Source organism: Epargyreus clarus, unplaced genomic scaffold (assembly GCF_041222505.1).
Source record: "Epargyreus clarus isolate Ecla_fem2 unplaced genomic scaffold, WU_Ecla_fem_2.2 ptg000001l, whole genome shotgun sequence".
In the NCBI taxonomy this organism is placed as follows: domain Eukaryota; kingdom Metazoa; phylum Arthropoda; class Insecta; order Lepidoptera; family Hesperiidae; genus Epargyreus; species Epargyreus clarus.
The window spans coordinates 3,322,681-3,466,859 of NW_027332209.1; the positions used below are offsets into that span (position 1 = coordinate 3,322,681).

The window sequence follows — 144,179 nt, forward strand, 5'->3', positions numbered from 1 at the left end:
TCTAGATAGAGCAAGGTTAGAGCAACTCATTCTAGCCAAAACAGGAGACATGTGATTTGATTTGATATTAGGTAAGAGAGTAAATATCGCATACTGCCTCCTCTCGCTTTCTTGCTGACAGTGCGACTGCGACCTAACGTGCAAATTTAAACCAAATACCGCAAAGGACGGCGACTCAGCTGATTGAACACTGGCCAATGTTGGGGCAAATTTGATTCTTATGTCATCTAACAATTACACCGCTCATAAAAATTGTCATAAAAATATTATCTATCTGATAGTAAAAATATATTGCATTTGATACAAATAATATATGGTCCCTGATTGTAAATACGTAACTGTCATTTGTAGTGTAGGTGTGGTTGCATTACTTTTGATGATTTTCTTGTCATGTTGCTCCTATGCGAATTGGTAGTACAAACCCTGTATTCAACGTCCAATCTAAATTTAAAGCACCTAAATCTGTTTAGATTTAGGTCTCATCCAATAAATAACAAGAACGGCGAGATCTGTTATTATCTCTGTGTAATGTGTATTTCAAATAAAAGACTTACCTACTATTTTTAATCAGTTTCAAGAACATCATCATCCTCATGATTTTTTTCTGTGAACGGTGGAATCTGATTATATTTATTCCAAAACCATGAAATAATACAATAAAGTATAACTCCTCGGCCGCCTAATTTATAATTATATTCCTCAAAATTTGTTTTATTAATTCAATGCATTAATATTTCTCTACCTGAAATTAATTCTAATAAGTGACGATGTCCTTTTGATTGTTGAAAATGTGCTTCAATACATATACGAATTAATTAATCTTTAAAAAGTTTACCTTTTATATTGTGGAGTTCGATTCTAATTTCTATCCCATCGTAATCCTTCAGTTTACGGCCCATAAATTACGAGATATTACGTTTTGCGAACATATGGATGCACACTATAGTAGCATAAAGACCTTTGCTCTCAGAAAAGATAAGGTAAGCTCTCTTTTTACTTTTATCACCCGGATATAGATTAAAAATACTATGTTTAAAATAGATGTAGTACGTATGTATATAGATCTAGACATCTAGACTTGTAGACCGATAATGTGCCTCTTATCTTAAATTACTACATAACAAGCGTGTCATTGAGAATCTATTTTCATACATGAAACCCGGAATCTAGAGGCGATGGCATTTTTATTTAAATATCAAGCTAGTAGGTATGCATATTTTGTAAACTTTTATCTAAGGCGTAATTCTGTCTACAACTGCCATCTAATATTTCTACGTCTATATCTAATCAAGGTGAAATACCAAACGTGGTAATTGAAGATGTTCCATACGTTTACCCTTCGTGTTTCAGCTACGGCGGCGCCACCGTCAGTCGTGTCTTCTATAAGACAGTATCAAGTCTTATCTGTGTCCAAGTTTAATGTGCGTAAGGTAGACGCATGTATGAAAAACGTGTCAAATAATTCTTAAGTTTTTTTTTTATACTAAAGACATAGCAGACGAGCATTCGGCCCACCTGATGGTATATGACTATAGCAGTCCATCGAAGTCTTTTTAGACTAGTTATAGAATTCTTAATACATAATATAATCAAAGCTATATAGAATCTACCTATCTAATTCTGTATTAGATATAATTAGATAATTATATAATGATAAAACATTAAAAACTTTAGACAAACATTTTTAGAAGTTTACAGGTCAACGTCAAATCATAAAAAGTTATTGAATACAATACAATTGAGCTGGAAAATAATAAAATGATCAAAATTATATTATTTGCGCTTGAACTAACCTTGAATGTTGATCTTTGGACGGCATTTATTATTGCATTATTGCTGGGCGTTAAGGATGTCAGTATTTGTTTTTTAGGATATCTATATTGAATTCTCTTACATCCGTTAAGCCTTCCAAAAATCGACATCGATTTTTGCCTTAGCAGTGTGTTTTTGTATTGGTGTCACGGTTATAATAATTTGAAAAGAACAAAATATAATGTAAATAATGTCAATAGATCTTGCTCTATAGTGAATTTTGTCTAAAATTCGCAGGCCGCAGCTTGTGTAGATTATATAGGTATTAGTCCTACTCAAAGTCGGCCATAATTCTATTGCCACCTCAGGATTAAGTTGGAACGTGCCGCGGAGGTGCCTTTGTGAGTCTAACCTTTGGGGTTGGTCTCTTGAGGCCTTCAACATTTTTTAATTTCGTAGAGATTTACCACTAATAATAGATGTAATAACTACAAAACATCGCCACTAACCCTACTCAGTCCATATTACTGAAGCTTGGAATTTCAAAATCATTCCGGTCCTCCCGCTTGTGGATCGAGACCAATACCGGTGTTGTCGGCCCTAGAGTACAGTGAGAAAAGGGGCCCGTCAAACATACGTGTCAAAATACTACTGCAAAAAATTTGGCACTGTTTGTTCACCTTCGGCGTCCGATGTTCTCTTATTAATACTTATAATAAGAAATAAGTCACAAAAATAGACACAAAAGATTAGTGTAACTTGAGTTACAATCAATATTTACTTTCCAGTCATAATTCATTATAAATACCTCTAGTAATTTGTACAAGACCACATTTACACGTTACCACGTTACAATACTGAAGAACACTTGTAGATGGTTATCCCTGTGGGCAACTGAGGTATAGTCCACGCCAAACTGCTAGTCCGCTCTGAAGTTGTTGCGAACAGGTGTAGACATACAATTTGCTATGGCGACGCGATTCATTTTTATATTCAGAGCGGACTAGCAGTTTTACGCGGACTATACTAAACTACAGCGTTGCCGTGCGTAGTAATCTATGTGCATAGTTACTAATTTCGCGGACTACTATGACCACACCCTTTTGACACACCCACTTCCTAGCTGCCAAATTTTTGAAAACCGATGGATGGATTATCTGTTCTAAAATGCCCATACCTACCAACAAAATTGTAATTCAATACTTTTTATGCACAAATCACCGTGCAAATTTGCACCATACGTTTGAATAACGATAATTTGAACGTGTTTACATATTACATTTTGACGTAACCGATACGACCTTGACTTTCGTACCGAGACGTTTGTTTTCGTACGTTTCTTTAAATAAAAAACGAGACATTTTGCGACTAATATATATTTAGGTTGGCTATGACGATGTGGTGACGGTCTCGCTTTTTATTATAAAATGAATAAACAATAAAGCTTCCTACATTCAACGCCCCGCGTAAGATTTCTTGTATGGAATATCCTTTTACAAATAAAAAAGCGTAGTATTCTAGGATTAGGTACGTTTCGGGACTGCTTGGGACAGACACGAATACGCCAAACAGAACAGAAATTTATTCGCTTAGGAGTTGAAAAAACTACAACTGGAGAAGTATTCCTACTCTACGACCTTATTTCAAAGCGAATTCATGGAAGATACGTTTTAGCAAAGACATCTCGCTATGTATTATAATTTATTTTCTGCGGGTTATTAATCAAATTGTGTAGACTTGAACTGATATACGAATCGATCTTCAAAATCCATGCAGCTAGATCCACACATCGACAGCACCCCATTATTTTTCTACTGCTGGTCACGGGTCTCCTCCCACCGTAAAAAGGGTTTTGGTCATAGTCTCCCGTGCTTATTGAGTATGAATTGGTAGGTCCATACTCAACAAGCGGTAGGTTGGGTGACTTCACTAACTTTTGAAAAAAAACAAAGAAATGTAGATGTGCATGTTTTACCTACTCACGATGTTTTTCTTCATCGTTACAGCAAGTAATAAATAAAATTAAAGTTCAAATAAATATTCATTGTGTATTTTAGTTTACATAATAATTCATTATTTGAGTACATATAAAACAGGAAGTAAAAGTTGTATTTAAATATATACCCGGAATAAAAATCACAAAAATATGATAAATAATTCATATATTTTTACGTAATAATTAGTCTCTAAGTAATGTAACATGTCATATAAAATATAACAACATTATTTTTCTATTTTAACACTGAGTGTATATAAAATGTATATGTATATATGAAAATCTTAAAATTAGTTGGTCCATAAGTTGATACTAAAATCTACTTAATTTACGGTATTCTTTTACATTGCAATTACAATATTTTTGAGACAAAATTAGTTAAACTCTATCATATTATTATTATACAGAGTGGAGAAGATGCAATTTTCTCACAATACATTATATTTTGAAATATAATAAAACATAATATTATTTGTAAATTATTGCAAGTATTTATATTATTAACCTAAACTTGAAGACACAACGTAAATACTTCTCAGGGAACATATTATTTAATGTAATAAAAATATTGTATTAAAGAGATTTTTAAAAGATGTTGCAAGTATATTATTATGCTTATTAATTATTAAAACAGGCAGCTCATTATCGTAATAATTACATATCTTTGGGTGAAATTTCAAAATAATCCTTTGGAAATAAACGATAACAATGTTATGTTGCTACAACTCCACTCTACATAATCCTCTGTTCATGACACTTTGATTTAAAGACTAGTTTCGTTTGTAAGTACTCACATATGACAGCTTGGCTGCTTTTACGTTCAGACTAAAAGGTATATAATTTTCCATAATTGATAAATATTTTTTGCACAAAATGATTTAGTATGTTTTAATATAAAATGCACGATTTATTTATTTAAATTGTTATAAAAATATCAATGACCACAATAAATACGATAATACTTAAATCTATCCTATTAAAAGGTTAAGTAGAAAATTATAAAGAGTATAATATCCAATAAGGCACCAAACAATTCCATACCTTAAGATAATAAAATATTCCATTCCCCTATTAATAACAATGTATAAAAATATTTAATATTTTAACAATAGAAAACTATGATTGAGTAATTACTGCATTAATAACTTATTTCAAATTAAATTGCATTGCATTGCATGCCCTTTTTTGATACACTAATAGAAATTGTGATGATTGCGTGGCAAGTTCACTTCTCGAAAACAGTTGGCATATTATTAAAAAATATAAATATATATCTATTATAACTATAAAAACGCCGAAAATTTGTTTTGCAAATAGCGAGGTAATTCAGACGTCCAGCTTAAATTTAAATAATCGGATCAATTATTTATAGGTTAAATAATCGGATTACTGACGCGGCGTCCATTTGCAATCGATGTTTTGTCAAAGCACTCGAATTTCACACGAATATGACGTCATCGGCCCTCGTCGGAATGGTTACCTGTCCTACATTTTTGCGTCGGAATCATATGACGTTATCAGTACCCTTAGTATGAGTTTTTACGTTTTGACAAAAAATACTGTTTTTGTTTTTGTTTTTGTTTACGTATTTCCCATATATATCCAATCAGTTCTGATACAATCCGCTAGGGGCGCTGATTTGTTTCCAATTAAATCAAATCTAGGCAAATACGTAAACAAATACCAAGACAGTCATTTTTGTAGAACACATTGGTTACCCTTCCTATAAATTGCATTACTAACGAGCTGATGTGAATCAGTGGAAGCACTTATGTCGTATGGCAAAACAATTCTAAAATACGTATGATACCATTCGTCTGATAGAAGGCTACCTAACGCCGTTATTGCTATTTACGATGTCGGAAAACGGTCACAAATAGTGTAATGTTTATTCTTAATCTTTTGCCTAACTCACCCCAAATTTCCAAATAACCTGTAATAAATTCAAATCTAAATATATATAACTCAAAGGTGACTGACTGACATAGTGATCTATCAACACACAGCCCAAACCACTGGACGGATCGGGCTGAAATTTGGCACGCAGGTAGATGTTATGACGTAGGCATCCGCTAAGAAAGGATTTTGATCAATTCTACCCCCAAGGGGATGAAAATATTACTACGTAACGCGAGCGAAGCCGCGGGCAAAAGCTCGTCCTATATAAAATCCAAATGTATGTCTATTATAACACAATATTGCTTTCAGTTCTAGGTAGACGAGAGATTCAATTTTATCCGACAACCGAATGCGTTAAATTTAATAACACCAATACTAAGGATACATGGGGATAAAAGTAGTCAAAATAACATCATAACGAACAATAGTTGTCTATAAAAAATATTAACATTGGTCAAAAAAAATCCTGTTACATAAACGTTGCGACATTCAGAAGTATATTTATAGTGTCGTTTAAGTTTAAATATTGTATTTATAACTTTTGTATATTTTATTGTATAATGAAGCAACCTTATATTTAATATCAAATTATATGTAGACCTTTTTACATCACTTCATTACTTTAATACTAGTCCCATCGTTATTATTGTTTGTTTACAACGTTACTTAATCATAATACTAAATTTTAAACCGATCCTACCAAGCCTCACCACCAACGCTTAACCCTAACAATACTTTTCCTTCAGATCCTTTCTCAAGATCTTCCCCGCCGGATTCTTGGGAATACTATCGACGAATTGTACACTCTTGATATTCTTAAATCCTACCACCTTACTGTTGACATACTCCATTATTTCCTCTGGGGATAATGTTTGCCCAGCCTGGGGTACTAGGAAGGCTTTGGGCGCCTCTCCTGTGACGGGATCAGGAATGCCCAGGACTGCGCAGTCTAGGATCTTGGGATGCGTCCGTATTATTGTTTCTAATTCCGCTGGTGGTACTTGGAAGCCCTTCACCTGGAAATGTCAGTAAGAAATGCTGAGGACTAAATTCGACTAAAGTCGATGTGAGCCCATAATAACCTTTTATATTTTGAAGTAGTTGAGCATGCAGTCAATATGATGGTAACTATAGTCTGATTCATAATTAGGTACTGCTGACTATAGATACTGCTGCTCATGATCATCTGTAATCAACCCCAGATAAAATAAGATTCCTAACTGAGGTTGGCAACAGATGCCTTCCTGAGTACTGTTGGAAAACTTCTGATAAATATGTCTCCCTTACCACACTCTTCAAAGCGGAACACAGCTGCACTTAACAATACTGTTATAAGGCAGAAATAGGAGTGGCGGTAGTGCCTCCGGAGTCGAACCACAAAGGGTTCTACCACCATCAACCTGCACCTTCACCTTATCTAGCACTTACCTTAATCAACTCTTTCAACCTATCCGTCACGTACAAGTAGTTTTTATCGTCAAATTTGCCGATGTCCCCAGTTTTATACCAGCCGTCGTCGGTCATCACCTCCTTAGTCGACTTCTCGTCCTTGTAGTACCCTTTCATAAGGTTCGGTCCTCTGTACCAGATTTCGCCTTCCTGCAAGTAAAAAACATTAAGTTTAATTATATAAACAATTTTATTTATGTACCTTTGAAGGTTCACTCACATTCACTCTAAGAACGATTAATTCATTCATCCGAAGAAAATGTTGTTTTTATATCTTTTATTACAAATGTTTCTTTTTATTTATTTATTTTTACTTAGAAAGATTCTCAAATGCAGACATCATATAGCGAACGAGTAGTAGTACACGTGAATTTTAAAAATGTTATTTTGGTGTATGTACCGTATATGTATATTCATATGCACGTAGTAAAAAGCACATTTTAATATTAAAAACATACACTCCATTTTTTTATATGTATAGATTAATGAATAATTGTAACCATACCTGCAAAATTGAGAACAAAAAAATCCTTCTAAAGACACAATAAAATGAAAATACCTGTCCAGCCGGCAACGCTTCCTGTGTCACCAGATCGGCAATCTTCACCTCGCTGTCAGGGAAGATATGTCCCACCGCGGCGTGGTTCGTGTCGTCCTTGTAACCCACCGACACTCCTCCGTTCGTCTCCGTCAAACCGTAGCCTTGACGGAAGATTATCTTTTCCTAAAAAATAGAGAAGTTATATCTATAATCACAAGTCTGGGAAAATGGAGAAAATAATAGGCAGTATATTCATTTGTAGTAACCTTCAATTAAGTTATAATTTGAGTATACATAAATCAATGAATGAGTGAATCAATGGACATATGGGTCAATGAATGGTGGATGAATGAATAAAGCAATAATAAATAATAATCAGTCTAACCAATGTTTTTCCTAGATGTTTTCCAAAGATCGACATTAGACCATTTCTGCTAACTTAAACGTAAATACCGCAAGTATTTAATTAAATTCAATTGGATGCAAAACTTTAATATACTACGGTTGAGCATTTTCTACATCCATATTTTAGATTTAATATCGAACTTTCGATATATTGGTCAAGTGCGATTCAAAATCACACATAGAGGGTTCCGGTAGGTTCCACCCAAATTATATACGCCCGAAAAATACCTGCTTTTCATGGAGAGTGGTCTTTATTTTTTTATTTTTAACATTAGTTTAATATACAATGTGGTATAAATTTCAAGTACCTATAACGTTTAAAAAAATACAGCCTTGTAACAGACGGATAGACGGAGTGACAACGGATGCATAGTAATGGAGTTCCGGTTTTACACTTTGTGTACTGAACCCTAAAAATAGTCTTGCGTGTAGTCTATCTGATAAATTATTGCAAACTGCATTATTATTAAAATTATATAATTATCTTAAATAGTACAAATATACTATCATAACACTTTGATAAGCGCGAGACTATTATTTACTCTAATGCATAGTGATAACTAGACAACTGCCATCAATAACTATTGATAACAGCACCTCAGATAAAACTAATGCGAATTAAAGTGTCAGAGATAAGGACTCCTTAGCTCAAGTGTTTTATCTGATAAATTTCTATTGAGTGATAATAAATTATTAATATAAAAACAAAAACATATTCCACTTAAAATAATTGTTATATGTTTCATTCCTTTGTCCAACTATAGAAAGGAGGTAGAGTTTTGATGTATGTATGTAGACTAAACAAAACGAATAGTTAGGTAAATACATAGATTAGTAAAGATACTTCGCCGCCTTCAAATTGAACGAAGCCACAAATGGCTTATTAGTTAGTTATTTTTTTTTTTGACAAATAAAAACATTTTTAGAGAAAATTTACGAATAAATCACTAATACTGCGTAATTTACATAATAAATAAATACATTTCAAATATTTTAGGGACATTTTAGCACGGAGACGTGGCAAAACTTTTTTACGTAACTATTTCAATTCTCAAAACTGGGTACATTTTCTTGTTAGGAGTGAGTAATCTTTACTAATCTATGAGTAAATACAAAAAAATGATTATGGAAATCGTGTACGAAAAAGACCGAAAATAAAACAAAAGTTGGTGTAATAACTGCAACAATGCAAGGTTAATTAAAATATTAGTGATATAAATAATTGTATGTTATATAAAAAAGAACTGTTAAGTTAAAAATAGTAATTATTACTTATTCTGTCCATTGTGTTATAAATAACAGTGTTGAAGTAATTATTGTGTTTTACGACTTAATTAGATTTAAAGAAATGTTAGTAATAAATTAAGATTTCTGCTCTGGGTTAGCGCGTTTCCATGCTTATCTGTGTGTGTGTTTGTATAAAATATACATAAATGTTTACTACTTATTTTTTATTTTTTTATAATATCTGAGTAGCAGACGAGCATACAGTCCACCTGATAGTAAGTGGCTACTGCCGCCCATGGACATCTGTAATCAACTCCAGATAGGATTAGATTAGAGAGCCAGAACACAGCAGTGCTTAACACACTGCTTGCATGAGGCAGAAATACATGTGGCGGTGGTGCTGCTGAAGGTGAACCACAAAGGGTTCTACCACCTTCAAAATTAGCATCAATTGCTGTTAGCATTAAGTCGTCTTGCCATACAATTGTTACTGGTCGATAAACTTATTAAAGAAATAAGGTATTTCACTTACATTCTTTTTAAGTACAGCGGCTGCATCAGTTTCCGACAGTGGTGCAGCGCCACTGACGATTCCTTCGATCGACGCTAAATGTTCCGGCTTCACAGCTGGGTGCTTACCCAGGAAGACCACTGAAATATTAGAACGTTTATTTGTTTGTTATATCCCTTAAAGCCCGCTCCACATTCTCGCGAGAACGCGAGAAAAACCCGATTCGTATCGACTCCACATTCTCGTTTCTCGTGCTTTTCTCGCGTTCTCACGACATTCTTGCGAGAATGTGGAGCAGGCTTTAGAGATGATTACGTCAAGTTTTCGTGATATCATCCACATAACCGCCATAATGGAAGTGGCAGACGGTGGAACCAGTATTTTTCGAACAGGGATATACCACTGTACTTATACCTATACCGCTGCACCTATTGCTAGTGTGAAGTCATTCTGCGTTTTAGTGGAAGGGTGTGGATTCCGACAGACTCACTTTATTGTTTACCTATTTCATAGTTTACACATCTTAACTATCAGGATTTATAATGCACCTGTGATCGAGTCCAATTAGCATCCCTGTTATATTTATAGAAGCCCATGGCCGGTAGTAACTTCTTAAAAACAGTACATGTTTTCATGTACCTTTCATTTGCTAGTTTAATCCTATTAAACATAATAATTTCAAGTGTCTATATATTAAGGTTCAAGAAATAGAGCCCTGTGGTAGACGGGCATACAGCAGTGGCTTAGTAATAGGGGTTTTTACCCTTTGGGGACAGAATCCTACAAAAATCTTTGAACCAACAAAAATCACATAAAAACAGCTTACCCATAGGCGGCACGACGTATAGATGCTGCACTTTATGTTTCACTATCGACTGCAGGAAGAGCTCAGGCTTGAAGCTCGCCATCGTGACGAGTTTGACTCCGAAGGTCATCAGGTTGAGCATGAGAGCATTGAAGCCGAAGATGTGGAAGAATGGCAGAATCGCTGGTATGACTGACTGATAGGAAGCTAGAAATACATAATATTTTATGAGAACAGATGTAGATTTTAGGGTGTCTTACTCACTAATCTTGAAAAGACATTTATTAAATATGACGAATCAGTGGCAGACTAAGGTCATAGGAGGCCCGGGGCGGACCGCAACTTCTGATTAAGCCGCTAGAGTTTTTCACTTAAAATTGAATGATCTATGTTTTTATTTCAGTGAGAGGATGCGGATCCCGACTGAGTTACATATGAGACAAACATAGTCCTCAAGAATGGCAATGTGATTGACTTCAGCTAGAAAACTGGTACCCTGTAGATTAAAATTACAATCAGGCCGTCTGCTTGCAGCACACCTGATTTTAACAAAGTTTGCGCTTAAAGTTGGTCACAAACACGGAAACCAAGAAGAGACACCACTCTCTAAATCGAAATGCATAAAAAGCAATGATGTGATACATAGTGAAACGGAATTTATCAATTGGACGTTATAGTCGGCATAAAACGGCGTGAATCGCGTCGCCGTATCAAATTGTATGACTACACCTGATCGCAACAACTTCAGAGCGGACTAGCAGTTTTGCGCGGACTAACTCTCCTGTCCACTACTGAATTGGTGAGAAACTTACCAGATGCTTCTTCCACAGCAACGATACCAGGACTGAGGATCATTTGGTTCATCGCCACTACACTCTGGTGAGTCAGGACAACACCTTTCGGAAACCCAGTGGTCCCACTCGAGAAGGGTAGAATCGCAACATCTTTCGGACTCCTATGCACAGATTTCAAACAACTGGTATCTACTGACAAATCTTCAGTAAACTCCGCATACTTTATAGCGCCCTCTGGCGTCTCCTCATTCGATATTAGAATAACTGGTATTTTGCTTTTAATTTCTTTGAGGGCTGCCAGCACATTGGGGTATGATAATGTAGATGTGACTATCGCTTTGCAGTCTATTAGTTCTAATTGTCTTTTGATTTCATCTGAAATAAAATTAAAATAATTTAGACACAGTTAACATTAAAAAATGGGCGAAGTCAAGTAGAGTCCCAGCCTTAGTCTTTCCGCTAATGATAACTCTGTTTATATCTAGCTAAAAACTGAACATGATCTGTACATGAAAATAAATAGGCTTTTTGAATCAGCAGAGCTTTGCCGAATGCGAAAAAAATCGTTTAGGATAGAACCCTAAAACGTAACATAGATTGTAACATGTAACATAGATGATTAACAAGCACGTGTACCAGAACCGAAATGTAAATTCATTATTTAGATACCTACTATCAGAGTGGTATGGTAAGCAGCAGCGTAGAACCTAAGTTTGATTGTAACATGTAACATTGTACGAAATCCAAATCCGAAAGCGGTACGAAAGCAATTACTTTCTGATCGTATTAATAGGTACTATTTTCTACAGGATTCCTTTACTTTTATCAGCTCGTACTTCCGTGTCAATAAACTGATAATCGTAATTACTTATTGAAGATAGAGCTGACATATGTTAATGAGGAATTAAATACTGATTTACCATCTAAAAAGATAACATTTTCCTACAAATCGTAACTATCGTGACCGATTACACCCATTATACCTACTAATTATAAAAATACGATAACGAATCGAGTAATTGCATTAATTCCGGTAGGTATTTATTAAGATAATTGCGTTTGTAGAATAGGAAGGTAATATTAAAAAATAAAAACGAATTATTTTGTGGTAATATATTATGTCTTGTTTTTACACGATTTTTGTACATGTATTAATATATGTACTTACCTCGAAAATTTGCAAGGTCAAAAATGTAACTTAAGATTGTACCTACTTTTTGTACTAGGTATTGGTCGATTTACAATAAAATAAAATTGTGGAAATGGAAACAATATGAATTGGACAGAAAAGTATTAGCTACCATGTTATTGCGAATAAAATAATTTTCTAAATTAATATTATAATCATGATAATTAAAGATATACCTATAAAAGATATATTATATTATAATATAATACATCATCATCACAAATCATAATTGAAAACCTTGTCACTTATTATATTAATATACTTATAATTATTATAATTATACCTTATTCCCTCTAATGATATTAATGGTACAAAACACCTGCCTGTTACTACCACCATTTTGCAAGGTGCTGTGTGTCGTGAGAATGATGTCATTCACACACTGAGGACTTAGACATTATACTCTTTCTGAGCAGCATAAGCCAATTCGGCCTTTATTCTATTTTTACTTTATTCTATTAAATTATTTACTTTATTCCATTAAATTGAAGGGGCAATTGAGCATGCAATCCAGTAGTAACTGCCCATAGACATCTGCAATTTTCTTCTAATGGAAGTCCCTTCAAATATGATCATATGATTACCAGATAATGTTATACACAACACAAATGATACAGCAGATAATGTTTTTTTATATGCGGAGACCGTAAAAAGTATAAAAATAAGTACTTACGTGCAGTGTAAGTGGGATTCATCATACTAGCAATACAACCAGCTTGTAACACCCCGAGTACTGTACAGGGGTATTCAGGAATATTGGGCAGAATGATTGCAACTTTGTCATCATTCTGCAACTTTAACTTAGTTCGTAGGGAGGCAGCAAATGTTACTGACATCTTGTAGGATTGCGCATATGTGTAACCATGGCCTGTGGTTGGGCAAACCTGGAATCATTCAAAAATCATGTAACTGTGATAACATATTCACGTTCTGGACTATAATGCTGTTTTATTTACATTACATTGCATGATAAATGGCTGATTTGGCTGTATGTTTAACAAACTTTTAGAGATGATAGAACCCTCCTTGGTGTGACTCCAGTGGCACCAAAGCCACACCTATTTCTGCCTGCTGTGTTAAGTAATTACAACTGTGTTAAGCGCTGCTATGTTCTGGTTTGAAAGGTGTGGTAAGGCAGACATATTTTTCTAAGGCATTCCACCTAGTCCGCAGGAGTAGCAATGCTTCTATGGCCAATCTCAGTTAGGACTCTGATCTTATCAGGGGTTGATTACAGATGTCCATGGATAGTCATTATCACATTCTATCAGATGCTAAGCTTGTATTATAAAAAAAATGTCTACCATTATTCAAATTAATCACCTTTATCTACATAAAATGCACATTATTTAAATTTGTATGCTTAAAAACCATTGTAACATTTTATACTCCGGTGAATATTAAATTTAGTTATTATCTATGTTTAACTATGGGCAATTTTCAACATTATGATTTAATATATAACAAGCATTTTTATAATACTCATAAATAATAATAAAGTATATACTTACAGCCAATGTTTTGTCCGGCCATCTGTCCAAGTTTTGCCACACAAAATCATTCACAGTGTATTTTATATTTTGTAATTTTGGATACACAGATTTTAATATATTAGCCTCAGTACTCTTTGGCCTGATAATAAAACTGGACACTGCAGGAGTCCTTTTGCTAATATATTGTATGGCAGTTCGTTGAAATGTATTAGCCATTTCTTTAGATTTTATCTGATTATTTATATGTTTTTATCTAAAAGATGTACAGAAATGTTAATATAGTAGAAAAAAATCAAATCATTTTTTAAATTAGAACAGTAGTATTTCCATTTCCGACTGCGGCATTAATAAAACATTAAAAAAAGTATATACCTCTGAAGAACAACTTTTAAATTAAGAACAAAGGTGTTGACTCCTATTAACTTCCTATTATAATACAAATATTAAGTACAGTATTGTATATTGTGGTAGACACTTTTATCACTAACAAAAGATAAATAATAGAATTATCAACATACACAAATAAAATATATTTACCAAGCGACTTTACTACATCAATTGATTATTTATACTAACATAATATTTTTAAGCAGGATTATTTTATCATTTTCTCTGTTTCACAAGTACTTATATCTTAATCTCAATCTTTTTCTTGTATTACTTAGGTAACAATGAAATTGATATGGTCAGTTGACGCTTAAAAACAGACTTTGAACTTATGAATAAGTTATCAGTTCTCTGTTTGTTTCATGATTCAATCGGTAATAGTTGTCGTCCTTGGGAAAAACAAACCACTCAAAATACTGAAACATACAACTACTTAACTGTTTATAAAGTTACTAAATTTACGTAAATATACTTTGTTTACGTTACTTACTATAAATACAAAAAATAGTGCCTTTCACTTTTTTAACGTTACTTAACTGTCAAATCAAAATGACATTTAACTAAAAATCACAAATAAAGTTAAGTAATCGAAAAGTTTTGATCGTTAACCTGGATCATGGATTATTATTTCACTAAATTCGGTTTTGTTTGATTAAATATTGATTTGATTAAAATTTGATTAATGATTTGATTAAATATAAAACAATAAAACCGGTAGGAATTTTATTTACGTATTGTACAGCAGTTTAAAATATAGGCATTTCACTTACTTACATTTTAAAATATTGTTTCAAAAGTAATCAACGATCAAAATTGTTTGATCTTCGGTGTTATAACTCCTAACAGCTGTTGTAGTGTGTATTTGTCAAGGCTGTGATGTCTAACGTATATTTAGTAATACCATGTATAATGTGTTATACTCCATAAAAAAACTACAAAAAAAAATATGCCGAATACTCATTTTTTATTAAACGAGGAAAAATAAACCTGAACGGCAGTATTTACTTATAATAACAACGATATTATTTTGAAAAAATATAACTAAGAAATACACAAAATCCGACCGGGAAAAAATATAAATAGTTTACGGTCATTCATAATCATTATGGAACTTTGTTTTTTACGTGAAATATCAAATGTAAAAAGAAAAGACAACTAATTATAGTATTTTGTTCTTCTAAACATTCGCTTATTAAATTCTTGTATCGGTAAAAGATCTTGTAGTCTAGTAAATATAACTCAGCCCAGTGCTAGGAAATTTGTTATCTGGTCTGGCAGCTCTACAGAAAATATAAAGTATAGTCAGACAATTATTGGTCTTTGTGATGGTTTACGGAAACAGCTGTTCTTTTTTTCTATATAATCATTTGTTGTCAGCTTCGTAAGCGATTTTTCGATTTCCTCAGGTAATGAGTTTTAATGTTATTTTAATAAAATTGCAATCTTTAAAACTAGCAATAATATTGTCAATTAAACAAATAATTTTATTAATAAATAATAGTTAGGTCAAAAAAAATAGTTTAAATTTTCCACTTATTAGGTAGTTTTTACAATCTGGCAACATTTTTATTGCCAGTGGCACCCTACTACACGCACAGAAAAGTTTGTCGGACTTTGTTTATTGCCTACCAAAGAGAATGTAATCACTACGTTTTATTGCCTACTGACTTCGATCACTAGTTTTTATTAGTGATCGAAGCCTACTGATTAATGTGTGTTTAGAAGCATAGATCTATGTTTAGAAACATTGCTAACATCACTTCATCCATTCGTATCAAATAAATTAAACAAGAGCTTCTCAAAGTATAAGTTTCTTTTTTGACATTTAGTCTAGCGTATTATTATTCTACTCTTGGAAAAATGAAGAGGGTATTCTGAACGTGACGTCACCCCACCTTTACGGCTTTATAAGCCGAAGAAGAGCAAGTGCCGGGTAGAACAAGTCCTTAAACAATTCTCTGAAGCGTTCTTCACCCGCTCAGAAAATCATCCTAACCCCCTTATCAAGGATGAAGCAGACTACGCTGCCCCTCTTCCTACAGGTCATAATTGCCGTCGACCAAGAAATATCTTGACCGACGCTCCTAACAAACTCTCCACGGATGTGGAGAATCTTCTGGCCGCCCACAGAGGCGAACAACCTTCCATAGATAATCGTCTTCCCGACGATTCTAGTCGTATTCATGATACGCTGACACCTTCTGTTTCAGCTATCCAGCGGTCGCTCTCTAGGGAGCGCCGCTAGCACCTCTCGTTCCTCAACGAGAGGTCGCTATCCGATGTCGGCTGTACGGTCCCCTAGGACGAAGCCTTTAAAGGAGACTTTTTAGTGGGTATGGTCCTCCCTTCAGGAGGTCCTTTCACAAGCCCCACTCGACGCAGGCACTGGCCGTCGCGGCCTGTATGTGCTTGGACGCATTTTTACTCCTCCCTCTCCGTTGAGGGTCAGCCTAATTTTCCACCTATCATCTGGGCACCAAAAAAAAAAAAAAAGTGCCGCGTCTTTCGTTCGTCAGACGTTGAACTGAACACCGAAACTGCCCGATTTTATACCGATTTATCGTTTTCGTTAAATTGTTAATATATGAAGTAATTATTTTTATTAACGTGTAGAATTAAATATGTGGAAGTTTTTAATAAGCATTTTGTTTAGTTTTGTGATGAATTAAATCTTTTTTTATGCTTCTAATCTTTCATTTCAATTTGGATCTCAACATAGTATCAATTTAAATTGCATACCAATAGCCATTAATAATCATATCAGTAGTCACTTTACATGAACTATTGTTCAACTCACCGCTGCTTGTTAACATGACCACATCTTTACCGCTTTATAACAAGAGCCAAGCGCTTGATAATTTTGTAGCTGGAATGGTGCGATAAAACTTATAAAGTTATAAGAAGACGTATCTCTGTTCTCAGTAATAGCAATCTCAGGAATACAATTTACTATGTGACCGAATTTCAATTTCAATTAGTTATTTATTTATGTCTACAGTCGGCAATGATAAGATGGTTAATACTTTCATTTTAATAAAAAAATACTTTCGTTTGTATTTTACACAACACTATCTGATCTTTTCTGATTTCTGGATATACAATTAAAAACGCCATAAGTTCTTAATATTTTAATAGTTGACAATAATAGTACAAACTTATATCAGACCTTATGTAAGATGGGTAGGAAAGTGGGTACATCAGCGCTTACTTTAATATGTTGAGTGCTGATATGAAATAGAAATACAAAAAGTTTTATTAAATATTGAGGGAGTCTACACGAATATTCACGACATTCTGTCCACACATTAACAATTCGTGCCGCTCGAAAATGACTAATAATCGGTGTAAATTTGTAGACCCCTTATTTATTAGACCAAAACAAAGAGAATTAAGAGCCTTATCACATAAACAAAAGTTTTAATGAAATAATAGTAATATGGATACTTAATTTTTTTTTTCATCATTTTCCATTGATTATTTACATTCGTACTTAATAATTTCGTCGCCATTTTGTCAATTCAGTGACACACAATAGACAAAAACAATGATAATTAGCGTAAACTATCGAATTGAATGTTTGAATGAATTCGTTACATAAATAAAAAGAAAAAGTCGACTAAACTCGCATAACGTCTGAGTTATTAGGACTTATAGTTCGTTATTTGTTTAACATTTTATTTAATTACTGCTAAATAATTGAATGTGTGAATAAATGCTACAACACAATAATTATTACGAATATTAAACATTATTATAATTATACTTAGTGGATGTATGCGACTAAGAAAATTTGTACCAATGTAAATAAATGACTAGGTAATTACTACTTTTTGGCATAGAATACATATAACTGATAAATATTAAAAACAAGGAGTGTATTTATAAAGATGCATATTAAAAAAAATACAAATAAAAAAATATTAATAACAGATATATCCGGTCTGCTTATTAATTATTAAATGAACCCATACATTTGGTTATCCATGCAATATCGGCATCTTTATAAACGCCCCCCTTAGTAAAGTATAAGGAATACAAACAAAATATATACACATAAAAATAATAGTGTACATAAATGTTTTGCTTGCAATAAGCTATGCGATATATTTACGAAGATAAGCTGTCATCATCAAATATATTATAAAGTATATAATTAAATAGGTGTCATAACATAAAATATCCCCTAACGATTGTTTTAGAATTTTTTTATACAAAATATCAGACAACTTAATACTATTTTTATCTCAAGAGTAATTTTAAAAAGCGCTCAAATTATTTGACTGGTCGATAATTTTTAACATACTGTACTTTTAAACCAAGTTTCTGTACATTTTTAATATGAGAAATATTTGTTTAGGTAGACTCCAGTCTATGCTCACATTACTTTTAAGTTTTAAGTACATAGTAGCAGTGTCTGGTATATTATATTGTTTTAAATAATTAGTGGAACAAAGCAACGCATTATAAATCTAAACCATTAATTTGAAGATGACATGTACTTACTATATGTGATTCTTAATGTATATGATCTAATTTTATAAGATATATATAACAGATTTTAGATTCAATCAACAATGTACCAGTCTTTCCAAATTTTAACATTCAAATCATCACATCTAACGATATAACCAACAAGTTTATGTATGAAAAGTACACATGGTTAAATATTGTTTTGACAAACTTCTTATTGAAGCTTTAAAGGTAAGTAAAGTAAAGGATAATATTCATTTCAGGAAAACTCAAGGTATAATCCATTACTATTTATAATAAAACATTGACCAATTCCGTCTAGATAGAGAGTAGACTCCAAAGTAAGCACTGCTTTTTACCCTCCGCCGCAGAAAATATGTGATTCTTACACCCTTAATTTCATAAACGAAAACCTTAGCGCCGCAGTAGGCATGTTACTTTTAGCATCGATACTTTTCAGTAGCTAGACTCAAGGCACATTGAGCGCAGGCTGCAGTTACTATTGGCCGGTCGATGCAACAACATTATGTGAAAAAGGCGATACCGTAATTAAGCAGTAGTTGACATTGAAAAATAATCTACACTAAAACAATACGAAATGATCTTGACAGTAATGCTCTTTTTTACCAAGTAATTAATTTATTTAACCAATTGTACTTTTAATACAAACATATTCAACAATCTCCTTAAAGGCATAACATTTCCATTCCAATAATTCGATTCGTCGAATCATTCACCAATGATTATAATTGGAATTTCATTCATATTTCGAACATTCACCATAATACAAACTCGAATTACGTTTCATTATTGTTCAGTGTAACTTCGGTCCATCAACGGAGGCCCTTTGTGTATAGTTTGGCATCGCTATCTCCTATCCATAAAGATTAGATCCATTTGAGATGATGAATTACTTCTCTGGAATGCAAATAAACATTGACATTAGTGAGATAACAATGTTTTTTACAATGTTGTTTTCAATATATCAAAGGCTTTGAATTAAAGTATAAAATCCTGAACAACTTATATCGTCATTGGAAAGCTAAAATCCAACATGCAAAGGGGTTTCTTATAAAGTAGTAGCTTTTTAGGGTCCCATACCCGAAGGGTAAAAACGAAACTTTATGACTAAGTCTTCTCTGTCTGTCCGTCTGTTACAGGGCTCTATCCCTGGAATCGTAATAGATAGACACTTGATTTCTTTTAAAGAATATGTATATGATGCTGGCCCCTATAACCACAAATACTAAAAATAAAAAAAATCTTAAAAATAAATGGGGGTCGCCTTACAAAAAAACTGCCATTTTTCGGCGTTTTATCTATTGACCCGCAAAAGATAGATTGTTCAAATTTTCACAATGCATTCTATAGCTGCTATATGAACAGTAACTAAAAAAGGTTAAAATTTAATGGTACGGCACCCTCCCTGTACGAGTTTGTCGACTCGCACTTGGTCAATTATTTTCATTTTCTATTATATAGCATAATAATATATTTAAAAGACAGTCTGACAATAAGTCCAATAAGTCTGATAATTGTTGTCCATTTATAATAATAATTAACTGTAAATAAGCTTAGTCGCTGTTTTACACCTTTGTAAACAGAACACAACAGGATATAACATTGTTATAAAGCTGAAACAAGATATATAATAACATCAATACCTTTGTTGCTTTGTCAACTAAGGAAAAAAATACACTGATATGTGTAGCTGGCCTCATCATTAGGACAATTTTTATATAGTTGTCGCATTTTTTTTGTACGTACTTACCCATATTCTTTTTATCATATACACTAACTTTATATTGGTACAAATAAATAAACTGCATTGTACCACGTTTTTTATCACTGTTTACAACAATGTAGGGGTTTGGCATCGACTGTAAGCGTTTTTTCAATCAACACAATGTTTTGGTATTTCGTGCCAAGAAATGGCGCCGTCTCGTACATTTTTTATTAATGGATGCATGAAAATAAGCATCCTAATTAGATGTGTAACAACTCGTGACATGTTTAAAGATAAATCGGTTTTTTTATCCGACATCAGAGGACAATGTTTTTCGTATACATATGTGTGTATATCGTTGTTTATTATTCCCTGACGCCCAAAAAACGTGTTGACCGGTGTTGTCATATAGTTATCGTTGGATTTTAAGCAGTCGTGGTTCCGTTTTGACAACAATTCTCTTGTTTCATAATTTATCTCAGTAAATATAAATAGATAAATGTGAATAAATGTTGACATTAATATTAATGCTTGTCATGGTAATCAGTCATAAAGAAGTAAATAATAAACATCCTGATAAGTTGAATTTTAAACCACTGAGTATTCTTATAATAGGCTAATTTGCTTACCAAAAAATTAGAGATTCCCAATCTGCTCCTCAAACAGCCTCTTTCCACCTTTCAATATTTTCTCCGAGTCATTGCCAAACTTTTCAATGTATGTCTCCAACCTGATTAGCCATTGGGCCCAGTGTTCCCTCATCTTGTCCATGGATAGGTGGTATACATCTGCTTTAGATCCATCTGTGTACGCTATTACCAGTAAAGCGTCTCGTACGTTCAAATGTTTGTAGTTGAGGTCGTGGCAAACTGCACCAAAGTATGCCGCTAGTTGGATTGGGTTATCGTATGTTTGGGTGATAGATTTGCGAGGTTTGTCGGATTTCTTCCATTCGATTAAGGTTGGCCTGTCTCTGGAAATAGAAATTGCGATGGCTGAGCTCATGAGCTACATTACTTACGACATGATCCTATACTTAATTCAGTGTTATGATGCAATGTTACTGACAATAGTGATCAAAGATATGGTTTATTATTAGGAAATTCATAATCATGTTGTTTGGCTGCAATTGATCTGGTCTGAGCCAGACATAAGCTAGTTGGAGCACTTATCAATTCTCCGCTCGCCCACAAAAATTTCCTTTTGAGAACTAGGTTAGAACATACTGAGAAATCCTTGAATTACAATACTATGTCTTTAGGGATAAATAGGTATAAGCAAGTGCCACTGCAGTCAAATTACAAATGTCTCTAATTTTTCCTCTAAATTTAGAAATAACCAGATACAAGCGGTTATGAAATACAACATATAGATTAGATTACTATATAAACTCTTGGCTGGCAAGTACTTATAAAGAATTCGACAAACAAGTATAATTTATTGTACTTACTCATAATCCGCGATAGCGTCAAAAATGCCTCTGTACTTCAACACTGGATGGACGACATTAGACTCTATGGCTTTTGGTGAAGATATCCTCTTTAAAGCATCAGCTACTGACACCCATACACCCTCTACCTCCTTCTCAATCCGTAACTGACTTTGTGGCTGAGTAAAGTAGTTCTTGAGAGTGTTGTGGAATTTTGTTCCTACTGCCATTTGGGCTGAAATCAAAAACATACAATTATTATTTACGTAAGGTAGAAAATATAGAATTTATATAAATAAATTAAATTGATGAGAGTATAATTTCTAAATAACGATAATGCTTTAAGCCCGTATATAATCACATTATATATTATATGATTATGCAAATTTACCACGTTAACACAAGCAAGACCTCTTAAAAATTTTTGTTGTATAATTATGAGCTATCATGTTTTTCACATGTATGTGCAGTGATAGCCTAGTGGTTAAGAAACTCGGCCTCTCGATCGAGGGGTTCGAGGTTCAAATCCAAGGCACGCACCTCTGATTTTTCAAAGTTATGTGCATATTATCATTTGCTATACGGTGAAGGAAAACATCGTGACGAAACTTGCACGCCTATAAAAAAAATCTTAAAGGTGTGTGAAGTCTACCAATACTCATTTGGCCAGCGCGGTGGACTATGGCCTAATCCTTCTCATTCTGAGAGGAGACCTGTGCCCAGCAGTAGGACAATAATGGGTAATAATGGCCTGGGATTTGAACCTCGGACCCCTCGATCGAGAGGCAGAGTTTCTTAACCACTAGGTTATTACATAAATATAGCTAAATAATGTATTTTTTTACAAATATCCAAGTATTACATGGCATTCTTCAAAAAGTGCAAAACTAGAACTACACAAGAAAACTGACAATGTATTAGCGATTACTGAATCAATCCATATACCAAGTAAGATAAATATTTTAAAGCACATTATGTACTCAGTGACGCTATAAACAATGACCACTGACCATGAACTTGAATTAATAAATCCTATAAACCAGAATGCAAACTAAGACTTTTACATAAGCATGTTTACAAACAATCCCTTGTTACATGAGTTATGTATCATTTATTTTTACAGCATTCCATCTAATCAATCTGTTTTAGAATTATCTATCCTATCTTCTATATCTAGTAACACAATATTTGACATATATTGATCATGTAAATAAACAAGTCATAATATACCAATATATTTTTATTGAAAATTGTCGTGGTTACCACAACCACAATGTGCCGACCTTCGTTGTAATATTGGAGTCATATTTCATATCCTGTGTACTATTCATTAATATATTTTTCTAACGAAGTGAGTAATAATTTTTTTTTTTAATTTTTTAAATGTAGCCAACAGGCATGACTGACTAATGTTATAAAATACCTGCAACCTATAAAACATTTAACTATTGGCTTATAGGTAAAGATCGGAAAACGTCACTAAAATCCGAGAACTTAGCATGCTTGCATTGTCAATTGTATTGTACTAAAATACAGATGAAGTAGAAGAGAATGTGTGTGTGTAGGTGTCCAAATGTATATTTCATTTTTAAGAAACTCTGGCAGGGGGAAGTACATTGATAACACAACAATATATTTTAACAACTTGATGCACAATGCAGATATGTCATACAGCAATATTTTGGTTCATTGCACCTTTGAGTCACATTCATGAATACTTAATAATATTTTAAAATAAAGATCCATTCATTGTAAGCTACAATACTAGGACAAACCTTGTTAATTAAGTTGATGGAAAGTGACACACATAGTCTTTGGAACTGCAGAATGTTTCATTGTATGTGTTATTGTTCTATTGAATAGAAATTTATTGTTCTACATTCTAATTCTCACAGAATAGTAACTTGTAAATACTATGTTGTGAAAAAGTAACACATGAATTAGAAAAAGATACCTTTTGTTATACAAATTAGTTGAATGGTTTCTGTAGCTCTTTATTATATTCATTATATGGGGCCTTCCAGTTTATTCCACAGAGAAAGAAATGCATTAAAGGTTTCTTGTATTATTGAGAATTAAAGGAGGTAATGATCTCTTCCCATAGAGTGAACTGCATGTTTTTTTTTATTGATTTTGCAACATATAAAAACTAAAATGTTGAATCATGCTTATGCTCCCATAAATATGATTAGTAACCTATGTTAGTAGCCTATGTTAGTAGTTAGTAGTAATAGTAGTAGTAATATTTCCTTAATAATCCTTTAATAGGAAATCCCAAAAAACATTTTATTATTATCCTGTTCAAAGCTAAGTCTTCTTTACAATTCATGATTAAGAAAATTAAAATATGGATTATATTTTAATTAAACTTTCACAGAAACTTAGGTTTCAAAATGAAGTTTAAATATTTACCATTCAATAGTATTCTTCATTTTTCAATTTACCTTTCAATATTCAATATTTCTCTTTATTAAATGACCATTCAATATTCGGGCAACGAATAATAAGCAATAACCTTTAAAGCATGTCTTGTACGGCAAGGTCACTTTAAAAGTAAGTGGTGTGGCATTGACAAACATTATGATTTGTTTATCAGTCATTAGAGTTACAAAATTTGATGTGAATTTTTGACTAAATAGGTATAGAAATATTGAGATGTTAGATGATCATCATTAGTCATCCATTTGTGGTTTAAGTTTGTAGGCAAGACTACTTCACCTATTTCTGCTGTATATTGATAATTTTAAATGCTATTGTATGCTGGTTTGCAGGGGGTGGTAAGGGAGAGACTGTCACATGTAATGTTCCAATGTAGTCCACAGCAATAGCAACACATTTGTGTCTGTACTTGGGTAGGCTCTATATATCATATCTAGGGTGGATTTTAAATGTCCATAGGTAGTTCAAAATTATCATTAAACTCAGCTACTTCTATAACATGTATAGTACATAAACAATTTGTAATTGTGTAGCCAGGGGCGGCAAAATCTATGTTTGATCTCAACCAGGATGCCTGTCCTATTTTAGATCTGTTACAAATGTCCTGAGTGAATGAGTGGTTGTGAGCACTTAACACTATGTACGCAGTGTATTCGTTTCCTGCTTATATCTCAAATACTACTAGCAATAAAATGTATCACTGAATATGTGCTGTACTGTGAACTGTATTATAAGATAGAAGGTAAAAAGTAGTTTTCGTTAACATAATTGTCTTTAAGTTTATTGATTTTTATTGATACATCTGTATGATGTATAATAATGTATGTTCTCAGTTCATCTGTTGCAAAATTGTATTTACTTCATGATGTATATAATATTATAAACATTCACATTAACAAATTATGTCACAGAGATAAATATCTAAGATAAAACTCTTAATTGAAGTTTTAATTAAAGTTAATTGCAGTGGCTATTAATTTATTATTAAAATTTTCAAGAATAATGACAACAAAATAAATGCCTTATTAATATATACAATAGAAGTAGCAGAGAGGACTAAGTTGGAATACCTTGGATAAGTATGTCCCTTACAACACCCTTCAAACAAGAGCAAAGCAGCGCTAACACTGCTGTTATTAGGCAGAAATAGGTGTGGTGGCTTGGTGTTGAACCACAATGGAATGAAATGGAAGAATTCTACGATGGAAGAATTCTACGATGGTAGAACACCATCGTAGAATTCTCGATTTATACAATTTTGTCTAGTTAGAATCCCTTCAAACTAGAACACATCTATTCTATTCAGCATGATATGCACAAACTTACAAACATAATGTTAAAGTGAAACCAAAGTTTCTTACAACTGTCCTATGACTTTTATAGTAGTTTCATAAACTTATTGCTTTATTCCATAAATATAGTAAATAATATTTAATGTAATAGGTATGTAGCAAATATTGAATAGACTGTTTCTTGTTATCAAATCAAGTGTAAACAGATTCCATTTATCAACGCTAATGTTCCAATAGTAGTAAATTAGCAAGTGTCATAAGGCAAATAATAAATGATTTCAAGACCATTTCTTGTATTGTATGTACTATATCTATTTTGAGATGTTATCAATGCTATTGAAGCTTTCCTTATTTATCTTCTTTATGTGTAAATGTATGTATTATTTACAAGACCTATCTATTCTCTAACACTTCTTAGTAATAATAATCAATTCTACTTAATTTAGCTTACGAAAGATCAATATTTTCAAAGTCAATTTCTGCCTACTAAAAATTGCCAAATTCCTATCTTTACTCTTTCAGTCTTTCATAGGGAAAACATTGGATAGACTAATATTAACAGATGTTCACACTTATTAACTTTTGATTGAGCAATAGGTATCTTATGAGTTGGTCTTTACATGTCCTGTATGTTAATTAAATTATCATGTGTTTGTTAAATCTTTATAGTATAAAAAAGTGTAAATGTATTGTTTTCTTTTGTAATTCTAAGGGCATGTGTTATTACACTATTGTGTGACATGATCTTAACAACTTAAGTTCTGACAATCTGGTAAACAAATACTTAACCAATTTTGTAACCAACATAAAGATGAACGAAATAGTGAATGCAATCTCCTTGAACTAATTTGAATAATTATAATTTAAAATTACATTATGGACACTTCTATTTAATTTTACAAACGTGTTCTTACAAAAATTTGGGGTATCTTAAACCAAAATTAAGGGTTGGAAATCTCTAGTTAAAGGGAATTACCACATAATTATATTATATTGTATTGTATAGCTAAATAGGTAAATACAAGATATCCTACCTTCGTAATATCTGTTGAACTCCTCCAACCCCATCTCAGCTATTCTCTCCTGTTTCCATTTTTCCAAAATTGCCCTGGTCTCTTCCGACATAGTCTTATTCAGAATCAGTGTAACTGAAGGGTATTGTTGAGTGAAGTCATTCTTATGGTGCTTGATTTGGATGATCTTGTCTTCGCTGGCGTACCCTGGCTGTGCGGGGGAGCTTCGTGCAGCATTTCTAACAGAAACACTCTTGAGGCCTCTCACAGCAGTATTGTTCAACAGAACACCAGCGATATTGAACGAAGTCCTTGCACTCTGCCACATTTTGGACTTACAAACGTCTAATACAGACACAGGACTACACGCGTATCCGATTACGTTTTCATTTCTTATTGTATTACGAACAAATTTCTGCGTACTTTCACTGCGAGCGCTCGCGGACGATCCGTTGTTTTGATGCGACGTCTGGGTATTTTTAGCTGCAAACGACAGATAAAATTATATTCGTGAGGAACGTGTAGAGGGAATACGCATGAACGTGTAATAAGACGGCGCCAAATGTGTCATATGATTCTCTATTGGCAGGCTACTCGCGGTAAAACAATGTACGCAATAGGCAATGTAAATATCGATTCAGTTTCATCGCAATACGCAACCTGACTACTGCGTCTGTGATTTAAATGTCTAGGAAGCCCACTGCAGATTGAAAGTTGAATAGTAACATTGACAAGGTTACGGAAGCCCTATTATATTTCCGTTGCGCGGATTTGCACTCACCCGCCTTCTGCAAGCGACTTTTCTTTTGCTTACTAGTCTCTAACAACGGACCGAATAACTCTTTGTTCTCCTTATTGAAAAGCTTCAATTTCTCCGCCTGTTTCAAGATTGAGGCGGGACGAACCACTTTATTCCTGACGAATTCCTTAGATGGCCTTTCTGTAGATACTTTGCGACCGATTGTACATATTGGTCGTAACATCTTGTAATAGGTAACTGCAAATTGAAATTTTAATTTGAATCCAGCAATAACTTCTTGTAATTTAGCTGTTTAATGCAATATATTTGAAAATATTGGAATACCTAATTTGAACGATTTCAATAATTTTGTGATTTGCTGATTTCTGTGTGTATTATACCGTATCCAATTCACACACACATTTGCAAATTTTGCAATTTCCCATATATAAGTATGCCATAGAGAAAAATGATATGGATGGAATGGTGAAATGTTGCCGCTGACGACTTGAATTACCTATCCTATAAAGAAGAAAAAACAATTTATGAATTGTGTAAATAAATATTTTTCAATAAATAATCTCTTTACTTTAAGCTCTCTACTTTAAATCAATATATTTGTTGTTGCTCATAATCTTCAATGTGAATATTTAGATGTTACATAAATAAATCAATTAAAAGTTACTTTTGGCACCTTTTAGATACTTTGTACAAGTAACACGTTGTTACAGTTAGAGAATGCAGAATCTCGTATAACAAATAACTTTGTTCAATACTACAAATAAAGTTCTTAAAAAAGTGGATACTTGTATAAATAGCAACACTGCATGCCATTATCTACACCACTGACAGTTTATTTCAGTATTATCGGTCAATTACCTTTGTAATCTATGATTTATAACATTTTTTATACAAAATACAATACATTTTATGAAACTTAAAAAAATATCTTAATGTTCTAACAGTAATTAAAATAATATTTATTTTAAGTAACGATCTCTAAATTACTTTTAGAATATTTCATGCTGCCATCTAGTGCCAAAGTTAAGTACCTTTGAGATTTTAAGTTACTGTGTTGGTTAGTTGTTATTTCATATGGTGGAAAGATGTCGCTGTTGTAAAAGTATAACTACTCCAAATAAAGTAGGCCTAAAGTTGCGACGTTAATGCTGATACTCAATAAGCTTTGAAGTTTTCCGTATTATACTAAAGTTGTCAATGAAAACAATATACCCCTACAAAATTATGTACGCGAGGAAACTGGTTGAAGTTTCAGCGAGGTACAGTCTTTTTAATTTGGTAGACGTATACGTTTCATTTGGCGGGAAATTTTAGAGATGTGGGAAGAATAGATAGAGTTGACTTCAGCTCGTCGGAGAGACGCAGGCGTGAGCCGGCATATAATCATGAACATTTGAAAAAGCCGGCTGTCATAGCGTCAGATGTGTGGGTCTCGTACATTCGTGGGTACGAAAAAGTTTATTAAGTGTTTTCAATAATATATAATTATAAACTTTACATCTGTGATAACAACCAATGAAAGGGACAACTGTATAAACATTTTTGTTTGTAGAGTAGCATAAAAATAATGCATTTTAAACTCGTTGTGCTGTATATCTAGTGCGTTGAAGGTGTGAAAAACACAAGAAAAGTTCGGATAATTGAAAAGGTAAGATTACTTATTTATTTGTTACACATTTTTTTAGTACATAGCTAGTAGAAATAAAAGATATAATAAGTCGTATATAAACACTTATTTGGTTAAGTGCAAAAGAATATACAGAGATAAATTGCACATTTTATTAAGTATTAAGTATTATATTTTAAAAGTAAAAAATATAAAATATAACCATTATAAAATAAGGTGAAAATGTTGCAAATTTATTAGTTGCTTTCGGACCGTATCGGATTAATAGAACATATTCAATGTATTTTTATTGAAGTCCCAATTCAAATTTAATATTACATATTAATTTCTACTAATTCGCATTGAAGCTTTGTGGTGTAAAATGATGGGTAATACTGACATGAGATGAGACCAGTGCCCAGCTATGGTCGTCAAAATTTTAATCATGCTTCATATTTAATGCTTTGATAAAATACTTTACCACAATAAAAAAAAAACATTTGGATACAAACATACCTAATATTTTCATATATTTATACATCTAAAGATCGTACCCTTATCGGGATTGGGTCCTTGGGATGCTGACCTTCTTACCACAAAGGTCGTAAACCGCAGAACTTATTGCCCGCCAACCTGCACTTAACTACCAACTCGGTGAACTATGGTCAAGACCTTCCTAATTTGGGAGGAGGCCCGAACTCACCATAGATGATAAATAGTATATGAATAAAAAAATTCTAACAAAACTACTACGAAGCTTTACCCAATTAGGTATCCAGGTACAAAGTGCGTAGATGAATAAGGTTCTTAATTAGACGTAAGCACTTTTGGGACCAACTATTCATTAAGCATTTAACAAAGCTTAACAACCGTTGTTATCTTATGCGAACAACCGGGCCCTTATCTATGTGCCCTCCAAAGCAGGGAAGCGCGCATGAAGTTTAGCCACAAGGTCGGATTAGACACGTAGCAGGTCGCAGCAAATGTTACGGGGCAGCGTAGCTACACCACTACCAACCACAACCAGGCCATAGGACCACTCACATATCTTCGGAATTCGTAGAACGACGACGAAGAGAGATCCAAAAGTGATTTTCTGCGAAATTACTCATCTACTGAGTGTTCTATTGGGAAAAAATACGATTTTTTTACGTGACACTAAGTCCAGTAAGACTTGGATGGACGGAAATATGGATACCGTAAAATAGTTTCAGAACTAGGACTCAGGTCCTGGATCAACTCCACATAAGTTAAGCAATAGTTAAAATAAGTCCTCAAATATTAAGAACTGGAGATACAATTTACAAATAATTAATCATTTAACTCTGACTCATTTGTTCTTTGATAATAAAATTCTCCGTACAAGAATAAATTATTTATCAATGTTATGATGTTATACGTATTTAAACAATATCTTCATATTGTTTATTGGATAAATTGTAACCATTGAAACATTAATTACTTCAATTAATATAAACTAAGTTCAACTTAACTCCCCTGTAATATGGTTTAGTTTTGGCAGGACTGATTAAATTAAGTTCAAGTTAATACTCTCTGTGGGTTGCGCATATGTGTTTTGCTCAACAAACATAGGTGTAAGTTCCTGCCAACTTGTATGGCAAAGCTAATATTGTTCATAAATGACTCAATTTGCAAGATCCCATTGTTGAGAGTAGTTTTGGGTACATCGTTTAGGTACCTAATCATCGTCCAAAATAGCCGCATCAGTGCAAGGTTTCTTTACTCATAGTTGTAGTGATCTGGTTTGACCCTTTTTCGAACTATTGTTGCAAATAGGTAAACTCAGTCGTCGATCGATGATAGTTCAAACATCGATCGTCGTTTTATTCAGCTAAAGATACCGCACCAGTAGATCCACGTTGATCAAGGGCCGATCTATGCCCTCTCAATGTGCCGGACACCCTAAATTTAAATATTATATTACTAAGATGCGCGATAACACATTTTAGTAATACCATATTTAAATATAAATTCTAACATTGGAATACATAAATGTATGTATTGGACTTGTTTTGATGAAAGAAAACATTGTTTTGCCATTCGAGCCTTAATAATAAACATAATCCAGCACATTTATTAGCTGACGGAACATAATACTTATTACGAAATTATATGATTAGGCAAGCGAGAAGCAAGAAATCATTACACTGCATTTTTCTATGATACGTAGGTAATTGATACGATTTTTCGTTTCATTCTGCCAATATAAATAGGACAAGATTTACATAAATAGGTATATGATTGAATTTGAAGGTAACGAAATCTCGAAGAAAACTGGCACATTTGAGCAGAATTTGCATTTATCACTTCCCGTGAACTGCTGATCGAAAGTGCTTGCCAACTGGCATTGCCGATTTAATATTATTGCACACATTACTCTACCTGCATTCTCAGGCAAACTTTGAATATCTTTGGCTTAAATCACTTTCCAAAATAGGGCATCTGCTTTTACTTCAGAATTGTTTAACTATCAAACTATTAATTTCCCAATTTTTTAATTGTTAGCTTTTTTTGATTACAGCGAACATTTTTGTACGGAATCCAATAAAGATCGTTATCGTAACAAAATTTTGTAATGCAGAAAAAGAAGCAAGGATTAAATATTCAACTTTAAGTTCAGTTTATACTTCTTATTGTAGATTCGAGCCGAATTTATTTATCCATAATGTAAACGCAAACTTCAGAGGAAATCTTGAAACTTACGAAATGGACAAAGAACCCGGAAAGGGAATAATTTGTTTGCTAAGCAAGTATTTGGTCTGGCCGGAAATTAAATCTGGATTCAGCTAAGCTCTGTAGCGGCCTTAGAAAATCTATTGCTCTAGACTATTCTACTATTTGTACTTATACTCTAGATGTAGTTTAACGTGCATACATGTAGTGATAAGTTGCAATTGCTGCCCATGGAAGTCTATATACTATAAACAACCTCAGATAGAATTTGAGTACTATTCTTGGTCAGCGACAGATGCAATGTTATCTATAAGAATTAAACTGGATCGTCTAAAAATGTGTAATTCGTCTTCGACCAGTTTTGATCGAATGTGTACTTAAAAATGCTTTTTGGTACTCCAATAAGGCTAGGCTATCCTACACACTTATTGACGGTCCGATAAAACAGTTAATTGGTAGGTACGCTGTCTCAGCAATTTTGGGAATTTAATAGACGAGCTGAGATTCTCGGTCTCGTCTCGTTACGACATTCCTTAACCAGAATTCTCGGCAATGTATGAGATTTGTGAGAATATCTTGAGACAATTAATCATCTGTGAGCCTAATAATAAACGTGGGTGGTGGTGGACTTCCGAATATGTTAATGTTATCCTTTTATGAACACTTTAAGGACGTCTGCATATAATGTATGCATCGAATAAATTCTAAGTTTGAGTGTATAACATTTAAAAGTTGCTTTTTCAGCTAATGTTTAATAGCACGATTTAAAAAATGATGGTAACTGGTAATGAAGTTTTGGGTTCCTCCAAAAACTTAATAGATATTTTTTTACAGTACTCTATAGTACACCTATATGCGAAAGATAAACAAATATTAACTTTCAAATTTCCATCTTTAGTCGTCATCTACGTTATTACCAAGAATTATTTTAAATATTTTAATATTTTTCTCATAGACATGACGAAGATAAAATAAAAAAAAGTATTTAGTATCCAAAATTGTTATCACTCGAAAAATATAATCCAAGAACAGAATGTGCAAATTCAATAATCACAAGATAAATCAATGACATATTACAACAAATACAACAGACATTAGGCCATCGATGATTCAATGTGATAATTGAAGCTTGGATTTTAATAGGTAATCGATTATTGGCGCTAAAGCCTCTCATCACAGCAAGAAATAAGTGATCTCAGACCATGGAAACAATCGAGATACCGCGTACGAATCACTTATCGCGTATAAAATAATTCCGACTTTACTTTCCCAGACTACATAAAGGACAGATATTCTCGGATGATTTCGGATAGTGTCAAAAGTGCATTGACTATATTATTAACATTCATTACTTTCACTAAGGCTTTTGACATAAAGGGGACATTTTTAGTCTCGTGAAGGTAACGTCGTCTTATATTTACTCCTTTCTAAGGTATCCACAAACTTTTTGGGTCGGAACCAAATTAGCGGCGAATGTACTGGAGGAAGCACTTAACAAGGGTCTGCAAATAGACCGTGTACTTAGTACGAATATTTGTGTAACGTGATTAAAACTCCTACAATATTTGGTTAACCTAATTAGGTCGTAGTAATTGTTAGTTTGCTTAAGAGCGGGCATCTTGTGGTTGCGGGTAGGAAGGAAGGTTGGATATTAAGATATCATGCTATATATAGTACCTACATGAATATTACTACTAAGAGAGATATAGTTTAAGATTATATGAATTTTAATGAAAAGACTAAGCTAATAAAATTTTGTTTCGTGTATCTTCCACCCTTTAACCTTTATTTGATCACAAAAGCGAGCTTATGATGATACATACTGATCCGTAATCATTTTTCAATTTGGTTGGATTTTTTCTTAAATTTTAATCAAGTTTTTTTTAGACAATATTGTGTAATAATGACTATGACTATTGATATGTGTATTGTAATAATAATGGCTACATTTTAATTGGATTGACTATGTACTGACATTATCTAGATATTAAGTTTTTGACATTTTATATTGTAATCAATTAATTATTTGGAATCCGTTTTATTACATATAAAATTAATGAAGAATTGTACTTTAACCATGACTAATCATGTAAATTATTATAATAATGAATTGTAACCCATTATAAATTGCATGCCTTGACAGGTGGAATTTGGCGAACCTATTCTATTACCGTCGATCAATTGTACTTATCCATTTTCAGGCAATAAATTATTTGAATTGAATTGAATTGAAGTTTTTAAGTTGGCTACAATGGTTTTTACGACTCGTTTCTGTGCATGGATTGTTACAATTTGGCCTTTCTCTACCTCCCTTCAAATGCGGGTTGGACAGAAAAGTGCGGCCAAGGTGAAAAAATAATTATAAAATATTTCGTCTACTTCTGCAAAATAGCTCTCAATTCATTATACCGATTAAAGTGAAATATACCAAAGTTTTGTACAAACTGACGTACGAATCCATCAATGAGATATTGTCAACTCAATTGACATTAAGAGATAAGGATGACCTCTCTAAATAACGGGAGATTCATACTACTAGCAAGATAAGAACAAAACGTTTTTAAAACTCTACTATTCATTGTACGGAGCGCAGAATTTTAATTAAACCTGTCCAATGTGTAACGGACGCGGATTTATAACATTTTTTCCATTTCCCCTATGTTTAATTTTAACATAGGAACTATTTTTATTACTGCAGCGGTTTGCCCTATCTGATGGGCGTTGTAAACCATCTGTTAACATTAATGCAAGCCACGCTTTATAATAAACAAATGTTCGATTATACACGTCTTGTGTGTGTTTAAGAAAGATCCGAAATTTTATATTTGGAACGTTTAATTTTTAACGAGAATTTTGCAATCTTGAGACTACGAGTATAAATTAATGACTATATGAGCTATGGCATAAAAGCGTTGACCGTAGGGTGAACAATAATATTAACGACATCCGATTTTACCAATTCATACGTGATTTAAAATGGGGCGATTAATTTTCGGAGAAATTTTCATATGCAACTTACATTCGAAAATCCGATTTTTTTATGTTTATTTATGCCGGTTAGTATTCGATAATGTATTAAGAAAGAAAGAAAGAAAGAACACATACCTACTTTTAATATTTGTAGAGGATAGAGTAGTCATCGCGGCACGTGTCAATTGAGAAAATTGAGAAATTGAGTTTTGAAGGTAGAAAAAAGCGTTCCACTTTTGTGACAAAAGCTACGCGGATGCTACAATAAAAGTCAGACCCCATTATATTATTATAAACCTGCATTTAAACCGCAGCAAGAGCTCAGCAAGTATCAACTTACATTTTTACGCTCCACAATGCTTTCTGGCACTATTTTAAAATAATGGCCCTTAATGAATCCATCCAGGAAGGAACGGGATGAAATGTTGCAGTGAATCCATTGTGTGCTTTCCGCATTTTTCATTATGCGTTTTTACTATTCACTCAATTGTTCTGCACTGGAGGTAATATGCAAAACAACTTTTTTCGGCATAAAGTAAGCGGTGTATGAAGTAACTGCACTATTTTCTATATCCAGAATACGATCGCTCTGTTGGCGAAACTGCTTACAAAACATCAAAGATTTTTCTGAGTTTACGTTTAAAAAAGTAATCGGCGCAACTGCTTATCCTTTATTAGCTACATCCTCAATTAGCTACATCATGAATTAACTATGCTAAAATCATGAACAACTGTGATCTAATAAATCAGTACAGGTTATTGTAAGGTGGTGTAACTCTGCATATTCAAACTGCAGTACAAACGCATACTATTATAGCGGCTTAAAATTGGTGCTGCCCACGCTGCTGCATTTTGGTTCCAAAAGCGGGAGTAAGTCAACCAATATTTGTACGAGGTATTCCATGTTGACGTGTCATAACTCTTTTTGCTATAGGTACGATCCCTAGGTTTTCAAATCGCACATAAATCAACAGTGACATAACTTTTGGTACACGAATCAACGTAAAAATATAGTAACTCTCATTTTATGTCTGCCAGGCCTTAAATATCTAACGCTTGATCTTCATTTGGAGTAGGACGAACCTACTCCAAATGGAAATAGGCGTGGCTTTATGAATAAACGACCCCGCAATGGAAATACTCATTCCGAGTTTATGAATGAATAAGCGTTCTGTCAATCTGTTCGTTGATTACTGTCCTATCTCGGGCTACGACTTCCCTAGCAATTTATCTACAGAATGTTCGTTTAACAAATTTTGTTTCGTTCCAACTTGTAAATTTTCATCACGACCCTCGCTCGCTTAATCTTTTAGATTGCTAGTGATTTTTTATGTCTACACGTTGTGGATTACTTTCTACAGTACTCTGATTCCGAATACAGTTCCCTTATGTAATTACATTTTATATTTAAGTTCTAAATTATATAAATTCCTTGGCTTTATTTCAACGTTCTGATTGTGTATCCGATTTTCAGATACCTGTTACAAACATTGCAATGGCTCTGAAATAAATATCAAATAAAAAGTTGTATGAATATTCGTAGTATTAGGAATTCAATATTTTAAAGCCCTAAAACTCCTTAGTGATCATATTCCACGGGCTATGCATTGATCATGCAGAGTTCAAATATTCCAATTTTGATTTATACTAAAGAGTTAGATAAGGGTTCAAACTAAGTTTCTTGGCAGCATCATTATTTGACTTCCTGGTTGAGGTCATAATTTACTCCGAGGTTCGGTGTCCCCCACATCAACTATTTCAACACGCAGATTTATAGGGATTACAAGATTTATCGTAGGGTTTACCTTAGTGACTTCTTGATCCTATTAAATCTAATCAGTAGTGTAAATCGATATCCTTGAGGTTTTCTAATGAAGTTTCAAATTGAAACCGTATTCTTGCTATTGCGCTAAAAATTGTTAAGAAAAAGTTATATAGAATTTATTTTCCTCTAAGAGGAGATTAGAGGAAATAAGACTCACGGAAAAGGAATGAAGTCTTTAAATGCAGCTTTCAGAAAATGTGTCTGCGATTCTTTGAAATTTTCTATATTTAATAAAATACTACCTATTTTAAATCTTGACCACAATATCTGCGAGGTGTACGTTATTCTCTATGAAGTCATTTCAATATCTTTTATTTATATTCTAGTTTTTCTGCTTGTGAATTACATATTTTGTAATATCTTCTATAAGCTGTGTGTGTGTTCATTTTAATTTGTCTCTAACGCTTCAACCTTTTTTCAATCTTTTTTCGGACGAGTTGATATATCTAGGAAATCGACTGATCGATAGACTGCTTGCTTACTCAGTACCTTGGTCTACTTAGTTGGAGTTCTAAGTCTAATGCAAACAGTACGACAGTCTTGTCTTGTGATTACCGTCACGTTATGGGAAATTCAGCAATACCATTTGAAGATTTAGTAGTAGTATTCAAGTACTACTGATATCAACGGTATCACAATCAAGTATCATCACAGTAACATGTAAATTGCAACTGCAGGTCAATATGTACTCGATACCGCTGATTGGATGGGCCCTCCAGTGTGTGGTATGGGCTAGCTTAACGAGCACTCGAGTCGAGAGTCATAACTAGAGCTATTAATACGAATTCATTATTGGATTTCCGATATGACGTAGGTACAATGTAATTATATGCAAATTGCTACGAGCAAGTCAAATTTGTGCTATATTATGATCGATGTTGTTGTTAAATTTGGCTAATATCAAAATTTTCTGATAGGTTTTACATATTTTTAGACAAGGGATACTAATATTTTCAGATAGCATTTATATACTTTAAAACAAAGGATGGTATGCTTGTTATAGAGCTCAACATAGTTAATTTGATTCCATACATATTCTTATTGTACTTTACTTCATAGTGTGCAAAAATATAGGGTACATTAAAAATAATTAGAAGGAGACTGTACAATGGCTACGACATGACATTAGACTATTAATCTTCAGTTATTTTACACAAAGAAGAAAAAATCTTAGTTCTCCTCTTTAATTGAATCCCAAGAAAGGAACAAAAACAGAATAACGTACTTTAATCAAGGCCTTTCCGTCTAAGAAAAGATAATTTGCTAGGTTTGAACGGTCTCTTGTTAATTATGAGGCTAATGTAGCTTAATGGTCTAGATAGAACTGGACCCTTCTGTAACTGGTTATAAAGTGCACGCAATTTTCGCCCCATTCACAATACGATAAAACCGTAAGCCGTCTACAGTTCGCACCAGATGTTCACAAATGTTCGAGACAGACCGTACTTACGTCATAACGTAACCCTCTCAAGTAGGAAGGGAGAAATTTATGTTTTTATAGAGCACACAAGCTCTGTTCAATAGTTTGGATCCCATGGGGCCCTTTAACTTGTCCAAATGTTTAAGCATTCAGATTTAACTCTACTACTTTGTTTGAGGAACTTTATGAATATTTCTTGATGAAAGAATGCTGGATAGACTGAAAGTAGGAATTGAATACAATAGTCTGTAGCTGATCATAATAAAATTAAAAACATGTTGTACTATAATATGCTTATCTTACGAGTTCTCTAAGACACGTACATAACCGGAAGATTAGGAAAGTATATCTAAATTTATCATTTAGGTATCTGCTCGGCTTAGAATGAAATCCGGAATCTTATAGAGGGTGGACCGACCTGGTGACCTACAGTTAAATGGGTTCGACTATCGATTAAAATCGTAATACACCAAAAGTAAATTGAATAGGAAAATAAAACTGAAGTGATATACCTTAGAGCCGTAAAAACATTTTCCGACAAAGCTAATGAAACAACATCGAAACTGTGAAAAAGAAATGCCGGAAAGATTTTTTCTTGAGTATTGATATAAAGCAAGGGAGTTTAGAAATCAGTATTTTTGGTATGTAAATATGTATAGGTATACAATTTGACATGCCTGATCCCATGTAGGATTTCAGTTTTATTTGGAATTTATCCTAAATATCTATTGACATATGTGCTGACTTAATTAGTTTTCCTCTGAATTAGGTATGTTACGTGAAACATCATTTACTGTGACTATTATTGCTTCAATTACACATTTATTACTTCAAATACAGCGTGTCTTTGACTATTATCATTAAATGTACTACAATATACCAGTTAGCTATTTCAGTTATATCCTTTGTCTTCCAATGTTATCATTAGGTGAACTATTTACTTGTTTTCTTTGTCAATTACAATTGTCCTTTGACTATTATCATCAGGTGGACTATATCTATTGAGTTTACTATTTCATTTTCAAAATAAACTAATTCAAACTTCCTTTGTCGATAATATTTAAGCAATGTTATTTGAAAGGGCAGTGATAGCCTAGTGTTTAAGAAATTCGGCCTCTCGAACGAGGAGTCCGAGGTTCAAATTCCAGGCACGCTGATTTTTTCGAATTTACGTGTGTATTATAAAATAATTATCACTTGCTTAAACGGTGAAGGAAAACATCGTGAGGAAATCTGCAAACATTCTCATTCTGAGAGGAGACCCGTGCCCAACAGTGGGACAATAATGGGTTGATGATGATTTGGAAAATTACATTATAATCATCATTGCAGTTTTAATACCTAATTTCAAGTAAAAGAAAAGGTTGATGATACTAATAACCCAACAAAGGATAATCCTTTGGTCTCGTTGAGAATGAGATTTTGTGAGAAATGCCGTCTAGTCTGCCTCGGCAGATTTTAATCTCCACTTTGCAGTCCAATGTAATAAGCTTAGCTGGTCCAGCAAATCTCGTGAAGATGAGTAGTGTAGTTAATTCCTTTAATTGATTTTCATTGCGTTTTATCTCTTCTCCAATTGGCGAAAATTCACTGAAATCATAAATTCGGCATTTTTTTTAAACTAAACCTAAAATGTAGACAAAGCATGTGTATTAAGGTTTCTTTTCTTGTAACAAAAATATTAATTAATTTCTTTTGTCTACAATTATGATCACAATATAAACGTAATTTCTCGAAACTGACATAAATCATTTGTATAATCAAATATTAATTTAGAGTTGGTTACTTCTAATTGTAAAATAATTTATCTTCACTGTTAATTTCTACCAAATTGCTGAACACAATTACTGAACGACCAAAACTTGGAGTGAATAATTTGACAAATTCGTGTTGACAGAGCGGTCCAGTTAGTAAATAAAGTGACGTTTATTTCATTACAGTCTTGTAACTCTGAAATACTACAGTTAACCAAAGCACCGAACTGTAGAAGGTATTTTTTCGTCAAAGGTAAGGTTCTTGCATTAGTTACGTTTTAGTTAAAATGATATTTTTTATTAAAATGTCTCATTTTGAAACGCTGGCGTTTGTTGTTAATACTGGTATTAACAATATCACATTCATCGTTTAATTTACAAATACCATTACAATTGTATCAACTTCTTATATTAAGTCTGGATTATTTATGGTAATAATAGTGCTAGCATAATTTAAACTTATAAAACATAACGTTCTTCATCATTTGTTTATCGTGTTTAATATTTGGTTCAGTATTAAACTTTGAAACTCTAGAGTGCCTATACCGGACAGCATACCGCAGTTACATTTTGCAAGCTCATGCATTCGAATAGAAGCTTCCCTTTGAGTCTACCTCGCTGTTTAACTTGATTGAAACGAAAACGCTCCATTCCTAAATCTGGTTTTGTAAAAAGCTCACCTTTTCGTGATATATTTTTTCTAAAACGGTTGAACCGTTGCGCTAAAAAAATTGCAGTAACGTTCACCAGCGCCCCTACAGTCGAATAAACCTTTGGCGGTACCTCGTTAGTTCCCGCTATACTGTGATTCAGTTGTACTCGTAAATGTACACTTTTAGTAAAACCGCTTTGCTTTTGTAAATTGCTCAATTTTCAAGAATAAAAAAGACCCAAATATAAATTGTCTTTTTAACTTCAAAGATGGGCCAGAAATGGTATGAGAACGAAGTACAAAATTATTCTACAATAGGTCTGTGTGTACCGAACATGCGTCTCATTTGAAATAGTCAGTTCTGTTGTTAAGTGATAAATAAACTTTTAATTGAATTATGTATAGTATCTAGAGTAGATTTTATAAAGATAGCTTTTTGTAGGGCTAAGTTAAGGGTGCTTTATTATACAGTAAATCTAATCTTACAGAACCCTGTAAAAGTTATGAGACAAAAACATTAATTTATTAGATCACAACATATTTTGAAACTTGATTCTAATGGGAAAGCCTACTGGATGAAAATATTTTGAATTTACTCCGAGCGTACCTACATAAGTCCGCATTGGAGCGGCGTGATGCAGTAGCCCCCTGTCCTGTTTTGGGTTGAGACCCGTGCCCAACCGAGTGACATAAAAAGTGTTGCAGCAGTACGAATAAATAAAAGTCAGATTTTCCGTGATAATTTACGTCGCGGACGGACTTAAAATCCCTGACCGAAAGCTGCGCCTCTGAATGTTTGAAGCTCCAGTGCCGGTTTACCGAAAGCTCCAGTTTTGCGAAAAGTTTCGTGTTTGCGTTCCACTTTAACTTTTTGATTTTTTATCTGAATGAAGTGGCGAATCGGTGTGTACTCACTTCGTCCACACTGTAAGCCAAATTGACATGAGCTGCAAACACAACGACAACTAAATGTTTAATCGAACGTTAGTAATTATCGCAAGGATAAGTTCAAAGTCGACTACATTGAACGTTTGTGAAATTGGAAATCCCACTATAATTCGACTAGGACAGGCTAGCTGTCTGTCCTTAATGCAAAACTGCTTAGTTATAGCACTACGAGATTATTGGTTTAAATATTGTGATAAGACAATGATAAAATATTAATAAGAGTTACTTCTGTGTCGTCAGGGACGCCATTTAGGTATGATCGACTTGTAAAAATTCTGTTTATAATTCGCAAAAAAGTATGTTCTTATTAGCTTCTCATCGTGCTCATGACGGATAATGTTCACTTAAGCATTGTTTTTTCCATTTCTTAAAATCGATAAAAAAACATGTTTCCGGTTTTAAGAAGGACTATTGGTTTTATTACCGTTAGTGCCCTTTAGATTTTTTTACATAGAAATACCATCAATATGAACTATAATCACCGGAGGTTGATTATTATCCGCGCCCAAGGCCCCACTCCCACATGTAACTTAGTTATCGACTTGCACTAACTACGTACCTATCTGCACCATACCGCATGCACTGACCTACATGACGGTCTAGATAGTAAACATATCCTTTACAACCACGTCAAAATGATCTTAATTATCTTATCATGTTATATTTACCGTTGAGACGACTATAATAGAAGCGTTGTCTATTCAGGTTCGTCCTACTTTTGTAATTCAAACATATCGTGCTGGAAACTGTTATGTTTTATTAAAAATCTTTAAGTTTTTATATGAATGCAACAAAGTACTCTCTTATTGACTATGACTTTGTTTTATAATATGTAGTGATAATATGAAGTTGTTCTATTCTTGTCTATAAACTATTATCTAACCCAACTCCCACATCTTTAGATGTCGGTAATACAGTCACCGTTTGCTGCACCATATGCTCTGACCTGAATAACTGCTCCAGATTAATACAAACACATATTTCCGTAGTTTCGCCTTGTTTGCAGTTTTTATTGACAGGATATTAGGAAAATTTTGAAATTGAGCCGTTTCTTCCTCATTCCGGTTAAAAACTGCATAACGAGCGGTCCTTGCTAGGATTAATATACAAGGCTGGACGAGCGATTAACTCATTGTCATAAATTGTTCTGACAATGTACACGATGCTGATTAACTCATAAATTGAAGTACGAGTTACATTCGCATTAGTCAATCTGGTTTCAGAAATGTGATGTTATTCATACATACATACATATTCATCTGTATTTGAATAATAAATGTATTTTAGTAGTTTTCTATATTTTGTTGTTGTTTTAACTTTTGAGTCATGTTGATAAATATTGGTAGCTTTTCTGAAATTTTTCGACATTAAGATGTTTTTCTGAAGAAATCTGAGTCGTCCGTCAAGTTCGTTAACCTCACTTAGATGATTAGGTGAGATATCAGTAAATTCGCATACCAAGGCTAATTTACCTAGTCTGTCTACGTGAATTTAGCGCAACGGGGGCACAAGATAATGAACCCTGCAGTTCTGCGTCCGTGAGCCGGTGCGAATTCTATTTGCATTCATAAGCTTCTAGCCGTGACTAAGTGAGAGGACTACAGAGGATTCCAAATCTAATTGAATTGTAGAAATGTAATCATAAGTAGATAAGTTGATTTAATATACTTGTTTTTTCAGACTGTTCGAATGAAGAGCCGAGTTCATATAGTTTCCATTATGAAATTTCAAGAATTGTTGATGTTAATAGTTCGTTAACCTTACATAGACAGAAACTGTATTTACAATCTGGGGCATAATATGTATATAGTATATCGAAGCTAATTTCTTCATCATCTATTTACATGAAATCAGCAAACTAACAGAAACAAAGATAATTAACGCTATGGTTCTATGTTTGTGAACAGCAAATGCAAACTAAAACTAGAGTGAACTAAAATGAATTTTGTTAGCTAGGGATGATTTCGAGAGCGACGTGTTGCAGAGGACTAATCACTGTTAAACTGTTGATTACGGGAATAGTATCGGGAATATAATTATGGTGTTTTGTACTTTATAATTTCGAAGTAACAAACAGGCAAGCAGTCACCTGATGGTAAGCAGGACCAGCGGCATGCCGCCTGTGAACATCTGTATTCGAAAGTCCTACGCAAAGTCGGCCACGCATAAATGTTGCTGCTTGCTACCTCCTGAGGACTAAGTTCGAAATATTTACATAACTACGTCTTCCTTATCACACCCTTTAAACCGGAACACAGCAGCGCTTAACACGACGTTTTTAGCTGAATTATGTGTTATAGTGGTGTTTCCAGAATCGAACCACAAAGGGGTCAACCGCTTTCATATAGCTTGTGAATATTTTCTGTCAAGTTGTAAAATGGTAGGATTAAGTGAGAAATTACTTAGATGTTCAAAATGAACGGGATAGGTGTAACGTCGCAGATGTGAAGTTTCAAACTTTCCAAGAACAAGAACCTACTATTAAATTCTGTCACCTTTGACTTGAACGGAAATTTTAAAACATTTTTCATTTCTATATTATTAAACTAAAATATTTTAAATTATTAGAGATTAACAAGATATACAATATCTATAAGGTAAAAGCAAGAAAACCTGTACGATTTCTAAATAATGAATGACTTTCATCAAGGAACAGGCAGCTTGTGGAATTCTATCAACATTGTTAATCGATAAGCTCGTACCTGTTAAGAAGTGGCGGGGCAAGAGAACAAAAGATATAATAATATATTCTTAATTAATATCGTACTAATACCCAGTGATAAAATATACGAATAAATACTAAAAAGTGACGGTAATTGATTTGTTAACAATCCAACAATAATGCTAAAATATATTATAGCACACAAATAAGAAGAGATTTAGAGAATATATAATAAATTCCGTACAAACTGACGTGACTAACGTAGTTTTAAAACTGAAATCAAGACAACCATAATTGACTCAGCAGATAAATTCGAAAACACAACACATAACAATTTAATCAATAAAGACAATCTCTCAGCTGAATCGACAGTTTGTTAACTTAAAACTAAAAAAGAGCACGATGAAAATTTAAGTAAATTTATAGAAGAGAATACATGAATCCAAATGCATAACTCAAGTCGACAGACGGGCAGTGCGGAATTGAATTTGCATTCGTAAGCCCGCAGCCGTGACTAAGTGAGAATCTCCATAGAAGATTACATAGGTATCTAATAAGAAGGGGAACTAGTTAAAACGATTGTGGACTTGTAGGTACTACTGTTAATAATAAGGTTATAGCTCGTTTAGTTCAAATGAACGTTGGTTTTGATAATTTCATTATTTATCTAATATTTTAGTGGATTGCGGTTGTGTACATTTAGCGAATCACTTTTAAACGAACGCTTATAATTATGAATGCAAGCACTAGCTTTGTGGCGGTCCAATCGATATTTATGGGTATAGTAAATTCGTCATATTATATTTTTATATATAAGTACAGACCTGCTGACATGATTTTCCGTTACACAAAAGACGTTAGCAGGTCATGTTGGATAAGAAGAAGATGGACAACGTTACTTGTATAGACAGTAGGTAATTGTAATTCTACTAGTGTAGTGAAGTGGCAGTAATTGTTAGAGTGAGTGATGTGTGAGTGATGGCTTTTGGTGCATCTGGTTGTCACTGCCAGGAAGCGATGTTTATCACGATTGAGTCACATATGTATAGAAAAATTGCAGCCTATCTTTATTTCTGAAATATTTTAATAATGGCGAGTTGCTTGCGTGCGGGGATTCACTAGTTGTAATTTCGCTTGGTAGCGTGACTTCACATACCACAAAGCGAATACGGTACATTGAAGCGCTGCTCGTGCCGCTTTGAGGGGTGTAATCCGTCCTAATCCATCATGTCAGTAGGCGAAGCATGTAGGAGAATTATAGCTTGTACCTGGATTGGGCGTTTCCAAACATATTGACGTGCAACGTCTTTGTAAGATTTATGTTGGTAAAGTAGGTTGGACCAAATGGATCAATGCTTATAAAAGTGCATCGTAACGTTTGTTGCGGTGATTTGAATCTCGAAATCTTAAGAGCCGAAGTTAATAGTTACATTATACTACTTAATAATTAATATAATAAATGTACTGAAATTTCCGCAATCACTTTCTGTGGTCAGAAAAACAAAAGACTAGCGCCATCAATCATTTCAAGTTTTGGTCAAGACAATTGATAAAAGGCAGAAATTGTTAAATTTCGACGTTTGCTGGAAATACATTGGACAATTGGACAGATCGATTTTTAATAACGGGCATAGGTGATTGAGATAATTGAGTTCAGGTAAATACTTCACATTGCTAATAAAAACGTTTTGACTTCTGACTTTGAATCTACATCTCCGAATAGGTAATCGTAATTCTTTACGAAGAATTTTCGTTTCAAGGGGAATGTATTGGGATTTATCAGTAAGGTTCAGTGAGAAGTTTATTGCCGTTCCACTAAGAGCTTGCCTTTGATGAGTGCAGTTACATAACGGATTTGAAAGGATCCGTCAGTATTGAAGGAAGTTGTATTACAGCACTCATGTAAGGATTCTTTAACTTTTAATCAATTGGTGAAATATTACAGTTTCAACAAAAAAAATTCAATGACTATTTTTTATTGCTTTGTTTTTAATGTAACATATATGTTCCGCAATCGTTATTTTTGTGGACATTTGTAACACCTTAAGATTCATAAGTTAATTGATCGGCTTTCCGCAAGAGAGAGAAAATAAAAGTAGGAAAAGTACTGTGGAAGATATTCATGCGAACGCCAACAGCGCGGAAAAACAAATAAGGGATTTTACGAGGCTTCGGAATAGTAAAGGTTACGTAATTTGTCTAAGTGAAAGGTGATAACTTTAATAATAAAATATACTTTCCACCCTCTCAGCAATAGGAATCATGTGGTTAGATATAAGTATGTACGTAAATCCTAAAACATAAATTTAGTTGGAATGTTATTTCTTTACTTATTCCGCGTTATATTCCTCATGTAGAAAATAAAACTCCAATCTGATTTTATATGTATGCCGAAATCGTATGATGGGAGTAACTTTACTACATTGGTTATTTATGTATACATCATTTTAATAATAATGAAACATACAATGAAACAGTATATACAAAATACTTGTTTAGTTTTCAAATTTAACTTCTCAAATTGTAAAAAATCACACTCAATCAAATATCTATAAAGGGACGATCTCTTGTTGATGTTCCCGCTAACAACATTTGACGCAGGCGTACCGACTAAATAACTGATTTCGTGGGTTTACGACTGTGTCCTGTGGGCGAAGCGCACGTGTTATTGCCTTTACGAATAATTAATCAGTCAGAGAGTATGTAAATCCTGATCAGTGTCTGTTCCTTAGGTTTTTGATTTCATGATATTTTCTAGCAGTTTTGGACAGTTATTAGTAAAATATAGTTTTTTGGCTAGTTCGACTTAGTTGCAAAAAATATTCATTTATATTCGTATATTCAAATAACATTAAGTCCTAAAGTCGTTGGAGTTATTGTTGTTCTCTTATATGACTGCATAAGCCTTTCACGAAACGTATTATATTTGCTTGTTTATTTGTTGATTGTATTGCAATTTATAAATAAAGTTTCATTGAAATTGAAAGCGGTGGAGATTAATGATCCTAATTTGGGAAATCATGTTTCGTAACTGATTAGCCCGAAGAAATTCCTTTTCACGTCGTTCTCGTCTTCAACATTTTTCACACTTTCATTTTAATCCTTCATATCTCCTCTACGTAGAGCCACTGAATCCCAAGCTTTGCCTGAAATAACTAGGTCAAGACCTATGTTTCCAACAATCTTGCGGCTTACGAGAGCCTCTTAAAACTGAGGGCTTAACAGCGAAAAGGAATTTCCTCTTAGTTTGACGCATTTCATCGTTATAAATCGGGAACCATTTGTTTCGTTCGACTTAATTGAGAGTAATGGATTTTGCGAATCTATTTGTATGAATTGTGAATATTAAAGCGAAAGCAAACGTGATTGTGTTAAAAATTGATACTGGAAATTTATTTAATATTTTACGCGTAGGCAGTTTTGACTAAATTGAGTTATGAACTTGCATGCAGTTCCAAAACCACGATAAAACGCCTGACAATATTTTCATCTAAAGTCGGTTCAGTGGTGTAGAGAATGAATAATAATATCGCCTTAATTACAGCGCCTAAGTGATTGGAATTTAAAGAGTTATGTTTCTAATCCAGACTCGTTTAATCCAGATCGGAAACCAACCCACGCATCTTGCAAAACGTGAACTTAAGCGCACCTGGAATTACTAAATACCTTGATGTAGATAACTAATCAATTAAAAGAGAAAACAACCTTGTAATAGAACTACACATAATATTTTACTGTATGTGTTAATTAAAGTAATTTAATAAACAATACAATTAATAAATTGTTGACAAAAGTATGACACACAGAACTGAATCATGGATTCTGTAGCACTACCATGAGTTGGCATAGAAACGCCACTATAGAAATTGTAAATAGAAAACTATTGTCATTTTGCTAGTGAATAACATAACTACTATCGTTACGGTATTTCTTGACAACGTCTGTCAAATTAATGACTCATGGGACCGAATTTGTATGGCAATAGATCATAATGACATTCGCTAGCGATTTGATTTCGATAGGTTTTTTACGTATCGAGTTACGCCACTACGGATTTTAGTTCTACGAGTAACCACCAGAGGCGCTGTACAATTTTTCATACATTTATTTTACGCAGTCGCTAGCGAGTAATGCTTTTGTAAACTCATGGTAGTGCTACTGTTATTTGTATTCAATTATCTTAAATTATGTTTCAATACAGACCAGATTATGACGCCATGATATTTATAAATTAAAATTAAACTACTTAAAGTAAATTAAACTACTTAAAATAAATTAAACTATATACAAATAATTAAAGTACCGAAACATAATCTACAATTTACATTAAAATATAAATAATTAATATATATTATTAATATAAGGATAATTAATTATGTAGCCAAGATAATTTAGCAGGCCATTATGGACATAATACATGTATACAAAATACATAATATTATTCATTACATAATTAGTAATTATATTACACAATGATAACATAACATAACTCGGACACTATCCTTTTTCCTTAAACTAATGGTGAGAACATCCGACCTAATCATCCTAAAATTGTGCCAGACAATCTTATCAGCATTCTGATGACAATGTTAGGATAGCGTGTCAGTCAATCTCTTTCACAGATGTTACAAGATTGTTCAGTGTGTGTGAACAAGTGGCCTGATTATGTACGGTCCAAGTGGAAACAAGCGTCCGAAATTAATTTTTCATATTCATAACGCAATCTTGAAAAGGAAAATTTGTGTGGATTGTACTCGTTTTATACAGTTTTTCTTTACAGTAAACGGTCATACAACCTATGTCAAATTAGATCTAGCTGCCACCCATTGATATCTGCCACTGACTTTTAATCTGACAGTATTCTGAACAGAATCTTAGCACGATCATATGCATTACGATGTCTGACGACTAAGTTGAAATGCTTCATGCTGTTGGGCGTTCAATAAGAATTAGTTTTCACTATCCGTAATCAGAGGATTTTTCAAAATTTGAATATGATATCCATTTCAGGGGTAAGGATACTCCAGGCTTTCTTAAATTATGAGATGTTATGAAAGAAGGGCTAACTTTATATGTTTCATCTTATATATACGCAGAAGTGAGAAGTGTTTCTTTTTCAAATGGATTCATATGTTTTAAAATTTCATAAGGTATAATGTTGGTATGTTTTTGTTCCATCGATGCTCTTAAAACTTACGGAACTTGAAAAACAACGAACTTGCTTGTTTGTGGTTTCTAAGTTGTACCTAGCCGTGGCGTTTGTATTGCATTACCAATTCAAAACATGCGAGCCGTACTTGAAATATAAGCCTTAGTTCGGACGAACAACACATGGTTGATTGTTGCCTAAGTTTTGTTTGTACCATCGAGTGTCATATAATAAATACTTTGATTGACACAATCAATTACATTTTGAAGACACCCGCACATTTTATAAAGTAATATTTATTGTTTGCTTTGCCAAGTTAATATTTATTTCTCATACAGCAGTTATCTACTCATGTTCCTCTCGTTTTAACCAGCAGATTGCAGATTAAGTCGTAGGTAGAATCTAATATATATGTATATAAAAGATTCTAATACTAATCTAGTAAATCGTATTAGATTTGCCGATTGCGAATATGAGATTTATTTCATTTAAAGATGCGTAAGGATTTTCATATTATTTTGTATATCGCGCATGTGAAAAAACACATTATAAGGAACAGGTTACGAGTAAACAAAAAAAGGGGAATGGTAATTCCTTCTTCGATTTATGTCTAAAAGTCTTAAAATATACATAACTTTAAAAGTACTTTTAGCATTTTTGCTTCAGAATTTGTAAGAACGCAAAATGCGGGAATAAAATGCACCACCGTAAAGTAGGATCTCAGGAGCATTTACATCAAAACTTATATTTCTTGAAGAAAATGTGAATCTTTTTCATGACTACAAATAACTGTATAAATGAATCTTTACGATTTTTACATTTTTCTTTCATACTTAAAGATTATATACTTAAAGATGATTCTGTAAAATAATAATAATGGTAAAGTTGATATTAGACTTCACATCATCTACCTAATTATTTTAATTGAAATGTAGCTATTAGAGGAAACAATTACTATTACTTAATATCATTTAGCGATTAACTAGGTATTATACGAGTACAGAAAACTTAATCTTGTAAAAAAGAAGTGTTGGTGACTTTAAATATCATCTTATGGTATTACTTGTTCACATTTTTCTTAATTTTCTTAATGTTATCTACATTGGTTGAATAATTTATAATTCCATGTCCTTATAAATTATATTAACATTGGAAATACAACTCTTACGCTTACAGGGCTTCCAAAAAATATCTTATTCTATTTCAAGAGCTCCAAAGCTTGCATTTTCGGAATAAAGTTTATTGCATTGTTCTTAAGCGGCAGGGCGTCACTCTTCATCTTTTCTTTTGGCAGCCGGAGCCTTTTGACTTGGCAGCCATCCCCCAGCCAGCTTTAAATCAACTCGAGCATAAAATCTCCCTGCGAATTCAAGAGCTCTCCCCTATTTTTTGAAGGTATTTTGCGAGTTGAATAGTAGGATTGTTACGGATGAGTCTGTTTTCGTTAATTGCATTTCGCTGGATCATTTTATTTTAGTTGTTGGGATTTCGTGATTTTTGAAGTGGGTTATTAAAGGGGCTTAAATTTCGTATAAATAGAAACGTGAGGTTTTTTGTAACACTAGTTACTGTTCTCATTTGTAACCAAGTCTTAATTCCTTAATTATTGGGTCTAACCGGTCTGCCACGTCGTCACAAAATAGTAAATAATTATTTATTTTTAATTTTTTTGTATTTTTGTTTTCTTATTATGGTCATTGTTTTCACTATAGTTCTTGTTATCAATTTATAACTAACCTACAACGACCAAACCTTTACGCTATATTTCAATCAAATTAAATCAATTACGACGTATACATTTATATTGTTATATAACTGAAAGCTAATATTCCAATACGTATAAATCTAATAAGAACGTACATATATCTAAAGTACAGATCCGAGTTGATATGAAAAGGTAAAAGAATTTTCGTGTAAGTAATATACATCAATATCACAAAGGATTTAGGCAAGGAACGAAAATTATTCCAGAAGCATTTTGTGAAGGCCCCAAATGTACTGATATTAGTATTAATTTATACAAATAGCATGTAAGGTAGCCCGACAATACCCCGTAGGCAATAAATGCTGTCTCTATTGGACGTTTTTATAGGGCTCGTAAATTGAACGAGAGGGCGTGAAGTGCCACGACACGTCCAAATTGAACCGTTTTATTTACAGTTTCAGTAGGAATGTTCAATTATAGTGTCTTTGAATATTTCAATAGTGAAATACGATCTCGCCGTCTGCAGCTGATTTAGGTCTTTTCAGATTTTCGACGAAGGGTGATTTTGGGTCGTGATAGATGAGACAATTCATTCTATTGGATTCTTAGATTCTTATGTACGCAGAACGTAATTTAATGTTTTTCTTATAATGAATGTGGTGTATTGGTTTGGTCTACTGATATATGTTGAGTCCGGTGCAGACTATTGGTGCTTCTGTTGACTACCTCATATAAAAATATTAGGATCCACTTAAAGTTACATGGATTTATATCGACGAGTATAATGAAATTAGATGGTCGCTGTAATTAGTGCCTAGTTCTTATATCATTACATTTCTTTTAAATGCCCCGTATAATAATGCATCTTAGTTAATCTACCATAATTGTCACCTGTAACTTACTCCATACAGCGATCCTACTTGAAACCGATCACAGATACTTACCACTAATGAAGACTAAGATAATTTACATAAAAATCAAAAAGCATCGACACTCTTTCACTGAAACTCAAGCACAGCTTTCCCCAAGAAATATAATCATAGGTATATCATATGTCACAGATCTACTTATCTAAGATATGTATTATCCAAGTTAAGTAATATGCGCCACGTGCACGTTTCGCTCGGCTTGCAGAAGTCAAACAACATCCGTGTCTCCTCGGGCTTAAGCAAATGGTAATTTATGGAAGGATTTCCTACATTGAGTTAGATGTATTGTTATTATCATAGCTATATCTGTCTCAATTTGATGAACGCGTAACTTACCCAAGTAGGATATACGTCACATTTGCTTGCCGACTTATAAAAGTCAAATAGCATCCGTGCCTCCTCGAGCTTAAGCAAATGGTAATTTATGGAAGGACTTCCTATATTGCATTAGAAGTATTGTTACTGTCATATATAGTTTATTCGTTATCTATATGTCGGAGGAAGAGTCGAATACAACATAGAAGTTATTTAATATAGCTAGACTTACTGTTACTTTAGTATTTTAGTAATGTTATTGATACTTGATCAATCGAAGGGAATATTGTTTTAAATTATAATTAACAGTCATTGTATTGCTATCGTATTAGATGTCAAATCAGAGTAGAGACTTTTAAGAGGTCTCTAGCGGAGTCGAGGTATGTGGCCGCGCGGTGGGGAAACATGGATAAGAACTGATGTGAGTGATCGAGGTGGATCATTATTTTGTTGTGCTTTGGAGCGTGTAGTCACTACCTTGAACCTGCTGCTCAAATCCTTTGTTTATAACGTAATAGTAGTAGTATAGTTACTTTGTAAATCCGAAGTTATAAATGTTAAGAACAATAAATATTGTGCTTACTGTGTTTGTGCCTGCATCTACCCTATGACAACGCCCACAAAACCCATAAATTCTATCAATGATGTCGATGAGAGCCGTCCTTCTCCGGCATATATATATAGTTAACCCAAGAAGGATAGCATTGAGACACACATGTCTTTTGCTTAGCATAAAAGTCAAACAAATATCGGCTTGTTTTTATGGACTTAAGCAAATGGTGATTTGTGTAAGGATTTCCAATCATTTGATGTACCGTTATAGTGTCCGTGTTTCATTCGGTAAAGTACTAGTAATAGTGTCTTATATTCAAAAGGCGAATATTTATCTTGTAAAATTTAAATATCTAAGTAGTTTCTCTTTTGGTGCTTAAGTAAATGGTATTAATTTATTAACCGACTTCCCAAAGAAAAGAGATCTTTTAAGGATGTTTTCCCATTAATCAGATCGGTTTTTTTGGTAATTTACCTTATAAGTACATAAGCATTTATTACTGTTTATAAGTCAACTAGCTTCCGTCGTTTCTACGTTTCGTTGTTCTTATGCTAACATATGTAAGGATTTACTTTGAGAAAGTCAAATATATTTATCATTATTGCCTCGTATTCTTATTGATAGATCTATTTAAAAGACCTGATAATGCAATGATATGTGGTGCTATATTTCGTATGTATTTCGTTCAATTTATAGAATACAAACAACATCCGCCATGCGCCTTTTTGGGCTTAAGTATATAAGCTTAATTTTGTTTTATTAGTATGCAACATCATGAAACAGATACACATTTTTGAATTGCAAAAAGTTTGTTATTATCTAATTTGGTTGCGCCTATCAAATTGTGTTAATATCGTTGGATTTAACATATCACGGTAGAATACAATAGCGTTTTAAACTGCCGCTATTAGAAATATGTAAGGCAGTGATATCTTTACAATCGATCACTATGTAGGATCCTAACATCGTGAAAATTACAAATATGCATTTAATGCACGAGTATTTGCGAACAATATTTATTACAACATTTCTGGAAAATTGTTGCGACATCTTCGCTATTAAACCGACACATAAACAAAATGTACGGAACGTAAATTACTATTAATACGCCTATCCAACACGTGAACCGTTCGAGTTAACTGTCCGTTAATAAATAACCATAACCCTGTTTCGGGGAATCTGTAACATAATGCAGGGTTAAATTTAACTTTTACGCAGTTGTGTGCCCGATGTATGACTCATCAATTGATGTCAGCGCGTATCGTTGTTTGTACTGTACCAACTACCATTGTACTGTTTTCTAAGTAACATGACCTATGTTTGGTTTTGCGTGTCATGTTTATAGACGGAACAGGAAAATTCGTAAAGGCACCGCTTCAAAAAATGTATTTAGACGAATTGAAAATGCAGTCTCAATTTTACGGATAGTTTTTTTTTGACCTAGATTCAAACTGTCGAAATTTCGCCGCTACGATTAAGTGAAATCACTGGATTTGAAAACTGTTCTGCTATTTCATAGACGAAACAATACAGATTTACTTTGCGGCTTTTTCGCTCATGGTTGCACAGTAAAATTTCGTCTGTTGTGGATGACATATCACACACAAAAATGAGTACATAAACATCTAGAAACAGATTTTATCATTTAGATTACCTTACTGGGTATCGAATCAGAAACCTTTGCTTGTCAGATTGGTATGACACCACTACCAAATGTATATGTTTTTATATCAAACGCATTGCACTTTTTCGAATTCAGGTCGCGTTTGTGGTTTAAATCAAAGACATTGAAATTCTTCAGTTGAAATCTAGGTTTATTTACGACACCTACTATTTTTGACATCTTATTTCCAGAATAGGTACTTATAAATGAAGCGAAGATCTTAAAATGAAAACCTGTTTTTATTTTCCTCCTGGTTATTGTTCTAAGATGGATGATATTTGTTAAAGTTAGGTTATTATTGTAGTCAGTTTTTCTTTGTTGGGGTTGTGTCCTATCGTACCCAAAGTAACAAATTACCCTAATTTTCCTTTTTCGCATTTATGTAAGCTCTTTTGAAGTTCACACAGTAACAGTAAAATGTAGGTTGGAACGTATCCTGCCTTTAATCATTTTACAAAGAGACAGCGGGCTATTTTGTCTAGGAATTAAATGTAAAATTGAGGCAAAAAGATGCTTACGTTTTAAGAAAGTTACTAGAGTATCTAAAGCTAACAAAGCTAATAATAGATTCGTTGCTTAACTATGATCATCGTAATGGATCATCTAGTCTTTGAAATACTCTAAAATTCAGACGTACTTGAAAGTTCGTCACGCCATTTAGGCTGCAGCACCAGACCCAAATACCTTCTAGGGAAATTAGGTACTTACAAACAAGTACAAATATATAGCTTATTTAATTTATTTTATTTGTTAGCAACTTCAAAGAAACACAAAAGTCTAAGAATCGCTTTCACGCTTTGGTAAACATCCACAGATGTTCTTATGATTCTTCCGATCAAATAGTTTCCTACTAATTGCTCATATTATGATTCTGAGAATTCTGATATTTTACTTTTCAAATCATTGTTTGCAACCAAACAATGCTTTCTTGTAGACGTTGTAAGGAAGCTTTATTTAGGTGTTATGGTTTCTTTTTGATGTTTATATTGTAAAAATAACAGAGGGATGTTTTCTTTCGCAACGTTAAAGTGATTATAATTCGGGCAAGGTTGTTGGCTATACCTAGCTAGCATCGTATATTGCAGCTGTATGCTTTAAACGTGTATAGGATAACTGTATATTGCAATTTGCTGTGCTCTGTTAGTATATTGCTAAGTTTTAAATTGAACATATACATAATTGCAGCAAGAAGCTTGTCGTACTCTATGACCTAGTTTTATTATTATTGGCTATACTTAGTTCACTAAATTTTACTATCAATTTATGACTTACTCACCTAATCGGGTGAAGTATCAAAAGCAGGAAGTCATCTATAAAATGCACGGTAAACATGTATGCTTATTGTTTTATTATGTCATAAAAACGAAGAAAGTGTGTCAGGATTTTAACTCGTGGTATGCTCGGACCATGTACTTTAAGTGGCAACAGGTTTACGTGAATAAATCTATAAATAATGTATAATCCACGGAATAATGGATGAATTGTGCAATTATGTGAATCATTCGACGAAGACGGTGATATGGGTAATAATACAGCAATCAATAACGGACGCAACATTTGTAATCGACGTTCGTAATATCAAGAGGTAGAATTTATCAGGGAATTCGCTAGTTACTCGTGCTACGGACTCAAAGAGGATTTCGATAGCATTTGGAATAGACGGTCTCTGCGTTATATCAATGGAATGCGTAATTACTTGCATTTTGCTCCTTTTCTTTACATCGGTAAAGGCGTAAGAAGACCGGCGTTTCTGATAGCAAGAGGTACAATTTATCAGGTTATTTGCTAGTTATTCGTGCTTTTGACTATAGAGGCGTAAGAAGACTCGCGTTTCTGATAGCAAGAGGTACAATTTATCAGGTTATTTGCTAGTTATTCGTGCTTTTGACTATAGAGGCGTAAGAAGACTCGCGTTTCTGATAGCAAGAGGTACAATTTAGGTTTATCAGGTTATTTGCTAGTTACTCGTGCTATTGACGAAAGACGATTATTATAGCATTTACAATAGACTTTCTCTGCATTATATCAATGAAATGGGTTTTACCTTGCATTTTGCTCCTTTTCTTTACATCACCAGGCATAATAAAATCGGCGTTCTTAATACCGAGATGTACAATTTTTCAAGCTATTTACTTGGTACTCGTGCTATTGACTCAAAGAGAATTATTATAACATTTGCAATAGACTCTCTCTGTATTATATCAATGGAACGGTTAGTTCCTTGCATTTTTCTCATTATCTTTACATCGCAAGACACAATAAGAACGGCGTTCCTGGTATGAAGAGGTACAATTTATCAGACTATTTGCTAGGTTCCCGTAGCCGACTTGAATAGAATTGTGATAGTATTTGCAATAAACCGTCTTTTGAATTATATCAATGGTAACCCTTTGGTGTGGTGCTGCATTTTGCATTGCTAAAGGCACAATAATAAGAAATTTGTAATATTAATTAACATATACAACTTATCAGAGAATTTCGCTCGTTTTCGCACGTGCTCAAGGAAATTTAAAATTGCTGACAGTTGAAAACATTATGACATCAATGAAAAGGATAATTCTACCGTTTTGCTCCTCTATAGCATTACAGATATCATCAAAAGGTCGACATTTTTAGTGATAGAATCAGAAATCTGCTAGATACCTAATCGTATTACGGTATCGAGGTAAAGTATTATTGAAATAATTTTTGCTGTTAAAAGTCTATATGCAACATGGATAGAATAAATAGTTCCTTCCCGCTCCTTTTCTCCGCAATGCTCGAAGCGTATCAAAATGTATTAAAACTATTAACTTTACAGACTAGTAAAGATGTAGCATCAAAGGAGCCTCCATTTGCTCATTTTGCATCGATAAGTGTGTTTCAACTTTATTGGCACATCACTACCATAATGCAATGGCGTCTACGAAAGTTAATTGGATTCGATGGAATCGATTTTGAGCACGTTCGGTAAAGAGCTTTGTTCGAATGTGGAGTTTTCTCGTACTCGATATAATGGACTCTTGTTTTTCTGTGAATTTTATCTTTATTTATACAGATTTTATATAATCCTATAACATATCTAGTGTTTACATGTTGGTATATTGTGATAAGTACATTTCTTTTAAGTCATAATGATCTTGAGAAAAAGGTCACAGGTGCTTGAATTTCAATAATATGCCTAATGAGAATATGTGTAGGTACAGTATTCTAAGAAAGACTCCACTGTTCTAAGAACAAGTTTTCATTGTTTGGCAATCCACACGTGAATGTGGTTTGGGCATAAAATCTTAAGACCTCACTCTTTCAGTGACCTATAACAATCAATTTCTACCCGACATAAAGAATTCAATAAAAGAGTCAGCAATGAGCGATAAACTATGGGATGTAAAGGACTATTGTTAGAATTTGTATCCGGTGTAAGTGAAGAGATAGAAGTAGTTTTCACTTCTGGAACAGAAAAAGTTTGAAGAGCCACTTCATGGTAGCGCAGCGGCCGTATAATTGTCTCTTAAGGGTTATCGTAGAATTTGTTTATTTTTAGTTCATTAGTCTACGTTTGCACTATGGATTCTTGTGCAGTAAGATCTAGAGACACAACAAATACTTAATAAAAGCTTATAGGTCGCGCTCGCCTGTTGTATAGACCATTAGGGAACTTTACGACCCCCGTCCTGGAAACCTGTTTCGACCACTCGTAAAACCCTGTAGGACACTGGTGACGTCATCAGCATTAACGAGTATGCGTATGTGTTTATTATTTCCGCTCGCGACACCGCCCGCGTAGTAAACTGCTCTTTTGGTATGACAAAGAACTGTGTAGCTGACATTAAAATGCTACATATATTATTGCTTACCATTTCTTCCAGTGAATGTTCTGTTCTATTCTGCCTTCTACGGACTGTTCTGTCAAAATCTGTTGACTCGTTCAAAATAAGATCTCCAAGTACAATAACTTGAAAAGCAGAATTTTTAAACTTTCACGTCACACTTACAAATAGATGTGATCCAGTAAACGCTGGATGACTATAAAACTCGAAAATCACATGAATCGAACGTTAAACTACGAGTAGAATGTTGGTAGGTACGTACTCCAACACAGTTTTGATTGACTGTCGAAATGTTTGTTTTTGAACAATTTATGGCGCTGTGACCTATTGCTTTGGGCTATTTGTAATGATTTCATCGGCACTTTGGCAAGTTTCACATACCATGTTATTTTTATCCATGGCTATTAAATACAGCAAGTACCCAAAGCTTGGAACTTGTTGAGCGTTTTTCTTCCGCATCTGTATGCGGTTCAGAACCGCACCATACGTAGATGTTGGAAAATGTCGGTAAATACAGTTGTCGTTTTCACGGCGCGATTAGTTTCCGCGGCGTGCGCGGTTGATTGCTATTCCGCAGGAGTATGCGGACGATTCCTTAACCGCAGAAAAATGCGGTCTCGTGAATTTTAGTGGCGGAGGTGAAAGGAAAATGCTTCGAGAGGTCTCATTCTTACTTTAATTTCCCAATCCTATGACATCATTCGGTCAAAGCTAGAAAAATCACTTTACTTCATCGATTCCTTTAAAGGCTAGTCTTTCGCAACGATGCGATGAATTAATATGAAAATCAACAAGTATAATAAGTAATGGAAACGAAATTAGCAAAAACTTAACTTTTTGTAATGTTGATTATTGTAAGACGCTGCACATAAAAGGTATTGTGGGTCAAGAGTGTTCGGTATTGACATAATATAGGTTTTATTACATCGCGTATAGTATAATGTATTTTAAATATGTAAACAGAAACTTTACACCCTACATGACTTATGAGGTCAGTGGGTTATGGCTTGAAGGGATTTTGAGTCTTGTAATCTGGGTACATCGTGCAATTATAATTTATGTAAGGAGGCATCACTCTACAAAAAATCAAATCTTGATCTTAGAAAATCAGAGTTAGAAAGCAGCGCAAATTTTAATGAGTATCTTAATAATAATTTGATTTTACGGTGAATAAATAAATACCTTATAAGTAGTATTAAATTTATATCAATCATTATATATTCAGTTTATTATTTTAGTAGGCTTCTTAGTTCGTCATTTTAAGCTGTTGGTTTTTTTTAATTATTTTTTACCATGGTATATAATATATTCACTCGATTCGATTCACCTTTAAATCTATTACCAAAACCATTAACATTTAATACATCGGTTCTTATACATACTAGTAAACTTCAACAGTATATAGGTACATAGTATGTAGTTGGTACCCACACCAACATAAACAATATAATATCTGGAAGCGGCTTCATCACGTTGTTTTCATTTATCGTCCACATGTTGCTAGTCACGTAGGAATATAGACTAACTTTGAGACCTTTTAAGAACTTTAACCCAGCTGTTGGACATTTCAGGAAAACTTGTGTCCGGGGAGATTACGGGATATTTTCAACAATATGTTGTCGAAATGAGAAGCTTTAAGAAACATTATATAATACCTATATTACATATTTTTCCTTGGTGTTTTCTTCTTAGGTTAAATACACATATTTTCTTGTATTATTAATTGTATATGCCATAATCAATTTTGATATTTCTATATTGGTTTTATAAAAGCTTTGTTATATTTTAATTGTATGAATAAACATAAAGCTATCAATAATCGCACCAACTGTTAAAAACGACTATCATCTGCCTATCAACTACCAATCCAATCATTTACAGATTGTATTAGTAATTGTATTTAGTAAATAATAAGAGATAGGTTTAGATTACAGAAATATAATAGATTACAGATATATATTAAAGGATTGTAGAAAAAAACTAGTAAAGATTGATATACGACCTACTTTTCCGAGGCGTTCCAGCTTAGTCCTCAGGGCTAGCGGCGCATCTGTGGCCGACATCAGGTAGAAATATTTAATCCTATCTGGGGTTGATTACAAATGACCATGGGCGGCGGTAGCCACTTACCATCAGGTGGACTACATGCTCGTCTGCTACTCCTGTATTATAAAAAAAGCTTTTAGTTTTAGAAAGAGCCGTTGTTATACCGGCGTTGTATTATGCTTTTAACGTGTATATTAACCTTTTCTTAAAAACAAGCATTTTATTAAACAATTTTAATAGCTTTATAGCTTACGTAGGCGTTACATTAGCTATTTTATTTGATGTAGTCATCACTTTACGCAGCTGTCACATATATTATGGTATGAGTTATTGTGTTGGAGATTTACCATCTAGTTTTATTGCTATTTTGTAATACGTTCCTTATGGGTTTTTATTTATGAAGTGTGGTTATGTAGGTCGGTTGCGGTTTAAACAAAGTTTAAACAAAGATGTTATAGTTTTAACATTAAATTATTATATTATAACTAAAACAATGTGTAATGTATATTTTTATCACGCAATACAGTACCTAATTGGTCTGCACTGTTGGATTCTCAGTGGGAATAAAAAAAGTAATAAAGACTTTTAAAAGGAGTTTGTTTTGTGGCTTATTAACTTAGCGCGGTAATCTTAGGGCTTTTATTTCGTTTCAGCTTACAAAGAAATGTATAAGCTGGTTTTTTACTGATCAATTATGTAATAAGTTAATGATTTTAAATTAGTTATACGTCTACATTGATATCAAAAATAAAATTGCGTTGAAATTTTAAAGCGTATACAAAGAATACGCTCAATTTTGATTCAATAATATAGAGTCTATAGGTACTCTATACGATTTCGCATTCGCAAATGGATTCCCAAATCACGTCATATTTCCACCTATAAGAGACAAAGAGAATGTGCTGAGCGCGCTGTGACAGAAAATCGAAGATTACCTTACTTTTAGTTTCTGCAAACTGACAATATTGAAAGGATTTTTAAATCACGTCATATTTTCACCTATATGAGAAAGTGCAAAGATATTGAATGACATAAGGTGCTTGAACTCTTCGTAGATCGATTGCGACTACTGTAATCCTTATTTCAGAATTATAGATTAGATTTGAATCATATATAAGTATCTGTATATTTGTATGAGGCTCCATCTTAGTCCCCAGGAGACGAAGGAATCATTTACATTAAATCACAATTTATTTTATTTTCAATGATTCTTCAATGTAGTATAGGCCGTTATAGAATTCGTCGCATCGATACATAGCATCACATCACAACGATTAATCACATCACATTTTCACATACAGAAACATTGAAATAACGAATATGTAACGAATATCTCAGGCTATCACACTAGCGTTTAAGAATCGTCTCTTTAACGCTCTATTAACGCTTACGAGCTCGTACGTCTAAACTGCGCGCACGCGGCTATTGCGTTCGCATCTTTACCGTGATTATGACCCAAATAGGTTAAAATATCAGTTATAAAGAAATAATTAAAATAACGTATCATATGTAAGTACATATTAAAAAAACTTAACCGATAACACAAGTTCATACTTATCTACACGATTTATATAATTCATCATTCAAAAGAAGACGGATGTAGTACATACGAGTGTACGTTTGGATCTTTTACTATTACCATCAAAATGAGAATGGAGATAAAGAGATTGCTGAGACAGCATCGAATACGTTCCTTTATGTTATTTTTCAGTCTTCGAGTGATCTAGTGTCTGCGATGTTACAGCATTGCAACGGATTCTCAAATCACGTCATATTTCCAGGAACGTAATGTAATAAAGATCTTTACTTTGATAAACTATTACAGTTTGTTTCATTATAGATTATAGTGGCTTAATGTTTTCGAGTTCAATGTCGAAGTCGAATGATATGTTATGATTAGAACATTAATAATTTAAGAAAGGATATAAGTATTACTTTAGTGTGTATAGCTCAAATACAACAATTTGAAAATATTTGCAAACATGCGTTTATAAATACAAAAAATGAATATATTAACTTTATTATACTCTTATGTCTAATCTCTTTAATATAGCACGTATGCACAACGCTTAAACCTTTTTATAAAGTAAGTTTCTAGCCAAAGTCCCAAAAACACTCTTTGAGGGCTAATTATTTTAAAACTGAGTAAGTATTTTAAATAAAAGACAGCACTTTTACAAGCACATGATACTATTATGAAATTTATGTTTTACTATTAATATATTGAACTGTTAAAATATAATATTTATGTGCTTGATAATGGTTTCCTCTGATAAAGATGAAAGACGGCTATTACTTAAAACTTTCATGATATATTATACGTACCACATTAAGTTCATAAAGCTAAATAGAATTTAATTGGTCTGTGACACAATTACTTTCACAGTTTAAATTATGTCGTGGTGAACATACAGCTGATAATGTTTTTAACATTTAATGAGATTTACGTATAATCTCTTTGTACCTACTCGTAAATATAGTTTTTATGTAATTATTATTATTTTTTACTTCAATTAAAATATATATCGTTATAAATTGTGAACATGGAGAATTAAGAGTTTCAATTGCTAGACACGGGTCTCCTCTCTGAATTATTAATGTTAAATAAAGTAGGTATAAAATGTCATTGGGTTAAAACCATAGATTACCTATTATGCTGGTTAAGTGGTGGATGGAAGAACACATACTGTTAAGAATATTCTGAAAATCTTATAAGTATGCTCCCCATTAAATTTGAAATTCGGCAATTCGGCAAGCCAAAGGATGATGTATGTGGAGACATACGTATCTACATATGCTCAAAAAACACTACCCTCCGCATGGACATACAAATCGCTGGTAGAATAGTATTTCAAATACATAATAATAAATAATTTTAATATGTCAAAACATTTACCAATTAACTCTCAATCACCACTTAGTTCAAAGAAAGTTTTTAATTGTAAGTAATTAAGCGGCGTGTAAATGGAGACTTGTTCTCTATATAGGTCACGCGGTTCAGGGGTTATCACCATCTAGGGAACACATGTTTTAAAGTTTTTATTACATCATCAGCCCTTTTGCAGCGATTTAAGCCGACGCGGTTTGCGGCATGCGTTTCTTGTTTCACATAATCGCTTGTGCATCTCAATTATAGACTTTTGAACTGCAAGAGCCACTATGGGTATATTTCTATATAATATACACAATGTACCTATATGTTTGTTTGAGATAATTCTTCAAAACTATGCTAGAAATATCCTAGATGTGTTGTGTACAGGTGCCGCTGCATTTAAATTATTAGTATTTTATATATTTATAAATCCCATTTCCAAAAATACGTTAATAAAGTGCGACGACGAAAATCAAGAAATTTTGGACAAATTTCGTTAGAGTTACTGTTAAATTATAATTCACTTTTATTAATTTAGAAGTACGTCATTAATTAAGAAATCAAGCCCATCGCGCCATCTATTGTAAAGACAACAGAGAACATATTATACACTAGGTAGATATAGGTACGACGAAGTCTCATTGTTTATATGTCAACCGCTGTTTAGTAAACATTGTAGGTGAAGTTTGTTTTGGAAAGCCATTGTAAATGTATCAGCAGGAGTTGCTATTTTCCAGTATTAAGTTTAAACGTTTAAATTTGTCAGTACATGTATTTAATGTAGTTATATACTAGTACTTATAAAAACACAGAGCTTTCCTTTATAATCTTCAACAAATAGAGTACATAACTATAAGAAAGTAAGGAATATAAAATAATTTTTTTTTTTTTTTTTTTATAATATCAGAGTAGCAGACGAGCATGCAGTCCACCCGATGGTAAGTGGCTACTGCCGCCCATGGACATCTGTAATCAACCCCAGATAGGATTAGATATTCCTACCTGAGGTCGGCCACAGATGCGCCGCTACCCCTGAGGACCAAGCTGGAACGCCTCGGAAAAGTCTATCTCCCTTACCACACCCCTCAAACCGGAACACAGCAGCGCCTAACACTGCTGTTATTAGGTAGAAATAGGTGTGGCGGTGGTGCCGCCGGAGTCGAACCACAAAGGGTTCTGCCACCTTCAAAAATATTTTATAAGATTTTTTTTTATAATATAGGAGTAGCAGACGAGCATGCAGTCCACCTGATGGTAAGTGTCTACTGCCGCCCATGGACATCTGTAATCAACCCCAGATAGGATTAGATAATCCTACCTGAGGTCGGCCATAGATGCGCCGCTACCCCTGAGGACTAAGTTGGAACGCCTCGGTAAAGTCTGTCTCCCTTACCACACCCTTCAAAACAGAACACAGCAGCGCCTAGCACTGCTGTTATTAGGTAGAAATAGGTGTGGCGGTGGTGCCGCCGGAGTCGAACCACGAAGGGTTCTACCACCTTCAAAATATGATTTATATTCAAAATATGAAGGGTTCTACCACCTTCAAAATATGATTTATATTCAAAATATGATGCTCAGAAAATATGATTTAGTTTGCATAAATACTTAATTCATCATAATAGCCGCAACTTACGCTTAAGTCGCATATGCCGTAATGCCAAGTGTTTGTTGTTGTCCTTTCAGTATTTAAAACGCGTTGTGCTGTCTCTTAACGCGTACATTCAGCGATATACTTACATAACATTAATTATGTTGTATTAATTCGAATAACTTTTTTTATTGAAGTCATTTGACTGTAATTTTAAGCTGCAGCAGAAGATATGACTGACTTATTTTGCAGTACAGACACTCAAATTAACATAGTAGCCGCAACTGACAATTACGCCGCATATGCCGTAACGGTAGGCAGGATTTCGCCATTTACAAACGCATTGTGTTGTCTTTTTTATGCGTTAAATGCATACATTCGGCGAACTTCGTATGGTGTTTCGTGGAATGAACAAGGCCGTAAAAATAAAAGATACCGTCTCTTGTTCGTGGTGTCTGAATGTGGGGAGGCGGCATCTTTGTGAAGACGTTTTGGTTTTAGTTTAATGATAAATTTGGGTTTGTGGGGCGTGTCACTACTGGTGTTATGTAGTTTATTACAATATCGCATAAGAATACTACTGAATGATGATATCAGCATTATAAGCCGATATTAGTATTTGATACAATTATCAATCGCTTTCAATAAGGCGAATGTAAAATAAGGGTATATTTGCATTTGAAAATCATAAAGTGCCTTACTATTTCGTATTGTTATAACTTTAATTTAGACTTCATGTGGAATTCGATACTTTTTATGCATCGTATTATTGTAATCGATATCTGAAAACCTGTATAATAGTGCGAAATTGCCGACAATCGCTGCACCGTTTTAATTTGGTTACATTATTTAAAATTGCGTTGAAGTTTTAAATACAGACATTATTTCGAACGTGACGATTCTGCACTTGTAACACGAGGGTGCAATTTATGTCAAAATGTCATAAGTTGTTCATTCATTAAAGCTCCGACTGTTAGTTGGAAATTGTCTGCATGCAACGTGGTAGCGATAAATAATACTTTTTGTTTTAATGCGTGGTTATAATGATGTTTGTAATCTCACTCATGAACTGTAATGTTTTATTAAATTGAAGCAAACAAGCATCCAGTGCACCCGATGGGAAGTGATCTCTACTGCCTATGGACATCTGTACCCTTAAGAGTTTTTACGTTTTGACAAAAATCACAGTTTTTTTTTACGTATTTCCCGTATATTTCCACTCAGTTCTGATAGAATCCACTAGGGGCGCTGATTAGAAATGTATGGCAAATATGTAAACAAATACCAAAATATTCATTTTTGTAAAAACGCAAAACTATAACATACTAAGGGTACTGTAGTCAACTCCAGATAGGATTGGCACTCTACCTGAGTTTTGGCCATAGGTAGATGTGTTCCTGCCCTAAAATACTAAGTTAGGACGCCTCGTGTGACTCCGTGTCTTTCCATAACCTTTAATGAACATATTTCAAATATTTTATTTACTTCCTAGTATTGAATTTTTATACGAAGGTCTAGCAAAGTTTTCGTGGCAGGTGTTTTTAAGGTTTAATAGAGTTACTTCGTAAAAACTGTAGTCCAAAACGTATACTCCCGTACTACGTGACTCTGACGGGTACGTTAATAGCCTTAATAACAAAGTAAGAGTACTTAAGGGCTCTTTCATAGCCATTAGAGCCGAACATCAGACCCTATGATATATGGACTTTTTGTCGTACTCATACTTTTTGTTTTATCTCATGGAATAATAACCATGTAAGTATATTATTATTGTGTGCTCTATTTCGTGTAGTGAATTGTTTGTGTGTATTGTTTATATCATTAACTGTATGTATTGTTTGGTACAGAGTATTTTTATTGATCAACTATTAAAAACTTTCAGGCGTGCAGGTGTGTAGGTGGCTAAGGAAATACACTTATACAAAACATTTAAACTTTTTCCTAATATTAATAATCGATCTGTCTTATTATTACCTAAGCAAGATCGAGGTCCGATCATTTCTAGTACGCAGAAATTGTCAAATTTGGATCATTGGTAGACAAAACACTGGATAGATTGATTATTAAAAACGGGTTGATGCGCAAGGGTGAGAAACATATCAATTGTCAACCTATCTGTTGATTACAAATGTCCATGGGTGGTAATGACTTTCCATCAGATAAATAAATTAAAGGAGCAAACGATATACCCAATTCGTTTACTACTCCATTCCCCATAAAAAAGACAATATTCTTCAACCCTTAATACTCGTATGTTAGAGGTTTTGGTAATTGGTATCCTTTGTCAATTCCATCGGGTTCCAAGTTTAAACCTAATACTATTTCTCATATTGTTTAATGAACTCGTGAATATAGTTACTCGTTTAAATAAACATACGGTTACTCACATGCAATCTGTTCTCACGACTATTTACACTCCATTGAGTAATTAGTTGACCGGCTAATGACGCTATTTTATCAATCAGTTGACTCACTTTATGATTTCTATGGAATAAGGTCAAAGCAACGGATCCATTGTTGAAATATTATGGGTATTATATAGAGTAACTATGGCAATAACTATTTATTTAACACGTAACAACTACACATTAGTAGACCTTTATTATTGCGTGTTTGTTTTAAATGTGTTTATATTTTCCTTTATCACTCAATGGAGAATGACCTATCTCAGTAGTTTTAAGTATGTATTTATTGGTTGTTTTTAAACATTGGCAACAATTTTTAAATTTACAAATGACAATGACAAATTTTAGCTGTTTGAATAGTATACTACAAGAAACTATAAAACCAACCATACTTTAATACTGTCAAAATGCTACTTTAGGACATTTTCAAAATAAAAATGATCATACGGAAAAAGGATAATATCAATTAGATAATCACATGATTGTTGCATCTAATTTGCCCCGACAGAACTTTTTCGGAACATGATATAAGTAATCAGCCATGCTGCCTTCCAGACTAGATACAGTACAAGGATTCTACTATACGCTCAAGAACTATGAAGGTTCTTTGGCAGTCGAATTACAGAGTAACGATAGGCTTCAATGATTACTTTTGTACATACTTTGTTATTTGTTGTTGACCCCTCAGACCAAAAAAGGAAGACTACGTCTCGCAGAACATTCCATTGAAGTACACCACAGCTGTTACTTGTATAAGAGGATTGGGATAAATGTCTTTGAACAATTTTAGATTTGCGAAGACCAATTATTTATTTGGCCTCTGAAAAAATCACGACGGCATTTTAATTTTTTTTTAACCCTTAATTTCGTGTATTTCGTTACGACACGTGTTTGAACTGAACATCTACACGAGCTGCGTAATGTGTGCGCAATAAAAATTACTAAGAAAATCGGCAGAATTTAGTAAGCTTTAGTATTTTGTTCAAGAGCCTGTCTATCTTTTTTGGTATGAAATTGAGCATAGTTCAGTAACTCGGAAAGACGTGTGAATGTACGCGATGATAACATCGTAGGCGTTTTCACATATATCAGATATATGAGTCATTGTCCATCCCACTGTGTGTGTACCTATTTTTGAATGGATACCAAAACATATTTAGAAAGCATTTGTTTACAATGCTTTCGTACAACTCTAGGCCTTAAGTCTTTCGAATTCAAGGTGAAAGTCTTTTGGACTTTTCCCAATATTTCTAAGTAAACTCACAAATCACGACTCGAATGAGTGATCTGGCTTTTGAGTTCACAGTTTTATTACATCTTAATTTTAGTTAAACGTTCAAAGCGGGGTAAGTATACAATATAGAACAATTGCTGGCTTCATTCCATGTGGGACAGGGAGGGATTCCAACGAAAGTTTTAATGAAACAAAGTTGTGCACGTTAATAATACCTATAACTTTGTTTTATGTTTTATACGTTGACCCGTAGTGATATATGGCTGACGGGCCTAGTAGTTTCACAAAAAAATTTCCGATGAAATACAGTACCCAAAAAAATTAAAGGAACACAAAAAATTGATTATAAATTAAGATTTCTACAAATAAGCATAGCTCTATAAGAAATAGTGTAAGATTTTTTTGCAAATTGCAGAAAAATATAGCTTTTTTAACAGTTGTTGTTAGTCCTGTCTTGTTTGACAGGGCTAAATGTCCGTTTAAAAGTTTTGATGGGAACTAAATTATCAGATAGCAGATGAAATAAATTTAAGAATTTCGGATCTAAATTAGATTAATTTAGATTTACGAAGGACACGTAATCCTAGTGGCTACCAGCGTACACAGCGTTTTATTTTGTGTTATAAAAAGTTAATTGAAAATTCTCATGTTACGTACAATTTATTTCAAAGGAATTGCATGTGACGTAATTAAATGAGACCGCATCGCTACAAATGTAACGTTACTCGCATTACAGATGGGATGTTTGAACTTTTCTTGGAGAATTTATATTCTGTTGGATGCATCTGTAGCTTCCACAACGAGCTGAATAGCTTCCGAAGCTATGAACGTTTCTTGATGTTCAATAATATTTTGAAAATGTACTACACTTTACAAAAGATGAAAATTGACGTAAAAATATATGTTAAAGATATTTTTCAAATTTCGATTCTTGATAGTTTCTTTATAAATAGTGTGTTTGAAATAAGGATGTCTTTTTATGGCCAATTTTTTTATCGTACATAATTCCTAAATTGTATACTTGTAATTTTCATGGTAAAATCCTTGAACAAAACTTTTAAGAACAAATTAAACCGGAAAGGTGGAGAAAAATGACAAATTGGTGTAATCTCGTTCCATTTATTCATGGTTGCTATTATACTTAAGTTATCCGATATGCCTTCGAATAAAAATACGAAAGTTTCAAATTCTTCAACGCTTTCCCCAGGGAAGAAAGCGGGTATTGGAATACCGGGAAAATATTCAAGAAGTTTGCAACTTGCTGAGTGTTAACTGTTATTGTTATTTTGTTACGGAAATTTGTTTTTGAAAGGTTTCTTACTTTTATTTACCTATATTTTACGTTATATAATTAAATTTATATTTTTGGGATATCTCTTTTGCTTATTTTTGTCGTTTCTTTAGTACGGTCCTGTGTATTTAAAAACCTTGTTTTGGATTTGCAAATAGATGAATGGAATTGTGTCATTAATATTTTTTGCGTCTCGTATTTTATGTCATTTATTCCAATTCCAGTATGATATAATCTTATTCATAATTATTCGTATTTTATTATCTTCATGGTTTCAGGAACTTTCCAAGAGTAGAATTTGTATTTATAAGTATCGTGTTTTAAAAATAAAATCATGACAAAGCCATTCTTCATAGTACGTACTTCAACTACGTACAATTTGCAATGTGCATTCACAATTGATAACGCATTGTTATAGCGGAAACATATGAACGGATTTTTTCTATATTCACGAGATAACAGCGTACCACTTGTACGGTAGGTACTCACATCAATTATTTGTTCGAAAGGTCTCGATAGTTCTCGAGCTAGTTGCCAAATTGATTATGATGAAGCGCTCATAGTTCGTATTGAAAACGATATATCAATTTAATTAATGCGAAGCTGTCGTTGGATAAGCTCTATAGCAGAAATAGGCATGGTTGTTGTCGCTATGAACCATGCAGAATTCTACTTTTCAGTAAATGACTGCAATCATTTCTGTCACATTGATTGATAAGAAATACGGATCTCTACCCACAATCAGAAATATCCTGAAGTATACTCCTGGGTTTTCCTATATGCCAGTTTTTTTTTTTTTTTTTTGTTTACGAGGGGGAAACCTTCAAAAGGTACCCGACGACGTGGGAGCGACGCCGGGTTATGTGTGATTTTTACCGCACTAAAACCCCCCCGGTGGTCGTCCTCAACGCTTGTTGGAGAACTCCGGGATCTCCGAGGGAACACAACCGGAGTCCTCCAAGCGCAATGCCCCGATCGGGCTCTACCCTGGGGGAGCACTTTTGGCTCCTCCCACACCATCTGGTGTTTACGACGGTATGCGACCACACATACCGTCGTCCTTCCCGGGGTTGCTTGCTGGACGGTCCGAGCTCCCACTCTTGCCACCCGCAACCCCGGAAGCCCCCTTTTAGTCGCCTCTTACGACAGGCAGGGGATACCGTTGCCCTATTCTATTCCCGAGACTACAGGGACAACGAGTAAAGTACCTAAAGGTGGCAAAGTGTCGGATACCTACTTTCGAGCTTTCGACAAGATTTAACGACTGCTGTTGAACTATAACAACTAGAATCGACTGTTATCCACAGAAGCACGAGTTCAGGCAATCCAACTCTTGACTACGTTCAGCTTTGCTTAACTTTTCAAATGAAATTAGATTATAAGCTGCGCTGTAAATAAATGTAATAACGCAAATTTCATCTGAACTTGAATCACCCACTGCACCTTGCAAATATAAATTCACAGTTACACGTCCGCCGTTATGCATTATGTCATAATTGAATCATCACGCTATTTATGTAGCTGGATCCATTTTGCATGCATTACTAGCGCCTACGAAAATCCGGTGTTTGTACTAAAACAACTGTATTGACGTGACCAAGGCCTTTGTTACTTGGCTTTACCTGATTGTAATGGATATTTACGGAAAATTACGTGCATATTTATTTCCATCCGTCGACTACATTCTGTAGTTGCAAGTATTGTACGAAAAGTATATAGAGTACCAGACTTATATGATCTTCGAACGGTCATGCTCAAAGTAGTAACATAAACACAAGTTTAAATAAATAATTGAAAATATATAATAAAAATTCTTAAGAACTCGATTTGGAATGTGCAATGGTTTTCACAAAGAAAATGAAACAATATTTTCAGGTGGTAGAACCCTTTTTGATACGATTCCGGAGGTACCACCGACACACCTGCTTTTGCATAATGACAGCAGTGCTAAGTGCTGCTGTGTTCGGGTTTGAAGAGTGGCATATTTATCCGAGGATTCCAACTTAGTCCTAGTGCTGAAGCGCGCATGTGTCACTATTGATTATAGATGTTGTTCATAGCTGGCAGAAACCACTTATCATCAGGTGAATGGCATGGCATATTCATTTGCTATTTCTTCAATACAAAAAAATAATACCAACATGATCATCATTTCTACCGTTAAAATAGCACTACAACTTCTGTATAGGTCCGTTGTATTCGTTAATGCAAATGTCATCAAAGGGAGTCTTGTGGCGTGCCGCCATTACGACAAATTGCCTACTTGTCATTCAGTGTTGGACCACCGGCGTGTGGTTTCGTCATCGAACCGACAAAAATTATGCTTATATCGTATACAATGTGTAGTAAAATATTATTACTACATATAATATGTACACGTGTAGATGGGTAGGTATATCGAATGCTTGTTCGATTTTGTGGTGTTCTGGTTCGACTGCTGTAATAAAACAGCGATCCTTTAAAAGGCATTCCAACCCAGTCCTCGAAGGTGGTAACGCATCTGACAGACATGAATACTTTTTTTGTGGGATTAATCAAAAATGTCCGGCAATGTTCACTTACTATCCGGAAGACTACAAACTTACTCAGTTTCTCCTTTTTCCAAAAGTTTACACTTATGTAAAACACAAAGAAACGATAGAAATGATAGATGGACAATTTAAGAATGATTTTCTGTTAGTTCAAAATTTACTGATTTCTAGTAGGCAGAAATAGTAAAAATTAAATTTTTGGTAACGAGCGTTAATCTGTTTCACAATTTGTAACTAATCAGGTACATAGTGAAACTGCTTCATTTTATGTGATATCTCTTTACAACTTTGGTATTAATTTTGGCAAAGAAAACAAAAAATACAGTACAGTTTCAAAGTGTAAAGACCATGATATTCAAAAGGGAATTCAAAGCGATTGCAACCGAAAACACAAAGGTGTGTATGATTTTTTGGGGAAGCCATCAAACGGATTTACTCTTTTGACACAAATCGTGTTACTCCCGTTCCGTCATATCTGGGTCACAACTCAAAATCGTGGTGAGTGACGCTTCATAACTGAAAACATCCTTACTTCTGGAATTTTGGTGGTACTGCAAATTTACAAAGCATCAAAACTTTACTAAATACCTTTCTAAAAAGTATCAGCACCGATTGATATTTATCTTTAGTCCTGAAACGGTTTTGGGCATTACGTTTTATTGTTTAAATTGTATTGAAATAAATATAATCTGAAATAAATAAATTTCAGGGTATTTTATTTAGTACTTACTAATCGTCCGCAACCCATTACTGTCCCACTGCTGGGCACGGGTCAGAATGAGAAATATTAGGCTGTAATCCACTGCAGTGGTCAAGTGCGTATTGGTGGACTTCACATACCTTTGACCACTTTTTTCTAAAGATTTGACAGGTATGCAGGTCTACTCACGGTGTATTCCTTTACCCTTAAGCTACTGATAATTAATTTCTATTGGGGCATAACTTTCAAAAATCAGAGGTTCATGTATGGGATTCAAACATCGGTCCTTTCCGTCGAGCGGCCAACTTACTTACTTATTTTTATTAAAATCATATGCAACAATAGTAAAATAAAAGTATACAAAACAATATCGTTTTCATTATTTTCTGGTTCCATTTTTCCGTTTTGAAATGTTTTTTCTCGGAACAAAAATCGTGTTACCCCTATTCCCCATATCTGGGTCAAAAGCCAAGCGAGTGATGGCGCTTCATTACTCTGGCGGATCCATACAGCGATGAGTTTCATGCTATTTTCTCTTTGAAAACCCTTAGCCAATTATGTTCAAAGAAAATTGGAGGAAATGTACCTTACCCTTTGAGAAATTATGGGGGTTATGGATCAGGGTAAGACGGTTAATTTATCAGAATTGGTCTGCGCAGTCTTTTGTTTTATGCAATGCAAAAGTTCAACGAAATTTGCTCCTTTGGTGTAAAAAGTTTGTGACTCAAGCCAGCGACGCATAGACGATTTCTCTAATGTTGCAAATATCTGTAAAGAAAGTAATTACTAAGGTTATTGTTTTACTATTTAGTAATTGTTTCGTAGTATTTGTTAATAGAGTCTATATAATACAAGTTCTACATACGTTCGTTGCTCAAGAACATTAAGAATTTGGTTTCTGTGGCGTATCATTTTTTTTTTATTTGAAACGAGTGGGCATCATATCAAAGTGTAGAGACCATATAGAGATTCTTAAGATTTGTTGAATTCTCTTGTAGGCTAGTTTTATTATGAGGAAGTTATCGTGGGCAGCGTGACGACATAAACGTCAGATCGTTTTATTAGTAAAAATTTTTTTGAAGATTCGTTGTTTGATAATTCATCTAGATTTTATAGCGAAGCGTAAAGTGTACTAAAAACTAAAATAAAACGACGAATGCTTACGTTGAAGCTCCCATCTGTTCTAGTTGCGAACTTGGGAACTTACAGGATTCTTTTAGGAGTTGAAAAAATAAAGAGTAGATTTCGCTGAACCCTCGGATTTGCAATGACAAATGGATAGGCTTACGCACTGACTACGGAGCTCGAGAAACAGTTATTCGCTTTTATTGTATTAGACGGGAAGAGTTACGTGTTTATAAGGCTAAAAGATAAACAGCTTTCAGAAAGTATATTTATATAAATCTCGCAGACGTAGCTTGATGAGATCGATTGTTTTCCCACGCTTAATGCAAGTTCAAAACCAAGATCTGACTTTCGATGTCGGTTGAAAGACGGTGTTTCTTTTTTATAATATAGGAGTAGCAGACGAGCATGCAGTCCACCTGATGGTAAGTGGCTACTGCCGCCCATGGACCTCTGTAATCAACCCCAGATACGCCGCTACCCCTGAGGACCAAGCTGGAACGCCTAAAAAAAGTATGTCTCCCTTACCACACCCTTCAAAACGGAACACAGCAGCGCCTAACACTGCTGTTATTAGGCAGAAGTAGGTTTGGCGGTGGTGCCGCCGGAGTCGAACCACAAAGGGTTCTACCATCTTCAATAAACGGTGGTGGTTGAAACTCTCAATCGGGGTGTCGAAGGTTGGATTCCCAGTTACGTTCTAATATTTCTATTATTATTTGATACAATAATGTGCATATTAGGTAATTATGAAAGATGTATTATGGGTTATAGATTGTAAGATCCATCAGCCATATTAAGTGAGTAGAATAGAATAGAATATTGATTGTGTAAAGCATTTAGTACAGTAGGTCAAATGGTCAGTGTCGCGGAATATGGTCTCCTCCGTTTATTTTAATAAGACGAGTCGTTCTCAGTAATGGGACTATCTAAGTTATAATTTAAGTATTTCATTACAGTGTAGTTCTGATGTGCATTGAAGATGTAAGTGCAAACCCATATGCTTGTTCAAAATACATGCTTATTAGCCATCCATTTAATTATGTTGATTACAAATTATATTCAATTAATTACATTTAATTAATACCTTTGTGCGTATACTAATTAGGCACACGACTATCGAATTCCTAATATAATGTTATTATAACATTTCCAATTAGACGACTGTTAATCGACACGGCTAGCGTAGTGGCTATATCATTGATCTATCATGCTAAGTGTTTCGAGTTCAATCCACAGTTAGTGGGAGTTACAGTTGTTATACCCACAATACCTACATGCATCCAAGTGTTGAAACTACCAGGTACTACTTGTAAAAGACAAAACACTTTATTTAACCAAAATCAAAAATATTTTATTCATAGTAGATCTTTAACAGAATTATTTTAAACCTCAGTAATGTACCACTACTTGCAAGGTTTCGCTTTGGAGAAGAAAAGTTGGCTTTGCGAAAGAAACTCTATAACGCAAATATTTTTAATAGCCTAATTATTTAAAGCAAAAGACTTTTACAAATCGTCGACTTTATTACCTAATCGGGGAACATACATAGAAATGTTCCGACGAATTGAAAACTCGCTCCATTTTTTTAATCTATGATTTTGAATTTTATAATCCGCGCCAACTCCCAGAAATATGTCTAACAGTCGACAGACTGCTATAAACAAATCGATTTTCAATATGGATATGCCTATATGCCGAAGCCACGTTGAAATCGATAGCCGTTAAAAATCGCTTATGTGTTTTACGCCTGCGATATGTAAACGAGTTGCGTTGGACGGATCGTTTGGTTTGAGAGTTATTATTTAAATGGATAGGATACGACATTTTTGGTACTTTTTTAACGGTACAATACGGCACGGTACAAGTGTCTATTACGGATTAAGAGAGAGTCAGACAGACGAGCAACGAAAGTTTTCGGGTACCATATTTAGGGTTCCGTACCCAAATGGTAAAAACGAAATCCTGTTACTAAGCCTCCGCTGTTTTTTCATCTGTCGGTCTATAAAAGGGCTCTTTCTCTTGAACCGTATTCGATAAAAACTTGTATTTTTTACAAAGTATGAATAACTGTGACTGCTACAAAAAATAATAAATACTTGATGGTACTTGCACTTGGCAAATTATTATCATTTGGTTATGGAACGTCCAAAATAATTTTATTACAATGAATTTATATGCTGTTACACAGAAATAGAGTTTAAAACACTTGGAACTTAAAAATACACTTTACTTTATTGATATGCTTATTTTTCCGACATAATAAGAATACTGTACCCTTAGTATGAGTTTTTACATTACCACAAAAATAATTGTCCTTGTATTTGTTTACGTATTTCCCATACATTTCCAATCAGTTCTGATACAGTCGTTTTTGTAAAAACGTAAAAACTCATACTAAGGGTACTGTTCTGATACAGTCCGCAGTGGGCGCTGATTGTAAATGTATGGGCAATTACGTAAACAAATACAAAAACAGTCATTTTTGTAAAAACCTAAATACTCAAACTAAAATTAATGAATACCTTTAAGTGTACAAGCTCGTTAGTCGTGTGAAACGTGTAACACGTATGAAGCTCAGCGATATTGATATCGCAGATGATCTCAGTGACGGATTTAGAAGTCAGCTGTTTCGCGGCCGGTGCTTTTGTTTATCATCCGTAAAATAGACCATCATTGACCGACTTGTCTCACTGTTATTGTTTTAGCGAGCGTATAGTGGGAAAGATGTTTTTATTTATTTTTGGTTATGTAAATAATAATAATAAAATCATCAGTAATTAAAAAGTCAATTGGTATTAGTTGTTATTATGACTTCGGCCGGCTCGTAAAACTTCCTAGAAATAAAAACAGTGAAAGCTCAGTGTAAGAAATTCAGCCTCTCAATCAGACATCGAAAACTTTGCAGCGTTGATGTGCTGTTAATTATTATTTATGAAAAAAATCGTTTATAGTTTCACGTCGTAGGTGTAACATATCTTTTACACTGCCACATTCGCAATGTATTTAAAATCAGATTTCAAGTGAATGACTTGGTGAATCACATTGTTTTTTGATTTTTATTGTTACTGAAATAGCATTTTTTTGGATCAGCAACGCTATTGTTTGCCTATGCAGGCGCACACGAGTAACATACAAGATCATATTACTTGCCTTCCTATCATTATATCAAATTATGATTTACGTATCGATAGTATTATTATATACAATATACATACTAGTATACAATTTATACTTAACTTTATAAACTACAGAATTGTCATAAAACAAAATCCGACTGCATAAAAATACAGCATATAATTTGGAGAAATCCAGAACAACTCATAAATATATTAAAATTATTAGGGCGTGCCAAAGAACGATACATACTCGTACATACTATTTATAAACTCGAAAAACATTACTCTGGAAAAAACATCAACATTTTTTTAGCATTTCTAGTTTCTAGCACCTACTAAAAATTAAAAGTAGGTAAATCAGAGATTAACTTAACCGTAATAGACCCGAAGCCTACTTTCAAAGGCTTTCTGTAATATATCTGAAAAATACCGATGATTAATAGTTTAACGTATAACGGGGCGGCCCAAAATGATCAAAACCGGGACATTGACTGATGGAATTATAATTTTTTCTATGTGACTGAGCGTTGTAGCGTTCTTTGATAGCATTGAAAAATGGTGGTAGTAACTGAATTTGAGTTCGGTAGTGACTGATTTTTCGGAGTTTTTAAATAATATGGAATTTGTGTTGTTGCATGTTAATAATACAATAATTATTATGAAGAGTATGAAGGTGTATAATAGGGAATATGCATGTGATCGTCATTTTATTAATTAACTACCAGTGAATTTAATGCTTTCGATTTGTAAGTACTATGAAAACATAAATGGTTATTCATTATATGGTAAACCTATAAATTATATGGTGGGCCCATTTGTAAATTATCTCATATGTTTTATTGTGTAAATAGGGTTTATTGTTACTTTTCAGAGAAATGTTGTTTAATTTAACGATATCGTGTTATCAATATTATTTTTGTTCAAAATTTTATGAAATAAATTTTGATTAAATTGTGGCTGAAATCGGAACCAAAGTTTCGTAACGACAGCAATATTTTTTTTTGATAAGTCTCCATTAATCGAAAAATGTATAACTGTACATAAAGTGAAATAAATTGTCGATTATAACTAACACAATCTTATGAGATAAATTTTGATTAAATTGTAGCTAAAATCGGAACTAAAGTTTATCTAATAACGACGGGGATACATTTTTTTGATAATTTTCAAATTATTGAAAAACTTATAACTGTACATAAAGTAAATTATCACGAAATTGATGATTATAACTAAGATTTAGAGGTTATATTTAAGTTGCGAATACAAGATTAGATCAGTTCAGGTCAGGGTGAGAAAGGTTAAAAGCAAGTATAAAAGCGGCGGTAGTTGTACACTGAATGACCTAGGGATTTCATCCATATTTTATTACGCTTACATAATTAACATTACCAGAATAATACTGAAAGCTTTTATTATTCATCATTTACTATTATTGTCATTGTTCGGTGGTTTCGAAACTTCCACGTTAACAACGTTCATATATGATGGTAGGTAGGTGTGGTATTTATGACGGTAGGTGTGTCTTCTATAGTTGTCTTTATTGATATACTACAACATAATTATTTCTGTGATATTGAAAATTCCATTACAGTAGCGTTTAGAAGGCGGCAAAATTTCGCTAACGATAATGTTTTCGTACTTTAAGATTTCGTACAGGAAGACTGTTCTGGTTTGCCCACCTTTTTCTGGGCAGCAAAATTAATATGCACTTCGGGAGGCCTCTTTGGGGACACCTAATTTTTTCGTTCAATATATTATTCGCAGACCTATCCTCTACCTCTACCTATGACCGAAAGCGAAAGCAGCCAGTTCAACTACGTCAGTTGTAGTTTTCTACTTTAGTTTAATAAATAAAAACTAGAGTATTAAAAATGGTATTATAATATTGCCAGAAAATATATCTACTTTAAAACAAGTTCGGTCACCGTTCTAATTATAACGTAAATTATTCTTGCTGATTCAGTCAAGTGACGCTTGTTTATATTAGAAATATTTTTTATACGTGACTCAAGTGCTGCTAGCGACTAGCAGTCTGTGCAACTGATGATGTCATGGATCGCTACATTAGAAACCTTACGGCTTGCGGTCACCATTTGTTACTGACCAAACGATTATTCAAGTAGTTTACGACTTATGACACATGCCATGCCAATAAGTCAAGCTCGGCTAATACGACCTTTATTAATAAGCCAGTAGGGGTATAGCGTTGGGTTGTGTTTACTGTTTCATAGTAATGAAGGTCGGCGTCAAATTTTGGACGCCTATACATAGTAATGGAAAGTACTGTGACCTGTTTTTGTACGATATTTTTTTTTGATTCTACTTTCTCTTATCATTCAACTCATATTGGAAATTAACGTATTCAGTTCCTAACTAAGACTGTATTAGTAATGTTTGCAAGATCGTTTGTTTATTTATTTATTTATTAGGTAATCCAACAGCGATACATATAATATTTTCACAATATATACAGTATGTTGTAGATTAAGCCTAAACAGGATTACACAATTAGTATAGGCAGACAATTGACGGTATGCGTTTATGCGTAGATACGTTTGGCACATGGGTGTGTGTACTTTGTTTGTTTGTGTGTGTGTAATGTTGACACCAAAAAAGTGAAATTTAATGTACGACCAAGATTATACATTAAAGTTTGTTATTAATCAATCCATCCAATTTTTATTTATCAAAGATTGAAATTTGACATTTCAGTGTGGAGAAATTGTTAAATTGCGATATTTAGTAGACATAAGTTAGAAATATTATTAATAAAATTGATGTAAATGGTAATCTTGTTGCTAAGCTACAATATCTCATGAAAACAGTTTTCTCCTTTACACCATAATATAGCTGTAGGTACACTATGTGGATAGTGCCGCAGAGAATTACAAAGACTTTTACTACCTTTCATAACGACTAAAAGGATTGAGTGCACGTGATTTATCGCTTCTATAAAGACTCGCGGATGGCTTTATGAATGCAGTTCATGTAATGGCATGTACGTAACTGCTGACGGAAATGTAACCTAAAATACGACAAGAGACCTTGCTGGTGCACTTTTTAGATGTGTTGTTACTTGTCGGGAGTAAGATGTATTTTATATTAAAAAGAAGAGAAAAAAATTATAGACCACCTGATGGTAAGTGAACACTCGCACATGGACAATTATTACTATTAATGGTGTCCTGACTTTGGATACCAGCATTGACCTGTTTCACACGGCACCTGCTGTATATCGTAGAATAGCTAGCGACTATGATAAATCACTTGCTAATTTTTGTAAAACTAATTGAACGCATTAGATTAAGGAAATCTGTAATGTTTAGTTAGTATTTCAATTTAAAATATAAATATATAAATTACCTATTTAATCAACTCCAGATTGGATTAGCGACTCACTTGAGGACCGCCACAAATGAGATTGAGGACTACGTCGGAACGCCCCTATAATTGTATTTTACCTTTAAACTATCTTCTTTGTTAGACTACAGCTGCTCATAACGTCTTTGTAAGGTAGAAACTGAAGTGGTGGTGCTGCCAAACTCGTACCTTATAAAATTCACAGAAGAGTCTTGTAGATTATACCTGTAAATTATGATGTATAATTGAGGTAGATAAATCACAAAAGTATTACACACTTTACTCTACGAAGTTATCAGCTTTCTCTCTCCTAAATTTCTCCGAAGTCGAATTTCCAAGAACCGTATAAATATTAACCAAAGTTCATATCGCTAACAATCCCTCATTGTGGGTTCGACGTCCGTTCCGATACTAATATCGTACCGTTTATCTCAGTTTAAAAGTTCGTAGAACAAGTATTTTTGATGAAGGGTTCGGTAATCTTTATGGGCTTACAAGGGTGCCGCGTACTTTATAGTTCGGAGTTAGATAAGGGTTAAATGCTGCACTTGTGTTATTTTCGTAATGATTTCTATTTATATTTAATAACTATGTTACATACACCGTGGGTCGCTCGGTTAAGTTTGTATTCAAGTTCGTTTACGATTATCTTACCGATGTTTAAATATTTTTACTATTTAAAGTATTTCTTTATTTATATGTGTCTTATCCTACAATATGTATTCATAACTGAGACTATGAGTATCTATGCGTCGTATTTATTTAAGCTGTATTCTAGCGTAATATTACCGTGTTAATGTGAGCATATTAAACGCGATAATATGTTTTAATCTTTATATGTAATGGAAACAGCAAACATAATGTTAATAAAGTCAAATTTTAAGTAGTCACCGTCGTCCATTCATATGCCGCCCACATGAGGCTTAGTCACTGCAATCAATATGCATCTATAATCAAAATAAAATCAAAATTATAGAAGCCTTAATAGAGAATTACTAAGGTAATAAGACTATAACTGATAGATACAAATATTGAAAACATTTTACATAATATTCATTTACTTACATAAAACTAATATAATATGTAGTTATGTTGCAAAGAGAATATGAAACAATTAGACAGGGTTAATTTAAAAAGTTATTATAATTCATCATGCGTAGTGGTAGTACTAACATTATTTACTCAACATTTTCATAATAAATGAATAAGAGTAGTTGAAATTCATATTTTATCGTTGCAAGGCAGTGGAAGCTTTTGCATACAAAGTTTTTACCAGCTGTTCCAATTTAAATTTATTTTAATCCTTTCTTGCTGGAACTGGGAATGTCTATTTATTATTAATTATACTCGTTGTTTATTTTGAATCCGAAACTTTATATGAACAAAATAAGAGTACTGAAACAAATTAAAATTTATAATAATATCCATCGTGATTAAAAAATGTAAGCATAATGATGATTTTTTACTGAACAAGCTAACAAATTGGGATCTATTTTCAAATATGTATAGAACTCAGCTAGCAAGTAGCATTTTCAAACATTGGAAGTTTTATGGGAGGTTTTTATCTTGATCGAATATGCTCGAAAGAACTAACGTGCCTTCCATGGTTCAAAATAAGAAAATTATTGTGGGTAAAAATGATCAAATTTCAAACTCGGTATAGAAAAATCGATTATTGTTCATTATTATTAAGGCGTTAGACTCTCTAGTCTTAGACTTATAATTAAGACTGGATCCTCATTTAGTTGTCGGGAGAGACTCGTGCCCAAAAAAGCCATATAACGGGTTTCAGCAAATTCACTGTACTTCAATGACATTTTAATAGTTAATAGATCTATGCTGTACTTTGGATTTGTTAATATAAAAGTTAAAGAACTTTAAAGAATGTTAGCCCATACCGTTTTTGTTTTAATTACCACTTTAGTAGTCTCCTCATAAGCACTCCTAATCAAGATGTACACGATAAGCCGTCCCTAAAATAGACAGACGGACGACATTTTCATAATAGATAAATGACCCGCATACTAATTAAACAGCATTGTTTGTCAAATTTATTTCATAGAAGTCGTATGCAGTTAGCTTCATAAAGAATACCAAACAAATGTTACTGTAAAAAATAGTACAAGTGAATTGAATCATACATTTTTTTGGGTTCCGTACCCAAAGGATATAAAACGGAACCATTATCTGTCACATTACTAAGACTCCATTATCTGTCACAGGGCTCTCTCTCTGGAACCATAATAAATAGACACTTGATTTACAGATAATGTATAACCGTTGCCGCTACAAAACAAATACAAAAAAATATAAAAAAATTAATATAAAAATACAACAAACCATACAACAAACTGGTATTTTTCGATATTTTTCGAAATAACTGTTGAACCGTTATAGGTAGACAGTTCAAATTTTCACAAGATATGTACTTCAATGGGTGCTATATAAACAAATACTAGAAATAAAACAGAATGAAAATTTTGGTGGTACGGAACCTTCCGGATGCGGGTGCCACTTGCACTTGGCCAATTATTATGACATGCACGCAGCCCTCCGGTATGCCTTATGAAATTTTTAATAAGTTGCCACTGCAGGCGATGCACACGTCACCAAGGCCAAATAGAACAGATTTACTCATCTTGAGGACTAAGTTGGGACGCTTAACATACCGAAGACGTCGCCAAATCTAAATACGATAAGATTAGCTGATAGCTAATATTTCGCTAAGTTAATACGGGTATATAAGTATGAAGATGAGTACATCCTATTTCTAACTGCTACTTTTATCTTAACACATGCAGTAATAACCGAGACGATAAGCTTGGAAGGGTCATATAATTACCCCCAGGCCTGCTATTTTAATGAAATTACCTAAAAAGGTATCTTTTATGACAAACCCTCTAAACTTGTGTTAAAATAAACCTTTGATACTTATGAGGCTGTAAATTATACTAGGATTCCCTTTATAGTAGGTGCCACAGACAAATTTATAAATCTACATACCTAGAATAAATATATTAATCCAAAATTGAATTCAAACTGGGCCTAAAGCGAACCAACACAGGAATAAGGACTGAAACGCATACTACGTTATAGTACAAGTAAGTACATGTTTCAGAATGGTCGCAAACATTGCAGAATGGTTGTAGTGCAGAAAGTTATTACAATCCTTTATGATTAGACTGCGGAGTACTTAAAATGCGTAAGGTAGCAGTCTTACGTTAAGTTTAAAGGGCTTGATAAGGCAGTGTCCTCAAGAATAGTCAAACATCGCTTACTGACTGGTACACGGTAGGATTCCAATCCTATTCATCATTGACATCAGATGCCAATTAGAACATGACATTAGGAGTGCATGAGCGGCAACGGCCACTTACGAGTTACTCGTACCATTAGATAAACTGTTTTTAGTTAATAAGATTAAAAAGACAGCATTAAACGGTGACAATGCCAAAAAAGTTCCTTTCTAGCGTAGATCTTATCCAGTAGACTTCTAAAGTCTGACGTCTAACATCAAAGTACTCATGAACCATTAGAAACAGTGGTTATTAAGACCAGCTGGACTACATGTCCATTAGCTAGTGAATAGCCATAAAAACGTTAAACTCCACCAAAAGCCGTCGTAAATGACCTGAGAGCTTAGCCTTTCGCATTTTCAGGCAATTTCGAACACCTGCGTCCTGTTTTTCGCATGCCCGCTTAAATACAATGTACCAGTCCTAATATCCAGTGTGTTAGGTACTTGTTTTATCGTCTACGAGTAGGTATTTTGTAACGAATTAGAAATAGAATTAGGACATCAGGGGGCCTTCCACCATCTTTTAAAAAACATCATAACTAGTTCAGGAAAGTTTTACTTCCTCCTTAAAACAGTAAAATATTCCGTCATACACAGTTGAACAAACTTAAACCTTATTATTAATTTGTCGCTTATCCATTGTATAAAACCAACTGAAATTGTCATATTTTGTTTAAAAAGTTAAATTTCCTGCAAAAAAAAAAGTATGATTAAAATAATATTGTGTTAAGATATAGTAATAAGCCCCCAATCCAATACGTAAATTGAAACGCTTAAACGTAAAATATAACATAGCAGCCTAATTAGGGAGATATTCACTGTAACATTTACAATGTTTGTGTAAGGTATTGTATAAGTTTGCAGACTAAGTTTCAATGCTGTAAATGCATAGATCCAGAGCATATGAGTCTTATAACCCTCACAGACAAACTTCGAATAGTTCTATCCTTACTTATAACTACGGTACTTGTGGGTGTTTCTTTCTTGTTTTTAGAAACAAACGAGTTTCCAGTATTACATAGTCACTGTCGCCTATGAATAACTACAATTAATTTGACAGAATTGGGGTTCTTCCCGAAGCCTATGGAAAAAAATGCCATTCCTGAGGACCAAGCTAGTTGGCTCCTTATATAGTCGCGAAACGCTAGAAATAGGTGTAGCGGTGGTACCTCCCTAGTCAAACAATACTGGTTCTCTCTTTATATCTTTTGGTAGTGAAACAGGTCCTGAAACAGTCGTAGGACCATAAATTCATACTTTAGCCTTTTCAGCAGGTACGACCCAACAGGCTTTACTTAGTGAGGTGCCCTACTTTGTATAATAAACCTATAACTCTATTACCAAAATCCGTAATTATTCTGCTATTTAGTTTCTTGCCTAGTAATCTCGTTATCCACCTATTCAGTCTATTTTGACCGCTAATGTACACAAAAAGAGACCATCTAAATCTACAGTTTACGCTTTTAACATTAGAGTCCTAGTTTTATGCTCTAGCTAGATTCATACAAAGCCAATGTGATGATGAGGATACCTAGATCCAGAATAAATTTAGTTGTCTTCTTAACCTCGAATCAAATTTGGAATTCTCAAGTCTGACAGCGCTAACAATTACCTTAATTTAGTGTTTTCATATCAGGCTTGTATTTTTTTGGTATTTTCATTCTGGAATGGATAGTTAAAAAATAGCCAATTATTCCATCACAATGAAATATATTTGTGTACTATTATTTACTCTTATAATTCTACATACTCGCTCATCTTTAGCATGTAGTCTTCACCTGTAATTGTAATAACGCACCTGTTTTCTTTATGTCTCACCCTTTGTCAGTCTATTTCGTGTACATTAATATAATAAATAAATAAAAAGTAATTCGTTTTTTTAACTTGACTTGTTCATATTTATGTCTATAGATCTAAACACAATTGTTCTAATTCCACCCACAACCTTGTATTTGATCGCCGTTCTGTAAATCTTAGAAAGCAATCGACCATTAATTCAACGTAATGGAAATGTGTAGAAATATATTACAACTCCTGTCGACGGCAGGCTACTAGAAACTAGATTTTACTTCGTGAGATTGAATTGACCATATTTTATTGCAAGTAATATTTTATACTGAAGTTGTAGGCTATATGCCCGTCTAATATTCACATATGTTGCAAAAGAACAAAACGACTCGTGTTAGTCGTGTAAATTACGAGTATTATACAATTATTGAAAAAACTGTACTAATTAACAATATGTCTAAAATGTAACATTATGTAAGAAATTAAATAATAAGTCACTGCCGCTTACGCCATTTGAAGCTCTGAGGACTAACGCCCCATTTAATCTTTGGTAGGCCAAAATTGAATATTAATAACAGGCCTAAGCTGTCTATCACTACTGTCTTAACAGCCCAACCACGACAAGTTCTACCTTTGCCGCAGAGAAAAAGTAATTCACATATTTCAGCAATCTGCTGCAAATCACAGTACATATACATCGGCTTCAGTCCAGATATTTCGCAATGCCGCAACAAACGTACGAACGGAATTGTTCTCTTTGAATACAAACCAAACGGCTCTGCATACGTTCGCTGATTTATTGGCTTTTCAATAATTTTGGCACAACGCGTCTGAACAGCAACATTTATTCCTTGTGCAACTATGTTGGATAACAATCGGTGCTTTATGGTACTATTTGTTTGGTTGAGACGTAGAGTTTTGTTTATGGCTGGAATTGAACGAGCTTTAATACCATTTACAGGTTTTGCAAATACTGAACAAGTGACATAAGCAATAACAGATGATTCCGAAGAGTGCAGAAGGAAAGGCTTAAAGAAGAATCTAGTTAGGACCATTTAGTCCTAGTTCGAATACTATATAATTTAAGCTTACACATCAATCCAATATTGTTTCAATGCTAGATAGACCTCTGGTCTCTCATCTGAATAACAAGACAAACACCTATGGTCCTTTTTAGAATACAATTACGGGTTGATAGATTTCATATACTTTTTTCATTACGGAATGATTTCGAAAAATTATAAGAGCTAGATCTTATATCTAAATCCAGGTTTTCAATGGCAGCCCGGAATTAATACAAAAATCACCACCTGCCTTTGCTCCGGTTTGCTAAAACCATCAGCTAAAGGATATTTATGAAATAGATTACATAATAAAGTATCGTATATATCGTATCGCGTGATTGATATGAATAAAACTGATGATTCAGCGGAATACGTAATAGAAATATATCACTTACTCTACTCAAGCAGATCTACTCTATACAATTGCTCGCTTATCATCGATCATATGGGAACGTGAATTTACGAGCGATGCCGAGAGCAGCGATAAAAAAGCTTCAATACAGCTGAAGTAGGGTGACGTTTCATTACTTTGAAATGAGGACTTCGGTGCATTTTGACTTCTTTTAGATCTAGCTAACTGTGGCATTCTGACGTTATGGGTTCAATTTGGGTCCAAAGATGGTATAACAAGTAAGTAAACCGAGGGTATTTGTACCTCCTTGGCCACAAGCATTAGGAGCGTGAAACAGTTGTTGCGTTTCGGTGGGGGTGCCGGCTGATATACTTTTAAGGTGATAGTCGTTCCTGAGGTGTGGCAAGATGTCTGTGATAGACTTCAGGTAGCATCTCTTCTATATAGAGTTGATTACAAATGTTCATGGGCTGCAGTAGCCCCTTACCGTCAGGTACGGTAATAGATTACAAGCTCAATTGCTATATTTATCTTTTAAAAATCTAGCGTTTAGATTTGCATAGCTGTTAGTGTTTTCTTGGCACATAGGGAGGTATGAGCAGAAAGCGTTATTCATTTTTTCAAAACAAATATTGGCTAGCCGATTTACCAAATAAACATTATTAGGGCCATTCTAATGTGAGTCTAAGAAATAAATAGGAAAGAAAACACCTTGCTGATTGACCTAGCTGATACGCTGATAATTAGACTAATACTATTTGTAGACGGTATATTATCTGAAAGTGTAAGATTTTTCTGGAACTATGAGTCTATTTCTTTTATTATTTTTATTTAACCTGGTTTGTTAGTTTGTATGTATGTAAGGGGCAAATTTTCAAACTGACTTTTAAACCACTCTTTTAAACTCAACCGAATGTGTTGAGTGTTGCATATACGTTTGGTTTGGGTTACAATGTATGATAAGGTTAGTGACGTCATTTTAAATCCAATATGGGGGCCCCAAAAGATGACCGTCTAATTATTTTTATGCTCCCCTTGTTATGGATATCAAATTAAAAAATGAATACAAAAAATGACGTTACGGAAAAGCTTATTTTTAAAAACATTTTAAAATATGAATTTTGGTTCTATACATTTTTAACATTGTTATTTGTCAAGTATGATATATCAACTTATAACAGTGTCATGACATATGACACTTTAAAGTAAACGAAGGCGAAGCTATAATTGGATTAGTGGTGTTTCGGCGGATGCTATGTTGTGCAGAGATTAAATTTCCTGCTTCTTTTACACAAATGCTCAGCGTTAGCTATACTAACCTATATATTTCAATGCCTATCTTAATATTTACATTCTATAAGCTTAAATATATTTGGACGGCTTTCCGAGAGCTTTCTAATAACATTGAATAATACTGTCAGCTTATATGCTGGGCGCCTGTGATAAAAAAGGTTTACAGAATATTCGGGGAATTATTAATAGGGTAAGCAATTAAAATGATATTGCGTACAGACATATCCGCATGATCGTTTAAAATAATATCTCATGATATAATTAAAAGAATTATACATTCAATTGAATCATTGTTGAAAATACGAATGGTTTAATTTGAATTTCCCAAAATAAAAAAAACAGTGTGGTCAAAACGGAGCAATCCAATCATGATCTATGCTCGTCAATCATGATCTAGTTCGATCAATTCAATCATAATATATGGTTGAAAATACAAATAGCTTTAATTTGAATTTCCTAGAATTAAAATAAGAACGTTGAAAATGACATAATCCAATCATGATCTATGATCGTTAATCATGATCGTCACGAAACTATCTCCAAATAATAATTTTCACACACACCCTACATTGCACTTAGTCCTACACTATAACTACAAATATAGTTGTTCAGTAATAAGCATGCACTTCCCTTAATGCCTGGGAAACTCTACCGGGACCGTTATTTTCTGTGTAGACATTTCTTCAACATGATACTGGCAGATGCCTATGAAAATAATTAATGTTTTTTTCTCTTTAACCTGACTAGGGTTTACTATACTGTGAGTAACATGATCGAATTCAAACATTTTTTATGAAAGTGGTGGAATATGTAGTTCGGTTATGGGACCCCTACCAAATCAAATCAAATCATATTTCTTTATTCGAAATAGGTTCTTTACAGAGAACTTTTTGAATCTCATTACATCTACTACCACTTCACAAGGTGTTTCGTTATGGAGAAGAAGAGAGCGACTTTTTGCCTTATAAAACAACAGTGATAATTTGCGTGCGTTACGTAAAACTCCTACGTAAAGCCTTTCCAGTGGCAACATGTAGATTTAAGAAAAAAAGGAATCTATTTTTAGAACCATACCATAACAAAAATATATGTTTGGTTAACAATTTAAAGTCACATTTACGCCTTATCTATAAGAGGCTTGCGAAATATTTTACTACTTGTAATTGTTTTTTTTTATTCAAAAGCAAACTAATTTTCACCCCGTCGCCTACAAAGTGATCGATTATCCCACTTTCTTGCTGTCGCCTGATAACTTTGCGAAGTAGTTGGAGAAGACAATATCATAGGAAACAGCTGAACAAGGATACATACATATTTTTATGTAAATGTGTATTTAAAATGGATCGCATATCTTTTTTTACATCTATTTCGTATAGGTATGTAGGTATATACCTATACAAAAAAGATATGCGATCCATTTGTTGTAAAAAGGAAGTATGTATATCATTTTTATATTCGTAGTTTGTACTAAACTTTCTTTCTAATGTTAATGGGTATCAATAATCATTTATCCAATGTTTGTCTTTCAAAAATGATTATCGTCAAATTTCGATCGATTTGATTCGATGATGGATAGTAGGTACACAAAACAATGAGTACATTAATTAAAATAAAATAATTTCACAACCAAAAAATGCACTTTTATTTGTATATGATGAATTGTGATATTGTTCAAACCATTATACCGAAACCCGAAACCACTATTCCATATCGATACGCGACTACTGTCCCATAAGAATAAATATTAAGTAAATAATGCAGCAGAACATCAAAATATTTATTCTTGCAATATCGCAAATGACATGACCTATATTTTCGTAACGAAAAATTCGAAAGCTCATCAAATAGCTATGAATCTGAGCTTAATGGCTATTGTTATACGCGGAAGTTAAACCAGAAGTTCGTTACCTCTAAATTATATGATTAATGTTGTACCCAAAATAGCAGTGGTCGTATTTGGACCGTTTAGTAAAAGCATGTTTTATTGCTTTTGGCCGGCAATATCCTATTAGGGTTGCCGTATACTCAGTATATTTTTATATAATATAGTAGTAGCAGACGAACATGCAGTCCACCTGATTGTAAGTGGCTACTGCCGCCCATGGACATCTGTAATCAATCCCAGATATGATTAGATTCATATTTTAGATGGGCCACAGATGCGCCGCATCGCCTGAGTACTAAGTTGGAACGCCTCGGAAAAATAAGTCTCCCAACAACACCAGAACACAACAGCACTAAACACTGTTATTAAAAGGCAGAAATTGGTGTGGTGTTGTTCTACCAGTTTCCCAACCTCAATATTTTATTTAACATACATAGCTTTAATTTTACATTTTCGTCGCTTGCGTTCCCTTCATCCCAGATAATGGCAACCCTATAAACATCCTGTCGCGTAGGAAGGTATTTTGGACCCGATAAAAAGAATTATGAGATGTGTGAAGTGAAATCATTAGTCATGTATTTATTTTCGACGGGTCTATCGACATGTGCACATAATGTGGGCGGTTTGTTTATTTCTTAACATTATAAATGGACGTTCTAGTTTGCGAAAATTAGGTATTCTAGATTTTCCAGTAGTAATAAACAGTGATAGACTAATGAAACTCATAATAGCCTATAATTTGAAATGGTGAGGTCCGGGGTTGACTACCCAGGTTTATCGACAACCTCTGAACTGTTTAAGTTATGGTTATCGAACAACGAATTTATGCTTTTTCACGCAACTATTAGATAGTAGGTATGTCACTCCTGGTCATGCACATCTGTAACAAATTTCACTGTTGTCACTCTTGTGGATTATAATATAGTAGGTAAATAGTTGCAACACAGTTTTATAACTATAGCAGCTGTTTACGTTTAAGTTTGCTTGTATGTATATAGGTATATGATGATTAATAAAATCTTTGAAATCTATGAAATAGTCACCTCATATATAAGTCAGCCAATTTTCGATATGATGGCTACTTAGGCCTGAAACACACGCTTACAGAGAATCGATGTCTAAATACAGTTTAGATTTCCCGGGATAGAACCCGGAACCCGAGGTCCACTTAAAATACCAATCTGTGCATAAAGTAGAGACGTTCTGAATACTCCTAATTACGTTTGTCAATTACCCCGTCGCCCCAGTTAAGTCCAATCAATCGAACAAAGCGGCCAACTTAATTACTTGTCGCTTATTTAGTATGCACGTTGTTAATAAACCGATGTTAAACAAATATTTACTGGCGATAAAACACATCCTTTAGTACCCGACAGAAGCTGCTGTGTTCCGTTTTGAAGGATGTGGTAAGGAAGACATACTTTTCCGAGGCGTTCGAGCTTAGTCCTCAGGGGTAGCGGCGCATCTGTGGCCGACTTCAGATAGGAATATCTAATCCCATCTGGGGTTGATTACAGATGTCCATGGGCGGCAGTAGCCACTTACCATCAGGTGGACTGCATGCTCGTGTGCTACTCCTATATTATAAAACAAAAAAAGTCCCCAAAATACTCTTACAGTTATATTTGCCTCACATTGACACAGCCATACCTGCCTTGTAACAGCAGAGCGCTGCCGGGTTCTAGTTTGCAGGGCGTGGTGACTAAGGCAACGAGCATACACAACACAAATAACAAAGTCTGACTCTGACCTCGGTCAGGACTTCATTCATATTTGGGGTAGATTACACATGTCCCAAAATTATCCAAACGACAATGTCTAAAAACTGGTCTGGTGCGATCCCAAAATTTATATACTATTGTATTTTAAAATAAGTTTAGGTACATAAAGATTAACAAGTACCAATGATTTACCTTACATGTACCAATAATTTTTAGGGTAAAGTTATTTTTGATATTATACAATTATACATTTAACAACTTTTAAAGTATTCAGAGTTAATATTATATTCTGTTCAACACGTCAAGCAAATATGTGTAGCTTTTTATATGCGAAAACAGCTAAATGGTGTGTTGTTTATATAAAGTGATAACTATATAGATATAACTGTACACTGTATGTTTTCCTATTAAAATAAAATGTCTATGAGCGTCAGAATACTTAACATTTTATGGACTGCAGCGTTTAGTAAGCCTCTATAACGCTGCTCGTCTGATCATTCCAGATACGTTCGCTTGTCAATAGTACTGACGCTCTGATGGCTTCCAATAAATATGAACGAAGCCGCATTTTGTACGAACTACTTAAAATTAATTACAAAAGTTTCGTTTTTTAATTATAAATGATATCATCGTATAAAATATTATATTAGATCATAATATTACGCCAGAATAGAAAGCGTTTTAGTGTGGTTAAAATAATTCATTTTATTATGAAATAAAATCTGCTTAAGTTAAAATGTGTTAGTAACACATGGATACTAAATACTAACATGTGGAGAAGAGCTTAGTTTTTTTTACCACGACTTAAATAAAACATTGCTCGATCTTATAAGCAGCGTTTTAGATGCTTCTCGTCTGGTGACGCCATTACATTCGCTAGTCAATTGCACTGCCACTTCAGCGGTCTCCAATCAATACGAACGGAGCGGCATAATTAATTAACTGGATGTTTATCGATTTTATCGTAAGTTTTATCGTAATATTTTTTTTACTTACAGAACTACTTACTAATGACATAACAGTATATATTTTGTGTAACGTAGAAATTCAGTCCGTGTATAACGTATATATTGACTACTACAGTGGCGGAGCGATCTCCATAATCACAGATTAATAAATAGTTACTACGTACCATAATGTTCTAACAGTTGGTCTCGGGTTCGATCCTTAGTCATACACATCTGAATGATAAGATAATTTGATGTTAGACGTTTTCTACAGTCATAGCCCCACTTTATGATTCTCATTCGTGGATAATGTGGACACACACAATACTCAGAACAGAAATCTAAATTCATAATTTAGATGTCTGTCTGTCCGGGGATCGTACCCGGAACCCACTTTTTGTTAGACCAATATGGCGTCCGCACTACAAATTCCGTCATCAGAACAATCATTGAACATTAATCAAAAGGCTTGCTTCAACGGCCCTACTATTCTCAGTACAAGCTCTCCACTAAGCTATAAGCGCTATACAGTGTTTATTTATTCCAATAGCACAGAGTTAATCACATCTTTCCCCTATCGTATTTCTGTCACGACTCAATAGCCAATTAGTTCCTTCTCATTTCATATTTATAGATAACTTGTCCTCATTAGGATGAACTCGTTTCCCGATAAACCTTCAGGATATTACGACTATTTATTACATGAAAAATATAAGAAAGAAAATGTGTGTCTTTTATATTTATAAGATTGAAGTAGCATGCGAGCGTATAGTCCACCTGATGGTAAGTGGTCACTGCCGCCCATGGACTACTGGTTTAGTTCGACTCCGGCGGCACCACCGCCACACCTATTTCTCCTCGTAACAGCAGTGTTAAGCGCTGCTGAGTCTTGGTTTGAAGGATGTGGTAAAGGAGACTACTTTTTCGAGGCGTTCCAGCTTAGTCATTAGGAGTAGCGGCGCATCTGTGGCCGACCTCAGGTAGGAATATCTAATCTTTTCTGGGGTTAATTACAGATATCCCTGGGCGGCAGTAGCCACTTACAATCAGGTGGACTGCAAGCTCGTCTGCTACTCGTATATTAAAAAGAAAAAGCTAAGATTAGGGTTCTAACTGAAGCCGATTACAGGCGTGTTGGTATTGAGAATTAAGATGCCTGCCAAATGAAGGGAAGCCGGTATCGACCCCTTTCTACCGAAACGCTAGAATTTCTTCACGCTAGAAATTGCCGTGGCGGTGGTAACTTCCCGTTTAAAGTAAACTAATTCTACCACCTTTTAAAACCCGATTGTTCTTGAATCCACTAAACTTTAAAAGTATTGGATTTTAACGGGGACTTTTAAGTACAATTATTTATAAATTATATTTTATTAAAAGCTTATTTTCTAACTTTAATTTAAAAACCTGATAAACTTTTGCTCACAAAACATTGAGTCGAAAAGTATCAAAGAAACTAAATAAAATTGTCATTAAATCTTCTAAACATTAGTCGCAGGTGGGATTGCTAATCGCCTAATTTTATAAGAATAGACACGGCCAGATGTTGTCACGCTTATAAACGGTTTATTTCCTCGGTATCTATTATTGTGCAACTATATTTTGATTGCTTTGCGATATGACGATAGCAAAAGCATATTTATAAGATAGTAGAACCACGAAAATGAAAAAACTAGAACCCTCTTTGATTCCATTCCGATGGCACAACCACCACACCTATTTCTGCCTTATAACAGTGTTAAATGCGTTGTGTTGTGATGTGTCGTGGTTAAAGGGTGTGGTAAGTGTGCTTCTGAAGCATTACAGCTTAGACCTAGGGGTTGTGGCGTATCAGTGACCGACCTCAGGTAGGAATCTAAGTTTATCTGTAGTTGATTATAATTGTCCATGGGCGGCAGTAGCCGCTTATCATCAGGTGGACCACATGCTCGTCTGCTACTCTTGTATTATTTATAAAATTGGCTGATGAGATGAGGAGGCCTTTCTTACTCCTCAGGGGTAATAATGCACCAATGATCGACTTCAAATAGAATATGTTAGATCTGGAGTTGGTCACAAATATAAGGCAAACCAAAAGTGTATCCCAAATTTAAGCTCAATTGATTGGGGTTGACTGGTTTAAAATTCATTTGCATGGTTTGACCCACATATACATAACATAACAGCAAGTTAAGTAAAAGATCGTAAAAAGTGTGATTTCATACACTCGTTCAATATTGTTAGTGTGTACACACCCAAAGTGTCGCACAGACTAAAAATATCCAGCTAGACCATGACAATGGCGTTTGACATCAATATTTATTACCGGTCCAGATAGCCAAATTGAATAGTGTAGCAAAACGGATTTAGTTATATCTGATGTCATCACATCCATTTCTGCCCACAACTATATACTCGTACCTACCTACATAATGTGGAACTGTCTCAGAAAAAATAATTCAAATTTATTGAGGTCTACCAAAACCTTGGGCTGTACAAAGTTGACAGATAAAAATGGGTACATTTGTATGTGGTGCGCGTATTTACTAGATACTTAGGTACAACATAATGAACGTGGTAGATTTTTTTAAAAATGTTTTTGTTAAAATGCAGCAGAAATAGGCTCAGAGTTTGTGCACAAACTGTAAGCCTATATGGGCCTTATAACAATGGTTCAAGTCATTGTGTTATAATAAGTCATTGTCTTGGAGATGATTAAGCTAACTAATAAGTACGTTTCTAATGTACACTCCGGCGCCAGCATATCTGTAATCGACCATTGGCTAGATCTCTAATGTAGATAGTGTACATATGTCCATGGGCACAAGAGCACTAAACATCATGTGGGCGACACTCAATTGTTGCGTCCATAACGTAAAATGATGATCAACATCAACCATTATTGTCCTACTGGGCACATTAAATACGTATTATTCATTAAGTCCTTAATATCCCGATTACCTATTACGTCACATACAATTAGCTTCATTGCATTGTCCTTCTTTTAACAAGTTTTCAAGTTACATTGGGCAAAAATCTGAAGAGATCTGAAGCGATATGGGAAGTCATAACTGGACCTGGAATATAGGTACTCCACCACTGCTCCAACACGAAGGCGGAGACTACGTGTAAACAAATCGGTGGAGCTTACTAACGCACCAACTTTTGTTAGAACTTCGCGGCCTCCAAAGGGCTTAAACGAACCGAGAATAGTTCGGCTGATTGCGAAGATTTCACAACGGTAAACACTGAGGCGTGAAAAATACTTCACTAATCCAACAGTTAACAGTATCTGGAAATTATGAATTACGTAGGCAACAAAGTGCGTTAAACAGTGTTGCTATTAGTATGGTAGTAACTTTACCTCACTGTTGGCAATTAATCCTTCCTTTTTTGAAGGAGTAAATAATAACTAAGTTAATTTAATGGTTAGCTAGCGCCGTCCTGTCGTTGTCGACTCGAAAGCTACACCGGCTGCGACAATTAGTCCGCATCTGTAGCTCCCTACGCACTCGCATCCCTCCATATAACAAAATATAGCTTAGCTACTAGACCTAATCGACCCTAAATAATGGATATTGTAGATTTTTATTTGATTATTGTTGTTTTATTTCATTCATAATATTTTATGTAAATGCAATCGATAGGTATAATGTTTTTGTTATGCCTAATTACAAACAAAAATTAAAGCAGCTTACATATACAAATTATTAATTCTTCGTTATTATACTAGCCACATGCAACTAACGCACAGTTCGCGAAAAAAAACAATAAACACTTTTTACGTTAAAATTGGCACTGAAAACAATTTCAAAATGACAAAAGCAGAAACTTTTCTGTACCGAAAAATTTGGATTTCTAAGCCATTTTTTCCCAGAAATAAAATTTAACTGTGCAATCTGAAGCACGTTTCATTCTTATTTATGCTGCAGAATTCAGCTGCAGCTTCGCACATGTGATGCTTGTGGAACGCTGCCACAAACAAAATGGTCGAAACAAAAGCTCATACGAAACGTACGAATGAGAAATACAAAATTCCGCTTCCTTAGAAATAAGTTGTACAACAGATTTAACTAGGTTGAGGCCGTTTAATAAGATAAAGTAAGAAAATTGTTGTTTAGAAGATAAATTATTTGCCTGACAAATATCGTTATGTACTTCCTCAAGTCTGCCTATTCTGTTTAAATTTGATTAACTAAAACTCTCTCATTAGAGAAAGGCAAACAAAAAAAACAACAACCATTTTAAATCATTTAACTTATAATTTAAGTAAACTAAACTAACCAACATTATTTATCACTTTCAGAATCCGGTATCAGCTGAAAACAGAAGCCCTAAGCAAATATGACGCTCTGGAAAATACTCTTCGTGTGCGCCACATTCGTTTTCGTCGAGGCCAAGTGGTTCCACCATCAGAAACGAGACGCTACATCGAACGTTTGCGATCCAGTCTACAATAACACGAATAAGGTTCAATGCTACTGCATCAGATCTCATACACCGCCTCAAGTGAAGAGCGCTGATTGTTACCCGACAATTGACGGCGTGGCATTCGATGATCCGAGTTGGGACTCTTTTATGGATTTGAAAAAAGTCACCAAACTCACCCTCACTAACACGAGAGGTATCGCTCTGAAATACATACCAACGAATGGTCTAAAACATACCAAAGAACTCTTAAAATTGGACGTCAAGTATGGTAATATTGAAACAGTAGAGGCAAACGCGTTCGCCAATCTTACCGTAGTTGAAGAAATTTCGTTAAGAGACAACCAAATAAAAATATTAAAGGCCAGCGCTTTTATTCATCATCATGCATTAAAATCTATCAATCTGGACACGAATAATATTATCGAAATAAATAGAGACGTTTTCATAGACCTTCCTGCGTTGGAAAGATTGTACTTGACTAACAATAAGATAACTACTATACATGACAGAGCTTTTATCCATTTGGCCAACCTAAAAGAGCTGGAAATTGATAGAAACAATATATTCAGTTTGAACAGCGAGTCGTTTTCGGGTCTGAAGAACCTCGATAAATTGGATCTTAGCAGTAATAGCCTGGAGGTTATTGGCGATAACACATTTTTACCGCTTACTCGCCTCCGAATATTAAATTTGGACGGAAATAAAATTCAAATGATTGATGAAAGAGGATTTCATGGCCTATCAAACCTTAAAGCTCTTTCGTTAGCTCATAATGCGCTATCCAATTTAGACAATGTGAAGATCTTCGAGGGATTAAGCTCGCTGACGTCATTGAGTTTGAAAGATAATAAACTTCGTGAATTGAAAAAGGAAGTAATGGAGCCTATATTGAATAATTTTTATGGCCCAACGAGCAGCTTGGATATAGAAGGTAAAAATAATTTATAAACTTATTAGATCATAGTAACCACTTTTATGAAGAAAAACGCAAATAATTAACGTTATTAATATTTTTACAGGACTTATTGAGTTAATAAATCGTGGCCTGCTTAACACATGTATTCAATCATATAAATTATTGATATCTCATTTATTTTCATTAAATTCTCACCTGGAATCGCAGTTTTTTTTATATGTCATATAAGCTACCTAGGAATACCACCATCAAAAGCCAGAATATGAAATTATTCTGATTGATTCTAAAATTATTATGATAAATATTTTAATGTTGAATTCTATTTTATAATAGGCACCAATAAAAAATATTTACTCCTTGTTCCTAACACTCTCATTCTTCGTGTGTCAGATATCAACTTCCCCTGCGACTGCCGGCTCGAGTGGTTCATCGCTTTTATGAACAAAACCAGCAGTGTCCACCTGAAGCAAGCTCTAGAAAATCTGAAATGCGTCCCCGATCCAGAACTTCGAGAGAGATACAACAACTCTGCACCAATCTTCGAAGATGACGCAGAAGAATCATCGAAATCTGGTGTAGAAGAATCCAACGCAGATTACGAATTTTACGATGATAGCCAACTCAATGGCAAACTGTTCTACACTGATCTCAAATTCCTATTAAACTGCAGTGGAGATGTCCAAACTCCTGCCTTAACTAGTACAACCATAAAGCCAGTTAAAATTACCGTAACTACAACCAAAGCACCACCTAGTCCAATAGTTACAACGCCCAAAGCGACTCCTGTCACCAATCAAGGATTACTTGATCTATCTCTAGAGGAAACGCCTAGAACTGAACCTACTAACGTTACTGATATAAATGCCCCCGAGAATCAGGAAAGGGACGATAAGAAATCCAATGTATACACAACTAGTCGCCTAGCAACCGTATCAGCCAAACCCATGGAGAATAAGTACCAAGAACATGACATGGCTTCCGATGAAGGAATTCCTGATAAAATCAAAGCTCATAGGAGTGTTCAGGAAGAACCCAAGGACCCTAAAATTAGTAGCGATGCGAATAAAAACATCGGCTGTGTAATGCTTATTGCAACAGTACTTTTAAGGTTTTACTAAGATACCATAACTTATGCAATATAAGGGTTATTTTATCAGGAATAATGCATGATAATAGAAATTTACATCACATTTACCAGTAGTGTTTAAAATTTTAAAATGTATCTAGTATTGTATGCAAGTTACAATATTATTGATAAAATAGCTCTTGCGTACATTCAACTTTCTCATTATTTAATTTTAAGATAATCTCTCACAGTCATTAAAATAAATAAATTAAGAATACGTACTCTCCCTCGTTTTATTTCCCTGTTTCGTAAAGCACGAATAGTAAATTTAAAATTGTTTTAACATGCCATACGTCAGTTACATTTTTACATACATACTTATATACATTTTCCATAATAAATGAAGTAGCAAACGAGCATGCAATCCAGCCTTACCATGAGTTCTTACGTTTTGACAAATATGACTGTTTTGGTATTTGTTGACGTATTTGCCCATACAATTTCCAATCAGCGCCTCTAGCGGATTGTATCAGAACTATAGTGTCAGTAACGTAACATTAAATGTCTCAATTGACAAAATGGTGCTTTATGTTTTGTCTCCCTTTTTTGCAAACATGTGAGGCAGACAAAAAGACTTGAGCACTTACTTATTGTTACGTTTACTCAGTCTAGTCTGCAAACGGAACAGAATAATGGATTGAGTAAACGTAACGTAAAATTGTGGGATGTTTTGAAAACTCATGGTAAGGGTACTGATAGCAAGTGGCCTCTGTCACCCAAGTATAGTCCGCCCTGAATATAGAGTTGAATCGCGTCTCCGTTGCAAATTGTATGACTACACCAGCTCGCAACAACTTCAGAGCGGACTAGCAGTTTGGCGCGGACTATACATCTGTAATGAACTCCATATTTTATGGAAGAGGGGTTCTGTCTGAAGCCGATTAGATGCGTTGCCAATTTTGAGGACCAAGATCACCTTGGTAAAGTGGCAAATAACACTATTGCTTTGTTATTACTACACTTTCATTAGCTTGGCCTGTAAGTCGGCCGACATTCACACCATTTAACAGAAAAACAAAAACTGTTTCACGCCATTAATCCACAAAAATACCTTCTTAATGGTGGCAACTAATTCCTATGACGTAAGAACAGTAATTAATATCGAGTAGATCACAAATACCCAGATTGGCATAGAAAACAAAATGTTATTTATAGGTACTTACAGGACTATGAAAATCAGTAGGGTGTCTGTCACATGTCGTCGTTAATATTTGGAAATAAACCCCGCAAGAAATCTTTTGCTTTGTATTAAACAAATAGATCTATATTTTTCTTTAATTAAAAAAAAAACCTAAATAAAGCAAATATTTAATATGCTTATTGTATTTTTACTTATGCTAAATAAATATTATAAAATAATATAGATGGATGGACACGAACTACGTTTTTGTAGATGTATATGTAAGACTGGTAAAATGTGATTTTAATTTTGAGTGTAGCGCCATCTGTTACACATTTTTTGAACTATTACATCTCATACAAAACTAATTCACCGCGGAGTTAGTTCCGACATAGTACAGCGTACTACCGCTAGATGGCGTTACGCTGTTAATTCAAAATAAATGGATTTGAAATTTTGTTTCCTTTTGTTTAACATTATTTTAAACAAATGAAATAGCTTAACATAAAAATCAAAGAAATTATAATCAAAATAGCCTACTGTTGCTAATGTTTCAAACTTATACCAATTTAATCAACGTTAATTACTTAAGCTAAACAGATAGATAATATTCTGTCATCTAATGTTACTGCCAGTATCCAATTTCCTTATTGCCAAGGCGAAAATTACTTTTAATTATTCAATATACTTACTTACTGACTTGAAACAATTTAAACAATGCTAAGGCAAAGCGAATTTGAGTAATTGAAGCGTTTAGGAGGAAAGCAGTTCAAATTAATACCAATTAGTCCACCCCATTAGAAGTTAATTTCTAAGAAACTTTTTTATAATTTAATTATCTCGGTCAAGCGATTCGTTCATTCAATTAAACCACGAGGCCCTTCCAAAACGTCCTTAGAATATTAAAAGATGGATTCACAGAGGAAGTCTGAAATAAAATGTAAAGTAAAAGCGCCTAATGAAATTAACCGTGTCGCTTGTGTTTCTAATAAAGTAATTTGGAAATAATGGACTTTATTCGTTTTGCCCAATTTCCCTTTTCTGTTTTTTGGTCGAGGGTTCTAATCGAGATTGTAAAACTGGCGATCAGGGATTCAATCCTGAATAATAATATTTGTTTTCTTCTTTTATGGAAGTAACAATTTTGTTTAATTAAAATGTTATTAAAATATTATAAATCAACAAATAGATATATTATTTAACATGATTTTCCCGTTCAAGAAGCATTATTGCTATTGTAGAATCCATAAATGGCGCTTTTTGCGCGTATTATAATTATCATTACATTTTTTTTTTCTCGAGGGGGAAACCTTCAAAAGGTACCCGACGACGTGGGAGCGACGCCGGGTTATGTGGGATTTTTACCGCACTAAAACCCCCCCGGTGGCCGTCCTCAATGCTTGTTGGAGAACTCCGGGATTTCCAACGGAACACAACCGGAGCCCTCCAAGCGCGATGCCCAACGGGCTCTACCCTGGGGGAGCAGCTTTCGCTCCTCCCACACCACGTAGTGTTTACGACGGTATGCGACCACACATACCGCCGTCCTTCCCGGCGTCGCTTGCTGGACGGTTCGAGCTCCCACTCTTGCCGTCCGCAACCCCGGAAGCCCCCTTTTAGTCGCCTCCTACGACAGGCAGGGGATACCGTAGCCCTATTCTAGTCCCGGAACTACAGAGACAATAATTATCATTACCTACGTTTCTATTACCTTACCTTACCTTGCCTTTAGATATAAAGGTCGGCATGTGATAGGAACCAGTATGTACCTACAGGTTTGATGCCATCACAACATCTATTTTTAGCGTAAAACAGTCGTAGTGTTTTGATGAAATGATGCCCGCTGATGTGTACATGGGCCATAGTTGCCCATAGGCGAAAATCTGAGTGATCATCTCTGATTCAGCAGTGGCAATCCATGGGTGGCTATTACCATTTAGGTCCCTCAAGATTGAGTGTATGCTCGTTTACTACTTTAATCATATAAAAATACATGCATAAATCTGAAGGTGGTGGAACCCTTTGTGGTTCGACTCCGGCGATACCACCGCCACACCTATTTCTACCTAATAACAACAGTGTTAGGCGCTGCTGTGTTCCGTTTTGAAGGGTGTGGTAAGGGAGACGTACTTTTCCGAGGCGTTCCAGCTTAGTCCTCAGGGGTAGCAGCGTGTCTGGGGTTGATTACAGATGTCCATGGGCGGCAGTAGCCACTTACCATCAGGTGGACTCATGCCCGTCTGCTACTCCTATATCATAAAAAAATACTACACTATTTTATAAAGCCAAAAGCTTACACTCTCGTTCCCGTACGCAGTGGATTTGAATAGACATCGACGCGTATTCCTTCGAATATTTTTATTTACTACAGTCCCACCGTTTAGAATATATTTTATGACACAAATCACACTGAATGGATTTCAATTTCCCGTTTATATCGCAACTCTGATTCGGGTCGGAGCAGCCTTCATACAAAAATTTGTTATTTTTTTGCGAATTTCTTGAAGTATTTTGAGGCCTCTGCGGATTTTCTATCAACATACATATCCTGTTATCGAGTTTATTTCATTTTACCAGTGTTTACGTATATATTGTAAGGGTATATTTTCATTACAATACTTTTTATTTCATTTATGTTAATAAGAGTCTATTTAATTGCTGGTGAGAAGCAATTTAGCGGGAAACTATATATAACGAAAGAAATATACTATGTTTTTTAGAGAATAAGATATCATGGAATGAATTGTCAGAGAAAATAAATAATGGAGTTGTAATTGAATCTTTTATTATATAAAATAGTATTTCAGGAATAATGAGCTTACAATATAAATATATTTTCTAAACCGATTGTTATTGAAAGTGGTAAAGTATGATCTAGGTCTTCCCAGAGTCCGGCACATCGTACGTAAGTAGATGCAGGTAGTAAAAATAAGTGAGATTGTTATTTCTATGTAGGTATTTGTTAACTATTCAAGGCTTTAATTGTTCACCTATTTTTATGAGGTACCAATCTATCATTAACTTTTCTGTTTTCAAAGTCAACAGCAAAATAAATAGACACCAGATGCTTAAAGCTATTTTCAGTAGGTACAATATGTAATGTAAAACCAAAATTGTTTTCGAGATTGTTGTGACATGTCACATGCGTAACTCAATCCTTCTAATTTGTATAAAGGATTTTTTGGTGCATGAATAAATAACTCGATTTTGCTTACACCACACCCGACCACCATGTATGAAGTCGTTTCGTCAAAGGAATTTGTAAAATTCAACCCTTACGTGAGGTAAAAGATAATGAAATTTATTTACACTTTGCTTTACCCGGAATTACTTTATAACCAAAATCTCGTTATGGTATTTACAATCGGTTAATAAATTAGATTTCTTTTAACCCATATCGGATGTAATACACTATTAACACATATCTATCGCATATTTACATATTGATACCTAAGTTGAAGTATAAGTCCTATTTTCATGGTGATATACTCGTAGGTAGATATGATAGAGTTGTGTTATTTATTCGTATAAATACTTGTCTATTATTAATAAATAATTAATAGTTTAAGGTAAATTACATTCAGCGATATATGTTAGGCACATCGAATTAAAAAAGTAGAAGATGCAACCAACATACATAATAGCCCTATAAATAAAACATAAAATAATATCTAATTATGTACGTTATCATCTAAAATGATTATGTAAAGATAAAGCAAGCGATCAAAAAATTACTTGAAAAAAATGAAATAAGTTCACATCTGTTCCGAGGGGGTCGTCATTAAATGAGCAAGAGGGATCTTGCCGAGGACTTTAAGATGCTGGAAACGACCTCTAACGTGTATAAAAAAAGAAGAACTTTCTTGCTTTTACACATAAATTATGAACATTTTCTATTGTTGGTTATCGTTATATTTAATGAATTTAAATGCATATTCAAAATGTTTTCTACATCACTTACGCATGCATCAAGCATGTATTTATTCGTAAATTAATTGCTGATCATTAAATTTCTAATCAGCTTTAGGTTTAGCTAGTCCACAGTCCACACATGCCCCAACACGTATGGGGACTAAGTTGAAATATCTCGTGTACCTCTTTCTTAACCCACTTTAAAAACTAAAACCACAGTATAGGATCCTTATACTGTGCTAAAACATAAGAGTGTTTTCCACTTTTGATACACAGCAGAAATATATGTGACGTTAGTTCCTTCGGAATTAAAACATTATATTATCACTTAATTAAAATAAATAAAATAAAACAATTATTTCTTTCACTCGTACAGCGCCATCTACCATTCATCTTAAGAAATACAGTATCTTAATAAGTCAGAGAAAAAACGTTTAGAAACTCACTTAGGTGCTTAAACTACGTCATATTTTATAGTGAAAGCCCAAAACGCAGAGTCGCACGCCTACCTAGGGCACAGATGCATCGCCACTCTATAAATTTAAAGAATGGAGGTCCTACATCTTTGTTATTGGAGCGGAGAAGGTTTATTGAACCGGCATCTGGTGTCGTTAGCATAACTGATGCTTTTGCCGATCACCTAAAAATAATCTATTTTCCTCCTTCGGCATAAAAGCCGGTACTCTCTGAGGAAGTAATTTTGTCTCGGTACTTGCTTAAGGTTAAAGTTCAAATATTTTTTTCGCTCGATTTATTATAGATGCGAAAAATAATTGTCGGTACGCACTACGCAATTACTGTTTAATTACTAGGATTTTTACTTTAGATAGGAGATACATTTAATTGTGAGTTGTATGTGTGAAGTATTATAATCGTACTAATAATTTATTCATAAGTACTAAATCGTACATTTTGGAATTTATGGGTTATTACTAAATTTTTCGGATTTAAGGACAAACTAGTGCATGACGTCATTACGTATAATGCAGAGAACGATATAACTCTTACTAATTTTATTTCTTAAAAGCGATAAAATGGTGTTATGAATTTATAAAATACATTTGTTTAGTAACACAGTATAGTAGAATCCTATCAATCACTAGATACATAACAGCTTAACTAGGATCATTTCAAATCCGCACGTTTATCTGCAATATAATAATACTGCAATCCCACTGATCCCCTAATGAGATGCGTAGTTTGGCAATCCCTTTACGACACATTACGGAATGACTGGTAATAACATAAATTCTGTCAATATTTCAGTGTTAATATATATCGGAAATGTGTCTGTTTTTCAATATATAAGTAGTAAACGTGTAAGTCCACCTGATGGCGGGTGCTGCCGTCCATGGATATCTGTAATCAACCCGAGCTAAGATTAGATTCCTACTTGAGGTCAACCACAGATGCACCGCTACCCCTGTGAACTAAGCTGGAACGCCCCGGAAAAGTATGTATGCCTCCCTCACTACATCCTTCAAATCAGAACATAGCAGCGCTTAACGCTGCTGTTATTAGAGAGGAATAGGAGTGGTGGCGGTTCCGCCGAACCCCAGGCGAACTACCACCTTCAAATGTATCGTTTAAAACTCCTATTATAAGAGTTATTTCCAAGAAAAACAACTCCTTACCTAATACCTTAACGAGCAACCGAAACAAAGGTTCTGTAAAACAAATCAAGATGCTCCTATTCATAAAACACTAAACTCTATTATCCCAACGCTATAACCGCGGCGAAAGCTAATTCCTAGCGGAACCCCAAAAGTTATCCCAATGAAGTTATCGGCTAGTTATTGAGTTGGGAATACCAAGTATAACTCGATTGATCTACCCTTCACGCCTTGTTGCTGTTTTCTATTTTGACATATTTTCTGAAAAGAAACATGTATATGAAAATAATGGCTGTTATCTTATATATAAAATTCTCGTGTCACTATGTTAGTTACCGTACTCCTCCGAAACGGCTTTACCGAGTTTCACCAAATTTTATATGCATATTCAGTAAGTCTGAGAATCGGCTACTATCTATTTTTCATACCCCTAAGTGATAAGGGTTGTTAACCCTTAATTTTTTTTTATTTATATGGCAACACAAAGTTTGCCGGGTCAGCTAGTATATTAATAATAAGAGCTTGCGAGCTTTCTTTATGCCTTACTGATTGTACAGGTCTTAACTTTAAGTGGATGAAGTTTAGAGTGTATGACCACAGACCATGCTCTAATGCGGATTAGTGGCTAGGTACCAATAACCAACCAATGTTACAATATAAAAACGACAAAACAATGGCCTCAAAAGTACGAAAGTGCAAGTCATTATTAGATAAAAAATAAATTTAAAATAATAATCGTTTCAGCTTAGAATAATTGCAATCGATTGGAAAACCCTTTTAATACACCAATCAGTCTTTAAAACTATACATTTATTTAGCTTTCTCACTTATCCTAAATATGCAGGGAAGCTAAACCATCAAAAAATAAAAAACTAAAATTGTAATATTTCAGAATTGTAAAGTAAAAATAGTTACAGTATGCATTCAGCGCGATACACTTCCGCGAAGAACCCTTGCATTGAAGGGTTGTTGGGACGAGACAATAGGTGCAACACAAGGGTGCTCACCCTGACTTTAGCAAAGAATAGTTTATTCAGGATCACAAGACCTCTGTGGTTTATAATAGAATCTTGCAGCTTTGTGTTTTGAAAAAATATCTTTTTTGTATCCATTTTTATGTATACGTGTTTTTTCATGTAACGCATTCAAACGCAAACAAAAGGTTCTTACTAGATTTTACAAAGTACAAAAAGTCTTTAACTTTTTGTACTTTGATTTTAGGTATAAACTAAAAGGTATAAACTTTACAAGTACTTTACAAAGTATACAGTATAGAGTTTTGTACTTCCAGCTGGTTTTGATCAATTTTTCGTTTTTCACATTAAAGGCTTTTAATAGATTAAATAATTATATAGACGGCTAAGTAGCAATATTTCATATGGGTTTATCTGCGTTCTATATACATACTGTATGCGGCATAACATTTCATGTTTGGTTCAGACCCCGTATAAACATAACACTCAAGCAAACATTACATATCTAAATGACTGATCTAAATGACTGATGCATTACAAGAAACTATATAAGACACACTTTTATCTTGTTACCCAAATTGTAGTCTAAATTGGAACACTATATACTTTAACCATTGCTATAACTCAGAAATATACTTTCAGAGAGACACTATTTCCTGTATAAATTCGGTATGAAATATATAAAGTGATAAAACAAAGCAAACCAGTGCTCAGTATGAACAGGCAGTGAAATACTAAGCGGGAGTGAATCCGAATAATTTCTGAGATTTATGAATCATTCCGCTTTTGTTGCGAACGGTCCCGTCCCGCGGGAGGCGACCCCGTGGACCGGGAGCGTTGTGGCTTGCTTTTATTGTAGGAGTAGCAGACGAGCCCGAAGTACACCTGATGGCGACCACTTACGTCCATGGTCATAAGATGTAATCAACTGCAGATAAGATTAGATTCCTACCTGAAGTCGGCCACAGATAAGCCGCTCCCTCGGAGGACTAAGCTGGAACCCTTCAACCTTAAACTCAGCACACTGCTGTTTTTACAGAAATAGGTCTGGCGGTAATGCTGCCGTAGTCGAACTACCACATTCAAAATTCGGAAAAAGTTCGTATTTCAGAGGACTCAGTTGAGATGCGTATTCGTTAACACATTAGCCCAACATAGCAGCGCTTAAGTGTCCTAATACGCGATCGAGAGCCCACGGCGGCGACTATCGCCGACTGTCGCTCACGACAGGCGGCAACAGTCGTTTGGCAGCGACGGGTCGTGACAGTATGCGAGCGTCAACGGTGGTCTGTTGTCGTTACCTGTTGTCTATCGATGCCTACTGACCGTGGCCCGTGGCGGTCGGCAGCTGGCACGGGCTGTCGTTGACGACCACCAACGGCAGTCGATGACAGTCGCCAGCGAGGGCTGTTATTGGAGAGATATATAATTATGGTGGAGCGATCGGAGTCGGATCACAAAGTGCTGCTCTTCACCTATTAATTTAAATAATATTTCGTTTGAAATATATCAGCAAATAGATAGAAAAACTTACATAGAAAACTATACAAGTATCCCGGTCTACCAAGATACAGTCTCTTATAAAAGTGCTCATCTATATTTATATTGTAACTTCAGCGCCGTTCTTTTCAGTTTTATTTTTTCGTTCACGAAATCTCAGGTCCTGTTTAACGCCTAACTTAATGCCCATTCGATAGCTTAGCGTACTCCTGGGAATGGTAATGTAGTGTTATTTGAATGTATTATTATCACTGCGTTAAATTTGGTGTTGTATTTGGTTTGGATTTTTTATAATATTGGAGTAGTAGACGACCATGCAGTCCACCTGATGGTAAGTGGCTACTGCCGCCCATGGACATCCATGATGAACCTCAGACAGGATTAGATATTCCTACCTGAGGTCGGCCACACATGCGCCGCTATCCCTGAGGACCAATCTGGATCGCCTCGGATATTGTTTACTTAACTGTAGTATAGCAGACGGTAATGGAGTCTATCTATTGGTTAGTGGTCGCTACCGCCCATGGAAATCTGTGATAAATATCAAAGAGGCCTCATCATAATAAAATATTATACTCTTACCGAACCCAAGTACCCCTCCATCGGTACCTAGTATGCACCTATAAAAGCAAGACCGAACTGAGTCTCGTTTTCGATCGCCACAACTCGCCACTCAGCATCCAGCTCGCACGTGTGCCACGAACCGAAAAATCTTTCTCTACCCGAATATTTTTAATATTCGGGTGAGAAAGGGACAGCGCTAACATCGCTTGAGGGGAGCATCCAGCTAATCCGCATCCGCGCCGCGCCCCCCCGGGACGCGGCGCCAGCACAGCGAGGGCGAGATGCCCCACAAGAACGAGAAATCCCGCGGCAGAGCCGCACCAACCCCGCTGCAGCGCGAGTCATCGCGTGCCAGCGGTCGCCCCGGCACCAGTCGGAGCGAGACCGCGAGCACCACCAACCGCGCAAGCAGCAGCCGCTTCCCACCTTCGGCGCCGGGGGTCCCTGCGCCGCCTGTTCGTGGATCAGCGGAGACGCTCACTGGTGTGCAGCGCGCTCCCCCATCCACGCCGCGGTCGCCGGGACCCTCGCGTCCAACGAGCCCCGCTCCGCCGCGCCCAGCTGGGCCCCGCGAGCCGGATTCCACGCGCCCAGGACCATCATCGACGCCGACGCCGACGCTTGCGACACCGTCGACACCCGCCGCGCGTCCGTCGCGCCCAGCCTTCCCGCCACCCCGCATCATCATCGCGGAAGAGGCAGGACCGGCAGAAACCACCCCTGGAGTCGAGCGCCCCCCGGCATCCGCCGCTGACTGGGCTTCGGAGTTCTCTCCGGAGACCAGGAGGAGGCGTGAAGAGCTGGTGAGGATGCAGCTCCTCCGGGAGGACGAGTACTGCCCGGAAGACATCACAGAGAGCCTGCTCGACTATGTCTGCGCAGCCAACCTCCACCAGACCACCCAGGAAGGACCGAGGCCTGAACTGGACGCGATCCACGCGTTCTGGGACAGCCTCAACGCCGACCGAGCCCAGAGGCGTCCGAGGAGTCCAGAAGAGGAGCCGGACACCCCACACGCCAAGCGCGCAATTCTGCGCGACCCCCGACTACGCAGCCGCAGCAGGGACCCGAGGGTGATTCGGAGTGGTTCCGACCCCGGCCCCCGCGACTCGGAAGCACAGACCGCCACGCCGTGCGCTTCACCAACGCCAGCCCCCCTCTCGTTCGCGGAAGCGACAGCAGGCGCATCGCGCCCGCCATCCGCCGCGAAGGAGACCCCGCCGATCCCGCGCACCCCTGACGCGCGGCCAGCAACAGCCGTCGAGACTGCGTCCACAAGCGCGCCCCCCGCCGCGCCGCCGCAGCCGCAACCGAGCACCAGAACCGAAGCCGCAATGCCCACAGCAGCCCCCTCTGCCGGAAGATTTCCTCCACTTATAGTGGAGAAACTCCCTAACTGGCACCAACACCTCAAGGTGCTTAAGGAGCAGTTAGGGAGGACCCTCAACGCACGCCCCTTCGGGCAGGGAGTGAGATTCTCCCCGAAGGATGCCGGTGAGTACAGACTGATACAGTCGTACCTCACCGACCTAGAAGCCCGGGAGAGAATCTCCTGGTATACATACTCCCTGCCGAAGGAACAAAGCCTGAAGGTGGCCATCAGGGGGCTGCCATCGGACACTGACCCTGAGGACATCATGGAAGAGCTCCGCGACCTGGGATACTCGCCTGAGTACGCCCGCGCCATCCGGGCCCGTAGAGGACGGCCCGGCTGCATCCACCTCGCTATATTAAAGCGAACAGATAACCTCATACCGGGTATATACGCAGTGAGAGAGCTGCTGTGTATGCCCGGTATCAAGATCGAGGCATGGCGCGGGAAGAAGGGACCGGCCCAATGCCACCGATGCCAGCAGTTCAGACACAGTTCGCATAACTGCCACCGGCACCTGGCCTGCGTGCGCTGCGGGGAGCAGCACGCGGCCCACCAGTGCCCAAGACCCAGAGAACAACCTGCCACCTGTGCGAACTGTGGCGGACCGCATCCCGCAAACCACACCGCATGCCCGGTGTTTCGGCGGGAGGCGCGCAACAAGCGCGCTGGCACGATTGCCCTCTCCACCAGACCGATAGAGAGGCCAAGACCGAATCCGTCGGCCGGTCCTGTACAGCCGCAGCCGGAGGTCGAGCAGCAGCAAGCTGGCTCCCTCATGGCCGCAGCTAACGGACCAACTGACCGTCGCGGAGCTCCTAAGAAGAGCCGAAGAAGGAGGAAGAAGGCCAAGGCCGCCCCCCTTCCAGCACCACCCGCACCAGCACCCGCTGCTCAGCAGCCACAGCAGCTGCCGAAGAAAAAGAAGAAGAAGACGACCACCGCAACCCCTGCTCCCACTCCCAGTGAGGAGCAGAGCCGGGGGAGCTACCAGGAGGCCTGCACCAACCAACTGAGGCTGCTGCAGGACTTAACCAAGATGTTGCAGACGATCATCTCTGCACTGAGCGAGGGCCACGACGTAGGGCCGGCTGTTCGGAGCGGCATCATAATGATGTCCGCCCATTGCGAGTAGTCGGCCCTACGCCTGTTACAAAGATTCCCCCCGCAGAAAGCGGGGAAATATAACACCGGACAGTCCTGCAGCGCCAGCAGCACCAGACCTCCGCGACCAGTCAGGACGACAGGGGATCCCTGTCTTCCAACCCCCCAAGACCTGCTCGCATTTACGAGCAGCGGTAGAACCCTCCTACAGAAGGCTTGGCCTTAAAAAGGACACCCCGCTTAGGCCTCGGCCTGAGCGAGCAGACACCAACGATCTCGTTTTCATTCTGTGCGTGGCGTTCGAGTGTGACGGTTGTCTTAGGGACAGTTATTTCATTTAAGTGTTATATTTAATGATTAGTACAGGTTGATTGTAATTGCTTCAAATTAATTAGTTGTGTTTTATAAATATAAGTCGGGTAGATTGTTTGTGAATTATTTTTTTTTAATAAAATCCTCTTTTGATCTATAAGATCAGAAGTGGGATAGTTCCACGTACCTATAACAAAAATGACGCGACGTCGGTCAAGAAACGATGAACGTGATCGTTCTCGTCAACGTTATCGTTGTAACCGCTCAAATTCTCGATCTAGGAGTCGGTTGCGTGAGTCATCGTCGGCGGTTAGGCACTGCGAACGGTCCTCAAGCGTGAGGGACAGAACACCACCGAGACGCGATAACTTTCGGCATGACTCCCGCGACCGTACTTTGGACACGATACTTGCGAGATTATCGGCCATAGAAGGCACTTTGCCAGGAACCTCTAGTAATGAAACACCGTCACAATCGGGCACCGAACGCCACGTACAGTCAAGCTTACTGCCGGCGGCACCAGTTGCCGGGGCTAATGTAAGTGCACCTGAGATCGCCGGAAGTAGGTCGGGCGACCCAGTGGAGGAAGGTAGCAGTACTGTTTGGCAGGACAACGCGACGGACAAGATTGTTGGAGCTTTGCTGGCGCTATCTAAAGTAAGGTCTCAAAATTATTTCATCTCTCCCTTCGACCCAAGTGTGCATGATTTTGATGTATGGAGCGCGGAAGTTGATCACGCTAAAGAAATAAATGGCTGGGATGATCGGGAATGCCTCGGGCGGGTAGGCAGTAGCTTACGTGGGGATTCAAAGTCATGGCTCAATGAGTGGGTAACCAGCGACCGTTCATGGAGCAACTTCAAAATTGAATTTAGATCGTTATGCCCGCGTAATATTGATATGGCTTCCATTTTGTTTGACGTTATGAATACGAACTCTGACAAATTTGCAACATATGCGGAATATGCCCGTAAATCACTTTTACGCTTGAATATTGTCGCGGGATTGTCAGAAGATCTAAAAGTAGCAATAATCGCACGTGGCATTACCGATCCCCATATCAAGGCTGTAACTACCAATGCCAAACCAACATCAAAACAATTGGTCGAATTTCTCTCTGCTTTTGTTAAACCTAAGACCTACACCCACTCCAGCAATGTTGTTCGTCCTGTTAAAAACATCCGCGTGTCCCAGCCGCACAAACGTGAATTTTACAAGAAAAACATGAGTCATATTAAGTGTCGTATTTGTGGCAGTGCTGGTCACTTTAAGCATCAATGCAATTCCAAAATAACTGAGAAACCAGCACAGCCATCAGGCATACCATCAACTTCTGCCACACCTAAGTTGGTGCCCTCTACCTCGGGTGGTAACAGATCGACCATGTATTGTTCTTTCTGCAAGCGTACGGGGCATGTTGTTGACATGTGTTTCCAAAAACAGCGTTCGGACGCTTGCAATAGGGACAATGTTACCGAGGTGAATTTTTGCTCAGGCTCGGACCCGAACGTGCAAACGTGATACCGGCTGTAGTTCAGAAAGTGGCAGTGGACGTTTTAATAGATAGTGGTTCAGACATCTCTCTAATTTCTGAATCGGTTCTAAAACATTTTGACCTTAATAAAAAACCGTGTTATCGACTTATGCGAGGTATAGGTAGCCAGGAAGTTATATCTACCTCTTTTGTTACGACCGTGGTTGAGTTGCCTGAGATCTCATTGGTAGTTGATTTATATGTGGTTCCGGGTAAATGTATTAGTGCGCCTATTTTAATCGGTATTGATGTATTAAATCGCAAAGGACTAATTTACATTAGGACCGGTGAGGAGCAACGTTTGATGAGATCAAATGTGTCACATGTGGAACACGTATGTACTGTGGAAGTTGACCATGTTAAAACACCTTTGGTGGGTGAAGAGAAAAGACAACTTTTAGATCTCATAGCCGAATTTTCCGATTCTTTTATTAGCGGGACAGCAGCAACCACAGTGAATACGGGTTACATGGAAATTAAGTTAAAATCCGATGCACCTATAAATCAACGACCATATAGGCTTTCCATTGACGAAAAGAATAGGGTTCGTGTTATTATTAATGATTTGCTTGCGAAGGGTATCATACGCGAATCGCAATCAGAATACGCGAGTCCTATTATTTTAGTTAAAAAAAAGGATGGAAGTGACAGAATGTGTGTCGATTACCGCGCACTCAATGCTATAACTATAAAAGAAAGATTTCCTTTACCGCGAATTGACGACCACATAGACAAACTCGGCAAGTATACATTCTTCACTAGCCTTGACATGGCAACGGGATTCCATCAATTACCTTTAAAAGACGATGACTCCATTGCAAAGACAGCTTTTGTTACACCAGACGGCCATTTTGAGTACCTTAAAATGCCGTATGGTTTGGCAAACGCGCCAATTGTTTACCAAAGGGTAATATCGAGAACGCTGAAATCCCTTATAGATGCAGGCAAAGTAATGACGTACATCGATGACGTCCTGATCCCGTCCAATACGGTGGCCGAAGGACTTGACACGTTACGTGAAGTTTTACAGGTACTTACCTCCTCTGGTTTTTCAGTTAATTTAAAAAAGTGCACCTTTTTGGCTGTTGAAGTCGAGTACCTAGGCAGACTGATTGGACATGGTCAGGTGAGACCGAGCCCGGGTAAGATCGAGGCTCTTGTTAAATCTCCAAAACCAACGAACGTGAGAGAAGTTCGCCAGTTTTTGGGTTTGGCGGGATATTTTCGGCGATATATAGCCGGGTATTCCTCCAAAACTGCATGTATTGCTAATCTCCTTCGAAAAGGTGTACCGTTTGAATGGGGTACTGAACAAGATGCTTCTCGTGAATATATCTTGCATTGTTTAACTACTGAACCAGTTTTAGCGATTTTTGACCCGGAACTACCTACCGAACTGCATACTGATGCCAGTGCTGTGGGACTTGGTGCGATTCTACTGCAGGAGCACGCTGGTAGGAAAAAGCGGGTGGTTGGTTACTTTAGTAAATCCACTCAGGGCACTGAGTCGAGGTACCATAGCTACGAATTGGAAACATTGGCGGTAGTTCGAGCACTACAACATTTTCGTCATTATTTAATTGGTATTAACTTCAAAATTGTTACTGACTGTAATTCGTTAAAGCTTACAGAAAGAAAGAAGGATTTGGTGCCTCGAGTCGCGCGATGGTGGGTTTACTTACAGGACTTTCAGTTTACACTTCAGTATAGGAAAGGTATTCTTATGCAACACGCAGATTTCTTGAGCCGCCATCCTCCTGCTGTGGTGTCGCATATCCGTAACCCTAATAACTGGGCAAAGATCGCTCAAACTGCTGATGAGGAGACTCAGGATTTAATGAGTAAGTTAAGAGACGGTTTGTTGGATCCTTGTAGATACGAAGTCAAGAATGATTTGTTATACTACAGGTATTCACCAACCGGCGCCGACTCGCGGCTATTATGTTTTGTACCTAAGGGTCATAGACTCAGTTTATTAAGATTGTTTCATGACGAACATAGTCATATAGGCGTTGACAGCACCACTGATTTAATTTTGCGAAATTTCTGGTTTCCGGGCTTACGTCAATTTGTCCGAAAATATATCGGCCATTGTCTTGTTTGTCTGTCACATAAGAAGGTACCTTCTGGTCCTCCACAGCCGATTGAATCTTGGAGTAAGCCTGAGAATCCATTCACAGTTATTCATACTGATGTGCTTGGACCTTTGCCTGAAGCTAATGGTTACAAGTACATTCAAATTGTTGTGGATGCCTTTTCCAAATATTGTTTACTGTATCCGCTTTATAGACAAGACTCTGGTGAGTTAAAACGAGTGTTTTTAAATGTTGTGTCTCTCTTCGGTACTCCAGCCACTATTGTTTGCGATCGTGGTAGAATGTTCGAAAGTACCGCATTTAAAAATTGTGTTAGTGAACTAAGTTCTACCATACACTATATAACACCGGGAATGCATCACGAAAACGGTCAAGTTGAACGCTACTGCAGAACCGTTCTTAACCTTTTGCGCGTTGAGGTCGGTAGCAAAGGCTCTCAATGGTCTGAGGTGCTATGGAAGGTGCAACTTACTCTAAACATCACGAAGCAAGCAACGACACAGACTTCACCGCTTCACCTACTTGTGGGCATAGAGGCTGCCACCCCAGTAATCAGAGCTCTGGTGCGCGATGTAGCACTAAATGATGCTAATCGTAATCGTGAGGCTTTGTTGACCCTCAACCGACAGAATGCGTCAGAGTTACTTGCAGCTAATCAACGACGACAAGACGAGCGTGTCAACGAACATCGGCGTCAGCCTGCAACTTTTGCTGTGGGTGACTTCGCGTTTGTCAACAAGACGGCGCAGTCGACTGGCAAACTTGACTCCGGGATGCGCGGCCCCTACAAGGTCTTGCGCGCGCTTCCACATCACCGCTACGAGCTAGAACTTCTCGCCGGCTCGTACGGCAAGAGGACTCAAGCGGCGGCCCAACACATGGTGCTGTGGCGCGGCGAGTGGACCCCGGACACGTGTAGTGCCTTCTTTGAGACGGGTACGTGTCGGTAGAGGTGGGCACTTCTGTGCTTTACTTCCCATTACAAAGGTTGAGGTGGGCACTTTGTGCTTTACTTCCCATTTCAAAGGTTGAGGTGGGCACTTTGTGCTTTACTTCCCATTACAAAGGTTGAGGTGGGCACTTTGTGCTTTACTTCCCATTTCAAAGGTTGAGGTGGGCACTTTGTGCTTTACTTCCCATTACAAAGGTTGAGGTGGGCACTTTGTGCTTTACTTCCCGTTTCAATGGTAGAGGTGGGCATCTTTATGCTTTACTTCCCATTATTTGCGGTAAGGCTGAGGCGGATTCGGCCGGATTTTGCTTCTCTTACCGCATAGGCATTATGTGTTGTTAATGGTCATTGTATCGGTGAGCATTGAGAACACAGCGTGCTTCTATGTTAGAACGTTCTCTGAACGGGCTAGCCAATATAAAAGTGTTGTACTTGTGCCTTGAATTGCGCATTTTGAGGCATATGTGCGACATTCATTTTTTTTGTTGTTTTACTGTTTCTCTGTTATTGTCCTGATCTTTGTTTTACCACTTTTTCCAAATTTCATATTGAAGTATTCATTGCTGATGCTTGAGTGCACGCTGGCATCAGTAATGAAAGTTCTCACTTGTAGTTTTAATTAAAAGGATCCGAGGACATTACACATATAATTAAGTATGAAACCTTAAATACGTTTGCTCAATTACAGAAGCTGAACAATCTGAAACCAGCTCTGATGCAGCTGGTCGAGATATGCCGCTGTTGGGTGATGAAGCGGTCGGGGACGCCTCGCCATCAGGAACGGCCGTCTTACCGAACCCAAGTACCCCTCCATCGGTACCTAGTATGCACCTATAAAAGCAAGACCGAACTGAGTCTCGTTTTCATTCTGTGCGTGGCGTTCGAGTGTGACGGTTGTCTTAGGGACAGTTATTTCATTTAAGTGTTATATTTAATGATTAGTACAGGTTGATTGTAATTGCTTCAAATTAATTAGTTGTGTTTTATAAATATAAGTCGGGTAGATTGTTTGTGAATTATTTTTTTTTAATAAAATCCTCTTTTGATCTATAAGAATACAATAATTCATTGAGCCGTTTGAAAAGCCGCAAATAAGGATAATCTCAAAAGTATGTGATATATATAAAAAAAAAATTCTTACCTTTATTCAAAAACTTAAAAATAATCAATTTAATACTTGCGTTTAGTTGCGATAAAAATTTTATTTTTATTCTGTATTAATGACCTTTTATATAATAATAACATTACAGATACTAGCCGGTTTTAGAAATAAGATAATATAAACAAAATAACAAGACGGAAAATGTAAAGTCTGATTCATAATTAGGTGTCCAAAATGTAAACAAAGAAATGTCACTGTCAAAATTAACAAGAAACACAAACTTTAACAAACTCAACAAAAAACGAAAATTTAACAAATATACACAATTTATGGCAGCATTTTGAACGCATTGCATGCATTATGTAAACGAGAAAACATTATAGTTTGATCACAATCACGAAAATGAATAATATCAGTTACGAAACTAAAAATGACAGCACAAGAAATGTCTTGGATTCCGATTGTGTTACCATTATCACATTTTAATTTTCTACCATAAACTTTGTTTTTTATTATTATTACTGTATAGAACGGAATTGAGGTGATATAAATATTAGAAAATGTGAATTAATCTTAATTTATATAGATTATTATTTCATTATTATTGTATTACTTAAATATCGACAAAAACAAAAACTACCATTTCTAACGTATTTTCTTGATAGGTCAACACCTTTGTTTACATTTTGGACACCTAATTATGAATCAGAGTATAGAAAGACTTATCTTTTATATCTTTTGGCGTCTTATTTGGCGACAGCTATCTTTCAGTGTGTTTTTAAGAAAGACTCGCGTTCCGTTGCGCAGTTAAGACAGCATTTTATGGCATCCTGCGTAGTGAAGGAATATTAAGAGCGCTAAACCCAACACAATGGCCCAACGAACTGTTTCTGAAGCCGCCGGAACGACAGAAGAAATTACTTAAGAAATTCCTTAAGTTTTTATCTCGCGCAACGGGAAATATAAACAGGGTGGAACTTTTTTAACGTTTGGGTTTTGTTTGGAGCGTATTGCTTGAATGTAGAAGCTGTTTCGTTGGCGGCCTTACGCTCCGTTTGTGTTACGTTATGCTGAAGGAATAAATAGGTATTTTAGTGGCGTTTTAGCTGTTGTTTCCTTAAACAGTTACTTGCTGCTGATCTACATAGGCCTCTCAATGTTTATCAGGCTTGAATGAGCTCATTTTACCGAGTTTTTTACATAACACAGATCCCGCTATGGTGAATTGAACGGTTGAGAAGGATTTAAAGTGTTTTACTTTTATCGGCGGTTAACTAAGGGTGGTTAACACGGGTAAACGAAACTGTCGTCGATTCGACGATCATCGATATGAACTGTCGCTCATCTATTCGCTCTCTTATACCTTTTTCAATTGAAATGTAGTGTCTTCATTGTATTGTACTAGTTTCCACCACAACACGCCATAGATGTTTTATGAATCATTTTTTGGCAATGTTATTATGCATCGACACACATTTTATGCAATAAACCTCTCCTGCTTATAAAGAGAGCTCACATACTCATTCGCATGATTTTTTAAAATTCAATTTCCAAAACAGAACAGAAACCTTCAAAAGGTACCCGACGACGTGAGACCGACGCCAGGTTATGTGGCACTTTTACCGCACTAAAACCCCCCCGGTGGCCGTCCTCAGCGCTTGGTGGAAAACTCCGGGATCTTCGATGCAATACAACCGGAGTCCTCCGAGCGCGATGCCCCCTATCGGGCTCTGCCCATGGGGGAGCAGTTTACGCTCCTCCCGTACACCTGGTGTTTACGCCGGTATGCGGCCACACACACCGCCGTCCTTCCCGGGGTTGCTTGTTGGACGGTTCGAGCTCCCACTCATGCCGCCCGCAATCCTGGAAGCCCCCTCTTAGTCGCTTTTTACGACAGGCAGGGGATACCGTGGCCCTATTCTAGTCCCGGGACTACAGGGACGAGTTAACCTAATACCTAACTGTACCTAATAAGTACAAATTATAGTTTATCTAATGCTATTACATGTTTTCATAAAAAAAATGTGACTGGTGGCGAAAAGTTCCGGTAAAGTGTAAAGACTCCCTCACCCATCATCAAGTCAAGTGTAGTGTAGGGGGCGATACAATTTGCAATTCCAAGCAACCACAGCATCGCTTTGAATATTTTGCGATTGAAGATTTGACTTTAAAATACGTTGCAACCGCCTATCAAGGGGCCCCACTTGGCTCAGATCTAACTCATTATTTCGCTTGTTTATGTAACACCACTCCGAGATCAGCCATAAATTGAGTTGCTAATTAGAATAGGCTTTGCAATTTTGCATTCCACTGCTCTGTTGTCCTTGTTTTTGTATGCTTCCAAGGTTCTTGAAGTAATGAAGTTAGTGTTTAGTTCAAATATTGATACATGATTTTTATGTCATTAATCCATTTTGTGATATTTTGTTACCTATGTATATCAATTGGTTTAAATGTGAAATTATGTTCTGTATAATTTTCAAGACTTTGACTATGACTATATTTGGAGGATTTGACTATAAATTAATATTATTAACACAGATAACTGTACTTATTTAACAACTTTAACAACCTAAGTATCCTAAATGTTATTGTGTGTTCTTGTAATTATATAATTTTATATGATTTAAGCCAATTATAGACCGGAACACAGAAGCACCTAAGTAGGTGAATTTTATTTTCGTGAAATAAAATTTTAACACAACACAATGCTTTTCTTTCTTTCTTTTCGAAAAGAAACTTTATCTTGCAGAGCATTTGCGGGTTATCGCGGTTGCAAGCGGTCCACTGAGACCTGCGCTTAGTTCCTAGGTACGGTGGAAAATTTAATACCTGCCTCCTTTTTACATTTCAGTATAAAATGAACACAAATGCCTATTTTATGTAAATCGCATACAAATCATCGAAGCAGCGAACATACATTAATAAGTTAAAGTTTATCGACTTGCCACCAGATATACTCCTAACTAAGATAGGTATCTTACAAGCCCTTTTTTGTTTACGAGGGGGAAACCTTCAAAAGGTACCCGGTGTACTGGGAGCGAGGCAGGGTTCTGTGGGATTCTTACCGCACTAAAACCCCCCGGTGACCATCCTCGGCGCGTGGTGCGTACGACGGTATGAGACCACACATACCACCGTCCTTTCCGGGGCCGCTGGCTGAACTGAGTAAAACAATCAAAGGTTGGAGAAACATTGTATTACATTATATATTATGATCTAATCGGTACATCAAGTATGAGTAATACTCTATACCACAATTGAACGTAGCGAGTTGACAAAACGCGAATCACCGCTGACACCAGCAACTTTCTGCTATTATATTACTGACGACCCGCGTAGCGGATCGGTCGCCATGTCAGTTTGACGCGCAAAGGGTTCCGTGTACGTTCCCCGGCCAGACAAACATCAGCTGTTCTGGGTTTGAGTGCTTGTGTATACTTCCTTGGGTGTGTTCATGGCACCCAAACACAGTAGTCCTAGTGTGGGGTTGTGAGTTTAGAAATATTCATATAATTAACCTTTATTAGTTGATAGTTATAAAGTTACCATTATTAGGTAGGTAGTTAAAAACCTGTTTTTGATAGTTATTTATAACACTGATAAATAAATATATTTTTAAAATAGAAGTAGCAAACCCGTATCTCGACAGAATACGGAAACCTTATTGTTCCAATGCGCATTAAGAAAGATAAAATTGCGTTAGAAAAGTGCGGAAACCAGCTGAAATCGAGTCAGTGCGCACAAGAAGTGATCAGGGGCATGTTTCTCTACAATATAGGTACATATCGCAATTCATTAAGTAACCTATGATCCCACTGCTTGTGAATTGATTTGCTATAGCGCGTTAATAACGCGTTAATTCATAACTTGATCACAACTAAAACGCCTAACCCTGCATGAGATATTTCTTCTTAAGATTAAACCAGTTTTTTGGGTCAACTTAAAGACTAACTTGGCCAATGTTTATATTAATTCCAACAGTGTAGGCTTATTAATAGTCATTTTTGTACGGACCCTTAAAAATAAAGTTATTGTTATGCAATTCATAAAAAAATACTGTTCATCTTTAAACATAAAGGAAAGCGCTCCAAAACATTTTTACATAACATTTTTCTTTGAGACGTCATGGTCAAACATTAATTTTATAATAAACCAACCTTAACCCTGCAACAACAGGGTTATTTGCAACGCAAAACAGCGGGCGCGGGTCGAACGTGCCCCGAATACTTTGCGGATTAAGAATTTGACTTTAAAATTAAGGAGATAAGCCAAATACTGCCTACCTCTTAAATATACCATTGGTTTTCAATAACCCCTAGCTGTTTTGATGGACTTCGGATTATCTAATGCTCACTAAGGGGATATTACGAAATTACAATTTTCTCGTTAAAAATTCTGTGGAATCGCAAAGACTTCTAATCCGGCTCGATTATAGCGTAATTTTAAGTAATGGACTATTACCGTTTCATTGCAGGGCGAAGATCCCGTTTACTGGGATGTTTCCATAATTTTAAAGGTATTTTCTTTGATATTCTTTTTAATTGCGGCAGTTTAGCTAGGAAACTTTGTACGGTGGGATGTAAAGTTTTATGTAAATGTGCCGCTTTGCGGTAACATTTTGGTCGTATTGCGTAATAAGCACATACACAGAAATGAAATCTGAAAAATACATTGCATAAACTTATGCAACACTTTTTTAAACAAATAAATAAAGTAGTTTTAAAAATGCCAAATTTATTTTTTATTATCAAGTTATTAATAAAAATACCTAAGAGATTAAAATTTGACATTTATATATTTATTTTCATAAAATTCAACTTTAACATTCACTCAACCAAGCATTGCACGATTCTAAACTTCGTTTAAAATTCATGTTTGTACCTTAAACTCGAATATAGAGTAATTCGCGCGTGTTATTACAACACTTCTAGATAAAAATTGTCAATATAAGACAATATCTTTATATTTGTGTTTTTCATCCACTTGTTTTAGCTGAATAGTGAGTGATAGGAAAAATCGACGGTCCGGTATTTATTGATTTAGCGCCGGCAGAGGCCGTGCGGCGTTATTTATCCGCGTATACGGACAAAGAATATTAACTACCCGGTCTCGAATACCAGTTACAAGAATTTGAGGGTTACTTTTTGTAGTGCACGTGGTAAATTAAAAGTAAAAGTGGTTTTGTAAATACTGTCTAAGAAAAAGGTTTAAGAATAATGGTCTTGACAATATATTTACTTAATAAAATGTACATTAATCACTATGCACTATCGACCGTCCGTCTTAGATCGAATATGTGCTTGACATAATAAAAGTTCTCCATAAATACGTCACTACCACCAGCAGTTTATATATGCTGATTAAAAAAAGTATCGTCTTATTTCACTATGTTATGGACAGCTTAAGCCATGGAGTCTATAGCCACAAAATTTTGTACAGAAGTGCATCATATAAGGTTGTATTTATAATGTTTTTTTTGGAAATATAATCCCTTCATCATCAACCCATTACTGTCCCAGTCTCCTCCGGGTCTCCTCTCAGAGTGAGAAGGATTAGACCATAGTCCACCGCGCTGTCCAAGTGCGTATTGGTAGACTTCGCATACCATTGCGACTTTATTTTTATAAATCTCTCAGGTATGCAGGTTTCCCTCACGATGTCTTCTTTCACCGTTTAGCAAGTGATAATTAATTTCTAATACGCACATAATTTTGAAAAAATCAGAGATGCGCGCCTGGGATTCTAACCTCGGAACCCTCGATCGAGAGGCCGAGTTTCTTAACCACTAGGCTATGACTGCCTCTAATAATGCCTAAATAATGTAACCTACAGAAGCTGAATAGGAAATGGAAGGATTAGTTTAATGGCGATAGACCTTACCGCAGTGCTTACCGCAGACTCATGGTTCGTCTGCGGTAGAATGATAGTAGTATCGGTGACGGCTTTAGTGCATAGTAACTATCCAGTGTTGAGGTAATAGCTGAGATGAGGTAGACATTTCTATACATACAAGGTGATTCAGCTTCGTTCTCTAAAGCGTTTGTAATAGGCATCAGGTAGGCCTCCTGTCCTATATATATTTACTTTTTTATGAAAATCGCCAAATGTTACGTTCTACATTTTGAACATATATTTCATTTATCAAGTTTTAGCTATAAGAAGTTAGTTTATTAAATATTGTTCCTTTAATTTCTAAAGATCTTCCTATAGATATTCGATCCTGACCTTTAGTTGAGTGAAGCAGTTCTTTCATATCGGTGTAATGTTGTAGATGCCTCACTAGCATATAAAGGTGATCATCTTAGTCTTTAGTAATTGCAACGCATCTGTCTAGATATTTTTTTTCAGATGAAACCCCTGTTCTGTTCTTTGTAGGACGGTTATAAATGATCATGAACGGTAGTGACCACTTACTACCACGAGGACTAACATGAGAGTTCGTCGAATACGCAGCATTTAACGTCCACTTTACCGTGTTAATATAAAAGAAAATTGAGAGGAAAGCATCGGCGCGCGGTATTTATTGATTTAGCCGTGTAATGTAATTTATCCGCGTTTGTGCGAACAAGGAATATTAACGTCCTGCAAGAAATGAATTAAACTAGGTCCTAAAAACCTTGAATGAATATACCGGAAAATAATGTAAATATTTTGGTTTTGTTTTAATGAATTATAGGTGACAAATGAGCATACCTTCAGTTCACCTGAAAAAAAAAATATTTGATAATTTTGATATTGTTCTTAAAAGGTAGAAATAAGCGATACGGGAGTGCTTCTAGGGACGAGCCATGGGTTTTTAACCTTTATTATTAGAACCATGCATTGAATTACAATATGAACGTAATTTAAAATAAAAAATATGCTTTTTAAAAAGTTTTTATTAAACACAATGGACAAAGGGTAACGCTTTTATATTGCAAACGCCTCTAATTAATCCTGTTAAACCCTTATTTATTACGTGTATTTCGTGAAAACGGTAATTGCGTTAACTTAAAAGAGTGAGTAATACCAAGAATCGACAGCGAAGTATTTATTGATTTGCCGCGAAATTTAATTTATCCGTGTATGGACGAACAAAGAATACTAACTAAATGAATCGGGCGGGCCTAAAGCACCGTGTACTGAATGTTAGGGTTAGTTTTTACGCTTTGTTCAGTGTTAATTCGTGCCTGAGAAATAATTCCTGTACTTTTTTGCACAATTTTTATATAAATTACCGAATATTAATATGTAACTTAACATCATTTTTACATGGAACTTAACATTACATTTAAATTAACCTTACAAACATAGCATTTACACCAAACTTAGCATCCCACTCACACAGAATTTTACACATCTGTGTAAAACATAATTACAAAACGCACCGTTTACTCATTATTTGGAAGTGAAAACGCCTTTAATAATTCCTATAAGAGCCTTATTTACAGGTGTATTTCATGTAAACGTTACTTGCGTTAACTTACAAGAGTGAGTAATACCAAGAATCGACAGCGAAGTATTTATTGATTTGCCACGAAATGTAATTTATCCGTGTACGGACGAACAAAGAATACTAACGCTGTGAACAAATGAATCGGGCGGGCCTATAGCACCGTGTACTAAATGTTTGGGTTAGTTTTTACGCTTTGTTCAGTGTTAATTCGTGCCTGAGAAATAATTCCTGTATTTTTTGTACATTTTTTATATAAATTACCGAATATTAATATGTAACTTAACATCATTTTTATACGGAACTTAACATTACATTTAAATTAAGCTTACAAACATAGCATTTACACCAAACTTAGCATCCCACTCACACAGAATTTTACATATCTGTGTAAAATATAATTACAAAACGCACCGTTTACTCATTATTTGGAAGTGAAAACGCCTTTAATAATTCCTATAAGAGCCTTATTTACAGGTGTATTTCATGTAAACGGTAATTGCGTTAACTTACAAGAGTAAGTAATACTAAGAATCGACAGCGAAGTATTTATTGATTTGCCGCGAAATGTAATTTATCCGTGTACAGACGAACAAAGAATACTAACGCTGCGAACAAATGAATCGGGCGGGCCTAAAGCACCGTGTACTGTATGTTAGGGTTAGTTTTTACGCTTTGTTCAGTGTTAATTCGTGTATTGGACTTCTTGTCGGAGATAGAGCTGTAGTTTTTTCGTTAAAACATAAGTGGTATGGTTTACTTCTTATTTAAAAATACTAACAATACATTAACACAAAAGTTAACATTACATTTCTTAAAACTTAAATATCTTGTTTAATATTATTCTTTTTTAATTACCTCGAATTATGCTTAAAGCAAACTAATTTTAATAGAATTTCTAGTAGTTAGGAAAGCTTTTCTATAGTAGATTGTTGAAGTTTCATTTTTTACTTTTGACGATAATTTACTTCACAGTTTAAGCATATTATGATATTTAAGTCTAATGCGCACATAACTTAATTAATCAGCAGTGTGTGTCAAGGATAGAACCCTGGACCCATCCTGAGAAAGCGAAATTCATACAACCAGGCAATCACTGTTAATCGTTCAACTATCCAAATAAATCGGCCCACTCGATAGCTCCCCAATCTATTAAAGCCGAGTAAATACTTTCTTTTCCAAAACCCGATAAACGGGTTAGGAGCTCCCAGCAGTTAGTGTCCAACAAGCCCATCCAATAGATCCGGGTAAGTAGACCGTTACTCCCCCGGCAATATCCGGGCGGGACCGAAAAAACCGGATTAAAAAGGTTACGTTAATGGCGACGCCGTGAAAAGTGATGCAATTACGAGGAATTGATTCTTTCCGTTGTTTTTCTTTGATGCGTAAGTAATAGTTTTGTGGAAGTATTCTTTGATAGTAGTAGTAAACATATTGTGGGAGTATAATACCACTTAGATGAAGACACATACACGCACTGTGGCACTCCCATCACACGTATACACATAAACATAGGCGTCGTGATCTTGTTGATCGAAGTTTAATTCTTTATTTTCTTTCTGCTTATGATTATAAATAATTAATTTGTGATTTTTGATTCAATTTGTATTTAAGGAGGTATGAACCGGGCAACCAGTAATATGGGATTTACCTAGTATAGGGTCCGTGAATTGTCATGTAAAATAATTGTATTAATTATATGAATAAATTTGAATCAAAAAACCATTTTTAATGTTTATTAGTTATTACATATTTTCTAACTGATTGTTTTGTTTTTTGTGTAGGTATAACTGGAGGGCGTTTACTAATGTATTTCGTTATTTAATAAAATTGTTTTTATCTACTTAATTACAATATACAGTTTATTTATATGTGGATTTCTAAGAAGTATACGAAGTGACTCAGAATCTCAGAAATCTATTTGTAAACGACAAATCCTTGGGTTATTAATAAGTATAGCAGGCGTCAAATTAAATAACATCAATTCATTTCCTAAGTAAACAAAAAACGACTAAATGTTTTCACCTTTTAGTGTACGACAAGCCAAGCAATCCGGTCAAGGGATCGTAACTACACAGACAATATCCGGATAAAACCAGAAAAAACCGGATTAAAAAGGTTACATTAATGGCGGCGCCGTGAAGTGATGCAATTACGATAAATTGATTCTTGATTCCCTTTGTTCTTTGGCTTTGTGTGGAATAGTTTTGTTGATTCAAAATAAATATCATTTGACAACGGAAATAACCAATTCGTCATAAGTATTGTGAGATTTGTTGTTTTAGGAAGTCTTAGGATGAAAGATTTTTGTAGATGAAGAAGTAGAAGTTAAAGGAAAAACAATAACAGAAGTATCAAAGGCGGTTGCAGGGTTTGAAAGTGGTAAGAAAGCAACAGTTACAAGAGACTTTTTAAGGTAGACTGTCACCACTTGTCTTCAGAAAAGCTCGATTGTCGCCTGTGTGCTACATCCCTAAAACATCAGGGGTAGCAATGCTTTTGTGACCAACCTTTTCATCTTAGTTCATTAACGTGGGTTGAATAAATATGTTCACTAGTTATTTTTTAAGAAAAAATATATAGATAGCATACGAATCATTAAATTGAATACATATACAAATGTTAAGCTTTCCCAACAGCCCTTTTTGAAGCACATAGAAGTTCTGTCTCAAAGCTCTACGTGTTTAGCTTTTAAATGGGTACTTCTAGCTTTGAATATATAAGCTCTCTGACAAACTATTGGGTTATGTATACGAAATGTTCTTAGTCCTGAAGATAGCAATATGATGAATGAACAAATGTTAAACCAAGTTATATAACGCTTTCTCTACCCATAGACGCGTTTTACACAGCCCCACACTAGGATTTTCTGTATCGTGGGTGTTGAAGACATAAACAGAGACAAATACAACATGTAGACCTAGAACGGAAAACTAAATTTATCATTTAGATATCTGTCTGACCGGGGATTGAACCCGGAACCCTCTGTGCGTGAAACCGGTATAGCTGATCGCCCATAGGGCACAATCGACAGGAGTCGCTATCAATTTTAATTTGTATACGCGTCTATAAAGATACAAAATAGTCGCTGAGCAATTCATTCATCATTCATCAGCGACCCATTACTGTCCCACCGCTGGGCACGGGTCTCCTCTCAGAATGAGAAGGATTAGGCCATAGTCCACCGCGCTGGCCAAGTGCGAATTGGTAGACTTTACATACTTTTGAGATTTTTTTTTTATTTATTTTTTTAATCTCTCAGGTATGCAGGTTTCCTCATGATGTTTTCCTTCATCGTTTAGCAAGTGATAATTAATTTATAATACGCACATAACTTTTGAAAAATCAGAGGTGGATTAATGTCTGGGATTTGAACCTCGGACCCCTCGATCGAGAGGAAGAGTTTCTTAGCCACTAGGCTATAACTGCTATTCACAGTCACTTAAAACAAATATTGAATGGCTAACAACCAGTTGCTCAAGCGATTGGTTTTCATAAGTACATCGATCGATACCCCGAAGAACAAAAACGAACAAATTAGGGATACCGCTCGGAATTTTCCCGCACCTATAACAATAACGGGTCAAAATACGCCCGGTTCTGTTCAGATAAGAGAGGTGAACGTTTCTTCTTATTATGTACGCGGTCTGAATATGAAGCAGGGACACCTACTGTATCAATGAGGATCAATTTCATATGTTATGATTATTGTAATCATAGGAGTTTTCGTCTTAGTAACACATAGCGCGTAATAAAAAGTTTTTGCAGTGATACTAGTCTATAAGATACTAGGCTAGAGTTGAAACTCAACCACTCGATCGAGGATCGGGATTCTATTCCCGGGCCTTATTTTTCAAAGTTTTGTGCATGCGTGGTGAAGGAAAATATCTTGAGGAAACCAGCACACCTGAGAGTTTTGAAAAAAAGATCTAGTGTATGTGAAGTTTGCCAATTCGTATTTGGTAAGCGTGGTGGACTATGGCCTAAATGGCCATTCACCCTGATCCTTATCATTCTGAGAGGATACATGTGCCCAGCAGTGGGACTGTAATGGGTTGACGACACATATATTATTATTCAGGTATGTCAAAGACAAATCGCGTGATAGAGTGGCCAATAAAATATAGTTATTGCTATGATTTTTTTTATAATATGTAGCAAATTTTTAACTGGTAATAATTTTAGGACGAGTACCAGACGACAAATAAATGATGTTAGGTCTGCAAAAAATAACAAAAAGTAAAATGAGTCACTTCTAAAGAAAAGTATCGAAAAACACAATTTCAAAATTCCATTAACTATTCCTAGTTGAGAACTAGGTTAGCAGTTTATTTTGTTCCAAACAAACGCTTGATCACGCTCTCCGATCTAATAGGGAATTAGGCGTCTGAATTTTTCGTCGCCGTTTATATTATGGACAATATTTTCTTTCTTTCTATTAGTTATTTATGTGAGCCTGTTGAGGTAGCAACGTAACTATGACTAGAATTGACTATATATTGTATCTATTAGATTTGTTGTTGTTGTTTTATTGGATATCAGCTGTGCTCCGTGATTTCGCTCGCATTTAAACGTGTAAATAAATAGTGCTTAAATTTTTGTGTGTAATAATGATTCTGTTTCTTGAAAGAAGACTAATAGACTGAGTTCCTTCTAACATCGACTAACTGGCAGTGAAAGTCCCGTCAAAATCGTTTTTGAATATTATTTTAATATGTTTGTAACATTATTTGTTGTAATTTGATAAAAATATGCATTGTCCATACACGAATACCCATTTACGAATACCCATCCGTCTAATAAATGCGTACACAATTTTAAAATTCCATTAACAGTCCCCGTTTGAAAACTAGGCGGACAGTTTGTTTCGGACAAACGCGATCACTCGTTAGTCGTGTATGAAGCGGGAATTAGACGCCTTTGGGAATTTTCCTGTACAGAACAATCATCAACCCATTACTTTACTGGGCACTGGTCTCCTCTCAGAATGAGAAGGATTAGCCCTCAGTCCACCGCGCTGGCCAAGTGCGTATTGGTAGATTTCACATACCTTAGAAAACTTGTTTTTTAAGCTATTGTATAGCTTCTATCGCGGGCCTTGAGCGTGGAGACCGAATCCAGAAATTCCGTAACGAAAAAACCTAACACCCCCCACTCCGACCGGCACAGCGGTGATACTTTTTGGTAGCGATCTGTGCGCCCCGGGGCGCACACGCCAGTTGACGGGTTAATGTCTTTTTGCATACTGCATAAATAAAATAAATATATAATGATAATTGCATAATTTGATAAAAAATGCTATGCAATAGCTTTACCGCGGCAGTCTCCGAGTGCCACACGTATTTTTTTTTTTTAAGATTTCTCAGGTATGCAGTTTTCCTCACGATGTTCTCTTTCACCGTTTAAGCAAGTAATTAATTTCTAATACGCACATAACTGAAAAATTAGAGGTGCCTGGGATTTGAACCTCGGACTCCTCGATCAAGAGGCTAAGTTTCTTAACCACTAGGCTATCACTGCGGGAATTAGACGCCTCTGGGAATTTTCCCGTACATAACAATAACGCTAAAATATGCCCGGTTTTGTTCAGATAAGATAGGTGGAATTCACGCGAACGTTACATCCTCACGTACGTGCTATGAATAAGAAGTTTCCTTTGTAGATTTAATGCATCGATGCTTGGTGTTTATATAAATTATTTGGGTACGGAAATTGTTCTTTGTTGTAAGTAGAATTTGAAATAACGCGATGAATTGTTTAGGGTCAGTACCCTTACCAGGAGTTTTTACCTTTCCACAAATATTACTGTTTTGGTATTTGTTTACGTATTTGCCCATTTACAAATTCCAATCAGCGCCTCTAGCGGATTGTGTCAGAACTAGGAAATCGTATGGGCCAATATGTAAACAAATACCAAAACAGTCAACATCATATTTGTCGAAACGTTAAAACTCCTGGTAAGTGTACTGTATTGGAACCCACACAGTCATAAACCCACCATTTCTGCCTTATAACAGCAATGTTAACCGCTTTAATGTTCTGGTTTAAAAGGTGTGATAAGGGTGACATACTTATCGGCGTCGTTTCAACCTTATCCTCAGGGCCAAAGGAATTGCCGCCGACTTCAAACTTAAAAAGACTCTTGTCTAATCTGGGGTTGGTAACAGTACCCTTACCATGAGTTTTCAAAACATCCCACAATTTTACGTTAGGTTTACTCAATACATTATTCTGTTCCGTTTGCTATAGTAGACTGAGTAAACGTAACAATAAGTAAGTGCTCAAGTCTTTTTGTCTACTTCACATGTTCGAAAAAAGAGAGACAAAACATAAAGAGCCATTTTGTTGTCAAAACATAAAAACCCCTGGTAAGGGTACAGATGTCCATGGGCAGCTGTAGACACTTATCATCGATTGATTGAATCTTCATTTACTTCTATCTTATAAAATAAAATTTGAAGGCCAATTCGAAAAAGATATCTCTTTTATTATAATTGGACCCTGTAGAAATAATTAGTGTTTATATGGAAATCCTACTTTTATGTTTATAAAATTACTAGGTATCGCTTGTGTGCGCTCGCTGCTAAAGCAGCTCGCGAAACGGTTGTCTTCTTTAGTTTTGCGTGCAAAATTTTTTTACATTTTTTCCCCTATATTGAAGTTTTATTCATTCTGTTTGGGGCTGTTTGGAAAAGATATGAGTTAATATTTGCAAAATACCAAGAATGGTCGTGATTTTTTTGTCTATAAGCCATACATTTTAAAGACATAATAAGGAGACAAAAGCTTGAAATATTACATACAAAAATAACTATTTATAAAAAATGTTATTTCTTGTATGACAACACTAAAATATTTTTTTACCAAAATGTGTAGTCTATTAGTACATACAAACGCGTCATACATTATTTCTATATATTATATTATCTATATTAATTCTATACTTATAATAAATCTGTAGAGAGATCAATTCTGTACAAGAAATATATTTCCAAAATAACTATCAGGGGGTATTTAGGGATCGATACTGATGTCAAGAATGCAATCATTAAAATTTTTGTCTGTCTGTCTATATAACCGTTATAGAAAAAAAAAACTACTCGACGGATTTTAACGAAACTTGATACAATTATTTTTCATACTCCTGAGCTGGTTATAGTATACTTTTCATCACGCTACAATCAATAGGAGCAGAGCAGTGCAGAAAATATACCTCTTACATTATATCCTTCTTTTGTAAATCGTATATCATATTTATCCTGTCCATCCTTTGAAAATATCCAAATATACCTAATAGATTATGGCCCTTCTTTAGTAAATCTTATATTTTACCCCTCTTTTAAAGTCACAAAAATGTTGAAGATTAATACATTTTGTATCCTTTACTTGACTACATACTACATCCACAAAATCTGTGTCTGTGTCTGTTAATAAATAATTATACATTAATACGTAAGAAGAGAATCTAACATCTTACGCCCCTTCCTGCTATGTGCATGGTAGGGCTACACTCCAAAAAGAATAATCACGGGTAAAATTCATATAGGTAACTTAAGCCACAAACAATTTAACACATACAACCAATTAAACTCAAATAAATAGAATACTCCAAAACTCAAGTCATAAAAAAATTTCAAACCAGTTATTGCTTTCTCAACATACCAATAAGTTACCTCATTAAGATTAAATCATATAAATTTTTAAACGACTCATAAATTAATTCTGAAATATATACTTATAAACCCTGTAACCGATTTTTTGTATGGCAGCACTGAAATATATTTTCACCCAAATGTTCAAACCATAGATATATTATCCTACTGACGTAGGGTTCAAACTGTTAGTAGCTAACAACGCCACGTATTAGGTAATAACTTCAAAAGGAGACAACAGTTTTAAATATTACATACAAAGATGCATGCGTATAAAAAATATTATTTTGTGTACGGCACCACTGATTTTTTTTTAACACAATGTGAAATCTATTGATACCTACAAACGCATCGTACATTTTAATGTTGTCAAAATATACAACAGCTTGAAATATTTAATAGAAAATACATATGTATGAAAATTATTATTTTTTGTATGGCCACACTAAAATATTATTTTATAAAAATGTGCAGAATATTAGTACCTACAAACGCCTCATACATTCTAATGATATCAATAGAAGGCAACAGCTTGAAATATTGCATACAAAAATACATATATATGAAAATTATTATTTTTTGTATTGCAACATTAAAATATTTTTTTACCAAAATGTGCAGTTTATTACATACATACAGTTTATTACGTACATACAAACACGTCATATATTATAGGGTTGTCAAAAATATACAACAGCTTGAAATGTGACATACAAAAATGCATATGTATGAAAATTATTATTTTTTGTATGGGAACACTGAAATATTCTTTTACCCAAATGTTAAAACTGCTAGTATCTACAAACGCCTCTTACATTGGAATGACATCAAAAGGAAACAACAGCTTGAAATATGACATACAAAAATGCACTTGTATGAAAATTATTATTTTTTATATGACAACACTGAAATATTTTTCCATAAATCTGTACAGTCTATGAGTACCATTAAACGCCTCATACAGAAAACTGACGTTTAGTGATGCTGGGCATGGTGGTGGTGGTCTTTAAAGGGAGACAACAGCCCGAAACACCATATACAAAAATACAAATGTATGAAAATTATTATTTTTTGTATGGCAACACTAAGATATTTTTTAATCAAAATGTGCACAATATTAGTACCTACAAACGCCTAATACATTCTAATGATATCAATAGAAGGCAACAGCTTGAAATATTACATACAAAATACATCTGTATGAAAATTAATATTTTTTGTATGGCAACACTAAAATATTTTTTTACCAAAATGTGCAGTCTATAAGTACATACAAACGCGTCGTACATTATAAAGTTGTCAAAAATTTACAACAGCTTGAAATGTGACATACAAAAATGCACATGTATGAAAATTATTATTTTTTGTATGGCAACACTGAAATATTTTTTTACACATTGGTACAAACTATAAGTGCCATTAAGCGCCTCATACAAAAAAATGACGTCAAATAGCGGCAACAGCTTGAAATCTTCGATAATCCTGTAGAAAATGCATTTGTATGAAAACATTTTTTTTGTATATGGCAACATTGGATGTTTGATTTTTTACATAGGGTCCATTTGAAATAAAAAATATCTCCCATACATAACTTATATGCTCTGTCTATGGTTTCCGCCCAAGTACTCAAAAAGTGAAAATCGTGAAAAAAAATTCTGTATCTCAGTGTTGCCAGCTGATTAAGATGAAAATGGTCAAATGTCATTACGGCACCCAAAAAAAATAGTTCTGTGAAAAAAAATCATTAAAAATATTTCTCCTTCTACTTTTTGCATTTTTGAATAGAAAGTTCCAAATAATGTATGAACGATGAAAAAAAAAACTTTACCTGGCAATACTTCGAGCCGAGCTCCATGACCGCCCAGTACAAAGCGACTCGCTCAAATGTTGCCAACCTCAAAATATTTCACTTCGAAAAATGCATTTGTTCGTACATTTTACAAAATGGCTGATACAAGGTCCGCCATCTGGTTTAAAAAATATGACATTGCCAAATAATAAAATTGAGGATACACTCCGGCCAATAAAATAAAAATATCGAAAAAATATTAATAAAACCATCGCGCTACGGCCCCACAAACACACCTCGAAAAATGAAAGATTTCAAACTCAAATATCTCGGCGGCCATCTTGTTTATCCATTTTTTTCTAATTTTATAGTAACAGTCGTCCCACAATTAGCCGAAAATGACACCAATCTCAGGTAGGCGCGCAGAGTAAAAAAAAAATTGAAAATCGCAGGAGGGCCGCCATCTTGAATTTTGTATGTTTCCCATTTTTCCTATAACCACCATAATATACCAAAAAAATATCTCATACATTATTACTACCCCCCACCAATAGTTTAGGCTGGGCTACTCGAAATGTCAAAAAAGTGAAAAAAAAAATCTAGCTCCCAGTGTTGCCAGTTAATTTGGATGAAAATAGTCAAATGTCATTACGACCCCTCTGACAAATACCCATGTAAAATATTTTCATTAAAAATGTTTCTCCTTCTACTTTTTGCATTTTTGAATGGAAAGTTCCAAAAAAAGTATGAACGAAGAAAAAAAATCCTAAACCTGGCAACACTTCAAGTCACGCTCCACAACCGCCCCATACAAGGCGATTCGCTGAAATGTTGCCAACCTCAAAATATTTCACTTCAAAAAATGCGATTTTTCATACATTTTACAAATTGCCTGACGAACGATCCGCCATCTGGTTAAAAAAATAAATAAATACGATTTGGTAAAATTGAGCGTATATCCGAGAAAAAAAACGAAAAAAATCAAAAAAATATTTAAAAAAACACATCAGTGCCACCCCGCGAACACACCTCGAAAAATGAAAAATTTTAAACTCAAGTATCTCGGCGGCCATCTTGTTTTTTCAACTTTTTCCAATTTCATCGTATCAGTCGCCCTCAAATTAGCCGGAAACGATACCGATCTTGGATAGGTGCAAAATAAAAAAAAAAGTTGCCCAATCCAGCTCGGCCGCCATCTTGAATTTTGAAAGTTTCAGATTTTTCCCATAGACACGGAGGCAAATAAAAAATTCCACTCATACATCAAACCCACTCCCCACCACTCCTTCAGGTCGAGGAAGTCGATTTTTCGTAAAACTGAAAAAAAATTCCTGCGACCAGTGTTGCCAGTCGACATCGACGAAAATGGTCAAATGTCATTACGACAGCCAAAAAAAATAATCCAGTGAAAAATTTTCATCAAAAATATTTATCCTTCTACTTTTCATATTTTTGAATGAAAAGTTTGAAAAATTGTAAGAGTGGGGAGAAAAAAACTCAAACCTGGCAACACCTCGGACCGAGCCCCACGACCGCCCCGAACAAAGCAAATCGCTCAAACGTTGCCAACCTCCGAATATTTCACTTCAAAAAATCTGTTTTTTTCATACATTTTACAAATCGCCTAACAGACGACCCGCCATCTTGTTGAAAAAAAAAATAAATCCGATTTGGCAAAATTGAGGATATATCCGAGAAAATTTTAAAAAATGGCAACAAAATATTAAAAATCCCAAGAGATACGACCTCCCAAAAACACCTCGAAAATTGAAAAATTTCAAACTCAAATATCTCGGCGGCCATCTTGGTTTTTCATTTTTTTCCAATTTCATCATAACGCCCACCCGAATATTATTCGAAAAAGAAACAAACATCTGCGTAAAGTCAATAAATAAAAAAGTTAAAAATTTTAAATCGGCCGCCATCTTGAATCTATGGCATCTCATATTTTTCCCTTTGCCTCGGGGGGGAGAGGAGAAAACCCGCCATAGACAACAAAGTCGCTCCTAGACGGCAACATGGAGAACGCACGTCATTCCTTACAGGATTATATATATATAATTTAAGGTACATTTTGAAATAGAACAAGCTTTAATTACCCACGCCCCGAGTCAAATGGCCAAAATAATGTTACTTATCAATTACACAGTTTTTATGTTTCATTTTCAGGAATTTTCAGGCACAAAAGTAACTTGTCTTTGGGGACTTGTGTTATTAGAAATTACGGAAAATCTGAAATACGAAATCTTTTATGTAACTTTAATAAAATTAATTAAGGTCCCAGTAAATTATTTATAATACGAAAATTAAATATATATTTGACTTGTAATCTTAATTAATCAAGTCATTCGTAATGTAATTGAAACTTTATTAAAAAAAAATTTTTAACAAAAAAATACAACCGACTTCTATGTCACTACAAAGTAAAAAATAATTGAAATAAATGTTGGTTTAGTACATATTTCTGAAGTCGGCGCTCAATATATTTCGTTGGATAACGATGTAAACAGCGTGTCTTATATGAGCGCCGACTTCAGAAATATGTACTAAACCAACATTTATTTCAATTATTTTTTACTTTGTAGTGACATAGAAGTCGGTTGTATTTTTTTGTTAAAAATTTTTTTTACCCTTTTTAGTGATGACATACTAACATTTATATTAATACAATATAAAATTGTATAAACGTGATTATGAATGAAGGTAAGGTCAAACAATGTAAACTGTTTGAAACCACCCGCTCGCAGGGCGCTTCCGCGCCCTGCTCGCTTAGTTTTATATTGTCTTATATGTTCCAACCTAACCTAACTAAATAGTCAATGATGAACTGGCTTTGCAATTTCACTGGAACCTACACCAAATATCTTCAAACACAACTCAATTATTCCCATCGGTTGAGGAGTTACATATATTGTCTTCGAGCCACATCATCGGACCCTTAAATAGTCAATGATGAACTGGCTTTGTAATTTCATTAGAACCTACACCAAATATCTTCAAACACAACTCAATTATTCCCATCGGTTGAGGAGTTCTATATTTAGACTCCGAGCCACATCATCAGACCCTTAAATAGTCAATGATAAACTGGTTTTGCAATTTCATTAGAACCTACACCAAATATCTTCTAACAAAACCCAATTATACCCATCGGTTAAGGAGTTACATATTTCGTCTCCAGAACCCACTCTGATCCTCATCATATTTAAATGGGACCAACTTGTAGCAATTGTACACATACGAAATTAAAGGCATTAAAATAGGTTCATAAACGGCGAAATTATGGCTATTATATTTACATGGGTGAAGGAGTTCCCCTCATTTTCTCCAGAACCCATAGATGGATCCTAACCATATTTAAATGGGACCAATTTCCAGCTCGTCTCTATACAATAAAAAAAGAATTATTAAAATCGGTCCACTAACGGCGGAGTAATTCGTGTACATACATAAAAAAAAAAAAAAAAAAAAAAAAAAAAAGATACCGGCCGAATTGATAACCTCCTCCTTTTTGAAGTCGGTTAAATAGTCGTAAATTTAATGTAATAGGCGGAATAGGTAACAAAAGTGTTTTTTAAACCCTATTATATTATATTATCCTATTATATTATATGCCTATTATATTATATACTTATTATATTATATATTGAGGTATATTATACCAAAACCCACGTATACCCACGAAACCACAAAACGTAAAGTGAGCAAAAAAGACAAACATTTTGGGGAGCACGATATTGAATTAGTTGATTTCTATCAGTTGTTCTGAAATATGATTAATAAAACAACCTCGTTTACATTTAGGTCAGCTAGCATAACTTTCTTTACCTGACCTGCTATCTGGATAATGAGAATACATCTTTGAATAAACATGTATGAGAAATACGCATTCATTGTACAAGCGAGGAAAATAGACTGCAGGCATTGACATTAAAAATAGGCTGTTAAAACAGGCCATGTGGTAGATGGTAGGGTTGTACAATACAATTGTACATAAAATGATTGTATATCCATTTTTTATTTCAGTTCCATTTTTTAAATAACACTCATAATAGTTTCGTAAAATAAAAAAATATTGTTAATTTTGCATTCGAACTTTGTTTTTTTTTCGAGTTTCCAACGTAAACAAAAATATTAAGCCCATTCAAGCTCAAAGGATGTATTATTGACATATTAATAGCTTATATATTTAGCTTGACGGCTATGACAACTGTGTAAATTTGATTGAGTTTGGATTCGTTTGGCAAGGATTATAGTCCTAGAAGTTATCTATAGTCTGATTCATAATTAGGTGTCCAAAATGTAAACAAAGGTGTTGACCTATCAAGAAAATACGTTTGAAATGGTAGTTTTTTTTATTTTTGGCAATATTAAATTAATACAACAATAATAAAATAATAATCTGAATAAATTAAGATCAATTCACATTTTCTAATATTTATATTACCTCAATTTCGTTCCATACAGTAATAATAATATAAAACAAGGTTTATGGTAGAAAATTAAATTGTTATAATGGTAACACAATCGGAACCCAAAACATTTCTTGTGCCGTCATTTTTAAGTTTCGTAGCTGATGTTATTCATTTTCGTGATTGTAATCGAACTCAAATGTATTATCGTTTTCATAGCGCGTTTGTTAAATTGGGAATAATTGTAAGGTTTTCGTTTTTAGTTGAGTTTCTTAAAGTTTTTGTTTCTTGTTAATTTTGACAGTGACATTTGTTTGTTTACATTTTGGACACCTAATTATGAATCAGACTATAGATCTAGCTCAGCAATTAAATGACTGTTTTGGTTCGTTTTATAAGTTCCAATTTTATAAGCGTGAGACAAGGGTACTATGCCAAGTCTATCGCCTATGTCGCAATCACTCTGTCACTACTTATCAGTCATCGCACACTACACGTCGCCTATCCATATGTATTCGGCGATTTTTGTATGACACGTGGCGCTTAAGATGTGATGTAGAGCCATGCCAAGCTTATCAAGTTTCATTTACATGGGTGCATCCATCCATTTCTTAACGACAGAGGCCGATAAGAAGGCGAGGGAAGAACCTATAGTATTCTTTGAAACCTACAAAAGGAACATAAAAAAGTACTACTTATAGTAGATAATTATACGTTTTTTCTATATTTTACATTAAAAAGTTAATAAAACCAAATATTTTTTGTTTAAATTTGGACAACCCTACCCACCCGTAACTGGATAGATATTAAAATATCACAACGCAAACACACATTTTTAACGAGCTTTAAAAGGCTGGGAGCCTCTGTGGATTTAAATTAAACTTTTTGGGGTTCCCTTTTCCAGGGTGTTATGTGCCCGTTTAATGTTCTTTTAACAAATATAAAAATGCCCTTGTGGTAATAAATCTCTCAAAGGGTGTGTAATTATATAGGGCTGTCACTTTTGTAACACCTGTTCAATTGCGACATGGTAAAATTGCCCTTAAATAAAGTTTAGAGGGTTACTAGTCAAAGATTACGGACGTGTTGCTACTCCTGAAGAGTAATTTAAAATGTCTAGGATATGGAAAAAATTGACCCTGTAGTCTCGGGAATAGAATAGGGCTACGGTATCCCCTGCTTGTCGTAAGAGGCGACTAAAAGGGGGCTTCCGGGGTTGCGGGCGGCAAGAGGCGGCAACCCCGGGAAGGACAACGGTATGTGTGGTCGCATACCGTCATAAACATCAAATGGTGTGGGAGGAGCCAAAAGTGCTCCCCCAGGGCAGAGCCCGATCGGGGCATCGCGCTTGGAGGACTCCGGTTGTGTTCCCTCTGAGATCACGGAGTTCTCTAACAAGCGTTGAGGACGGCCACCGGGGGGGTTTTAGTGCGGTAAAAATCCCACATAACCCGGCGTCGCTCCCACGTCATCGGGTACCTTTTGAAGGTTTCCCCTCGTAAACAAAAAAAAAGGAAAAGGAATAGCAAATTAAATGGGTGTCGGTGGTACTTCTGAAGTCGAGTCACCCAATTGATTAGGCTAGTGTACTATGTTACGCCATTGCATATAAGTGAAGGGAGGTTAGTAGTGATTGGTCCAAATCGTATTCTGAAGTATCTATACGGTTTTCGACAATGTTTAACTATCGCTTCGTAATTATAATAACGGATCGATGTCGTAACGTTCCATTTATGCATGGAAGCCCAAATGTACTGTAGGCACTAGCGGTCACCCATCCAACATATATTGTTTAACTGTATACCTACCAATGATCGACATTTGACAATAACTTCATAATAGAAATTAGAAATTGTCAAATTTTGATCTTTTGAAGGCAAAATTTGGATATGAAATGCGCTATGACATTTCTTTTAAGTACGGAACCAGATGTATTAAGCAAGTTTCGTTCCTCCCTCTTATCCCAGCCACAAGCTATTTGGCGAGGAAGACGTATAAAAAGAGCGACAATTTTCGTAATACCTCCGCTTAATGGTACGACGTCACATAAAATTTAGTATAATGTGATAAAATGTTTTAATATTAAATATTTTATTTTTTTATTCAATGTGTGCGTAGAGTTCGCCGGTTTGTGTCCGGGTTCGATGCCCGACCAAACACGAAATGCTGGATTTATTTGTATGTGTTAGTATTTGAATTTTTTGAAAATTTAATTTACAAATTAAATTTGAATTTGAAATTTTGGAATAAATTTCAAAAAATTAATTAACCTGAATTGTGAAATGTTACAATGAGACCCTCGTAACTCGTAGCCTAAAGATTATATTATGTGCTGTATTCTATATAACGGCACAAAATCTTAATCCCACAATAGAAATCTAATTTAATTTGGTCGTCGAACCTCATTTTTTTCATTCTTTCTCATTCATCTTGTTTCTTTGTAACTTATGTATAAATATGCTTATTCATAGAAAAATGAATTTTTGACACATTTAATTTGAATAAGTGGAAAGGTACATGAACTTTAAACTAACGCTTTGTATAATTCCACAGGCCTCTGTGGATTATTCCTTCAAAGAGATGTTAAGCAAACCCACTCGAGACTGTCCGAGCCCACATACTTGTGGCGCGGCGTGACGTACGAGTATGCAACCAACGTGTCCTTTGGGACAACGTTTCGTATGTTATGACTGCATTTGAAACTAAATCATAATTTGAATGGACTTTATATGTTTGGTTGGAACCTATGCATTTCGTTGCTTAGAATTGGACTTTGTCAATACACAAAATATAGAACATTATTACACCATGCTTTTACTGTTTTATAGAGATATCTTGTCAAACGATTGCTGTCCGTCTGCTAGAGTTTCCTTTCAGAGTGAGAATGGTGTAAGCCATGGTCAGACACCTTTTAGAACTTTTCTAAGAACTTTCAAACATCCTAAGGCAGGTAGGTTTCCGATTGATGATTTTCTTCGCCGTTATAGCAAGTGATAAATAATTATTTATTTATCCGCATATAACGTAACAAATCAGAGATTTGTACGTGGGATTAGAAACTACGATCCCCGATTTCATATCCATAGGAGTAGAGATAAGTTATATAGAGATAAGTTTATAAGTTAGTGGTCAAATCGAGTCATTGTTTTGGCCAATAGCAATAAAAAAACAATGTGAGCCGTCACGGGACGCCTGGCAGATGTGAAACATCGACATTATTTTGTAAAAGTAATATGCAGAAAAGAACATATTGTGATAGGAACTAAATATGTCATAATGATAAAATAAAATATTACGTTTTTTGCGCATGGCGACGCGTCGCCACACCGTACACACTACTGCATATAGACTGTATATATATACCATCGTATAGCGTGGCGACGCGTTGCCACGGCATGCGTCGCCACGCCAGACATCGGTTTTACGTGCGGCTATAGATGTTTCACATCAAAACACTCCTGAGAAACGAGTCTTAGCCCTGAACATTTGTAATATTCACTACAATCGCTTCATCATTATTATCATAACCCATTACTGTTTCATTGCTACGTACATATTTACTTTCCAAATTAATTTTATCAACATTTTTCCCTCAATTAAGCAATTTGCCGTCATAAAAATTCGCGAAACTGAGTCGAAATATTCGCATATTAAAAACGATCGTCACGAATATCATTCATATTATAAAATTCCTGCTAGATGAATATTTTAAAATAATTTTTGTATAATTAGAATGCTGGTTGAATAGATACTGAAGCAGCCATCATTGCCGTATTCGCCAACATATAAACGAAATGAGAGTCTCTTTCCTTTGGGAAATCGGTTAAAACATTTCATAAATAGCGAAATAGCTCCTTTATCAAGTTCGAAAGTCGAAGGAAAATTAACCTTCGTATAAACATTTTAGTGTCACACCGGCGACGTTTTACAGCATTTTTAAACGGAATCTCTTCTAAAATTTTTATTGGAAAAGTTCATGTATAAAATAACGATCAAGCAGCCCGAACTCTTAAAGAAAGGTGCAATCTTAAAGTAGAAAAACAAAGGAATTTTCGCGAAAACTTCTTACGTAAGGTAAGAAACAAAGAAAATAACGAAGTAAAAACAAAATTCTCTCCAAAAATACATCACTTACAAAACAATAAGGGAAATCTAAATTAGGGTTTCCATTTTCCTTATAATGTAAGAAATAAAATTTTCAAACTTTCTATGCTCATAATCCTACATTATTATAATGATGAAACAATGTATGCTGTAGTAGATTTGCGTCTAGGATAAAGCAATTAGTAAATCTAAAAAAGTGACCCCTAGAAGTCCAGGGTTCAAATCCCAGCTTAAATTGAACCTAAAATTCTTTGTTTTTTTAATCATAAAAAAATCGTGACATCTATTTTTTTACTTGTTATCCAAAAAACGGTATAACGAGCAATAGGTAAATATGCAAATTAGAATCCTGGTACCCTCAATAAGACCACTGTAAGGCAAGGTATACAGAGATGTACATCAAGGTGGGCTTAATAATATAGCATTGGGATAGAATTGAGTTACAGATGTCTGAATTTTAATTCTATAGGGCACACGCAAAAAGCTTACCAAAAATTCAGATGGATGTAGTAACAAATTCTGAAACTAGACAGAGTTTTGTGGATCTAAAACACGGTACTGGCGTTTGAAATTGGAGTGCATACAAATACTGTAGTGAAATCTCATAAAAGAACTGAGTTTGGAAGAGCCAATAGGTGTCGTATTTCACTCTACGAGTATGTGCTGATTTTTCTTTGTTACGCTGTGGCAGACTGGTTATGTTACTTTTTTCTGGGAATTTGATGTAACTTACGATATCTCGCCATTTCTCGCTACAAATTCGAATTAGAAGGTGACAAACCCTTTGAAATTGGACTCCGGAGGTACCACCGCCACATTCCATTCTGCCTAATACTAGCAGTGTAAATGCTGCTGTGTTCCGCTTTGAAAGAGAAGGGAGGTTTTCCAACTTAGCCCTTATAGGTAGAAACTCATATATGGCCAATGTCAGGTAGGAATCTAATCTTATATGGAGTTGATCAATTGATCATGATGACAATGAAAGTTATGTGATGCCTAGTTCCTGTTTAGTGGGACATGTATATATTACTTATTTTTTATATAAAGCAGAAGATAAATTAATTTTGGTTTATTCTCCCTTAAACAGTGACTTTTCCAGAATAGTTGGAATAGGAGGATTAATATTCTCCTATTCCAACTTCCCAACTTCAAACTTCACAATACAGAAAAGGAAAAAGTAAGAGTTGAAAACTAGGAATTAAATTAAAGTGGAAAAATCCGCTAATTCCGGAAAAGGTTTAAAATGGAGTTGGTCCCGAACTCTGAAACTGGAACGCATCAGCTGTTAACTCGGAAATAACTGAAATGTGATTGAAAATGCGGATAGTGT

At 35.2% G+C, this 144,179-nt stretch overlaps 4 protein-coding genes across 7 annotated transcripts; 2 read left to right on the plus strand and 2 right to left on the minus strand.

Annotated features, from left to right (window-relative positions):
* Nucleotides 1-3,897: 3,897 nt before the first annotated feature.
* LOC140743299 (uncharacterized) lies at nt 3,898-15,337 on the minus strand. 4 transcript variants are annotated; one of them, XM_073074473.1, is made up of 9 exons: nt 15,223-15,337; nt 14,080-14,314; nt 13,242-13,452; nt 11,398-11,754; nt 10,607-10,792; nt 9,802-9,920; nt 7,656-7,820; nt 7,076-7,246; nt 3,898-6,663 (listed from the first exon to the last, which is right to left on the minus strand). In XM_073074473.1, the coding sequence occupies exons 2-9, from the start codon at nt 14,275-14,277 to the stop codon at nt 6,373-6,375; spliced, it is 1,698 nt and encodes a 565-aa protein (XP_072930574.1). In that variant the 5' UTR covers nt 14,278-14,314; nt 15,223-15,337; the 3' UTR covers nt 3,898-6,372. The 4 variants fall into 4 exon arrangements, with proteins under 4 accessions (XP_072930574.1, XP_072930582.1, XP_072930585.1 ...); XM_073074481.1 differs by lacking the exon at nt 15,223-15,337 and adding an exon at nt 14,939-15,025; XM_073074484.1 differs by lacking the exon at nt 15,223-15,337 and adding an exon at nt 14,638-14,932.
* Nucleotides 15,338-17,561: 2,224 nt separating this feature from the next.
* Nucleotides 17,562-28,002, minus strand: LOC140743379 (mitochondrial genome maintenance exonuclease 1). Its single transcript, XM_073074584.1, has 6 exons — nt 27,902-28,002; nt 27,599-27,814; nt 26,839-27,300; nt 22,095-22,308; nt 21,274-21,617; nt 17,562-19,836 (listed from the first exon to the last, which is right to left on the minus strand). Exons 2-5 carry the CDS (start codon nt 27,798-27,800, stop codon nt 21,281-21,283), a joined length of 1,215 nt encoding a protein of 404 aa, XP_072930685.1. The 5' UTR covers nt 27,801-27,814; nt 27,902-28,002; the 3' UTR covers nt 17,562-19,836; nt 21,274-21,280.
* Nucleotides 28,003-28,866: 864 nt separating this feature from the next.
* Nucleotides 28,867-99,526, plus strand: LOC140743242 (uncharacterized). Its single transcript, XM_073074369.1, has 3 exons — nt 28,867-29,225; nt 97,136-98,191; nt 98,567-99,526. The coding sequence occupies exons 2-3, from the start codon at nt 97,174-97,176 to the stop codon at nt 99,292-99,294; spliced, it is 1,746 nt and encodes a 581-aa protein (XP_072930470.1). The 5' UTR covers nt 28,867-29,225; nt 97,136-97,173; the 3' UTR covers nt 99,295-99,526.
* Nucleotides 99,527-111,742: 12,216 nt separating this feature from the next.
* LOC140743369 (uncharacterized) lies at nt 111,743-113,294 on the plus strand. Its single transcript, XM_073074555.1, has one exon. It carries the CDS (start codon nt 111,972-111,974, stop codon nt 113,292-113,294), a length of 1,323 nt encoding a protein of 440 aa, XP_072930656.1. The 5' UTR covers nt 111,743-111,971.
* Nucleotides 113,295-144,179: the final 30,885 nt, after the last annotated feature.

Bases quoted from the DNA above. Each gene is read 5' to 3' on its own strand.
- LOC140743379 (XM_073074584.1), bottom strand. From the start codon at position 27,800: ATGTTACGACCAATATGTACAATCGGTCGCAAAGTATCTACAGAAAGG. The intron at 22,309-26,838 runs GTAGGATATCTT...TTTTGATTTCAG, and splicing joins GTTCAACAGATATTACGAAG to CCCAAATGGCAGTAGGAACA. The intron at 21,618-22,094 runs GTAAGTACAATA...TTCTATTTCCAG, and splicing joins GACGCTATCGCGGATTATGA to AGACAGGCCAACCTTAATCG.
- LOC140743369 (XM_073074555.1), top strand. From the start codon at position 111,972: ATGACGCGACGTCGGTCAAGAAACGATGAACGTGATCGTTCTCGTCAA.
- LOC140743299 (XM_073074473.1), bottom strand. From the start codon at position 14,277: ATGGCTAATACATTTCAACGAACTGCCATACAATATATTAGCAAAAGG. The intron at 11,755-13,241 runs GTAAGTACTTAT...ATTTTATTTCAG, and splicing joins GAATCCCACTTACACTGCAC to ATGAAATCAAAAGACAATTA. The intron at 9,921-10,606 runs GTAAGCTGTTTT...CTAATATTTCAG, and splicing joins ATACGTCGTGCCGCCTATGG to TGGTCTTCCTGGGTAAGCAC.
- LOC140743242 (XM_073074369.1), top strand. From the start codon at position 97,174: ATGACGCTCTGGAAAATACTCTTCGTGTGCGCCACATTCGTTTTCGTC. The intron at 98,192-98,566 runs GTAAAAATAATT...TTCGTGTGTCAG, and splicing joins GAGCAGCTTGGATATAGAAG to ATATCAACTTCCCCTGCGAC.